The sequence below is a fragment of the Artibeus jamaicensis genome, unplaced genomic scaffold (genome assembly GCF_021234435.1).
Source record: "Artibeus jamaicensis isolate MK-2021 breed Jamaican fruit bat unplaced genomic scaffold, CSHL_Jam_final contig_497, whole genome shotgun sequence".
Lineage (NCBI taxonomy): Eukaryota > Metazoa > Chordata > Mammalia > Chiroptera > Phyllostomidae > Artibeus > Artibeus jamaicensis.
In genome coordinates this window covers 5,141,801-5,281,356 of record NW_026521863.1, presented here as the reverse complement: position 1 = coordinate 5,281,356, position 139,556 = coordinate 5,141,801, and the positions used below count along the sequence as shown (strand labels likewise).

Genomic DNA, 139,556 nt, shown 5'->3' with positions numbered 1-139,556 from the left:
CAGGAGCCTGAGGAGCCCAGAGGCCTTCGAGGGGCCCCTCTGCACCCCTGGGGTCCGGCTCCTGCCTGAGCCTCCCCCTGCAGCCACCAGGGAGAGGGTGCAGCCACCAGGCACCCACCCTGGAGCCCTCTCCCATGCGTCGGACCAAATGGAAACAGTAAAGCTTTTTGCAGCAATAAAAAATAAAAATGAAAATGAAAAAAGAAAGCAATGCAGTGCTCGACAAGTTTGTTAGTCTTTCTGACTCTCTGGCTCTCCTTCTACATACCAGTAACTGAAGCCATCGTCTCTGCCTCCAAGGTCACCTGCCTGATGTAACGAGTGTACATGTGAGTGAGACTCCTCCAGCCCAGCGCCTGGCCCAGCGAGCACACCTGAGAGCTACGTTTCCCTCTCTCCCCTTGTCTCACAGGACGTGGCCTTTGCCAGTAAGTGAGCCTCAAGTGGTCACCCCCCTGAACCCCATAGGAGGCTGCAGCCCCAGGAAAGAGCTTGGGGGTGCAGGGCATGACTAGGCTCAGACCCCACACAGGCCTGCAGACAGCAGGCGGCCTCTCGGGTGAGTCTGGGGGACCCAAGAAGGCCCAAGGTGACAGAGGCACCATGGGGCAAGGGGTGTCTGGGGCACGCTCAGGGGGGACAAGGGTCTGCATCTGGGGTGGCCATGAGGTGGGACTCAGGCAGCAGAGGACCTTCCAGGACATCCTGAAATGTGGTCAAGAGAGGAGACAGCATGTCCCACCCTGTCATCCCTGCTGTTTCTATAACAGTTCACTTAGCCCCCCTGAGCCTGTCGAGGCCACTGAGGTCGCTTTGAAAGGAGGCACCGGAGAAGTGGGTGGCCTTCTTCATTCATCGTCAGGTGACTAAGAGTGATTTGTTTGTTTCTGGCTTGGGATCCTGTGAATATTATAAGAAAAAGTAGAAGACTTTTCATATACCCCAAAGCCTGTTTTTAAACTGCTTAGGGGGCCCCAGAGAGAAGCCTGGCGGCACCTCTCTCTTCCAGCCAAGCGAGAAAGCAAAGACACCACTTCCGCCCAAAAGGGAGATGCCAACTTCACCCACAAAGCCATTCATCAATTCCGCTTCAAGCGTGATCTCGAAAAATCCTCAGGAGACGGAGCTAACAGCCCACATGCCCACCCTGGTCAGGGGAAGAAAACAGAAAAGGAGCAGCCTTTGGTGGAATAAAACCCTTTGAATCCTGGGTGCATCACGGTACTGGGCCCCCCACCCCACCCTGCCATGTTGGATCCTGCAGTGGGAGCTCTGGGAGCGGAGCAAGATCCAGAGAATCCAGCAGAGAGAAAGGCAAAGAGCCACCCAGCTATGTCTGCACCAGTCCGGGCAAACCTTCAAAGGCCAAGCAATGGCTGGGGCCTGTCGCCTCTGTTCCCAGAACTGCACGCTCCCAGTTGGAGGTGAAACATAGTTTGTGGTCCTGGAACAGGACACATGTTCACGTCACAGTGAAAATTGTGTTTAATCGTTCAGAACTCTAATAACCTCACGATTGCTATAAACGGGGTTCAAATCAAATAAACTCCCTGCTGTAGAAACCACTATCTCCAGCCGAAGTGTCCCATTTTAGTTGTCAGTCTCTGATTTATTATTACTTCTTCCCCAAATTCACTAAAATTGGAAGCTTGGTTTAGACCAGTCAGTAAATTCCCTTATTTTCCGAAAATGCCATGACATCCCCAACATGCCCTTCAGTCCACAAGGGCATTGCCACGTGTACCTGGGAGACTAAGCTGAGAACACTGGAGAGAGCCCGGAGCACCGAGGCACAAGGAGAATCCATGCTCGGTTCTCCCACACTCCCGGGAAAGGCCAAGCCCTGAGCTCAGCGTGGGGATTGGCAACCTTGCCCCGAATGGGCCGCAAGTCATGGGGGAGACATGAGTATTGATTTGAGTCTTGAAAAAAAAGAAGTTGGAAAATCAGAAAGGGTCAGAGAAGACGTTCCAGGGCAGAAAAATAATGTGGATAAAGACAAGAAACCCGGTCAGTGTCAACAGAGTTTCTTAAAGAAAACTTCACCGCCTGCTACCAGGGCCAACCACTGATGAAGTTAATAGGTAAGATGTCCCTGCTGTCCCACCTCCTCTCCTCTGTGGCATCCCTGCCCCCAGTCCCCAGCATGCGGAGCCAGCTACAGAATTTGCAGAACTCAATGCAAAATAAACATGCAGAGCCTCAGGGGGTAGAGAAGTGAACCTCCTTCCCCTTGGACCCACTGCCCCGACCCATGGGGAATGGGCAGCCCCAGGGGCTGCAGTCTCTGTGTGGGGATGTCCTGGGTGCCTGGGGCAGGCACAGGTGAGAGGGCAAGACGGTCACATCTCGCCCAGCCTGAGACGCCGAGAGTGCCTGAGGAACATGGATCTCCCCCACCAGAGTCAAAGGGTGACAACGGTCCCAGGTGGGGGTAGAGAGGGCACAGGAGGCAGGTGCTCTCGACTGAGAGCGTGTACCAGGAAGACAGCGGAAGGTCCCCAAGCATACTGCATTGTCCCATCAGTCTTCACTTTCACACACAAACTCAGATAAAATGGTTAAGAATTTCAAAGTGGCAGCCACAGAGGAAGGGCCTCTGAGCGTGGGATGTAAAGCCAGCCCCACTGTCCGCCCACAGGACCTGCCCGACCTAGACGTCTCCCGCCCGGCAGAACCTCCCATCAAGTCCCAGCCAAACCAACAGGGCGAGCACTGTCCACTCCAGCCTGGAAAGCTCATCCTCGGATTCCTGCAGGAGCAGGGTCTCCTGAGGTGCTCAATTGCGCTTGCTGTGCACCTCAGACCTGTCCACGTATGTCTGAGCGCCAGGAGCAGGTCGACCAACACTCATTCCCAGAGAGAATGCAGCCCGCTGGAAAAGAACCTGGAGTCCGGCAGCAACACAAAGTCCTGGAAGAAGGGTCCTGGGGATCCCTCCATCGGCGGCCCAGCAAGGGCTCGCGGGCAGTGTCCACATGACCAGCAAAGGCTGAGGCAGTTTATCCTTATGCACAAGTGAGTCACCCTCGAAGAGTCCAAGAAGTATCTGGGACACTTTGAAAGGGGCTGGAGTTACAAGAAGTTCACTGAGTCCAACACAACTGGGGTGAAATGACGCTCTTACTCTTACCCTTTGCTCCCTGTTTCCGGGGTTTCTGGAATCCTAGCCAACCCACTTGCCACTTAATAAGGGCCTTCGGGAGGCAAAGGTTTCTTAGCACAGAGCAGCGACCATTTGCAGGAAGTCAAGGCGTTACTGAATTTTGGTAAGGACTTTTATACCCCACCAAATCATAGCAGAGGTGGTCCCCAATTGCAGGAATCCTACTGCTACGTGACACCAGAGACAACCACATCACAACCTGAGTGCAGTTTCCACCTCGGACAGAAGAACCCCCTGGGCAGTCGGGCAGAGATGGAGGAGGGTCAAGCTGTCCTTTCATTAACACCACCAATGGGTTGTCCCCTTCACTACCCAGACCACCGGAACAGTGCGTCCCAGCCTGGCCGGCCATGTCCTGTCATTCTGTGGCAGAAGAAAAAAAGTCTACCACTTGAGAGATGGCGGACAAAATCGGGTCTTTCTCGTGCATCCCCGAGTGCTTCAATATGCGAAGCCCACAATGAAAACTTCAAACCCAGCTCTCTCTGTCATACTTCATTTGACTTTAAGAATCTCCCTATTTTTGCACCTGCCCTTTTCTTTGGACCAGCGGTCCCCGCCTGGCCTTTCTGGCACCAGGGACTGGTTTCGTGGGAGACAGTTTTTGCGGGGGTGGGGAGATAGTGCTGACAGGAGGCGGAGCAGGCGGTAATATGAGCAAGCTCCACTGGCGCACCTGCTGTTCACCTCCTGCCGTGCAGCCGGGTTCCTAACACACTACCCACCAGTACCCACCCACTGTGGGGGGGGAGGTTGGGGACCCCTGGTTTAGACTACGAGGACAAAAGACCAAATATGGTGTTTGAGTATCAATCTGTTTGAGCTGCTTCTGCCACATCCTTTCATTATGGCGCATTGCTTAATTTTTAGACCATTCACATCTTCCAAGAAAAAGTTCGCTGATTTTTATTCACCACTCCTTAGAGAATTCTAGAGTTTTCTCTCTGTTTCAGTTGTCTAGAGAGGAGAGCCAGAGGCCCAGGAGCTTCCTAAAAGGGGGACAAAGGTTCAACAGTGATGGAAAAGCCCCGACTCTCAAGTCTGGGGTCACCGGACACAGTCCCAGGAGCAGCGCCTGAACAGGCGCCCCAAGTTCCACAGAGGCTGCTTCCTCTGTGATGGGCTCCACGGGCAAGGGTTCCGGGGGGGTGCAGCTCAGCCGCAAAGACTGCAGCTCCGACCTCCCGCAGCAGGAAGGAGACACACCTGCCGCATGCTACTCTGTCATTTTGGGCAAAGACCTCTGACTGACCTTAAAAATAGATAAAATATACACATCGGTAAACAAATGCATTATATTTCCGAATTAACCAAAGATTTATAAATAAGGCCACATTCCTAATTCTCAGGAGTGAGGACTTTAATATATCTGGTTGTCGGACACAGTCCAGCCCATAGCAAGGGCCCGGGGACAGGGGCGGGGCCATGAGGGGCTCCTGAGCCTTCAGGGAGGAGAGGGGCAGCAGTGATGGCCTGGAGAATATAGACAGAAAAGGGGTGACATTCAGGCCACATTTTGAAACTTCACCCACAAGACGTGGGGGCCGAGGGCAGAGGGCTGCCGAGGGAACTTGGGATGACCCAACTGCGGAGGAGGCGGGCCTTTGCCAAAATGGGGAAGTCAAGAGAAGAATCAAGTGTGAAGGGCAGATTGGGAGCCGTCTGGGAACACGTTCCACCTGAGCTGCCCTCTAGACCAGCACACAGAGCTGCCAAGGATGCCCTTGGGTCTCCAGGTCTGTGTCTCAGGGGAGGGGTCAGGACTGAACGTGTGAATTTGGAAGCTGGCAGCACAAGGATCTTCACTTGCATTTGAATTTCATCATGAGTAGGACAGTCGGGACTCTGAATGAAGAAATAATTTTGAGCCCTGGCTGGTGCGGCTCAGTGCATTGAGTGCTGACCTGCAAACCAAAGGGTTACCGGTTCAATTCCCAGTCAGGCCACATGCCTGGATTGTGGGCCAGGTTCCCAGTAGGCAGCGTGTGAGAGGTAACCACACCTTGAGGTTTCTTTCCCTCTCTTTCTCCCTCCTTTCCCCTCTGTCTAAAAATAAATATTTTTAAATAGTTTTGAAATAAAGGATACAGACTATTTTAATCATCTCACGTATTTCCAAAGAGTCATTACTGGGAGCTTCACGGCTGCACAGAGGATGCTGTGAGGCCACCTGCCGACGGCCAGTGTGCGTGGGAAACTGTGGAAGTGGGGTGGGCGGGGCACCGCTGGCCTCGTCACTCGAGGACCCCCACACCCCCGAGTTTGCTTATTGATCAAGGACAGGTAAATCTTGTCTGACATATAAAATTTTTCCATATTTTGAACAATCGTTCTCAAATCCAAAACAAACCGACAATAGTCTGGCTGCATTTTTGGAGGTCGGAGTGCCGACAGCTCGGAGGCCCCGCCCCCTGTCCGACCACCCGCATCCGGTGAGCTGGTAAAAAAAGCAGGTGCTCCGTGCCTAGTGGGAGAGTCGATCCACACCAGCCTCTCCCCACACGGGACTCTCACACCAGCCGCCCCGGACCGTAACAAACCCCACCCACCTCCTTCCTCTCTCAAGACAGTTCAGACCCGCTGGGCAGCCCGCCCGCTCTCCCCCAGAGCCTCTTGAGGTGTGTGATGCACTTCTCATGCGCTCTCTAGGTGTGGGTGTGGCATCCTCAGTCTTGACGTTCAAACCGAATTCTGGTGGGGGGGGTCCCTCCCACTTCTTCAAAGTGGCTACAGTCAAACCCAGGAATGTATCACAAAGCGCCAGTTAGCGCCGCCATAGGGAACAGTGGAAAGAGGTTTGGGGGACAATGAAACAACACAAGATGGCATAGCTGGGTCCAGGGCTGGGAACCCCGCCATTCAGGGCCCCCTCCTCACAAAGAACTGGGGGGGAGGGGAGCGCCGGTTCTCACAGAGCTGCTCCAGCCCAGCAAGGGTCGAGAGCCGGCTGGTAGCTGGCCACGTTCCTCGGAAAACTCTTTTCCAATATAAATCAGTTCCAAATTTGAAAGAGAAATGTTAGTGAATTATAGAAATTACCTCATGGGTAAGGGGGTCAGAGGATGAGCAGGAGAGAGAGGACAAAGAGATGAAGAGACGATTATGCAGCACTGGCCAGAGTGGGAGGTACAGAATAACGCCCTGGGACTTGGCAGAATAAGACAAACGAATGAGTTTATTACCTGGAGCGAGCACTCGGCTCTGTGGTTTGAGGCGAGTTTCCTCTAAGTCACTCCCTGTTTTCGGGTTCAGCCTTCTCAGAGTCAGCGACCTTCAAACGCAGGCCAGTGCTGCTCTGTGCGTGTCGGGAGGAAACATGCCCCAGATTATCAGAGGGGTCGGCCAGGATGAGTAGGGGAGTTGGGTCTGGTGTAAGGTCTCCCCGAAGACTTGAGGAAATATGCCTTTTGTGCTGGTGCAGAAAAAAGGGGGGTGGACAATTCAGTGGTGCAGTACCAAGGACAGGAGAGCTGGCCGCAGCCCAGGCCCAAGACAGGCCTTGGGAAACTCACTTAAGCATCTCGCTTCCTTGATTTCTCCTCTAGAAAAGAATGAGGTTCGAGAGGATGATCTCTAAGTTCTGAAATCACCACAGACCCATAATTCACAGTCTCTAAATCAAGCACCAGTCTTAAAAATGAGACAGTGGCAGGCAGGGAAGACGGCCAGATTCCGTTAGTTCCCTTCCAACACGGCTTTTTTTCCTTAACCTGGGAACTCATCTCCATGAGATGCCAGCATCGGACCCTCTAAGACCCCCAGAGCATCCTGGGAGACAGCAGTTCACGATGCCAGTGCCCGGGCTCAGCCACACGCCCCTTGTGAAACCACACCGGTCACGAGGCCCCTGGGAAATCGCCCATCCCGCAGCTCCTGTGGACGTTAGACAGGGTTTCTCCACAGGGGCTGCCAAAGAGACTAAGCTGCTTCCTGCAGTTCCAGGTTGCTGCTCTGCACCAGGAAAGGGAGACTAAACAGAAGGAGCGCAGCGAGGCACAGCTGCACCACCGCAGCAACAGGCGGAGGCTGAGCTCAGCCCACAGACCTGGACCAGAAAAAGGCTGGTTTCCTCTCCGTTTTTAAGGCAAGAAGAGAAAAGCTACTGAGAACCAAGGAGTAAAGCTAAGAATGCTTTGAATACGTTTTCAATGTTTTTTACATCAGGCTGTTGGCTGGCGACCCACCTGGAACGTCTGTTTCTACCTAGGAAACTGTTCGTGGAAAACACCCCACCCCCTCCCCCTCGGCCCTTGCCCCTCCCTCGGGCCACCGCCTCTCCTCTGGGAGCACAGGAAAAGCCTGCCCTGGTGGTGAAGGTGAACTGAGCTAGGTTCCGTGAACTAAGTTTAAGGCTCTGCACGTCACTGTGAACTCACGTCTGAGCCGCACGCAATGTACCAGGAAACGAAAGCGAGTGAAGCTTTGCCCCCAGACACGACGGGTTCCTCCGCCCTGTGCCAATAGCACAGGCCCCGAACACGTGCCAGGAGCTGCCCGAATAACAGACACATTGCTACAGAATTAGCTGCGAACTTCTTCCCTGCAGATGGAGAGGCATCCCCCCACATGCGTAAACCCTGTTACCTGCCGCCTTGTCCCTGAAGGTCTCTGTCCACACAGAGTAGGACGGGCACGGAAGCTGAGGACATCCTGCTGCGCTGAGAGAGAACTCTTTCGCTTCCAGCTGCAGGATTAGTATTTCCCTCGGGCTATTTGCATGATTCTGTGAAACAATCAAATACAGAAAGCACACTCAGTCTCGGGGAGTCCGGAAGAGTGAGGGATGTGCCTTGGGTTTAAGAGGAGCCCATGGTGAGCAGTCCATCTCGCACAAGTTCCCATCTGCACCCCAGTCAAACGAACCAGCCCATGGCGTGTAGACAGATGACTGCACCAGCACCCCCAATGAACACCGCGCTGCCCCAGGGCCCCGGTGCCGCCAGGTTGCTGTGTTGGCCATTCTCCTTGGGGCCAGCACAGGAAAGGAAATGGAGTTAGTGAGGGAGGGAAGGGAAGAGAAAGGAACTGAGGTCCCCCTGAAAACAGTGATTAACAACAACAGAGCACATTGAAGGATCTAAAAACACCATCGATACTCTCCAGGGGCTGCCATTAGCCCGCCCTTCCCCAGGGCCCTGACCAGCCAGCCACTCCTCAGCAGCAGTGACAGAAGGCTCCGGTGGCCATGACTCGGACCTACCCCGTCTCTGCAGCTCACTTTCCACCTACCTCGCCCCCTTCTACCTGCGTTCAGACTGCTACGTGTGACACAATGGGAACTGTATGTATTGCCCTGCCCCCAGGCCCTGGCACAGAGCTCCCGAAGCCCTTGTCGTTCCTGAGTGATGAGGGCACTAGGAGCATCTCTTGTTCAAACACTTGTCTTTGACCCCATTCCTGGCACAAGATTCCCGAAACCCTGGCTATGTGAGGGAGCCTCCATAAAACCCCAATAGTACAGGGACCAGGGGCTCCCAGGTCAGTGAGCACTAGAAGGTGACACACCCCAACTCCACAGGGACAGACGCTCCTGTGCATGGGACCCTCCCAGGCCTCCCCTTTTGTACCTCTTCATCTGGCTGTTCACCTGCATCCTTTGTCATGTCCTTTTTGTTTTTTATATTTATTTATTTTTAGAGAGAGGGTAAGGGAAAAAGAAAGAGAAGGAGAAATCATCAATGTGTGGCTACCTCTTGCACACCTCTTACTGGGGACCTGGCCCACAACCCAGGCCTGTGCCCTGACTGGGAATCGAACCAGTGACCCTTAGGTTCACAGACCAGTGCTCAATCCACTGAGCTACATCAATCCACTGAGCTACATCAGGCAGGATGACCATGTCCTTTAACAAACTGGTAAATGTGTTTCCCTGAAGTCTGGGAGCCACTCTGGCAAATGAGTCAAACCCGAGGAGGGGGTCCGGGAATTCCTGATCTGTAGCCAAATCAGACAGAAGTTGGGGGTAACCTGGGGACCCATTGCCTGCGATTAGTATCTCAAGTGGGGCTTGGTCTCGTGGGACTGCGGCCCAACTGGTGGCATCGGGTGCTGTGAGTGGTGCAGGAATGCCCAGTGGACACTGTCAGACAGACAGTGTCAGAACTGAGTTACACTCTGTAGGATACCCAGCTAGTGTTGCGGAGAACTGCATGGTGTGGGGGGAAACGCCACACACTTGGCCACCAGAAGTGTCAGGAGTGATGTGTACTTCCCAAAGGAGATGACGCATGGGAGCGAAACACGCAGGTGGAAAAGCCGAGTTCTTCCCACACGCCACCTTTCTGGACTTCTTCTTGACGTGCCCCTCACCGTCCCCCTTAACCCAGGGTCCTCCCACCGACAGGAGGGCTTTGTAAGGCCCTTTATGAGGCCCTGCTGCCAAGATACACCAGCAGAACAGAGGTGGCAAACTGGTAGCCCCAGGCCCGTTCTGGACGTCAGCGGTATGTATACACTGGACCACGCACTGTGTTTACAGCCTCGACTTCCCAAACTTCGGAAATCAGGCGATTTCTACATTGACTATTAACTCCCACACTACCTTGAAAAATCAGAAGCTATGACAACACTGGATGGGCCCGTTTTTTATGGCAACTCCCTTTAAACGAGCCCTCGTGTGCTCGTCTCCACCTGCTGGCTTCATCGAATTATGTACCTGCTTAGTCCCCAGGGGCATTGGATATCACTCCCTCCGTCACGGACGGAGTCGTGTGTGAGATGAATATGTGCAGACGCATTCCTTCCACTGTGTGGGTGTCAGGAATCATTTTTAAGGAATCACTTCCACACAGTGTCCGGGTGCAGGAATCATTTGTAAGGAAGGGCATGAAACATCTGCACTAAACTATCAACTGCACTGACGGAACTCCTGGTTCTGCACTGAGAAACACTGCTCCCAGCCTCTTCCTTTGGTCCCCCACACGCCTCAACTCTCAGGTCTGTGATTCAGTCTTTGGGATTTTCCTGTCCACTCTTTGGGATTTTTATTCTTAAAACATTTGTTTAAAAACACATACATACTGACATACAAGGTTTTGGCCACAGTATTGTCCTTCTCTGCTTTTAAATCAAAACTGCATGGAAAGTACATCACAAGGAAATTTTGAACCTTAAAAAAAATGAATATTTTAACACATGTTTCCAATTATATTGGAACGAATTAAAGCTATGGAGACCCAGCTTGGCACATTGAACAGCTGGCCCGGTGACCAACCCCACGGCTTCAGTCACGTGATACAGACTGGCCCTCCACACGGAGCCTTCTGAGGTCAGCTTCCAAGTGTCACGTGGCCCGGCCCAGACCTCCTGCAGGAAGAGGAAAGCGTGTGCTCTCTCCCTCAACCCACACACTAGGGACCACATCAGGCCCCCGGACTCTGCTGCTCTCTCTGTCCCAAGCCCAGCACCTCAGAAGCACCAGCCTACCTTCTCCCGTCCCCCAGGTTTTAGTCTCCATTTGAAACAGAAAAGCCCAGTTAGGGCAAAACGTTGTTTTTCTCCATGTGTTGCCTTAGAAGGTGGCTTGCTTTTCACACCACCTATGCTGAGTGAACGCCCTGAGTCAAAGACGGCACTGCGGTATTGAATGGCTAAGTGTGGTATTTGTCAGTGTGCTGTGGGCAGGAGAATTCCAGGGGCCAACGCTAAACTCCAGAGGTACCTGACTAACCCAGCAGGAGTCAAATTCGTGTGCACCAGGCAGATTCCAAGGGGACCCCCCTGGCAGTGAGCAGCTTCCCACGCCCCTGTACGAGGCTGGTGGTTCCACGGAAGTGCTCCCGGGCTGCTTCCTGGAGGAAGCACCAGGAGGGAGGGCTCAGCTCCAGCCCAGGCTTCAAACAGGGCAGCTCTGTTAACTCTGTTTTCACATTAGCCTGCTTGACCCTGACCAGTGTGGCTCAGTGCGGTGGGTGCCATCCTGCAAAGTGAAAGATCACCAGTCCAACTGCCAGTCAGGGGACATGCCTGGGTTGTGGGTTCGTCCCCAGCCAGGAAGCACACAGCAGGCAACAGATCGCTGTTTCTCTCTCACATTGATCTTTCTCTCCCTCTCTCTCCCTTCCTCCCTTTCCTACTTTCTAAAAATAAGTAAATAAAATTTATAAAAACAAAATTAGCCTACTCAGAATGATGTCTTCTTCAAAGGAAAACCTGATGGATAAGAAGTCAGAAAGCCACTGCTCACGGACAGGTAACATTTGGGTAACTGAAATACCACCAGTGAAAAACATGAAAAGGTTTTTTTAAATGAGAAGCGCACAGGACCTGCTACAATGACCCCTCACTATCCAGTGCGATCCGCCTCCTGGATCCGGTAACGGAAACCCGGGCGGACACACGGCCGCTCCCACTGAGCGACTGCTGCCAGGCTCCCAACAGCAAGTCACGACGCGTCCTCAAAAGGTCGTATAACTTTGAGCTTTCCACGTTTTAATCACTAAGCTTCAGTCATGAAACCTAGGAGGGCTCAATTATTGACATCCAGGAAAAGGATGTAACTGAAGACTACACATTTGACCCATGTTCAAGTCCACGTGAAATACCAACCCCCACCCTCAAATCATAATTCTACTAAAGAAACTGTTGCCCTGGCTGGTGTGGCTCAGTGGGGTGAGTGCCGGCCTGCAAACCTCAAGGTCGCTGGTTTGATTCCCAGTCAGGGCACATGCCTGGGTTGCGGGCTGGGTCCCCAGTGGGGGGCCTGAGAGAGACAACCACACATTGATGTTTCTCTCCCTCTCTTTCTCCCTCCCTTTCCCTCTGACTAAAGATAAAATAGATAATTTCTTTAAGAGAAACAAACTGTTGACAAAGTTCACATGCATTTGGATCTCTGATCATACAGGTAGCCCATGACTAAAAACACAAACTGCCAGGTTACCCCTGAGTTGAGAAACTGACTTACCCATTGTTAACGTGAACCCCCCTGTAGGCGCCTTAGGTAACTGGACTGAGCAAAATGCTGGGCTCAGGGCCCCGTGGCCTCATGGTAAGTGCCACAGGCATGTTTCTCGATTCTAAAACAAGAACTCAGGATGGAACGAGGTCAACTGTGCTTTGGGGAACATTTACCCTGAACGTTGAAGGTCAGAACTGTCTTGGAATGTTCTGATTATACACTTGCCAAAAGCCCCGAGTCCCTACTGCAGGTGTGGAAAGCTGTGGGGCGGGAGGGGGGGCAGCAAAGATGGAAAAAGGGGCCGGGAGCTGGGCAGGCACACACTCCGCCAGCCTTGCCGGTCGCCCCTGAGCTCCCCAACTGCTTCTCATGGTAGGGGGGTGGGGAATGAAGCCCGAGAGGTCACCGGACAGGAGCTGCCTGAGTTGGGAGGAGGCCCTGGCCTGGTCAGGGACACAGTCAAGAGCCGGTGCTTGGAGCCAGCTCCCAAAACTACTCCACGACTCAGGAAATGCTGTGTGGTTCTCCTCTGGGAACATAACCAATGTCTCACGTTGTTTTTTCCCTTCTGCAAAACATAGGTTTCTTTTGAGCATTTCCAATTTGACCCAACGCCAGTTAATTCTGTAAATGTTTTTAGATGCATGTTCAAAGATATTCTCCGTGAACCAGGAAGCAATATTTTGCTCCTGGGGTGGGTTGGGAAGAGGAGCTAATATGTAAGAACAAGGGAAACCTGAGGCCCAGAGGCCGCCAGCGTTTCAGTGTGGGAGGCAAAGCTACAGGCAAAGGAAAGCCCCGCGTGGGCCCGTTTCCCAAACCCCAGCCCATCCCCAGTTTCGGCTCGTGTTCCCACTGTCACAGGAATATGTGAGAAGAATTTTGAGCTCTCTTAAGACAGAGCTGAGAATGAGTTCTCCCATCTTCTCAAGCTAGGCCTTCTTGATCGATAAACCTTTCCTTGCCTCCCTGTCCAGAAAAGATAAGTAAGGAAACATTACGTCCTTGACTCCTGTTAAGTCCACCCCTACAACGGCAGCTTCCCCCCAGCCCCCGGCCCCCTGGGAGCGGACACAGACATGCAGCGCAGGCCCGGGGACTGCAGGGCAGACGTGTGCGCTTAACCAGGGAAGAGTTGGGCACTGGGACTTTCCGAAGGCATTACAGAGGCTACCTCAATTTTGGCACTAAGGAAACTAAGATTTTTGGTGAAAATCCAAGAGAGAAAAGATATCAAACTGTAAAAATTCTATTTTTCATTAATTCTCCCACTTGATGAAATCACTTTTTTTCTTTTTTCTGTCAATGACCATTTGTTTAATCACATCCCCCCCCCAGTGAGGAAGCCAGAAGACCTTGGACTCCAGAATGGGGGCGGGGGTTGATGTGTAATTTCCAGACGTCCACACTGGACCCAAAAGACCTGTCAAGATGCCTAATGGCCCCATAAGTCATACACATGAAGCCATGAATCCTTATTTCCTGGATCCAGAAAGTGAATTTTGTCAAGAAAGCCTGTCCCATATGATAATTGAGTCCCTTCTCCAGTTCAGCCAAGTGCTAGGTTCACAGGCAAAGGGCTGAGTCCCAGGGGTGGGAAGTGACTAAGAAGTTGAAAATTGGTAGGAGGACAAGAGGAGCCACCTCTCGGTGGCCCTGTCCTTAGGCATAGACATGGGGGACACAAAGGGGACACAGGTGAGCACTGTGAGTGGTCAAAGGGAAAATAGAGAAGAAAAAATGAAATTAAAGAAACTAAAGTATTACCACATTATTTTCTCACATCACCCTTAGGGAAATAGGCTAGATTTCCTGGTCTGGTTAAATGAAATGTTTCTATAGATATGTCGCGTTTTCTGTCTTCATTTTCTTTTTCCTACTGATTATTTCAATTCTCTGGGTTGATTTAATGATGCCAGACCAGTGGCATGTAACCAAACAAGCACGTATTTTGAACGCCAGAAAGGGTTAGGGTTGGCTCGCGCCTTCACAAATATTAGCATCCTGATTTTAAAACAGGAAGGGTGGAGAAGGAGAAAGCAGGACCGAGAGAGCATATCATAAACTACCCCAAGTTTCAGACCAAAAACCAGGGTGGGAGGGTGAGGGGATAGATGGTGGGTGAGGAACACGTGCTCGGTCACCACATTCTCCCCGCGTCACCCCAGCCAGTGGCAAGGAGCCAACTGCTGCCTCTGGGGGGCCGCCGCCCAGACAGGACAAGTGCATTTCATCTGGAGCAGCCTGTTCTGTCGGAAATAATGTTTCGTGCAAAAAACCAAACAGGCAATGGTTGCTCAGTCTTTAAAAACATGGACGAAAAACAATACAAGGTGGAGATGGAGACTTTGCAAATGAAAGCCAGATTTCTGCATCTTTTCTTAAGAGCTGTTAAGTGATAAGCTCTCACTATTATATATCAATGAGCACTCGACTGTGTCACTGCACTCCTACCACGATGCTCCGGACCTGTGCGCCCGAGAGCCCTGCGAGCCCTGAGAGCACAGCGAGGCTGCGGAGTTATTACCTGCAGGCAGGAAATCCCATGTCTATAGACTAAAAAACAATAAACAAATAAAGTGATAAATGTACCACTTTTCCAAATGTTTGTAAATGCTATACCAATAATAAAATATAACTTTATAAAAGCATTACTAAATTTGTATCAATTTTATACTTTCCAGTAATTTGACATAAAAAAATATAATAACCATTAAACAGAGCAGCTGGAAATGTCACATTTCTTTCTTTTCTCTCAATCAACCTAACTCCAATGCTGAGTTCCCACCCCTCTGGACGGGCAGGAAGTCTAAGCTGCTCTTCTCCGGGCCCCCCCTCACCCACACGTGGTGCTGGTGTTACACCATCAGTTCTCATCAATTTTCCACAGTGACTTTGTCACGTGTGGAAATCTTCTGTGAGTTTGGGTACCAGGGCTTGGAGTCCAGGCCCACTGGATACAGCTCACAGCTTCTGAGAGCTGGCCCGTCAGTGCCAGGGCGCAGAACCCCCTCCTCCGGGCTTTGCATAAGAAGGAAGTAACACACATGAGGAAACAAACTCAATATTTCCATCAGTTAGCACACCATTGTCTTGCATCAATAAGGGTCTAATTAAGAAACAGAAACCATGTAATAATTTTAATAGAGAAACACTGATATAGAGAATTATTAACTATAACAAAGGATTAACTGTAAAGAAATTAAGAACTTTAAAGAATACACAAGAGATGAAAGATAATACCCCCAAAAAGAACCAACCTGAAAAAGAGAACACCCCTACACACACCCCCTTCAGATCTCATTGGAAAAGGTGTGGGTGCAGCCCACCCACTGGTGGAGAAATCCTCTAGGCTGCACCGAGCCACGGCTGGACCACAGGGACGGGGCAGGGGTCAGAAGGCAGGAGAACACAGCTGAAATGGCAAACTGGAAGCTTCCCACTGCAGCGATGGCAGGCCAAGCTGTAGGCCAGAACTACAGCTGGGATCGGCAAGCAGGGGCCACCCACTTCGGGGCATAGGACTCTGAAGGCTGAAAAGCCAGCCAGTAGGGTGTCTGTTAGTCTCACTGAGCATCCACCTGCAGGGATGCTATCGAAACGCAATGAAAGTGAGCAGCAAGGGATGTTCACCACTCATGCCACTGTTCACCACAGGATGATGATGATGATGATGATGATGGTGATAAGACAGAATCACAACAGAACTAGGAAGCATGCCCATCCTCATTCACCGTCAGTCTAGCGCCCTCTCCTGACAGAGCTCGCCCATGACAGCTGAGACTGGAGATGCTCACCAGGTCCAGCTCTGTGGTCCAGAGCGGGCAGTGGGAGGCAGGCTGAGTGCTGAGATATGAAGAGAGAACCGGCATCTAAGAGGTAACTGTCATACACATCAAGAGCCCTGATGTTTCATACCCACAATGTCTGGGAATTCATGATCACCATTACTGAATAGTCAGTTGTTTTCCATCCTCTTCTGTATTTCCTAGGCCAGGGATGCATTGCTGGTGGACCTGCTTGGACCACAGCCCCTACCTCCCCAGAAAGACCTTGAGCAGAGACTCCAGCTTCTCCTTCCAAGACCCAGGCCCTGCCTCTCCCTCCCCAAGTGTCCAGCCTCTTTACCTGCCACCCAGGAACCCAACACGCACAGTTACTCTCCGACGTGAGGCTTAAGCTTCTGCAAAGTCTACCCAAGGATCAAACGGCCAAGACCACAAAAACTCCTCCATGTCACCACGTAAGGTTTTCAGTGGGACGCTTATTAAACCCGTTTTCGGTACCAGCGCGCATGCAACCATAACCTTCATAAGCAGCTCGCAAGTGGGAACGTGTGCTTCTCTGACAGGAAGTGAGTCGAGTCACACCGAGCCGCTACGGCCGCCCACCAAGGACACACTTCACAATCACGTGTTGTGCTCCCCTACCCAAATGCGGCAGGCGAGTTCTCACCGAAGTAAGCAAAGCTTGGCACATTTTATCACTTCAGTAAAAGTCTTCACTGAGTGACAAAATGCTTGTGAATTTTACTGAAAGAAATAAATATCATAAAGAGAAAAATTGTTATTTGCAAACAACACAACTCTATACCATGAGTAGCAAAAACTCAGATTAAAAAGAGAATAAATGACAGCTTTCAGTAAAGTGATCAGAAGTGATAAAAATATTTACATCATTTTCCAGTATGCCAGCAAAAATATATCATGAAAAAAGACATTCCATTATACAATTAACAACAATACCACCTACTCAGGGGTAAAGAACAGAGAACTCCCACGCTGTTCTGAAGGACAACTGGTGTCCAGGAATGGAGATCAAAGACCACCTTGTAGGATGAGAGCACTTGGCTCAGTGCCTGGCACATAGTAGGTGCTCAGAAATATTTACTGACTTGAACGGGCTCGAAAACCTGCCACATTTTGGCAAACTGACTTGCTTTAACCAACTGCATTGAAGATAAACTCAGGCACAAGTCAAGTCCGCCAAGTTTTCTCCCCAAGGCTCTGTGCTTGACGGTTTTATGACCGGCTAGCTCGTGGCATGTGCCTTCAGCGGCACCTCTGCATCATATTCAGAGTCATGTCTCCAGGGCAGTGTCCCCCAAAGCCCAGGGGCACCAGGGCAATGGCCTGTCCAGAGCACTGTGCGTTGAGCGGGAGGAGAAAAGGCAGGAAACTCTGCCAGTTTGCGAAGGAGACCACACTTGGTGAGCATTGTGGAGGCCGATGGAAAGCCCGTCCAACCACCAACCTGCACACACACACACACACACACGCACACACAGCACAGTGAGAGGCAGGGCACTCACCATCTGTGATGAGTGTGCGTCCAGACATAGAGAGTAGCAGCGAGCTGGTTAGAAATAGGCGAAACACTAGGTTCCTCAAAGCTTTGCCCGCCTGTGGGTACAAACGAGGTCACACCAATTGTAAAAATTCAAATGTGTACTGGCCTGGCCCACACTTGCCAATCTGAGATCCCCAGTCCTCCACCCCTGCCCCACAACCCCTCACAGGGGTCCCCACTCCCCTCTCAGTCTTGGTATTCCCTCCAGCACTCCCCATCACCAACACGCGTCCTGCCCCAGCTGTATTCGAACCCTCACGGTTCCCAAGCTGTTCTGAGGCAAAATGAAGCAGGCGCCTCATCGCCCCCATGAGATGCATGTGGGCAAGGTCACCAGAAAGAGTCCAGGGTTCTCCATGCCTTGAGGAAGTCCCTGGAACCCAGGACATTCACCTGGGGAGACAGATCGCAGCCTTCACAATGGAACCTGGAAGCACCTCTCCCCTCCAGTATGGACACCTGCCGACCTGGACGGCCCCTTGTGCAGATGTGGGCAACCGCACTCCCCTCAGCCTCTCCGATCATCTGCCTGCCAATGGGCCCCACTGTAGCATGGCCACAGTTCAAATGCTCTCTCAGGAGACTCCTCACCGGTGGGAGTTCTAAGAAAGGACCAAAAGGACTGGCCTTCTTTCCCTCACCCACCCCAAATCGTCAGCAGCACCCTCTGCCACATTGTTTTATGAGTAAAACAAACATCATCTCGATCCTGTATAAAGCACTACTCAAATGCAGCTGTAGGGCAAGGCCCAAGCCCTCTGCTCTTCTGGCCCGGCAGCCCTCCTAGGCCCTCGCTGTACAAAATTCTGGAGTCTCTGCCTCCTAGGGCTCCCCCCTCACCACCCACGGAGAGGCTCTAGTGGGGCCTGTCCAGCTCAGGCACTAGATTTGGAGGGACACATCTCAGCCCCCCCAGGTTTGAACTAGGGCACCCGAGCACCTACAGCCGAAGGTCCCTCCCCCATCCCAGTGCTGGACCCTTTCTGGGGGAGCAGGAGGAGGAAAGCTGTGCCTGCCAAGCTCTCACCCCGGCTCCTCCCCCGTGGGGCTCAGCTCCACCCCCTCAGGGCTGCCCTCTAAGAAGAGGCGACAATCATTGTCAAAGGGAAGAGTTGTTAGTTCTGGTTTCAGCAATTTGCTAAAGTCCAATAAAAAGTAAATCCCAAAGCAGTAATGTGTTTCAGATCTGAGTGTTCACAGCTGTGCACTTGTTTCTTTGCAGAGTACAGTTTACCATTCTAAGTCTTTTCTTTGTGTTTAGAAGAAACTCTAACCGCACCTTAATGTCCTGGCCATACCGCCCGCTGTCTATTCCAAATTGAGACGCAGTCTCTTACTTCTTTCTCTATGTAGTTACTTCTCTTTAAAAAGAGATCTATACAGAGGTTAAGTTTTAAAACCGCAAATTGCTAAATTCTTAATCCTCCTCCAACATCTGTTTATGCTTTTGAACACATATGTACATCTATTTTAATATGTTTTTAAAGACTGCTCCCATCTCTACCCAACAAAACCCCCAAAACCAATTTTTTCTTTACTTCCTTCTCTCCTTCCTGCTTCTCTCCCTCTCTTTCTCCCTCCCTCCTTTCCTTCCTCATCATTTTTAGTTTTTTTAGAATAATTCGAGGGAAACTAACCCTTTAACGTCCGTGTTAGAAGACTGAGGGGTGGCTGGATATTTTGTATTCATTTCTGATCTCTGAGTCCTGAGTCACTGAGTTTGTTTGCTTTTTGCTTAAGTCAGACAAAGTTGCTCCCTCAAAACTAAACTAGTCTCCATGATTTAAAATGCCCGTCAACTGATGAACCAACTGAACCACGCCCCGTGAAATGGACAGACCAGCCCCAGACCCCTCAAATCGAACCAGAAACCTGTCCAAATAATTCAGGTCTTCATTTTGGATTAAAGCCAGACGACCCTTTTTCCTGATTCCTCTTGTTCAAAGTAGAGGGCACATCTCTGAACGTGTCACATGGAAATTCAGATTTGAGCGACTCTTTTAAAAGAGTCTTAACTTTGACTCTTTTAAAAGACTACCTTTGACTACCCCATGGCCCCAGTGACCACACAGTGGGTCAAACATTTAACAAGAAAATCAATGCGTCCAAATTGTTTCACCGATGCCGAGACAGCAGGAGTGCCCACCTCCCAGGGTCACCACAAGGACTACACAGTCAACAGCTGCAGAGCGCACGGCTCTGGGCCCAACACACAGCAGGCACCCCCGTGTCCACCCGCCCGGACTCCGCTGGCCTGGCCACTCCATGTCAACACTGTGCGAGGCCCCGCTCAGCATTTCCTGGCACCTCTCCAAGCTTGAATGACCCCGCAACCAGAGGCTGCAAAATTTCATTGCCCTACAGTATTACACGCCTCACATGCGAGTGAAAAATCTACCCTAAAGGAGATCTTTAAGCAATTGAGACGCACACACCTCTCTAAACAAATCATCCAGAAAAAATATCAGCTGTCAAATGAGTTTTCCTAAACTTCATCACATCCACCTCAAGATCTAAAGAGAAAACCTCCACCCACTCACCCCTCACTGCAAAAGCTGTCAGCCTGCTCTCTACTGAGCAAAAAAAGGGGAGAGAGAGACCACCACTCAGGGACACGGACAACAGGGTGGTGACTGCCAGGGGAGGGGGGAACGGAGGCGGGTCTGGGGGTGTAGACCTGACTTGGGGTGGTGAGCACACAACACAGTGTACAGAGGTGGGTTGTAGAGTTGTGCACCTGAAACCTGTAATATTTTGTTAACCAGTGTTACTCCTAACACGTTTAATAGAAAACTGATGAAGAAGAGGGGAAAACCCTTTTTTCTCAAAGAAACTAACTTTTAAAAAAATCAGACCCCATGAGAAGTGTGTTCTAATTTCTAATTAAGAAGACCAGTAAAGTCTTCTTTAAAGTCATTCAGTAAAACAAGGCAAAACATCTGAAAGGCATACAGTGAAATTTCTTTCACATTTGCACTGGTTTCTTTTACTTATTCACCCAAGGAAATGTTTTTCCCATGGGCCATTAGCATGTTCTGCAAGGACAACAAAGGAAAGAAAACAATAAATGTGTAAGTTGAAACAAGATGTATAACATGACAATGTAAATATATCACACTCTGTTGCACAGAAAGGCAATATTGTATATATACGGAGGGCTTTTCTTCACTTTCTCCCCACCGACCAGATTCGGGGTGAAATATTCTCTATTCAAGGTCCAGAAGCAATTAATCGTCAGCTTTTCAAGTCCTTCGCCAGCCTGCCATGGCGAGTTTGCTACCATATATTCCAAAGAACTCTGGGGACATCTCATACACAGATGACAAAAGACCATGAGGACTGCTGCATAGACAAGGACATGCCCTGGCCATCCAGTCTTTGCTCCCCGGAACCTCTGCCTCCTGCCCCTCTTCAGCCAGTCCTTACTCTTCTTCCTCTCTGTGAATATTCATCTTAATGAACTAATCTAAAATGTGAAATGTGTGCTTACATACTATACTTCTAGCTTTCAGGGTATTTACAATAGAAAACATATGAAACAACTCGGATAGTCAAAAGTTGAAGAATGCTTAAATTACGGTACGCCAACTCAATAGATTACTGTGAAAACACCTTAAATAATGATGAAAATGACAATAGAAAATGAAAAAATCAAAGCACCTCACATCCTGAGCTACAAGGTAGTCATGGGTCTGAATACTTAGGCAAATTAACACGATTTACTGGCATGACAGCACTGGCATGACAGCATGACGTGTGAATGGCACCACATGTAACATTTCATGTCTCTGCTGTTAGTGCAATGCGTGGGTAGATACGATGGACACAGGGCATTAAGGCAGCATTTCCTCCAGCCCCTGTACCTGCAGGTGACGCGCTGCCTCTGATGACCTATGTCTCTGATTTTCGGCCACCAAACCTGTGCTTCTAGCACAGCCCAGAAGTAAGCAAGGGTACTGACTCTAGGAAGCATGGTGCCTGTCACCCACTCTGGTTTGGGAAATTAACCAACTAACCACTCTAGAGTAATGGAGTGACAGGTTGTCCTGTCGGAACTACTCCATGACCCTCCCCAGTCCTTCGAGTGCAGGCATTAATTATTGGTCACTTGAAAGTAGTCAAATATGTCAGACAGTCACCGATGTTACTGGACTCCATGGGCCCTCCGTCTATGGACCCGAGGATTCAGACACGGGCAGGCAGGGCTTTAGCACTCCCCAGGGGTCTTTGCTGTAAGGATCCAAGGCCTCGTGGAAAAAGACTCATCTTCAGGAAGAAGATGAGTCTTCAGGGTCGGGTGTTTAGAAGCTTGGCTCAAGAACTTTTAGGCTAAAGGGAGGCATAATTACGAGTACAGCTTACCTCTCTGATTGTCCCCCAAGGAGCTCTAAGGCCCAAGGGCAGATTTCCCTGGGCCTTAGAGAGAGCAGGGCTATGAATGAAGACCGGGCTTCTAAAAAATCCTAGGATGGCATTGCGACACAGCCATTGTACCTTAAAATCATGCAGTGTGGTGTCGCCTGACAACAAACCCATTGCCCCCATAGCTATGGCCCCAGATGTCTTCAGGTAATGAAAACTGGGAAACACAAAAACCATCTGACTGACAAAACCATAGGAGAATCCATGTTATGAGCATCAAGAAATGTCTGAGACTGTCCTACACCATTATTAATGAACTCCAAAATTACAGTCACTTCCTCCCCCTTCTCACACACACCCCATCCTCCTCTTGTTCGACACTGCAGCCCCTGCATGACCGCACAGCGAAGGGGAGTGGACAGAACCTTATAGACAGGATGACCATAAGACGTTCCACCCAAGTCAGGAAACTGCTCAGGATACAAAGGAGCGCATTCTGAACTACAACGCAACAGCAGGGGTCAGCCAGATCTGCCCCTGGACAACTGGCTCACCCGATCACCCCACCAGTCTACAAGCCCAGGAAAGAATGCTTCTGCCTCTAGCTTCCACCTGGTGTGTCGTTTGTCTGGTCTGTGTGTCCATCTGTGTGTCTACCCTACCACATGCTCCTCCTCTTTCATATACATCTCCATCACCCAAAGCAAAAACCCAGGCTTTCCCAGGCACTTTGATGAGCACTGCCAAAACAAAAAACCCTGCATAACCCTAGATTCCCCTATCCTTGACCTTCCCCACCTGCTCCCTTACCTCACAGAGATTCGGGGACACACATTTTCTAACAAAAGAATGCAATCAGCCATTCGAAACCACCCTACCTTGGAGAGCCACTTCTTGTTCATTAAAAAAACAACAATTATTAAATGCCAGGCACCTTCTAGATAGTGGGTGACACGGCTTTTAAAAAGACAGGACCGCCACCTAGCTCACAGGCTCTTATGTTCAGTGAGGGAGGCTGACAACGAACGAGTAAGCAAACAGATCATTGGGGGACTTCCTGACTGAGTTACTATCCTGTATCTGGGGTGGAGGTAGAGTCCACCTCAATAAGAGAGGTCAGGAAAGGCACCTCTGACAAGGGGACAGGTACTGGCCAGTGTGACGAGCCCCTTCTGCAGGTCAATGTTAATTTTGTTTCCAGCTTTCCCTGTTCGCTGCCACTTTGTGTCGACCCAGGGGGTTAGTATTGGTGGGAGTGATGCCTTGAAGGCTTTCTCATTAAATGGAATAAAGATGAAAGGCTCCCACTGCATGTACAGGAAACCCATGGGGAGCAGAATTATCACCATGGAGTGGCACAAGGCAGCCACAGGTACCTGGAATGAGATGTTGCTGCCTGCGGGTCAATCATCGACAAGGTCCTTCTGCTCCCCTAGCGGTCCCTGGCTTGGATCAGGAAATGAAGCCTCTACCTGGAGAAACACTGAGGACAGACAGGTGCTGCTGGACTTAGCTGATCATGGTATTTTCAGGGCAATTTTGAGCTTATGTCTATGCTAAAGCGAACCGGAGAGGCAGTTTTCTGAACCCATAGTACTCTCAGCATCGTTCCTAGCTTTGATCAGCCACTGGTCCCACTGACCGAGTCATTCTTGTGGTTAGGTTATTCCTGGTGTCAATATTTATTCCCCCTGCTGGCAGTTTTACTCTATGATTTCTCATTCCACTGTTCTGGACTGATCAGAATAATCGAAACTTCTCTCTTCCAAATACTGGCCACAGGTCATTAAGTCAACATCAAGCTACTTTGGGTGCCTATTGTAAGTGTTTCATATTCCTCTTTTTTTCCAAACTCTAGGTCAAGATTGCTCCACTCCTCTCAACTTTATGCAACATGTGATTTTTGGAAATGTAACACAAAGAAAGTCTGAATAGGTTTTTTTTAGCTGGGCCCCAGCAAGAGCCAAAGGAAATGGAATAATGAAGCATGTTCTGCTGTTCAGGCCAGGTTTCTTACCATGTCCAAATGTGGCTTTTGCCTTTTATAGCATTTAGATCGTATCACTGACTCATGTTCCATAAGAACCTCTTTATTTACCCGTTTAGCCTACTCCAGTCCCCACTTCCTTTCTTACTCACTCTGCCTCCCTTTCTTTCTGTGAACTACTACCCAGAGCCAGTTTAGTAAAATGGTGTACTGATGGTCCCATTGTTCACAGATAATTCACCCAGTGGCTCCTCATTAACTCTCTTTTATTGCTTTCAGATGTTTTCTCCGACTTGTCAAGATAGTCAATATATTTTTCATTCCTCTTCTACAAATAAAATATTATTTGCCATTATATTTGGATCCTCAATACATTGCTTTTTCTGGTATTCTTACCACTGGACATGTAGGTAATGCCCAACAATAATAGCGAACACTTAAATAGTAGCACTTACCATATTCCCGGCACTGTTCTGAGCACTTTATATTTCCTAACTCATCAAATCCCCAACCACCCCAAGAAGGAGGTTTTCCTGTAACACTAGTACAGAAGGTAATCCATGTGCTTACCAGAAAGGGGACTCCACAATTAGGAAGACAAGCAGATCGCTTTGAGCCAGTGTGTCTCCAGTGCAGAATGGGAAATATGCTGGCACAGAGGCAGTTCGGCCACCAAGGTGGCCCGTTGCATTTACCTTCCAATAACTTTCTGTGCTGTAAAGTCAAAGTGATGTTCATGCTTGATCGGCAGGTTTGCGTTCAGCCTAAATCACCATCTTTCCACTAAGTGTTGGCATGCTTTCCTTAAATTTCTCTCGAGTTAGTGACCAGTCAGGAGAAGGGTTTGCACCACTGTTTTCACGACACACTAGTGTTGCAGAAGGCCTTATTTTACAGAAGAAACACACGCGAAAGGTAGAAGTGGTAGCTCAGCGGCTAAACGACAGAATTACACACTGCCGTCCACTCTATTCAAATTCCTTCCTCCAGGGGGCACTAAGGGACAGATGTACTCCTAGTTGTATTTAATGGTATTTATAAGCACTGTTAAAGACAACAGGCCCAGAAAGCAGGCACTTATGCTAAGCCCCACATCGCCAAACTGAAACTTAATTACAGTTTTAGCTCCCCAGGAATGGAATATTAAACCAATCAATCAGGAGGCGCATGCTCAGCATTAGTTAATTCGCCTGATAGACCCCCGCCATCCCCTGTAAGGAAAATAACCTCACAGTAACACAGTAAGCAACCTGCGTTTTTGCCTAGAACAAATCTCTTGTTCCTGTACCCTTCTTTTTTTCTATAGGTCTTAGGAGCTCCTTTCTATAATATGTGCTACATTTGATGCTTCCCAAGTTATGAATGCTATATAAACCTATAAGATCTTTAAAATTTAGTTGAATTTTGCTTTTTTTTTTTTTTACAGTACTTACTATTAAACTGAATGACCATACTTCATTTGTGGGTGAGAAGGACCGGAAATGATAGTCCCTGATTAAATATTGTCCTTTTTCCTAAAAACCATTCCAGAAAAACTGAAGGAACTTATGCGAGAATCACCAATTCCAGTCTTAAATCTCCTAACACTCTCGCTCTTTTCCATTGTAACTGAGGTCCCATATTCAAATAAGCAAGAAGGGACAAAGTCACAGAAAAGGCAGCCTCTCGCGGAAGTTCCTTGGTGCCGTGACTGATTGCTCAGTCCAGGTTCTCTCTAAGAATAACGTACCAGCCTCTGCCTGGAGACCCCTCCGCCCTTGCTGCTTGGGACACTCAGAAACCTGGGGGACATGATTTATTTGCCAATAGATGGGCCAAGCTCAAAGGCAAGAAAGGAAAAGTACGGGGAGAAAGACAATGGAAACTGCGCAGAGACCAAGGGGAGAAAATCCCGATGGTTTGTGAAGGAAAAAGCGGGGGTCACAAGAGGGACGCACATCCGCAAGCACCTTGCAGCCAGAGCTCCCGCGAGGATGAAAAGAGCCAACCTGTGGGGGCGGTTACAGCAGCCTGGGCCACAGCACAGCATAAACATTAAGAAACAGAAGCCTCATTTCAAGGGCAGCCGGAGGGCTGGACATTTGAACCGTCGCGAACACGCCCTCAACGAACAGGAACCAACCCCACCGGAATAGAGATACCCATGTCTCCAACAGGAAGTGGCCCTACGTGACTACGTCATCATGAGAAATGGAAGAGTCCTCCTGGCCCAGGAACAGCTCAGAGCTCAGCCAATGAGAAGCCACCACACTTAGAACTTCTAGCTTCCTCCAATAGAATCTTTGTTTAGAACAGCCCCGTTCCTCTTCTTGTTTTCTCTGGACCTGCGTATGGTTCACCCCTAGACTTTGCATCAGGATTTGTGATTCTTTGTTCCCGAGTAAACCCATTTTGCTGGAGAAATATCTAACTGTTTATTTATTTAAAGTCACCAAAAAAATTACTGATTTTTACTTTAGCAGAAATAAAATTTTAGCCCAGAAGGTAGAAGAGCACTTGAAGCAAAGATGATCCGAAAACAAACAACAGCCAAAGACTTGAAGAGTCTAAGTAAGAATCCATTTCAAAAATAAAGATAACCGACTGTGCTATTACAAATGGGAGTACAATAAGAAATGACAATGGAAGATGATAAGCAAACTCAAAAAAATTATAGTTCCAAAATCACTGTCATTCTGAGGAGTAGAAAAAGATACTTCACTTTAGTCATTGTTGGAAAAATTAACATTAAAAATATATAGGGGCTATATGTTTTTGAATATATATTATAATATATAGTATAATTATAACCCATTTTTGAGCGGATCAACAAACCGTAGCATATGCAATGGAATGACGCTCAGTAACAAAAAGGAATGAGCCCTCGATCCTCGCAACAGCATAAAGGAACTCACAATGATTATGCCAAGTGAAGTTAATTATACAAAAAAGAGTATTCCAATTTTATATTGTTCCAGAAAATGCTAACCAAGCTACAGCAATGGAAGGAAAATCAGAGGGTGCCTGTGGGTAAGGACTCAGAAATGGGCAAAGGGAGGGATCACCAAGGGTCACAATGAAACTTTTGTGGGGATGGTGTGGTCATTGTCTTGGTGCATAAGTCAGATTTATAAAAATCAGGAGCTAAAAACATGCCATGTTATATGTTAATTATACCTCAATAAAGCCTGTTTAAAAAAAGTTTGATGTTGGTGCAGAATTGATCAAAAAGATCAATGAATAAGCATAGAAAGCCCAGAAATTGTCATATATATATATATATATATATATATATGAAACTTGGCATACAATAAAGATGGCATTACCAGCCAGTGGAGAACTGATGAGCCATCCAATAAATAATATTATAGCAGCTGACTTTTCATATTGAAAAGTTAAATGAGATCAGTGCTGGATAGATCTAAAATTCAAATACTGGAAGAAGAAAATGACTTAAAGTTATTAGCATAAAGTATAAGGGAATATATGATTTCAAGATAGGTAAGGATCTCTTAAATAAGACACAAAAACATAAATAATAAAGGAAAATATTGGCATTTGACTTCATTAAACATAAAACTTGAATTGTTCAAAAGATACTATGAACAGAATTAAAAGAGGAGTCACAGACTGAGAACAGGTCTCTGCACTTACAACAGACTAGGGACTGGTACCCAAACATGCGCTTCTTTGACACATACAAATCAATAAGAAAGAGGCCAAGACCCAGTTAAACATGCAAAGGCACCGGCAAACATGCAAAAGCCCTGACTGAGGTGCCGCCAAACCTCAACCCTGGAGAAGACGAGCCTTGGCACGAAGCTGACACTGCAGGTATCAGAGCAGACAGACAGAAAACACCTGGACCCTTGAAGACCGCAGGCCACTGGGCCAACCAGCCTTAGGTCCTCCTCACCCCCGGACTGTCGTCACCTGAGCCAATCATTGTCCTCTCCACTTAAGCCACTGTGGGTTGGGATTTTTTTTTTCCAACAAAAATACCCTAACTGATTCAGCCTCAATTTGCACCAACCTTCAGTCTCATGGCTCAATAACATATTTTGTCACTAAACGTGTAACTGGGTCACTAAACGTGTAACTGAGTGTACCTGTGTGTTTATACACCCATCTCAACACATTGAAAAACATAAAATGCAAACTGAAGCTTCTAGCATGATTTTTAAGTTTGTGTGTGCACACTGTATAAAGCATCAACAAATCAAGCAGTGGTGTGCAGGAGAAACATTGTATGATGACAAGTTCACATACACACAAGTACAGCCTGCTCAGCACAATCCTAACTCGGAGGGGAAAAAAAAAACAGTGTTTGAGGGATGACTCTTGACCAAAATTACAGTAACAGTATCTCTCTGCGGCAGGAAAACCGACAGGGTTTGGGGAAAAGTTTTAGGATGGGATTGTAAAAGCCCTAATAAAAATAGTGAGCAAAACCCACAGTGGACAGGCATGACTCGGAAGACACCACAATGGCAAACATGCCTGTGAGTCAGTGTGTCTCTCGGCCACGTCCCACTGCGGCCAGGCCTGCGGAGTACCGAGCATCTGGTTGAAAACGAAAAACAATCAAATAATAATGGGCGTCCCAGATCGTCATGGACTTGGAATATGAAGGAGAAATTCATGTTCTCATATTAAAGTTTTATTTCATGGTCTGACTTTAATCCACTTTTGCCCTTTCTCCAAGAAAGGATTAAATTAAAAAGCTAAATGTTAACATTTGTGTGTTTTGCTAATTAATACCTAACATGTTGTATTTGTAAACCACTAGAATTGCTCTATAAATAGAACCAGAAAAACAAACCATGAAATTGAAGTGCCTACGCTTTGTATTCATATGGTCATCTAAATATTGAGGCCCTCATAGTCTCAAGATGTAGATTCCACATTAATTTCACAATTAGATTTTGAAACATAATTCCATTTCAAATGTTCACAGATGTTAGAGTCCAAAACTCAAATTTAAGACTAATACATTCTTTGGCAGTAGAAATGTATATACCATATTTATGAAGAATTCACAGAACACTTCAGAAAACATTTGTGTAAAGTCAAGAAAAAAAAATGACATTTTAACTGAAGTTTGCTTTGTGATAATGACCAAAAACTAAAAACAGATAATAAACCTGTTTATCATAATCTGAACAAAAATCAGTAAATTTTAGATAAACTATCTCATGAATAGTCTAGAATATAACAAACTGGTAAACACCGTCTCCAAAATTTTAAAATATTTGACTTAAGTGGAAAATAAAAAGCAATAGTGTTGGAATTTGCCCAAGACATGCATTCTCGAATTCTTATACTTATTTGCCAGAACTACACACTAACTTTTATCTTAAGACTTAATGTTAAAAATCCCAAAAAGAACCAGAGGCAAGCATACGGCCCGATTCTCCTGAAATATCTCTATAGGAGAATAGGTGCCATCAAAATGTAGGGAGAAGTTTAAAGTCAACAGTTATATAAAGGGACTTATCTAAGAAAAAGAAGGTAATCAAAAATATGAACAGTAAAATGACAACAAACTCACAACCATCAAATGAACCTAAAAAACAAAATGAACTACACAAACAACTAGAACAGGAACAGAATGACAGAAATGGAGATCACATGGAGGGTTATCAATGGGAAGGGGGAGGAGGAAGTGAAGGAAAAGATACAGGGAATAAGTAGCATAAATGGTAGGTACAAAGCAGACAGGGGAGGTTAAGAATAGTATAGGAAATGGAGAGGCCAAGGAACTTGCATGTATGACCCGTGGACATGAAATAAGATGGGGGAATGCTGGTGGGAGGGGGTGCAGGGTGGAGGGGAAAAAGGGGAGAAAGGGGAGAAAAAATTGGAAAAACTAATAGCATAATCAATCAAGTATATTTTTAAAAAGAAAAAAGTCAACAGTTACAAAAATAACTCCTCTCCTCCTTTTCCTCTCTCTCTCTCTTCCTCTCTCTCTAACACACACTCAGATACACACACATGTGCATACACACAAGAAATAATACCAAGCCCTGGCCGAGGAGCTGAGTTGGTTAAAGCATCGTCCCAATGCACCAAAGTTGTGGGTTCAATCCCCAGTCAGGGCACATACAAGAACCAACCAATGAATGCATAAATACATGGAACAACAAATCGACATCTGCTGTCTGTCTGTCTTTCTCCTCTTACCTTCCTCCCTTTCTCTAAAATCAATAAACTTTAAAAAAAGAAAAATACCAAATTGACTCTCTGGGTCTTGCCAGCGTGCAGCCATCAGGCGAGACCACTGGCGGCGGGGGGAGCTACGCAGACACCAGCTTCAAGGATGAGGCATTTTGATCCGGCAAAGGTAGAAGGTGTACCGCATGGCAGAAGGCAGGCGGGATGCGCACTGTGCCCTGTCCTGAGTGCAGACAGTGTGGGGAGAGTCGAACCACCTGCAGGAGAGAGAGTCGAACCACCGGGGGAGAACGCAGCGCCTGGGGGCGGGGCGGCGCCCGCTCACCATTGTGTTTGCATTAAATGATACATTTATTTGCTGTTTTTGTTGTATAAGAGCTGTAAAAAATAGAATCTCGTGTAGGTTTAAATGTTTGCACATCCACATTAAATATAATAAAGTCATTTAAGTTAAAAAACCACTCAACTGAGGGTCCTAAATTCTTTTCTTTACACACACACATAGTGGGCTTCCTTACCTAATCTCACCGTTTCTCTGAACCCTTCCTGTCCGACCTCCAACACAGTGGCAGAGTGGGAGCCCATCAGCCCATTGCCAAATCACAACAGGGCTGGGTCCCTTGGCCTGCACCTTGCGGGCATGAAGTTCAGTCTTGCGATGTATTTTTAAACAGATCGATTTTTATCCAATAATACAATTGCCTCTGGCTCTCTGAACAGAGGTTTCATAATGTGTAGGGTTCACATGATGGCAATAAAGAAAATAAAAACTATCTCATCAATTCTATGTGTTCAGGTATTCAAGCAGTCTGTACTGAGTGCAGGGGTGCAGCGGGGCCAGCGGCCCACTCCTCATGTTTCAAGCTGCACCATGGCCCCGGCCTCCACGGAGCCGCAGGCCGGCGGAGGGACCCACTGGGAACCAAGCGATTATGCAGCCAGGGAGGCTCCACCACTGTGCACGTGCCCTGATAGCTGCCGGAGACCGGCTTTCCGGGGGCCAACACACAGAACTCAACCTTGGAAGTCACGCAAGCGAGACTTTTCATAATCTTGTCTGAAAACCAGCCAGCAGCTCAGGGACACAGCCGAACTGATACTGCAGTTTGAGGGAGAATTTCCTATTGATCTTCCAGAAGCTGAAGGGGAGGGAGAGAAGAAGAGAAAGACGGAGGAGGTGAAGAAGAAGAAGAAAAATAATTAGAGCAAGGAGGAGAACAAGAACAAGAAGTAGTAGTTGTTGTTGAAGAAAGGGGAGGATATGGGGGAGGGGGAGGAAAGGAAAAGAAAATGGAAGATGAAAGAAAACAAGGGAGGGAAGGAAACTGGGAGGTTCAAGTTGAAGAACATGTCCCTCGCCCACACCCTCCAATGGCTCCCACCTCATTCAGAGCAAAAGCCAACATCCTTCCAGAGGCCACGGGCCTAAGTGAACTCCTCCCCCATCCCCCATCCCCCACCCCATCCCCCATCCCCCACCCCATCCCCCACCCCAACATTCGCTCCCCCAGCCACCTGCCCTCCAGGCACCTCTGTCTCTGGGCAATTTCTGGAACACACCAGGGGTTCACGCCCACACCAAGGCTTCAGGGGGTGCTCGTTCCCTAACTATCTGCGCCCCTCAGCCCTACTTCCTTCAAGCCTTTGCCCAAACAACACCTCCTCGGTGAGGCCCACTGTGACCACATTCTTGAAGGGCCCCCTCGGCCCCCCATCTAGTTCCCACTGTTTCCCTAGTACTCACAAATCACTCACCTGTCTGCATGCTCATTTCCTGCCTCCACTCACCACCAGCTAGAAGGCCAGCTGCTTGAGAGAAGGACTGGTGAATGTGTTACTCATTGTTCTAGCACCAGCCACTAGAATCTGTCAACAAATACTTGCTGAATGAATGAACGAATGAATGACTGATCATGTTGGCGAATCCCTACCACAACACCAGTTGGGACCTCTGTTACCAGGTCATCCCCACGCAGGCCAATGATAGGACACCAGTGCGCACTTAATAAATACATCAAACATTTAAAATCTATGTTGAGTACGTACTACGGGCCAGGTTCTGCGCCAACTGCTGCAGTTAATTATTGGTTTCATCATCCCAGGAGTGTTCTTCCCCTATGTTACAGACGGGAAAACCAAGACTCAGGGACACCAGGAGATCTGTCAGTGGTCACCGGTGGCAAAAGGAAGAGCCAGGACTAGAGCAGGATCCCAGTCGGGAACGTCTGTCCCTGAAGCCCAGGCTCTCACTCCCTGTTGTAGTCTGCTCACCTGTTCAGTACACGGAGGTCCACACAAGACCGAAGCAGCACAGGACACGCAGGCAGCGGTCCAGTGCGCTGCCCAGCCCAAACGTGGTGGTTGGAGGACCTGGCACATTCGGAGAAACTGCACTCCCTTTAGCACAACCAGAATCAACACAGGGAGAAGGGAGGGGGGAGCAGACCTCCCCCAAGGAAGGCCGCCCAGGCCGAGAACCCAGCAGTCACGCTTCAGGCGAACTCCTATAAATATTATTTCTTGGTTTTTATAAACATCGGTCAGCAGAGAGTTTGGGGTTTCACTTGGACAACCATCTGAAGTAGGAATTATATTATGCAAATTTCATGCTAGTCCACACCCCTTCGTTGTCAGCTGGGTCCTGATGAATCAAGCACAGTGTTTTGGAACAGAAGGCCGCTCGTCCCACAGGCAGGTGGTCCGGGGACAGCTGGAGGCAGGCCCAGCGTCTCCCCCAGAGGACGGGTCCAAGTGCACTTCAACACAGAGGCAATGGGCCCTCTGAGTGCAAGTTCCGTGCCATCCACGATGCCCACAGTAATTCTCACCAGTGTTTTTAAATGGCTCTGCTTACCAAGCACTGTCTGTAGCCATTTGAAAAAGTCTTAATATTAAGAGCCAAAAATGTCTTGAAACACTTTAAGTATCAAGAAGCTTAAGTGATTAAACTGCCATGTGATTAGCAACGAGCCTGCAAAGGACAGCCTGGCGTTTCAGAGACCATCTCCTGTCATGCTCTCTGGCGCTGCTCCGGTGTCCCTGGGGCAACTCCTGGTCATCGGTAATGAATGGTATCTCAGCCTACGGGACAATGCTTCCTATTCCGTTTCCCACATATGCCACCTAACTGAGAAAAATACCAGACTAAAATACGAGAGGAAAATATCTAAAGGAAAGACCTGTTATGTGTTTTCCCTGTTAAACTGACCACGTGCTTGGTGTCAAGCCCTGTGATTAGGGTCTGCAATGAACAAAGACCTAATTCCCGCCCCGGGGGAAGCAAACCGTTACAGCATGACCAGCGAGCGCCAGGACAGAGAGAGGGGCGGACAGAGCGCAGAGGAAAGAAGCAGACCCCATCCCACTAAATCTGAGAGACACGTGAATTTTTCCAGGAAGAGAAAGAGGTAGAAAGAACAAAGGACATATTTGAAGAAATAAGACTTACAACCACCACAAATCTGATTCCCTTCTCAGGGAAAGAAATTCCTTGGCAAGAAGGGGAGAAAATAAAATCAGATACAACGTCATGGTCGATGCCCGCACACCCTTTCCTTCACCGCGGTGCGGGCCTCTTTAAAAACCTCTGAAAGCAGAGGATGGCAGTTCCGTCACCTAAATAAGGCAGAACAAAGAACATGAAGAATGGGCTCTTGCCTGAAGGGAATTATTTTTCAGCTGCGTAAGAAAGAGAACTAATAAGGGCGCATTGAGATCGGCATACCACGGAAACACACCTCTGGCGGATTTAGGAGTTTCCTGTTTGGAGCCTTTGCAAGACCCCGCACGCAGGCCAGCTCCCCTGTCCAAATAGGTTGGAGGCACAAAGCAGGGAAAGGAGTGCTTTTCTCGTTTGCACGGGGTCTGCGATGTGGGGCCTTGCGACCACACCACAGCAGCATCTCGGGCAGGAGGCGTGATAACTGAACACAATGCTGACTCTGGAAAGGCTTCTGTTGCTACAGAGGGCATTATTGGGACGATGACTTCATGGCATCTGAGCATCACAGGGTAGCAGTAGACGTGCTTGTTAATTTCCTGATTTTGGAGGCTGTCCAGTAGCGGTGCAGGAGAACATCCTAGTTTGCAGGAAATACCAAGTACTTGGCAACTTCGGGCATCCTCTTGGCAATGGATCCTCTTAAGTCTGAAAAAACTTGTACTTTAATTGCTACTTTAACATACATTTGAGATTGTTCCTAAATAAAAAGAATAAAAGGAAAAGAAAAAGTGGAAGAACACCCCTTCCCAAAGGAACAAAGCAAGAAAGATTCAGAATTGTGTGCCTTGGGGGCCTCCTTGAATGCTGAGCCAGTCTGCTTTTCCCTAGACCCAGCTTTTTATCGGAGTCTGGAGGAACAAAAGCGTGGAAATACTGCCACCTGGTGGTTTTTAGAGCAAATGCAGGGCAGGCATAGGTAGGTTTACAGTTAGTACGCAAAACACCACATTATTCCTTTATTACTGTTTACTAATTATTGTACTATTTCCCATATAAATGACTGTAAACCTGCTTTTTCTCCACCCTGTATATTTACAGTAATGGGGATGGAGAGGCAATCCTGAGGTTTCCTCTGAATGGGGGAAGAATAGAGCTTTTGCAGGCGATTAGCTTTTGAAGGTTGTTAGAGAAAAAGGGAAATAGGTCCTTGAGCCACGAGGCTGCATCCGAGTTAAATCTGAGACCTGGAGCCTGGCTGGGTAGCACAGTTGGTCGGAGCATTGTCCTCATGCACAGGGATTGCAGGTTCAATCCCACGTCAGAGTATATAGAGGTGTCAACCAATGAATGTACGAATAAGTGGAACAACAAATCGGTCTCTCTCTCTCTCTCTCGTCAATAAATAAAATAATAAATTTAAAGTACATAGTAGAAAGTAAGAAGGATACTAAAATAAAATAAAGGTCATTGTGTTTAAGTTCTGTTTTGGGTCATGTGTACAGGATATAAAGCTTTAAAAAAAAAACAAAACAAAACCCTGAGGCTGGGAGCAGAGCGCAGATGACTCTGGGTTCCCGTGAGTACAGGACAAACTCTGGAATGGGGAGTTTAGGAGGAAGGGATTAAGTTTAGGGGGCACAATGATTTTCAATCCCCACCCCACCCCTGGAGGCTTTGGAGAGGATTAATTCTCTAGGACAGAGAAGAAATTGGAGACCACTGGCGAAATGTCAGCTGGCTCACAAGGTAGCTCAGTGGGAATTGCGCAGGTGCCGCTCCACACAGGCAGAAGGGAGGCTGCATTTCAGCCCAACACGCACCCTCGGCCCGACACCCTATTGGGGCACAGCTCTCCAATCATATGCAGGGGCCCTGGCTACTGGTGAATGTCTTCCCATGGTGGGGTAGACACTTAACCACCTAAAATTGTTAGTTTTTTTCAACTCCACTTCCAGAAAACTAAACCTGCTTTTAGTGTATGATCCAGCAATCCAGCAATACTATCCTTAGTATTTACCCAAATGAGTTAAAATCTGTGCCCATGAAAATGTTTATAGTAGCTTTATTCACAATTGCCAAAACTCAGAAGCACCAAGATGTTCCTCAGTCCAGGAACAAACTGGGTGCTTCTAGACAATGGAATACTACTCAGCGCCGAAGAATTGAGCTGTCAAGTCATGAATAGACACAGAGGAACCTCAAATGCGTGTTCTAAACTAAAGAAGCCAATCTGATGTAGGTGTGATTCCAACCACGTGACCTTCTGGAAAAACATGAAACTATGGGACACCACAAGGGTCAGTGGTTTCCAGGGGGCCGGAGAAGGGAATGAGCAAGTGGAGCACAGCGGATTTTTCAGGCAGTAAAATCATTTCTGATACTGTAATGGTGGATGCATGTCATTGTATACTTGTCACCCACCCCAAGCAGCCCTGCATGCCCTGCACAGGGACAACGTGGCACGTGGGCCCCCACCCCCGTGCATCACTACATGTCCTCGGTCCTGAATGCACAGTAGGACCACCTGGGAAACTTAGATCCCAGTAAGCTCATGCCCGTGCCTGGGCCGAGTGGAAGGCCCCGGGGTGGGGGGTCTGGGCATCCTCACTGTGGAGTCTCCCCAAGGTGACTCCTCTGCGCACTGGCACTGGGAACCACCAATTTAACTGAAGGAAAGACAGTTAGGAGTTTTAAGTAGAAGAGGAATGACTGTCTTAAAATTCTGGTCTTAAAAATGTGAAGAACTCTTAGGCCATGTAGTGTGGCCCAAAGGACAAGTTCAGAAGAACTTGTCAGACGAGATGACAAAGGGCCACCACGGAGGTCCACACCCACAGGATGTGGCACTGGGTCACACAGGCTGGGTGGCCCGAGGGTGGCAGGATGCTCGGACAGAGGGGAGGAAGCACTGTGAGTGCGACTCTTCCCGGGGCTTTGTCTCGGCAGGCACCCCACACTGGACCGCAGCTGGTAAATCAAGGAGGGGGCCTGAGCTGAGAGGCCTGCAGAGGCGGTGTCCCTGTGTGCAGGGGGTTGGGGGGCCAGAGGACACACTGTGTGCAGGCCAGGACTTGCTCCCCAAAGTCTCGTTTTGTCTGAAAATTCTTTCAGACAATTTGCGTCCACAGCCCCTGTAAAAGGTCCTTCTCCTCAACTGTCTGTGGCTAAGTGTAAAAACCAGAAAGAGGCCTCCCACCGGTCCCGCCAACCCTCTGCAGGGCGGGGGTGCACACTGGCCTGTCCCAGGTGTGCTGGCAAAGCGGGGGCCTGTCCTGATTGGCGGCATCACTGTGCCATGTGCCTCGTTTTTCCTTCATTGAAAAAACTCAATAATATAAAGTGTCCACCGTGACTGCACATTTTCTAAAAGAAAAGAAAATCCAAACGGATGGGATGACTCAACAGCATCTCGGAGAAGGCACATGCCTGCAGGAGGCACTGCTGACGCGTCTGGGCACCATGCAGCCACTGGCTCCGGGGAAGGGGTGGCGGGCCGGCAGGCGCTGGGCCAGCGTGCTCAGCATGGGGCGCAAGGAGGGGGCCGGCGCCCCGCCACAGGGATGGTGGCCTCATCCCCGTCTTCGATTCCATCATCTAGGCCTGAAATCGTTCCTTCTGAGCACTTCTACAAACAGGCACTTGTGGGCATCTCATACGAGCCTTTACATTTCCCCCACAGAAAAACTGACACACGCAACTGTTTCCTTCTCATAATAAAGCGACTCTCAATTAGCAATCACATTTTCTATATATATTTTTTAATGACAAAACGGTGTCACCTCTGTGCAACACGTGACTACAAACAACTGAAGACCGCTGGGTGACATCTGTGAGAAGGAACACTAGACATAGGATTACTTACAAAAGAAGCAACTTTCAGTAGAAAACTAAACATTTCCCTTGGGAAAAAAATTTCATATTTTATTGTTAAACTGGGTCAAAGGACTAGATTTTCTATTAATGTGGCAGAACAAGATCGAAACGCTCCCCAAGACACCCTAATAGCATGGGGACGTGACACTTTCGATGGCTTGATGGTGGCATTTGTGACAGACTGGTATTTTCTCTCTCCAAAGAAAATGTTCAATCAAAAGACTAAAATCATACAAAGCAGTTAGTATTTTCAAACTGGTGCCCAGTAACAAAAATTTTAAAACAAGACATTATTCATAGCACTAAATTACTGTTTATCGGATACTTGAAGAAGCTACATTCAGAAATGCCACAACAGAGCAGCCCGGGTGTGCCGCGGTGCCGCCCACGGCCGCAGAGGCAGCTGGAGGGGCTCTGTGCATCCGGCGCGGTGCCGACGCTTTACTTTCTGCAGGCCACGTATCTTTCGGTGACATTCTGCCAGTTGATTACGTTCCAAATGGCTTTCAGGTAGTCGGGCCTGACGTTTTTGTACTGCAGGTAATAAGCGTGCTCCCAGACATCGATCCCCAGCAGCGGGACAAGACCTGTGGGAAAGAAGAAGTAAAAACTGTAAATTTCAGTTTAGGAACTGTGTCTTCTCAACCTTTACCCTCCACATCCACAATCACCCTTCACAACATCCTCATCTATTTTTTGTCTCTTATATAAGCAGAAAATTTGCACAAGAATGCTCCCATAAAAAAGAGCTTGAATTTTACTCTGGAAGAAAATGTGACTGGCACTAAAAATAATTGGAATAGACCTGGGAAAATCAATCAACTGCAGTATTGTAATAGTTGCTCCTAAAATACCAACAGGTTTATCCAAGAGCCAGTTCTCAGCCGTCCTCACTGGGCATCCCAGTAAGAGAGTGTTGTTAGTGGGGGTGAGTGAGGACCCTGCAACGGCCCGAGTCCTCAGAGAGGTTGTACGAAGCCTGCCCTGCTCCCCAAGGCTAAGGTCAGTCCTGGAGCACAAAAGCGTTCCCGAGACACTAATGGAAAGAACACGCTAACAAGGACAACCGAGGAGGCCTGCAGAACGAGACACATAGGAGGTGTGGCCGGGTCCGCCCAGAAATGTCTGCCTCCCCAGGGAGGCACCCGCACAGGTACACCAACTGGTGGCAGTGCTCAGGGCTCACAAAGTGTGTGCTGCTTTTACAAATTCTGTGGCATCTCCTGCTCCCCAAAGAGCTGTTCAGGTTCTAGAAAAATCTGAGCAGGACCCGGGAAGAGTCATGTGTGTACAGGTGGAAAAGGCGGCTGCCATTTCACGTGTCACTTCAGCTTCTTCACATCAAAGGCCACGGCTCCTGCCAACTGCCGGATGACTGACGATTCTTCTTCCTAAAGAGTGTCTAATTCAACCCGGCTCAACACACAAAAGGGATGCGTGAGCCCTGACTGGCACTTCCAGACCAGACGGCGTCAGACTCCGAAACACGCTGGAAGGCTCCTCCTGGTTTGGCCACGAGAGCTCAGCGCAGAGAGCAAGATCTGGGTCTCAGGACGGAGGCCTTTCCTCACTCTTGCTGTTTGTCTAGCTCTAACTTTTTCATTTTACCGCATTAGTAAGCTGGTCTGAACCCTCTGTCCAATGAAACGGTTTACGTTTAAGATATTTTTATCAATGTTTCTAAAGTTACATGTGTTTATTTTTGATAAGTTTTAAGATTTCAAAACAGCGAGAACTTTTAAAGTGCTCTGGCTCACACAGACTCTGGGACGCATCTGTGAAGATTTGCTCAAACACACGTGCACTCATCATGGGCTCGAGTCCTGCTAGGGTTACATGTTTCAAGTGAAGTGAGCCCCCCCATGCACGTGCGACACTTGCAGTCTGACCTGTCGTTCCTTGCAGCGGGTCTTGGTTAGGACACGCAGCAATCTGCAAACGTCCTCGCTCCTTATTGAAACCAAGCCAGCCCCAGCCTGAGCCTTGAACGCCAGCAGAGACAGCGGTCAACTTCTCCTTGAATTTGGCAAAGGAACCGAAGTCACGGATAATGGCTTCCAGCAACTCCCCTATTCAAAAGAAAAGAAACAGAGAAGTCCCACAAATGAACAGAAGGCAACAATTACAGTATTTTATGACCCATGTGAAAGTGCTCCCGTCAGACAACACCACACAGAAGACACAACCGGACCCGCGGGCCCCCCCAGCCTGCGTTACCCTGTCCTGAGACCAGGGTCCCGGGCTCTCGGTTTTAGCTCGCACATCCATCACCGAAGCCCAGTGAGCAACTGCCTCACTCACTGCGCCACGGCCACCAGGAAGGAAGAAGAGTTTCTGTTCATTTTCCCACTCGTTAGAAGTTTTACTGGGACTTTTCTACCCCATCTGCTCTGGTGTTTGGCTCTTCTGCAAGGCAGCGAAACCTTTCCCAGCTCAGTGATGTCAGTTCAAAGAGTGACTTTCTCCATCACCAAACTGAGGCTACACTTTAAGGACTAGAGCCCTTCTATCCTGCAGTAATACAGGGTATAATTCTAGACCGAGCACACCAACTAAATCAACTAGGCCGGATATTCTCTGCTCAAAGTAACCATCCGTTACAAGCCCAAATGATGGACTACAGTGACACAGGATGGAAAATGACAGAGTGCCGATGCCCGCTGGTCGAAGAGGAGGAAAGTATCCGATACTCCGGTAACTCACAAAACCGACAGGATTAAATCACCGTCTGAAGACCCAACTCACAAAAAATAAACTGTCCTGCTTCCCATACTTATCCCCACTGGCCTTTACTTCCCAATGAAACTGCTGGTTTCAAGTGCAAAAAGTGCCTCTGGGCACACTCAGAAAACACACACTCGCAGAAATCTGAGGTGTGTTCCAGAAGCCCAGAAACAAGGCAGAGGAGCAATAGCTACGCCCCACACCTTCCTTGGGGCGGGGCGGGGGGGCGGCGAGCAGAGCACCTGCACGCAGGCCACACGGAAGCAGAGTGAATGAGGACAGCGGGCCGGACTGTCAGCTCTACGCTCCCGCATCACCTGCAGCAAGCAGGAGTCTCACCTGGGAAACCTAACTTTCTGGGACAACTGACAGAATTCTTATCACTCAGAACGAGCAGTAAAATAAGAGCAAAAGGCACTATTCTAAGCACGTGATGGTTAATAACTTATTTAATCCTCAAAACAGCCCTATTATCATCCCTGTATCACACAGATGAAGAGCGTAAGGTATAGAACAAATGGTTTTGTATCCCGCCCCAGGTCCTAGAGCCAGGACGGTCTCTTCTGAACCCGGGTTCTCGGTCTTTCCCTAGTGGACAGCGCCTCACACTTCAACCCCAGGTCGACACCATGACACCGTGTGTGTACAGTGTCTCCCAACACAACCCCCCGCACGCACTCTCCATTCTGACCGATGTCCCTTTGAAAGTCACAGCTCGCCTGTCCCCCCTGCTACGAAGACTATGCCATGATGACGCCCCAAGAGAATCAGGGTAACGTAAAAAGACCCGAGTCGCCCCGTGCTGCAAGATGCCTCTCAGCACCAACGGACACCAACCTGTGGGCTCCCCGCCGCCGTGGGGGCTCAGGTTTGTCCAGAAGATGCTGTGATTGATATGGCCTCCGCCGTTGAACTTCAGCGCAGACTGGAGAGAGATCTGAGTTGTGACGTCACCTGAAATGTTAAAAGGCACGTACATTTTTTTAAATTCTTACTTTTTCAGCCATTCTATACACTATTTCATTCTTTGTAGAATGTCAGGTCATTGGTGTAGTTTCTCTACAGCATCCTATAGGTCCTAAAATTCTACAATTTCAGGACTCTACACCACACAGGCCTTTGCAAAATGATTTGTCCCAGTGGACTTCAGGTGCTAAGCGACACGCTGAACAACTAGAGGGAGGCCCAGCAGTGGGGGCAAAGCAGCAGCAAACTCACTCCCGAGCTGCGAGGAGCCAGAGTGTCCTCAACACGAACACAAAAAACAGTGGAACGCTGAACTGTGTGGCCCCACGCACAGACTACGGAACACTGACTTGCATCTTTCACTTTCTAGGTAGACAACTATTCACCGGGAACTATCTCAACATTACGTTAACAAGAAATGCAACAGAGTCAAACCTGAACTCCTGATTTTCAACCCCAAACCGCTCCTCCTGTGGGCTCCCCTGCATCAGGAAGGGCCAGCTGTCTTCTCAAGAGGTTTTTGATGACTGGGTCATCTCTGACTCCTTTCCCTCACGCCCCACATCTACCAGCACATGTCCACCAGCGAGGCCAGCTCTCCCTTTTACATACACGCACAGGATCCAACCCCTTCTCGGGACACCTGATGCAGACCAGCAGCACCCATCCCCCCGCCTCTAGGCCCCAGCATTCCTGCCACCCCCTCTGCCCCTGACAGTCTATTTTCAACAGAGTGGCCAGGGGACTCCTCTACACCCTGCACTGACCAACGCTCTTCTCAGCATGAACCCCCAGTCCCTCCAGTGGGCTACACACCCACCACAGGAACCTCTGCAACCCCAAGCTGGCCCAGCTGCAGGCTCAGCACGCTGTCAGTTTAGGGTCCCCACAGCTTCCTGTGTGGGACCACTCATCCCCCGAGGCAGGCTCGTGCTTCACTCTCTCATCTCTCCTTCAAGTTTCTGCACTGCAAACTTTACTGGGTAGGGAGTTCCCCTACTTTTTCTCCCTATACTCCCTGCCATACTACGCATTTACTTGTTCTCCTGTCTCCCCACCAAAATAAAAGCTCCAGTGAGGACAAGGACTTTCATGCACTGCTGTGACCAAAAGCCCAATATATTGCCTTGTGTGTAGCAGACACTCAATAAATGTCTGTTGATTGACTTGAATATATTGAATAACTGAATATATATATCGATAATTGAATATATTGAACGTAGTTTCCAAGGTAAAAAAATTCTCTCACACCTGTAGCACTTAAAACAAAATGTCACATTTGAAGACATTTTTTTCCTACCTTGCTTAACAAGTAGGCAAAATATTTTTATATGCCTTCTAGAAGCTACGGATGAAGTGAACTATCATATAACAGTGGGAATTCCCTTGTTAAATGATTATCAAGTGTTTATTATTCACAAGATAGCAATCGACAAAATGAAGGGCACAGAGAACCACTGAGGATGCTGCTCAGAATGTGCATAACAGAACAGGCCCTCTGCTGCTGGTCTCCAGGCGCAAACAGTTCATGCGCAAGACACACGACCGTTTCCTTACACAAGGCTGACCCGCCAGCTGGTCAGCAACTCACAGAGGAGGGGACCACATGGTATCTGAACGCACTGTTGATCTTTGAAAGTGTTTTCTAAGATGCCAGCTTTCTGATGTTATGTTTATAAAATAACTTTCTCACAAATCAGTGTCTCCCTTTATTCATTTTTCTTGAAAAGTCACGCTAAAAATAAATTTAAGTTTATTAACTGTGTTTTAATAAGTCAACAGTAACTACAGTTTTCTAATGAAAAAGTAACATACTTATTAAGAATTAGTTAAATAATTTCGATCTCTTGAGGTTTAGCTAATCGTTTTTAATTGTAATAGCAATTTGGAGGGCGCGGGATCTGCTTTGAAGGACATTTTTCTGTCGCCCTGGCCGGGTGGCTCGGTTGGAGCATCACCCTGCTCACCAAAACTTTTCTGAAGTTCAACTTTTCCTCTGGTTTCAGTTCATTTTTTTTCCATTCTGTTTAACACAATAAAAGTTCAATAAGTTTGTTACTTACATTTGATGAGATGGATGATGTAATTTTACTTCTACTCCTTCAACCCCAAATTTCAAACATGAAAATTCAGCTCTTTAACAATTTTTAAAATATAGCTTTTTAGAATAAAGACACTCTGCAGGTACTTAATAATTAGTGGGCAGTACAGAATATAATGTAAAGCTTTTTTTTCCCCCCAGTGGCTTTCATTAAACGAGTAAATCGCTGAATCGCTGCTTCAATTGCACAAGCAAAGGAGAGAAACTAAGCTATTCTGAAGTTACTGAAGAGAGGTTTAAAGGTGTCAGATGTCCTCAAGTAGGAAATACTTTCACAACTGGGATACTCCCCAGCCTCTCTATTACCACAGCCTTCCCGCATCTGTTGTGTCCTAAGTCACCAAAACTTTTCCCGTCTGCACAGACTCCCCATCTGAGGTTTCTGAGTGTCAGAAGTAAAGACTCCAAAATGTGGCAACTTCCTCTTGTTTTTGTTTTGCTATTTACTTCATCCACGATCAGGGTGAAATACTGAATTTCTCCACTAGGTGTCCCCAGTCAGCAAAATTTCGCTGTCAAAAATTCACTCTACCAATTTCATAGGACTGACATTCAATAAAAATACGTATATTCCAGAAAAAAATACGTTTTTTAAACTGTGAAGCTCATGAAGCCATACCTGCCAATTATTTGGAATGCGATTGCCAATCATTTCCTCTCCAGAAAAAAATACGTTTTTTAAACTGTGAAGCTCATGAAGCCATACCTGCCAATTATTTGGAACGCAACTGCCAATCATTTCCTCTGCAAACCACTGCTTAAACTAATAGGCTGAAGAGTGTAATCTTTTTTGCATAGACATATCAAGGCATAATATTCCCACACACACCGCCAGATGCAAAACACAAAAAATCCACGTTACCGGTTTTGTCAACTGGGCTCTTTTAAAAAAAAATAGTAACTCCATATGTTTTTGTTGAATTCTAAATATCAGTAAACAAATACAAGCCTGTTCCAGGCTCCCACAAATGGATATTTCCCTTGTGGATGTCAAGAATACATGGAGTGATCTACCAAACGGAGGAGCGTCTCCTTGTGGAAACACACCTGGCCGTCAGCTTCCCCGAGTGGAGAGCCGGCACCTACCCTTCTGCAGTGCATCCAGGTACTTTTCCTCGGTGACGTTCAGGTTGTTCACGTAGGCCGCGTGGTGCTTGCTGTGGTGAAGCTCCATGATCTGGGCGTTGATGTGAGGCTCCAGGGCGCCATAGTCGTACGGCAGGTCAGGGAGTTTGTGCTTCTGCCTGGAGCCCAGAGACCCCAGGGCTGGCGCCAGCTTCCGGCTCGTGCTGGGAAGACAAACACAGACCGATCCGCTCATGCACGCAGTCGGCTTCACACGCGCTGGTCTGCGCAGACCCGGCTGCGGGACAAGCGGCGCACCTGGGCCTTTGCCTGGTTTGCCTGTTGTCTCGCCCGTCACCTTCTTTAAACTAACCCTGCTGTCCTGCGTTCGGCAGCACCTGGACGCGCTCAACGCACACCTGCCTTCGTGCAAGGCCGCCCGCCGCTCCCCGCCACACCTGGGCCCAGAAAGTGCCCTAGACCCTGCCGGGACTCGGCCCGGCAGCTGCAGGAGCGAGACGTCTCTCGCCTAAGGAGAGAGACGACTGCGGAGGCGACACCCCGCCGTCCCCGCTGAAGCCCCCTCCACCCGACCTTCTACCCCTTGGGGTAGAGGCCGTGTTCCCGCTGCGCGGCGCAGATGGGCTCCTAACCTGTACGCTGCGCGGGACAACATGGTGACGGCGACCGCAGACCTCTCCGAGTCCGGCCTCTCCGAGGTCAGCCACACCGCGCTGACCGCTCGGAGTGAACCGGCGACCCGCGCTGCGCCGCAAGGGCAATGCCGCCCGCCGCGGGCTCCGCCCCCTGATCGCCACTCCCACTAAGGGGGGTATGCTGCCCCGTGGGCTACCACGCCCCAACCCAGCCCGGGTCCTGGGCTCAGGGGCCCGAGAAGGAGGGTCGCAGACACCTTCTCCAGTGGGCCGCGGGAGCCCCGGTGCCTATCTGCCATGCTTCCCTACGTGTCACCAGGAGAAGGCCGCTGTTCCCCCCCCCGCGGTGTCAGATGGTACGGTCTGCATCTCGTACTGCGTCGGAACCGCCCAGCGGGTCCGGGCAGGGGAGACGGGATGGTGGGGTCTGTAAGTTCGTCCCCGCCCCTTCCCTGGTGTCCGAGCTGGGGCAGCCCCGTGGTCAAGTGACTTTCCCGAAGGAGAGACACCTGTTTCCCTGAACTGCGTTGGCGCGATCGGGCGCGTTGGTGAGGAGGGTGGGTCCAGGTTGCTGGGAAGTTGTAGGGCCATTGCGCTCCCCGCGCCAACCAGGGCCGCGAATGGCCTCTTTCCGAGAAAAGTGACCTTGGGACCTCCTGCAGGCCTGAGCCAGGCGGAGGGCCGTTATTGAACACCTAAGAGGCCAGGGACTGCGTGCAGGGTTCCCAGACGTTTATCTCTATTTCACCGGGAGGATAGGTACCATCGACTCCAGCCTACAGCTAAAGAGTTCACGGAGGTTAAGCAGGTTGTACCTGTCACACAGTAAAAGAGTCAAGGTTAGAACTCGATGTTCACACTTTTTGAGTACTAAGACCTACCAGTCTTGAGTATTTGTTAGGTGTGACTTAACCGCTGGGAAAATATAAAGAAATACATCAGAGGATTCTTTCTTATAGTGCCTTATAATCTAATAAGCTGTATCAAATGCTTTCTCAACAATTAAAAAAATTCCTGAGTTGTGTGAGCCCTCCCCATATAGAAGTTAGGACAGTTTTAACACTGTTATCCGCCTGAGTTGGGCCCTTATTGAATGGAATAACATAAAAGGAAATAGATAGTAGGTGCTTAATAAAGAATTTCCCCTACGGACAAGATAGCAGAAGGGGTGGGCAGCGCGAGGGAGGTGCTGGAGTGACTGCTTTCTCACCAGGATCTCGCCGCCTCGTATGTTACCAAATTGCCGCCACTTTCACTGGAAGTTATCACCAGACAAGCCACAATTAACATAGATACAATTTGGTCTTGTAGCTGATGGGGAATCCAGTTGTGAAAGCTATTTTTGGAGGTCACACTGTCCCAGTCAAAAATGAACTAGAAATAAATATTACAATCAAACTCGGATATGCTAATGCAAAGGTTTATAAACTTGATGACTCAGGTTGTCCTCAGCAGAATGTTACAGATCCTGTGGAAGTAACCTGATGAGTTTCCTACAGACAGCCCAGGGACCAAAGGGAACTGCAGGTTAGCCAGGCACGTTTCCCTTGTCCATTGCCCTGGCCAGGATATTTTGATGGCTACTGTGCTGAACGGGGCAGCAGATGAATGTGGCTCTTCGATTGATAGCTGGTCGTGAGTCTTGTCCTCAGCCTCAGACTTCTAAACACCTGGCTGCTATAGAAATTGTGACACTAACATATATTTTGATTCTAGAAAATAAAATTGATTTGGTAAAAGAAAGCCCGGCCAAAGACCAATATGAACACACCCTTGCCCTTGTATACAAGGCACAGTAGTAGCAGAAGGAGCACCTGTTTTCCAATTTCTGCTCAGCTGAACCACAATATTGAAATACTTGTTATTAGATCCTTCGACGTCAACAAACCTTAAGCCGATCTTAGGGGAGTGTAGCTGGTCAGTGGCAGTATTCTAAAAGGAGTGTCAAAGGTGGCCCAGGGGGTAGAGGTCAGGCCTGGTATTTAACCTGTCATGCTTAAAATAGGGTCTACAATAACGGCATAAATCGGCATAATGTGGGATTGAATCCACCAGAAATTGATAATTCCCAAATAATGTCTAACGTTTATATCAAGGAAGGATTGAAATGAAACTTCGCTACAACTAGCTTCTGCTGTAGCACGGATACCACCAAACCTGCTTGCAATAGAGTTTTTCTTCTTATTTTCATCATTCATCTTTGGGTAGCTGTGGGCTTGAAGGAATGTTATAGTACTAAAAACTGGAAGACACAAATTCCTGAAGACCAGCTTCCCTTTGCCTCATATTTCATGTTGCTTTATCACCACAATTTTGAGTGAAAAGAAATTAATTGGCTCAAATAAAATTATCCTTTAAAGCATGAAAAAAAAAGAACAAGAATTTCACTTGTTTTCTTCCACCTCTTGCACAACCTCTAAGGGTGATGACTAGGTCTGGATGAGGGAATAGCAAGGGGAACTACCCAGAGTGATTTCCCAGCAAGTGGGCTAGGGCTTGCCAGCAGTGAAGAGAATGCAACCCAAGGGTGTGTTTCGGTGAAGGAGGAAACTTGGGTTGAAAGCAGATTATGGATGTTCTTAAAACAGACATATGGTTGGTAACAGGAAATGGAGAAGCACTTTAGCTGAACACATCAAAAGTAGTTTTTCAGGCAAAATAGGGCAGCATTAATATCACAAAGGTCTGGCTAGTGAGGAAGCTGCTGTATGAAACCTAGCACGAGGTATCCAGAGCCAGTTTTAGGGTACCAGCTATGAAAGCTGGAAGAAAAGGGATTCTGAAGGATGGAATATAGGAATTCAGTGACAGATCAGTCACTAATAAAAGGGCTTGGTCTAGCTGTGGCTGGTGTGGCTCAGTGGATTAAGTACTGGCCTGCCAAACCAAAGGGTCTCCAGTTCGATTCCCAGTCAGGGCACGTGCCTGGGTTGGAGACCAGGTCCCCCCAGTAGAGGGTGTGTGAAAGGCAACCACACATTGATGTTTCTCTCCCATTCCTTCTCCCTCCCTTCCCCTCTCTCTAAAAAATAAATAAATATGTTTTTAAAAATAAAAGGGCTTGATCTAGTGAGAACAACAAACACATCACTCTCAGGAGACTACCCAGTCAGAAAGCAGTGATGTGCTTCTTGTTTGTACAGATGATGAGACTTAAATTGGCCCCCAAGACAGGCCTTTTTTAACTTGCTTTTTTACTTAAGTGTAGTTGGTATACAATCTTGTATCCATTATATTGGTTTCAGGTGTACAATATAGTGAGCTGACATTTTCGTACCTAACGATGCGATTCCCCCCACTAATTCAGCAATCACCTGTCACCGTGGAAACTTGTGGGGGAGCTTTGCCTGCAGAGCCCCCCACCTTCTGCCACGGATGAGAATAAGTCCACCAAGACATGATCTGCTTGGGGAGGAAAGGTGGCCAATCTCTCAAAGGAGAAGGGCCAAGAGGCTTTTCCTCAATGGGCTTTTATTGGCTTCAGTTTGCACAGGAATGCAGGTAAAGTTCCTCAGTCATTGTCAGACAGAAAAGATCAAACAATAGATAACATACGAAGAACTATGAGGGCTTATTCTGAGTCATGGTCAGTTAGCTAAAGGGCTGTAAAACTTTGGGAAACAAACTCATTTCATGCTTGGATCCTTATCAGAAAACAGAGGGCATTCTTAGCAAAGCAGGTTTTATAGGATTTTATGTTTCCTTTCTTAGGCCTGATCACCCCCCGGGGAACCCTCCCTTTCCAGCACTGGGCTACACTGCCCCCTGTCATTGTTTCAGGCTTAAGTCAGACCAGGGAAGTAAGGCAGCCAAGAGATTAGGAGAATTCTTGCAGACAGAATGAGGACTCGGGTTATGTCAAAGCTGAGGGGCGAGGGTCCATCAGCCCCTTTTTCTATAGCCCCCAAGTCCTTCTCTGAGGGCCCCTTCATGACCATGCCTGTCTTAGTGTACAGGACCTTGGTGTATCAGGACCACGCTCTAACCCAGTGGTCCCCAACCTTGTTGGCACCAGGGACAGGTTTCATGGAAGACAATTTTTCCACGGACCAGGGTTGGGGGTGGTTTGGGAATAATTTAAGCACATTACATTCAAGCTCACCTCCTGCTGTGTGGCCCGGTTCCTGACAGGCTGGACTGGTACCAGTCCACGGCCCTGAGGTTGAGGACCCCTGCTCCAACTGGCTAAGCTCCCCAGCCAGGGTGAGAAGAAAGCTTCTTCCATTCTTCTCTACCACACCCAACACACAGGCCTCTTTCCCTTCTGTGTGGCCACTGCCAGCAGTACTCATTCAATTCAATTAGCCCAAGGAGTTAGACAGAGTACAGTTGACTGGGGTCCGTCCCAGACTCCTTCAGCCAGCTCAGGGTGCCCTCTGCTCATCAGGTGAATGTGGATTTCCCTTGAGTAAACCTCTGAAGACCACTGGCTGGAGGAGGCAAATGTGGGTTGAGGTGAAATCACTGTGAGCCTGTTATCAACTGCATTCACATTGAGTAATGGAGCACCAGCCAGTGTCCCAAATGCAGAGGAGTGTCTGCCCTCCTGTACAGAGAGCTGGAGTCCGTAGTCCAGGGCTGGGGTGACAGCATCATTGCAGACTCAGGCTCCCTGTCCTCTGCTTGCCTCATGGTCCACGATAGCTTCTACAGCGCCACCCATCTCACCTCCTTCCCATGAACAGTGACTCTTGCATGTGACTTGCGTCATAACTCTTGGACCTGAAGCTTGATGCTGCTCCCAGGTTCTCACCTGGGGCCATTTGCCCCTTTCATTACATTGGCTTCTTAGCCTCAGTGAAGACCCAACTTCCAGGAGCTGCCCTTGGTATTGGCCCACCTAACTGACCCACCCGCCCTTGTGTATGGAGAGAATCAGACCTTCGAGCCACAAACCTGGGAAACTGAACGGAATGAAGGAAGGGCAAAGAGAGAGTCGCCCCATACTTAGGGTCCAGCAGGTGCCTCCATGCAGCCTACAGCGTGCGCCCTGAGGTCGCTGCGCCAGGTGCATTGGGTAGGGTTCTCCAGAGAAGCAGAACCAACGAGATGTGTGTAGAAAGAGAGAAAGAGCTGTATCGTAAAGAATGGGCTCACATGATGACGGAGGCCAGCGAGTCCCAAGTCTGTAGGGTGGACTGCCAGGCGGGGGACCTGGGAGAGCCACAGGAGCGGTTCCAGGGCGAAGGCCACCTGAGGAGGAGGTCCCCCTCGCTCCGGGGGAGGTCAGTGTTGTTCCCTGCAGGCCTTTGTGGACTGGACGAGGCCCACCCGCCTGACGGAGGGCAATTTGCTTTATCCAAGAGTCACTGATTTAAATGTTAACCTCACCCCCAAACACCTCGAAGTTGACACATAAAATTAACAATTACACTAGGTAAAAAAAAACAACAAGGCCAGTGCATTCTGTGTAAGGGGTGGGGAGCCCTGTTGGTCATTACACCACAGTTCCAGCTGTAGCACCCCGGGGTGCATCATGGCGTAAGGCTGCATGCACAGGCACAATGAGGAGAACAACTCTCAAGAACTGCCCAAGGTGAACGGACCCAGGCCACCGAGGCAACCACCAAGCACAAGCATCGCAGGCTGGCTGCCTGTCCTGCCCAGCATGTGCTGGGTGGGGGCTGCACCCCACACTACGGGGTCCACTCTGAAGAATCAGAGCAGGTATGCAGGAGGCGTGGCCTCAGGTGCCACGGCAGCTCATGCCAGCACTTGGGCCACCGGGAGAGGTATGGACATGGGTCCCATGCAGGTGTGTCCCAGAACACCACCATCACCCTGCCCTGGTGCTGGCTCACAGCTGCATTAGCTCTTTGGTGGGAAATCAGATAAAAGCATGTAAAGTAAGCCTGTGTTTTCACCCTGCGACTGTTAATGTACATGTCCTATCAGTGATGTACAAACTAGAAACTCTTAATTTCAACATTGATCTTGAACGTTTGAGTCCCCCTTGAGCAGGCACACCTTAGTTTTGTCCCAGGCCAGTTCAGGAAGTAAACCAGTTGTTCGGAGTTGCCTCATGTCCCCCAGATTCCTATGCTGAAGTCCGAGCCCCCAAGCACCGCAGACCATGACTGTGTTTGGAAGGAGGGCCAACAGGGAATTATGTGGAAAGGCGGGCACTGGGGCGGCCCCGACGAGTGCAGCCGACGCCCTTGAGAGACAAGGAGGGAAGGACACAGATCACATACAGGCCACGGGGCGGCCAGGTAAGAGGACGCAGCAGGAAGACGGCCGTCTGCAAGCCCAGGAGGGACACCTAAGAAGGACCCAACCCTGCCGACACTTCGGTCTCAGACGTCCAGATTTCCAGACCCCAGGCGGCTGAGCAAATTCATTGCTGCTATCGAGCCACCCAGTCCGCAGTGTTTTGTCACGGCAGGCCCAGCAAACTAGCACAGCAGTTCAGCGATCTCTGTAACACAATCTGCTATCAAAACGTCAGCTACTGTGGAGTTGGTCATCAGGATCACAGGGTCTCCTTCCTGCCTGGGACCTCTCCGCTGCATTCCCCTTGCACCCCCCAGCTCCTTCAGAGGCCTTGCTGGCACTCACCTGCAGGGAGGGGAGGGGAGTCTGCATTCAAGAGAGACAGCCCTTCTCAGCTGGCTCCTGCTTTGCTGTCATCTGGCCCTGGCATTAGGGACGCCAGCTCCAGCCACAGTCAGGTGCTGAGAGAAAAGAGGTGAATGTTCCATCCTGGTCTAGCTCGACTTCACTTTAAGAGGTTTTATACAGGGGACATGCCTGGTTCAGCTTTACCCCCCCACCCCCGCTTCTGTCACGTGGGGCCCCTGCACCCTCCCAGGTGTGGTGCCCCTGCCCCTCTGCTGGGGGAAGGTCCTTTAAGCAGCTGTGCAGCCACCAGGGTGGCCTGTTTCACGCTTCCCCCACCCGCTCCCTAAGACCAGCTCATGACTCCCCTGTCAGAACTGTCTTGAGGAAAAGTGGCTACTAGTGTCCTAGTTCACCCCCAATGTTCAGGATGCAGAGGTTCTGGACCCCCATTTCTCCAAGGGCACGAGAGGGGAGCAACATGGGAAAGGGTAGAGCCCAGCACTCTGCTGAAGCAAAGCCTCAGACAGCTCCCGTTTCTTACCCGCCCGGCCACCAGGAGTCGGGTCACAGGGAAGCTGCTGGACCTGCACAGCCCGTCCAGAGCGGGAGGCTCCCCACCTGCACGCCAGGCTTTGGGGAATCTGTGCACCGTACCCCTGGCGGCAGCTGAGTCCCTCGGCTGACTCCCTGGGCTGGAGCTGGTGGTGGGGAAGGATGTCAGTCAGCGCCCTGACCTTCGTGCTCCACTGCTCCACGAACAACAGCGCGCTGATGGCCTCTGGCTGCTGAGCCAGTTCTGAGCTGGGTATGGAACCAGCCATGGTCCCCACCCTCAGGAGCTTTGCTGCAGTCCCGAGGCTCCTGTCACTCAGGAAGTGGTGTCTGCCAGAGCTGACAGGAAGGCCCAAAGCAACCCAAAGCCTGGAGTCCGGGGTCAAAGGCCGCAACCTGCAGAGCAGGGTTTTTCAGACTTGGCACTGCTGGCATTTTGGACCAGCTGATTCTCTGTTGCAGGGCTGTCCTGCGTAGGGTGGGGCATTTGTGCACGTCCCTGCCCCTGCCTGCCAGATGCCAGCAGCATTCACCCACCTCCAGTCACGACAACCAAAAATTTCTCCAGCGTGACCAGATGTCCCCTGGGAGCCAAAACCACCCCCACCCCCCATTGAGAACCACTGTCATAGAGGTAAAACTGTCACAGAAATGAGGAGCAGGAGCAGGGATCAAGAAGGGAAGCAGAGGAAGATGAGAGGCGCCTGGCTACACCCCGAGGCGCCAGGCAGGTGATGTGCAGGACAGGTGAGGCGCGGGGTTTGATGGTGCTTCAGCTCCTCCATGTTCAAGTCCACTCGGCCTCCACACAGTCCAGGCCTGAAGCTTGGTCTGATGGGCTAGTGACCAGTAGGAAGACAAAGAACTTCTAAGAAAGAATGAAGAAGTTCTTAGCATCTGTTATGAAGAAAAAAGTTAGCAAAACCCAATAAATTAGAGCCAGGTGAGGCTGAGTGATGACAACAAGCTGGGAAAGAGTCATGTCCCTTCGCAGAAGGGAAACCACGGGTACACGGTCACGCACGTGTTTCTGATCAGAGGTAAACGCAGTTGTGAACAAGTACAAATGCCACCTGACGGGCGTTACGTGAACGGCTGTATGCAAAACGTCGGGGTACCAGGCAAAGGGGGGAACAGGAGAGGGAACGAGCTCCCCCACTGCTGGAGATCAACAGGGTAACAACCACACAGGACAACAACAACAACAGCTCTTTCTTACCAAATACCTACACGCAAGAATCTGTACCAGTCGGTTTTGTTTAATCCTCATGGTTTACCAAGTTTTACAGGTGTAAAGAACTTGAGAAAAGAGGAAGTTTTTTTCCCAAAGGCCCTGAGCTAGAAACAAATACACAGGATTTAAACCTAGGTCAGCTGGACCCCAGGGTGCGTGCTTTTCCACACTACCGTGCTGTTCCAGGCAGAACAAAGGCAGGGGTGGGCAAAAAGTCGGTTTACAGTTGTGAGTGTATGAAACAGAGGATTTATTCTTGTATTATTATTTATTGTATCATTTCCCATACAAACAAGTGTAAACCCTCTTATGCCCACACCTGTAAAATAGCTTTGTGATACAGAGTTCGCGTCAACAGCTTTCCGGGTGAGCAGAGGTCCTCTGGTTCCTCTGGGGAGCAGCCTGACAGAGCCATGGTGCGGGCACCGCAGGGACCGGGGCTAAGGCACTCGCTACCGCCTGCCGCCAACAGCCGAGTCGCGTGCTTGCCAAGCGTCAGGTGTGTTGGTTCCCAAAACACTTAGGCCTAGTTTTACTTACTTCCCAGTTATCGCAGTTTTGTGATTTCATTAAATGCTACGTAAACTGATAAAAAATGAGTCTGAAAAAGTTATTTTAATGAAAAGTAAATGGAATGCCCTGTGAAGACTCCATAAAGGTGAGCCACGGAAAACAACTGCTGTTCAGTGAGACGTGGGCAACAGAAATACGTATGAGTGGGGAAGTGGTGAAAAAGCTAAAGGATCAGCCCCGGCTGGTGTAGCTCAGTGGATCGAGCACGGGCCTGTGAAGCAAAGGGTCGCTGGTTCGATTCCCAGTCAGGGCACATGCTGCCGGGGTTGCAGGCCAGGTCCCCAGTAGGGGACACATGAGAGGCAGCCACAAACTTATGTTTCTCTCCCACTCTTTCTCCTTCCCTTCTCTCTAAAAATAAATAAATAAAATATATTTTTAAAAAAGCAAAAGGATCAGATTGCTTTGCAGGGGTCTTTAAGCTCCCACTCCACCTCTGAGAACTGAAACTGGAATCACAGACAGAGCATTAGCCTCGTGGTGACGAGTAGCTCCAGTAACTTCCTGTCTCCTCATCTGGAAAGTACTGAATGAACACGCATTCGTATGCATTAAGATGCATTTTTAAGGTAAATATGTGACACTTTATTTGGCCCCCAACTTTGACCACATTAACTAAATAAAAAGACTTCGTGCCTTAGTGTTAACTGAAGGACAAATGCCTCCACAGTGCGCTCTGGAAGTCGCATTCCAACGTCTGTTCTTTGCTGTCCCCGCAGCTCGGCAGTGTGAGGTTTGGGGTCCTCCGGGGTCTGAGCTCAGCTCCCCCCGCCCCACCCCACCGAGGTATCTCTCCACCTGGGCCATGTCACTCACCTGCACGCCGTGGCTATTCCATTCTTCTTCCCCCACCCTCACCCCCACTTTTACTGAGGAATGACTGACAAATAAAATTGTAAGATAGTGAAAATAAATGTCTGGTCTTTGACGTAATGTCCATTTTTGTTAACATTCGACTTTCCATTGGCCTACATTTCTTTTAGCTTTAGCATAACCCTTTGAAGTCCAAAGGAGAAGCTGGGTTTTCTTTTCTTAAGCACGGCAGAATCTGTCAGTTTTTGGACTGAACTCTAGAAGAGAAATTCTCGGCGATGGGGTGGGCCACAAAACCCCATCATGGAGAGAAAGAGTTCATTTCGAACAACTGCCGGGCAAGTAAAAAGACAACAGCAGTCAGTAAGATACCCTCACAACGTGCTTGTCACAGGCCACCAACGTGAAGAGTTATCCCACACGTCCTCCCGAGGGGGGGGGCAGAAACCCTTACTAACGGAGGAGGGGCCAGATAAGGCAGGAAAATCGGAGAGGCAACCAGCTCCCACTTGTTCTTCCCCTGCGGGCTGCTGGCAAAGAGGGAGAAGCCTCCACTTTTTAAGTCAGAGTCTTATCACATAGGACTGGGCATCGAAGACAGAGCTGTGTCCCAACTTAAGTGATTACATGACTTTTTGTAACCTAAGAATCAGGTGACCAGCAGTGGGTCCAGGGACAAAGAAAAACAAGCCCATCGGGCCAGTGTAAGACACCATGAGTGACAAGAAGGAAGCCACCTCATGACCACATCCCATGAGATGCTATTACTCAATGTAATGGGTACCCAATGTCCTAACAACACTTCAATAAAATGTCTACTAGGAAAGTTCTCTCTTATTTTTGGCAGTGGAGTGGAACCCTGGATTTCTAGCAGTACTGTGAGTTCTTTCCCCCATGAGTCACTTCAGTGGGGATTTTAAAGCTTACAACACCATTTTCCTAGGATCACCCAGAGGTGCCCTTTAAATTTAGAAAGAGTATGCAAATTTACAACTTACATTCTTCTAGACATTTTATAGCTTCCTTGTTTTTTTTCCTAAACATTTCTGATAATTCTTTTTTTAAAAGATTTTATTTATTTATTTTTAGTGAGAGGGGAAGGGAGGGAGAAAGAGAGAGAGAGAAACATCAATGTGTGGTTGCCCCTCACATGCCTCCAACTGGGGAACCAGCCCGCAACCCAGGCATGTGCCCTGACTGGGAATCAAACCAGTGACCCTCTGGTTCACAGACTGGCATTTAATCAATCCACTGAGCCACACACCAGCCTGGGCTGGAAATTCTTTTAGAAGAGCATGAAGAATAACGAACATTAGCTGCTCGGACAGTTCAACTCCTGCCTCTTTGGGGTTTACAGTCCAGCATGCGTGTTCCCTGCCTTCCTCTCTATCAGCCGGAAGATGGGAAGAGGATGAGAGAGCCTCTTTTGGGCCCAGCCTGGAACCCCCCTCTCACATGCCATTAGCTGGAACTTGGCCACGTGGCCACATTTGACTGCAAGAGAAGAGGGACCCTGTAGCTGACCTCTGTGACCAGAAAGAAGAGGAAATGGGTCTGGTGAGTTGGTATTTAACAAGTCCAGTCCACACACACCAATATATACTTTTTTTCTATAACTGGCAATTGCTAAGATATAAATTAATATTCACAGGATGCATGAAGTGTGATGGCAGTTATATTCATCATGTAGGGGAGGAAAATTTTTCCGCTACACTTCCAAGTTCTTTGGACTGGTCTAATCATTAAATTGACATAGATAAACTGGAGGGAAAAACAAATTTAATTTGTATGTACGGGAGCCCCAGGTTACAAGACTCAATGGCAAAGCAGGAACCTGAGACCCAGAATGGGATCAGGGCCTGGGTCTTCCAAGGGGAGGAGGTGGTAACTCACGGAATGGGAGGAAGAGATGTTTGGTACCTAGATGTGGGCCCTGCCATACAGATGGGTTTTAGAGATAAAAAGTTACCTCTGATAATAGCCCTCATTCTGGGCCTGGCCCCTAGTGCATTTTTTTAGGTAAGGGAGAGGTGGACATTTTTCTTGAGTCTGCTGGGTCTTGATTGACTTCCGCTCAAAGTAACCCACAAGCCAAAGCAGCACTTTTTTTTTGGGGGGGGAGGCATGTTCTGCTCTCCTTCAGTCACTTTCTAAAGAATTTAGAAATGCAACACATGCACACTTCAGCTGAATGCCTAATGGCCCATTGTTATCATCAATCTTCCGTCAAAGACAAATAATGCCATCATAGAATGAACTTTAGAAAATCAGTAATAAATCTGAAGCTTTATTCAAAATAAATAAAATCATTCTTTTATTAAACTACTTAGTAGTTTAAATTTAAATTCATTTTAAACATGATACTATAATTTCCCAGCATGTCAGCTGCTAGATTACTACTGAGGTCATTGCTGAACCTTATGACAATGTAACTCCAGCTTTTCCAAAGGCCAAGGCTGAAGCCATTGTGAATTTCAGAAAACACCAAGGTCAAAGTCATACCACAGTTTATCCTTCAAAAACTTAATAGATACTTATTATTTCTTTAGTGCCTTCAGGTGAGGTTCTTTTGCAGAGCCAGCATATCTGCCTCCTGGCATTTACCCTCCACATCTCGCTCAGTCCTTGCTTTCAATGTCTGAGGCCCTGGGACACTCCCGGGCCCTTCCCAGTCCTTTCTTCAGGGGCTGGGTCCCCTTCTCTGTGGCCCTACTTGGAAAGTGACTGGCCACCACATGGCCCCACCTCTATCCAGAACCACTTCCACCTCGAAGTGGTGGCCCAAGCAGGGCCCCCTGCTTTCCCTGCTTTCAGGACATGGCCTTGGGTGGCCTGGCTTTCCTTTTTAAGAAGGATTCACCCTGGCTGGTTGCTCGGTTAGAGTGTTGTCCCAGTGAGCCAAGGTTGCGGGTTCCATCCAGGGTCAGGGCACAGAAATGATCAACTAATGAATGCATGACTAAGTAGAAAAACAAATGGATGTTTCTTTCTCTCTCTCTCTCTCTTTTTCTAAACTTAAAATTAAAAAAAAAAAAAAGACTGTGACCGCCGCCCCTTTCAGCTCCCCTCCCACCCAGACCTCTACCATTTGGCTGTCCTTCGTCTGGGCAGACGCACAGCGCAGACGTCCTGGACCATTCTGCTGTTGGGGACATTTCATTCCTAGGAACGAGACACCCTTCCCATGTCTAAGCTGTCTCCTACCAAGAGGAAGACCTGGCATTCAGCTCAATGGCCGATCGGCATAATGTAAGGATGTCCCAAAAAGGAGACACTTAGGTTTATCAGTCTGATGAGATGAAACATACCTTAAGTCCCATTCTCTGTGGCGGTTATAGCATTATTTTGTGACAGGTTTCTGTCATTGCTTAGGTTCCTAAGGGAAGCCTGTTGTGTATGTTTAAGACAGCAAGCAGACTCTGAAATCGGCTTGATTTCATCCAAGGCAGGTTTGTCCCCTTACCTGCTGTCACTGAGCCCTCTGTGGGGACTAATAAAACAATGGCGGGGCGTGCCCGCCAAAGTGTCGGCCATCATCTCCCACCTCTGTCTCCACCTCTCCTTGTATTTTTTTCCTTTTCAGAAACCCACCACGGGTTTCCCAGGCAGAAACCTCGGATTTCCCTGAGTCTCCCACTGGGTGACACATCTCATACAGACTTGAACCTCTTCAAGAAGGCCAAGCCTGAATTTGATCTGGGACATTCTAGCATATTTCACTTAGGCTTCATCAGTCCCTTCTCCTGACTGTACATCCCTGCCTTCCTCCCCAGTCTGGACCTGTAGCGTGGCCTTCTAAGAGCCCACACGGACTTGGCTTTGACCCAGGGCTTGAAAGCACAGCCAGCATTTAGATTTGTTGCTTTTGTTCCCTCGCTAGGTGGTGCTCTTTCCCAGAGTTTCACAAAGCGCTGCCTTAACATTTGTTGAAAAGGTGTACCAAACCGCTCAGACTTGGGGAGCCCAGGTTGTGAGATAACCTTGCCCAGGTCTCACCCCAGTCCACCACATCCCAGATCCCCGGTGCTTTGACCAGGAGTCCATGCTGGTGCAGATGGGCCTGTTGGCTGGAGAGCATGGTTGCTGGCTACAGTTTTCTGTCTTGTGGGGCTGACCCTTCCCTAGTCCTTATTTAGAGGAAGCCGATTTGCTGGGGACCATGCTATCTCTGCACCTGGTGGTGTTTCCAGATTGCCAGCTTCTGGGCTTCATGAAAGAAAAGAAAGCCCAAGGAACTCGCCCCAGTGTCGTCCTCAGTTACCTGCTCAGGGTGCCTGGTGCTTGTTTTACAGAAAATGTCCAGGCTTTTTAGTGGTGCTTAATAAGAGGAACATGGATGAGTGTGCCCACTCCATTTCCCAGGAAGTGGACACCTCCCAGAATTGTATTAGGGACCAGCTTACTTGCTGTGTGGAAGGTTTTGCGGGTGCAGGCGACCAACTGTAAGGCTGATGCAGCAGTCCGTGAGAAAAGATGAAGACCTGGACACAGATGAGCAGGGCCCAGGACAATATTTAGGAGGTTAATAAGGGCAGGAAAGAGCCATGGACGTAGGTCTTACATGGTTCCTAACTGGTGTCTGGAGCAGGTGGTCAGCACGATCATACAGACTACAGCTGCCTCAAGCCCGGGGCTCCTCTCGGGCGGCAGTGCAGCTCTGTGATTTGTCCAGGGAAAAGCAGGCACGAGGCTTTTGGATGCACTGTTTTTTGAAATAAGTGGGTCTTTTAGTTTACTGGCAATAAACAGCTGCCCTTTTTAAAAATTAAAAGAGGTTTCATGAGTGTTCAACCCCCCCCCAAAAAAAAAGTCCCTGGTGTACCCACAGGTTAAGCACAGTTAGCATGCAGCAGAGGCAAACAGAAGAGTACTTTGAAGTTTTGGGAATAAGCCTGTCCAACCCCCACGTAGCCAGGTCTGTGCTACAAAGTTCAGCCTTCCGGGCGTGAATCACGGTATTTCAATTTCTGCCCTCGCGCCTCGCTGAGCAGGAGGGCTGTGAGCAGGAGAGCAGCTGTGTTGGATCGTGGGCTCAGCCAAGGAAACCAACTTCCCTCTCACATTTTAGCTTTTACTCAACTTTCTGTAGGTGAGCTGCTTTATTATATATTTTTTCCTGAGAAAACCTAGCTTTGTTGGTACTTTTCCATTTTAACTTGTTTACGATGTAAATCCCTTTATTCTCTCATTGTGTGAGTCAGCATGTGTTGAGCCATAGGCAACAGAGACCCTGAGGGACGGTGACCTAAAATACAAAGACATCCCTATTTTACTTCATCAAACGCCTGGCGACAGGCCATCCCTGGGTTCGAGTGCAGGCTTCACCGTGGCATCGGGATTCGGGGACTCCCACCCTCCACGCGCACTAGCAGCAGCTGGCTGGCTTCTCTTCTCCCACTTGGTGCTCCCATCCTAGGACTTTCTACGGATGCCAGCTTACAGCCTCTCCCAGCTGCTGACAGACAAGAAGGGAGGGAGGGTGAACAAAGCCCTTTCTCCTCCTGCGTGTCTCTCTCTTAGCAGAGAAGACAACGCTTCTCAGAAACCTTGGGAGGTTTCCTCTGGCCCGGGGCCAGGACTGGTCAGCTGGCCAGTTCTGCCTGGAAGAAGACTGAATGCCACTGTTTGGTAAGGAAGCCCACGCCACCCACACTTGACCAGGGTGAGACCCACCAGAGGCCCCCTGCCCATGGAGAGGCACTGGAAGTGTAAGGGAGCCCTTTCGGCTGTCACAAAAAGAGAGAGGTGCTAGTGAGGTGCAGTGGGTAGGTCTAGGGGTGCTAAAGGTCCTAAAATGCATGGAGCACTTTTGCACCCAACAAAACCTTCATCCTACACAAAATTCTGATACCAGGCCTTTTAGCAAATGTTGGCTTACACCAGCCACAATTCACCCCAGCTGAAGATACTATGACTCAAACACAATCAGGGAACCATCAGCAAGAAAAGGAACTCGCTTGGCCGTGTGTGTGTTGCGTACCCTGGTGGTCAGAAGGAGTTGGGGGGGGGGGGCAGTCAGGCCGGCACAGCGGACTCCCTGCAGAAAGCACTGTTATTCGCACTGAATGGGTGGCAGAGAAAGCAGGACCGTCTCCAAAGGCTGACTTAATTTTTCCTAATAAAGGGGATCTCCCAGGAACTGGACAAGTTTGTTTCCAAGAAGTGGCTCTGAGTTCCCCACACTCTGCTCTCTGCCCCCACCAGGATTCAGAATCATTGAAACCCAACTGCAGAGCTGCACTTGGGGAACAAAAATCTCCTTTGAAGACCCTGTACTTAGTACATGGAGCAGGTATTTAGGAAATGTTTCTTGCCAACTGACTGAATAGTATGTGCTGTTTAAAACAGCAACGTACAAGAAACATCATCAGACTTCAACATCTCATTTGAACTTGCAGCTTCAAGTGGCATGAATAATGAGGACTGTTCAAGGCCTAACTAAGGTGCTCAGTAAACATTTATTGTTGATAGTTTCATAAAGCTTTCTTGGAAGGGTAATACTTAATTTTGCTAGTACTTTTAGATTTGCAATACTACTCTTTCTCCTGTGCTTTCTGCAAATTAGAGGTTACCCGACTTCTACGTATTTTAAATTGGATCATTTGGTTCAGGTGGTGACCACCAGATGGCTCCCTATACAAGCGTGTTCTCTATAATTAGATAAATTACCCAGGGAGTGATATTTCGGCGCTGCACGAATACTGCCATTTTGCAGCAATCTGTCATCTAAAGATTTTAAAATCCATTGATAATCCTTGCCTAAATCAATTATTTCTTTAGGGTTTGTGTAATAGTCATTTTCTAACTACATCATTTATTTGCTAGCACCATATAATTTTCAGAGTAGGAAGTAGGTATGGTGGTCATTTCCAATGATGGCAATAGCCTCCTGCCCCCTTCTCTCTCATCAAGTATAACCACAGAGCATAGATTTTTATCTATTCAGTATTTACAATCAATTGTAGTAATTTGCTGAAGTTGCTCTAAATTTGGCCTGTGGGTGATCTTTTAAGCTGGCTTCCTTGTCTGTTTCAAATTTACTTTTAGAACCTTAAACGCCAATCCAAAAGAACCTATGCACCCCAATGTTCACAGCAGCACAATTTACAATAGCCAAGTGCTAGAAGCAAGCTAGGTACCCATCAGTAAATGAATGGATCCAAAAAGTATGGTACATTTACACAGTGGAATTCTATGAAGCAGAAAGAAGGAACTCCCACCCTTTGCGACAGCATAGATGGAACTGGAAAGCATTATGCTGAGTGAAATAAGCCAGGGGGTGAAAGACAAATACCATATGATCTCACCTTTAACAGGAATCTAATCAACAAAACAAACAAGCAAAATATAACCAAAGACACTGAAATTCAGAACAGGCTGACAGTGACCAGAAGGGAGAGGAGAGGGAATTTCACGGGATGGGGGTAGGGTTTGAAGGAACTAGTATAAAGGACACATGGACAATAACAAGGTGGGGTGGAGACGGGTGTGGAGGGCTGCGGGGTGGGCTGGGATGGGGATAAAGGGCAGAAAACTGTACTTGAACAACAATTTAAACATTTTTTAAAATTTACTTTTAGAGACCAAATATACAGTCAGACATGGCCAGACTATGTGTAAAAATAGAATTTTGACACAGCTAGTAGCAAAGTGCGCAGGAAACCCACCCCCTCATCTCCAGTAACCTGCCCAGGAAGCCAGCCTACTGGAAGTCAGAGTCAGAGCCCGTCAGGCTGCTAACTCGGAAGCCTAAGCAAACCTCCTCTGTAACAATCACCTCGAAATGGCCGGACTTGATTCAAAGCTGACAGCCTCCCTGGTATCTGTCCCACTCCCAACTTAGAACCAAGCGAAGAAAGCCACACCCACACCCCTAACTGATCCCAGGCTGCCCCACCTCTAACCAGCTGCCTCCAGCTTCCCTGCCCACAGCCCGGCAGGGCACAGCTGGGCCCTCCGTGTCCCCCACTGAGAAGCTCGCCCCCTCCTCTGCCTGCCTTTGAGTCTCTGCCAAACCCAAGCAGTGGTGGGGGGACTCTCTTGCTACAGCAACCTCTGAATTAAATAACCTTTGCTTTTCTCATTTTGTCTTCATTTATTTCCACACTTTATTGAGGTATAATTTGTATACACATGAAGGTGTAACTTATACGAGATCTAATAGAGGTATAACTTACATGAAATACTTCCATTTTAGTGGTACAATTTAATGAATTTTGACAAACACTTGGGTATACCTGGGTAATCACCACCCATGACGTAAAATATTTTCATCACCCGCCAAAGTTCCCGTTTTCCTTTCCAATTGATTCCTGCTCCTTTTCCCTCCTTGCCAAGCACGGATTTGACTCCTATCACTAGAGATTAGTTCTGACTGTTCTCCTAAACCCTGGTGACATACCTCAACTAGCCTAAGTGGTTCCCTTGCATTCAGGTACAACAAAACGTTTGACTTAACATGTACCTTTCCCTCCCCTAGAACTGGAATCAGTGAAGTCTCCAAGATGCTCTGGGTCTATTTTGTAAGAAATAGAAAGCATGATGTGATCAGCAATTGTGTTCATTGTTACTGTACAGAGACCTGCCCCCATGGTGTGGTGGGGACAGTTCAGCTCTAGTTTTAATGCTCCAAGTTCCCATCTCAGGACATCCAAGTCCCTGGCAAACTGGAACAGCTGGTCAACCTACTGCTTCTATCTAGGCCCTTTCAGTGCATAGATTGAGGAAATTCACTTTTAAAAATCACGTGCTCATATTGGTATTTCCAATTTCAACATGACACGTTTTTTTCTGAACTTTTCTGATCTTGCATGTCATCTCATTTTCTTACCCTGTAAATCTTATACGTTGTAACATTAAAATATTTGTGTATCCTACTATACAGTTCCAGAACTACATAGCAACGATATTACCATTAGACACTACTGGGTGAAGCTGAAGATTCCTTTGCAGTTCTTTTTTCATCCTTAGAATATATCCCACCACAAATACTCTGAGTACTATGTTTGCAAATTCTGGGAAATAATTCTCTTCTCTGTTTAACAACATAGTTATGTCACCAATTTGCCTTCAACTTTGGGTTTCCTTTTTTTTTGGTTATGTAAATAAAAATTTAAAAACAGGTTAGTCTTGCCTCTGTTTATTCCCCTCCCCCCACTCCCTCTATAGGTAACCATTTTTATTGTTCCTGGGATATCCTTCCAATTTTCTTGTTCCAAAGCAACAGTATCGTCCCAATAATGTGCACTTCACTACAATTATTAGGATGAACAGTCTTTTATGTTTACGGGCCACTGCTATTTTCTTTCTGTGACTTGTCTGTTCATGTTCCTGCCCATTTTTCTCTTTGAACTGTGGTCTTTTTCAGTTTTGAAGAGTCCTGTGATATAAGTTGCAATTATTTTCTCCACGTTGATCTGATTTCCCCGGGATATGCTATTATCCCTTTGACCATCTGGAGTATACTTTATTCTTATCCCCATACATCACCTAGTTCCAAGACATCTTTGGGGATAAAACAGTTGTGGTAAAGCTGGATAAGGGCAGACCAATCAAAGAATTATCTGACCCCAGGAGTCAATGTGAGGAGACTCCTTCTGATTCCCCAGGTGACACCATCGTTCTTGCGCACCGGTCCGCTTGACTCCAAGTTCACCGCTTAAGACAGCATATTCGAATTACAAAACTTATTTTATCGGGCTCATTGAAAGCACACAAGGTGCGCTTCCTCTCGTTTCTGGGTTAGTGAGGTGCCTTTTCTAGAGTTGCTGACAAAAGGCACAGCGTCCATCTGCAAGACAACAGCTCCTCCGCTTCGCCTCCAGATGTCGTCACGGCTGAACCAAGCGGCCAGGCGGCTGCACTTCACGACAAAACAAGGCAGCGGTTTCTAAGCTCTTAAAACTCGTAACCGTAAGCCTGAGGAAGCCCCGATCCGTTTTCTACCCGGCCAACGGCCACACTCCCGATCTTGCCCTGGCCCGCCTGCTCGCGGAAGAATCACAGACAGGCTTTGTAAGCACACGTCCAATCACGCGCCTCCTTGGCTCAGATTCCTCCGCTAGAGGCCGCGCCGCAGCTGCAGGTGGCCAGCGAGCGCGTCCACCCCGTGCCGCTCCTCGCGACCCCGCAGCCCTTCCCGTGATGCCTTGCGGATGACCTCTGACCTCGCGGTCCAGCCCCTCCCGCGGGCCGCATCTCCCCGCCCCCGTCGTGCGGCCGTCGGGGGGGGGGGGGTGCCACCGCAGCGCAGCTCCTCTTCCTAGAGTGCCCGTGTCAGGCGCCATCCATTCACTCTGCCTCCCTGTGACGGGGCCCAGCGGCGGCCGGGAGGTTTCGGCCGTGTCGCGAGGCGACGGGTCGACGAGGGGGCGGGACGCGAACAGGAAGGGCGGGAGTGAGCGGACGACGGCGCGTTTGGGCCGGGGCAGGGCGGCGGGCGGGGCGGGGCGGCGGGAGGAGAGGGAAGGGGGTGGGGCGGCGAGGCCTCGCTTCCTCCCTCAGCGCCATTTTGTGGCGGCGAGACCCGCAAATAAAGGGGAGCGTAGGGGGCTGTCGCTACCGTGATCGGGCGGCCTCGGCGGCGATCGGGCAGCGTGGCCTCGGCCTATGTGACTAGGCGGCGCCGGCACGACCTTTGTCTGGAGAGGTAAGGGCGAGCCAGCGGCGGGAGCGGCCGCGAGGATATCTGGGTCCCAGGGCTGAAGCGCGGCCGCCCTGGCCCAGAAGGGGCGCTTAGAGCACGGCGGGCGACTCCAGGCTTCCGAGCCCTCCGGCCTCCCGTTAGTCGCTCCGCCTTCCCGCCTGCAGGGACATTTCCGCTGCTTCTAGGCCATTATCTCCTTCCTCAATCCCCCGGCCCGGGTTAAGGTGGGCGCTCCCGCGGACTGGCGAGACCGGGAGTCCGCCCCCTCGGTGTGCGTCCTGTCCCCGCCTCGGTTTCGCCCCCTCCCACCCACTGGCCGGATCCCGGGGCTAACGCTGCCGAGGAGGGCAGCAAGGGAAGGGAGGCAGCGTTCACCAAATTTCACATCGCGCAGTAGGTTGTTGCTGCTGCTGCGTTCTCCTGTAGACTTCCATTTTTGAATGATTGGTGCATTCTGAGTTAAAAAATAATTCCCTATTGAATTACTTCCAGATTTTCGTGAAAATTGAAAGTCTCATCTTCAATCCTTGTCTGGCTGTTAGTTGATTTTTTTTGTTGCTAGAGAAAGTCCAAATTCTTGTTTTGGTAAAATCAGTTAGATGTTTGATCCCGAAGGACCATGTGAAAAATCCTAAGTAATCGTGTTTATATAGTAAAAAACGATTCTTTTGCGCGAGATAGAAAAATATTTTCATTAGCATGTTACAGTTGTAAATTGTCCATCTAGTTTTCCATCTCTGGAGAATTTAGTTAATTCCAGTGCTGGAAAACAAGTGGAAGTCAGCCCTGTGATATGGATATGAGAGTTGTAATAATTATAAAATAATGATTACATTTGTACAGGATATTAGTTTTTCAAAGTCCCTTTCAGTCTTGTATGTATGTAGTATAGACTCCCCTTGAAAATATAGGGTGGGCAAAAGGTTTACAGTTGTGAGTATGAAAGATAATACAACAATTAATAATACAAGAATAAACATTTTAGCGACTCAACTGTAGGTTTTGCCCCACCCGTATACTTAGTAGCAGTCTTGATGGTTTTCATTAATTGTATATTATGTAACTATTGAAAAAATTTTCTTCTTGCTCTTAAAAATTTTATGTTGGTGGGTCATTTAGGAAAACAAGACCTAGATAGTATTAAATTATTTCCCACTTTTGTGACTCTAAATAATTTTCTATTACTAAGTTTATTAGAGATAAAACTTTAATATTCCCATAATAGTACATTGGCTACTAAGGTGGTGCATCAGGATAGAAATCAATGTTATAAATAAATGTTCTCTCTTGAAAATGTGGGTGATGGAAATTTTTCCTAAATGCACATTAAAATCTTTTATGTTAAATGTTAGTATTTTGTGAACCCCCCCCCCCCTTTTTTTTTTTTTTTTTTTTTTGGTATAGCACTTTTATGGCCCTTGAAGCATTGAGATTTGCAGCACTTTATGAGGCAGGCAAAATTGGTGACCCCTTTCTGCTGATTAGAGACTGTAGCCCAGAAAGTTAAGTGACTTGCTCAGAATGACATGACCGAGAAGGTACAAGAGTCAGGAAAAGGTGGTCTGCCCACTCCTAATTAGTACCCTTTCTGCTCCAATGCCAAGGCTAGTACAAGGTCAGGTTAGTAATTTGTTGTGTTAGGAGTTTGAACCAGGTACATGCTTTCCTGCTGAAGTTGTATTGGCTGGTGCTTGCCTCTCAGTTTAGAGAGGACTGAGTTGCATAACTTAGATCTTAGTGCTAAGAGCCAGGGAGGTACTGGGATCTGCGATGCTGGGCACCCAGCCAAGCAGAACTGAGCCTCCACGTTGTGATAGGCTGGTTTTTTAAGTATTAGGGCATCAGGAGTGGATGATGCTTCTGACATTCTAAACTTGAGATATATTGTCTTTGAATTAGCCATATAAATAACCGAAAGCATTACATAACTTTAAAATCATGCTTAATCATTTTCTTAAGTATGCTAAAAGTTAACCAAATTGGCCAGTTTTGAGTTTTATTTATTTTGCTTTTTTGTATTCTATACTTTAGCTAGCTATAAGCTGCTTGATCATTCTTCTGGATGAGAGGGTGGAGAATTATCCATCTTCATTAGTTACCAACTTGTCATTTCATCATCTGGAAAGTGGGGACTGACTTTCAAAGTGGCTCATAGCACTGAACATATATTCATTTTTCCCTCCAGGGTTCAACTCCTAATGACATTTTAGTCCTTCTATTTTCCTGATGCGAGAACAGATTGTGCTGAGAATCTGGACTGCTCAGTCTTTGCGACTTAGAATTGACTGTAGATGGTTATCGCACTGTCAGTTGTGTCCAAAAAAATTGCCTTGGGAAATAATAAATTTCTTAGCACATTTGTGAAAGTTAAGTTTGAGAACTAAGTTCTAATTTGACTAAATAGTTGGGTGTTGATGCTTTCAAATTTTAAACCTGTTCTAATTTGCCTTTGCCAGACTGCCCATTTAACTATTGTGCAATATCGCGGACTCAAGAAAAGATTAACTTTTAATCAGCTAAAGATAAGAGAGGAGTTTCTAAGTGCTGATGCTCTGAATCCTCTCATTGTGGGTCTGTGGCAGGTGGCGCGATCTCTGGCTGTGAGAATTGACGTGTGCAGGGCAAAAGATTCACACAGAACCTGCATTTACCCTCCGCTCGTATTACAAGTTTAGAAATTCACTATTAAAAAGAAATACAAATATACTCTAAGCAGTTTGTTATTAAAATCTAACCAGCATCAAACTTTTAAGGAAAGAAAACATAAGCCAGTGTTAGAAATTAAAATAACCACTGTTTAAAATTCTAAAAATTAGAGATCACCAAGAATTTTGCTCTTATACATTGAAGACTTTTCCTCCACCTGTCAATTGTCCCTTGGGTTTTTCAAGAAATAGTAATTGGGGGTCTTTTTTTTTTAATGACGAGAAGGAAACTAATAATTAAATGCTTATTTTGTGCCAGCCACCATGCTAAAGTCTAATATTTATCTTAAAAAATAACACATAATTTTGAGCCTTGGTAGTGGTAATCCTGTTTGAAATGGGGGGACTGAGGCCCAGAGGTTATGTTGTCTTTTTTACTGGGTTGGCCTAAAAGTCCATATGGTTTTCTTTTTCTGTAAAATTAAAGACACATTTTTCATTTTCACCAAAAACTTCATTGATTTGGATATTTTGAGTCTGTCAGCTGTCTCCCAGTATTGGCTTCTAGTGGGTAGAGGCCAGGGGTGCTGCTAAACACCTTCTGGTGCGTGAGGCAGCCATGCAGCAAAGGATTACTTGGCTACATGTCAGTAGTACCAAGAAACTTCCCAAACCACTTCTGACACATTTGGTTAGTCATAGCACCTTCTCCATATACTACGTAAATCTTTTTTCTTTTTGCATTTTTAAATTTTAATCTTTATTTCATTTTTTCCATTCCCATTTAGTCCCCTTATACTACTCTCCCCCCCAGCAATCTTTTTTACATTTCAGTTGCATTTTTACCTTTCTTAAAATAATAAACCATAATGCCAAAAATATTGTGTGTATCTTCTTCCATCTTCAAAATTAAAACGGCTGGACAAAAATTCATGAATTTTAAGGTTTTTAAAAGATTTTATTTATTGATTTTTAGAGAGGAGAGAAGTATCAATCAATATGTGGTTGCCCTCACCTGCCCCCTATTGGGGACCTGGTGCACAACCCTAGTCAGTACATGTGCCCGGACTAGGAATCAAATTGGCAACCCTTTGGTTTGCAGGCTAACACTCAATCCACTGAGCCACACCAGCCAGGGCTGATTAATTTTTTTAATGCACGCTATGACTACTATCAGTATAATCTGACAAAATTGTTTCGAATGAAATTAAAGACAGCTAAGCACTACCGGGAGCCATTGTGTGGGAAAAACATAATGGACTTTTTGGCCAACACAATGTTTTTATTTTGTTGCCCTGTTCTAGAAAAGCAGGGCTGTCAGGACTTCCTTAGTGTATTTCTCGATCATTTAAATGCCCTTTAAAAATAGTTTAGCATATTTATTGCTAATTAAGCTTGCAATTAATTTTAGTCGAATAAGAAGTTGAATAACAATTTAGAAAAGAATGAACAAATAGACCCGGGGAAAGTGTTAGGTTGCAGAAACAAATACTAGTTTATTAACTGGAATTTATATTAAATAGCATCCGTAATGCTTAAGTTTTATAAATAAAGTTTTGTGTAGCTATGGTGCCTTTCTGTATCATTTCAGGAAGATCCCTGGGATACTGCCTGAGGTCAATATCTGACTTCAGCACAAAGCTATCACCTCTGCAAGGTTTGTCTTTAATAGGGCAAGCGTAAGAATGCATCGAAAAATTATTTCTCTCAATCCTTCATAGCAACATCAAAAAGAATGAATTTTTTAACAAAAGAAATGTAAACTTAATCTAATAACAGTAGTAACAGTAGTAATATTGATGTAAGATGTTAACAAAACAGAAACTGAGTGTGGGGTATATAGAACCCCTAACATCTCTGCAGCTGTTTTTGTAAATCTAAAACTAAAGTGAAAAGAAGCCCTGGTGACTTGATCATAGTTTTTTGTTTTATCTTCAATGGAAAATAACGAAATCTCATCTCATCTCTTTTTGTAGGATTCAAGATGACCAACGAGGAACCTCTCCCCAAAAAGGTGTGTTTTTTCCCGCAGTTTTTATACTGCTTTTATATATATAATAGAGTTGAAAGGACCGTCTGTGTTGTTTGTTTACTGTCCTCTGCCTCGCCTTGTGGCAGTGACAGCATTGTGATATACTCAGCACTGTATCTTCTGTGCAACATATTTTTAGAATATTCTCAGACTTTGGGAAAATTTCGTTATAATGCTTTCTTTCCCCATGCTCTGCTTTTAGCCTTTATTATACAAAAATTATACAAGTAATGTCAGGAAAGATTATTTCACGGGTTCCTATAAGTTAATTATTTTCTTTTTTCCTAATTCAAATTCTTTTGATTATAATGTAAAGCGACTGCTCTTTTTAAAAAGGGGGGCGGTAACAGCTGTCTAGTTCTTAGTGTCTGCCTTCTCCGCTGGTGTCCTGTTACCCTGTTCTGTGGCCCTTAGTTCAGTTTAGTTACTGTTACACATACAAGTAACACAGGCAGTAAATTCTCGAACATTTCTCATAGCACTGTATTTTCTGATATATCTCCTCAAAGAAGGAAAACAAAAGAAAAAAATAAATGTGACTACATCACACTGAAAAGTTTTTGCATAGCCAAGGAAGCCAGCAAAATGAAAAGAAAACACACTGAATTGAAGAACATATTTGTCAATAAGGGTTAATATCCAAAGTTTATAAAGAACTTATAAAACTCAACACCCCCCCAAAAAAAGAAAAAAACAATTTAAAAGTGGGCAAAAGATCAGAATAAGAGCCATCTGCAGAGAGGATGTACAGATGGCCAACAGACATAGGCAAAGACACTCAACCTCACAATCATCAAGGAGATAAATGTGAATGAAAGCCACTATGAGATGTCACCTCACACCTGTCTGAATGGCTACCATCAATAAATCAGCAAATAGCATTTGCTGGCAAGGATATGGAGAAAGGGGAACCCTTTTGCACTATTGGTGGGAATGCAGACTGGTGCAGCCCTACAGGAAACAGTGTAGAGTTACCTAAAAAAACTGGAAATGGAACTGCCTTATGACCCAGCAAGTCCACTTCTGGGAGTTTATCCAAAGAAACCTGAAACACCGATTCGAAAGAATGTACGCACCCCTGTGTTCATTACAGCATTATTTACAATACTGAAGATGTGCAAGCAGCCCAACTGTCCATTAGTAGACTAGTGGACAGAACAGCTAGGGTACATTTATATAATGGCATACTACTTGGCTATAAAAGACAAGAAAATCTTACCCTTCGCAACAGCATAGATGGACTGTGAGAGCATTATGCAAAATGAAGTAGGCCAGTCAGAGAAGTACCATGTGATTTTACTAATACGTGGAATCTAATGAACAAAATGAACTAACAAGCAAAATAGAGACAGGCTAGAGAGTGGGCTGACAGCTGTGGAGGGGGGACTGGAGGAGGTGTGGTGGTTGAGCAAAAAAAAAACCTTGGGGCCATGAACCACTGGTACTGATTGTGGGAGACAGGAGGTGGGTGGAAAAGTTGGAGGAGGGCATAGGTGAGTAAATGGTGGTGAAAGGAGCTTTGATTTGGGGTGATAAACAGTACAGTATACAGGAGACGTATTGTAGAACTGTGTTCCTGAAACCTGTATGATTCTATTAACTAGTGTCACCCCAGTAAATTCAGTAAGAAACGGGAGAGGAAGTAGTGGAGACAGGGCTTCAAATTCTAGTTGTTAGCCTGCTTGGTACAGAGTCAAATGTGTGCCTATTCACTAAGTCATACTTGTTTTATTTTTTATATTTTAAAGAAGTAGTAACATAATTTCTAGTAGGAATTTATAGTTCAATTGGGGAGGCAGGGTGTGCGCTTACTAACGAGTGAATATTTAAGTGAATAGATGAGATGGGTCTTATAAGGGAAACTGTAATGTGGCCATAATTTTATAGTAGAGTAACAGAGGTACCTCACCTTTACAACCTTCATTTGGAGTAGAGAAACACAGTATTTCTCAATTACAAATCAAACTATTGTGCCCATTTTTTAAAGATTATTTTGAAATAATTACCAATGCACAGAAAGTTGCAAAGAAATGTGTGGAGAAGTTATGTGCACTCCTTCTCCAGCCTCCTTCACCATTAACATCTTGCATAACTCCCAGACACCTTGCATAACATTGTCAAAATCAGGAACTTGACACAGCCCGTTCAGATATCACTGGTTATCGGCAGTGTGTGTGCTTCTACTGGTCCAGGCAGTTCTTACACAGCTCAGTGTGAGCACCACCACAGCCTAAACAGTTGACTGGACTGAACCATCACCAGTGGCCATCACTGGTGCCATTTTTACAACTCTGTCCTTTCCCTCCCCGTCCCTAATCCCTGGCGAAGGAACATTAATGACTTTCCCACTTTAACTATGCTACTTGATAAGTCTTACAGAAATGAAACCTTGCAGTATGTGTATCCTTTTCAGACTTTTTTTTTCCACCCAGCATAATTTTCCCAGCGCTTTATCCAAGTTGTGTGTATCTCTGGTCTATTTCTTAGTATCCCATGGTGTGGGTGTATCATAGTTTAACTCTTCACCTGTTGAAGTTTCGGTAGTTTCCAAGTTTTGTTTGTTATAAATAAAGCTGCACATTCGTGTACAAGTTCTGTGTGAAAGTAAGTTTTCATTTCTTTGGGATATGTGCTTAAGAGCTCACATGCTAGTTTGTCTGGCACATCCATTTTCACTTTCACAAGGAACCACCGAACCATTTTCCAGACCAGCTATACCATTTTACATTCTCACCAGCAATGTGTGAAAGTTCAGGTTTTTTGCATCTTCATCTACCATTTGGTACTATTTCCACTATTTCTTATTTAGCCATTCTGATAGGTATGAAATGATTGCTCATTGGGGTTTAATTTGCATTTCCCTGATAAGCGATGCTCATTTTAAAAATAACAAGTACTTCACCTTTTAAAAAAACTTCTTTCCAACAAAATTAGGGTTTTTTGTTTTTTTTTTTTAAAGAGGAGAGAGATACTGATGAGAAATAACATTGATTGATTGATTGCCTCTCATTTACCCCAACTGGGGACCTGGCCAGCAACACAGGCATGTGCCCTGACCGGGAATCAAACCAGCAACCTTCTGGTTTGCAGCTTGGCACTCAGTCCACTGAGCCACTCCAGCCAGGGCAAAATGAGGGTTATATATATATAGTCTGCACTGACCCATTTAAGTCTCAGACTCTGGAGATGTTCCATTGTAGCACTACTTTGGGGAGGGGCTTTGTATGTCTTCAGTAATTCAAGGAATTCCTAATGAAAACTAACAGTTGAGAGATTAGATGTTATAATCCTGTCTTCATAAAGTACGAGGATCTTAAGTGCCTGTGGTAGTTACATTTTTAGGAAGAGCATTCCGTTCACATTTTGATTCTCTCAATAGGTTCGACTGAGTGAGACAGACTTCAAAGTTATGGCACGAGACGAGTTGATTTTAAGGTAAAATGTCTTTTATCAAAATATAAATACTTTTCTGTAGAACATTATATTGTGTTTCTGTACTATAAAGTTTATATCTTTATGTCACTTGTTCTTTTACTGCTAATACATTTTCAAATCATTTAATGTACTTTTGGAATGTATTTTATATGGCCTGTTTCTTATATGAACATTGAGGAAAGCATAATACTTTAAAAATCTAAAAAGCACTAGGTTCAGTAGCTTCTAGACAATAGATAAGCTGATTTTTTTAAATAGGTAACTGAGTGTTTTTCTTGCTAAGAGAAAATATTCAAAATTTTACATTGAAAAGTGTAACTTGCTGTGGGGAAAGAGTCTGCTTTCAATTTAACAAATATATTGGCTCGGTTTAATGTAGTTATTTCTTCTTTTTCTGTTTGCTGTGTTAAAAAGTTGTCCTGAAGGCTATGTTTTTAGTTATGGAAGAAATGCAGGATTTACTGATGAAAGCAAGTTACTCTTTGTCATATGACAATGTCATATTGGTTAACTCTTTGTGTTGTTCATTTGCTCATTTGCAACTTAAAGGAGTTAGATTAAATTACTTTTAAGAGTTCCTTACAGCTCTAAATTTCTGTGGTTATCAGATAAATGTTTTGCAAAAGGGTATTGTCAAGTGCAGCATTACCGTATTTATTTTATTAAGATTTTATTTACTTACTGGAGGGGAAGGGAGATAGGGAAACACCAATTTATGAGAGATACATTGATCTTACCGTATTTATTTTATTAAGATTTTATTTACTTACTTACTGGAGGGGAAGGGAGATAGGGAAACACCAGTTTATGAGAGATACATTGATCCCTTTCCTCTCCCACGCCCCCCACCGGGGACCTGGCCCACACCCCAGGCCTGCGCCCTGACAGGAAATCAAAATGGCCACCTTTTGTTTTGCAGACCGGCATTCAATCTACTGAGCCACACCAGCCAGGGCTCGGTATTCATTTTTTAAATGCAAGAAACCAAAAAGGGGGTTGCATGTTTTGTTTTTTATCATTTAAATACATTCTTTCTGTATTTTATTACTGTGGTAAGTTTTTTATATGACATCTTTAGGTAAAAATAAAATGAATTATTTTTCAACGTCATTGAACTTTTTTCCTATAGAAATTTTATGGAATTTTTACTTGAACTAAGTAAATTTAAGGGCTTGGAAGTAGGGGAGAGGAGAGTCCTCTCATAAGATGAACACAGATGGCTTGTTCTGTTGCCTCGGGTCTGATACCTTCCCACCCGCATTCTGCTTCCTCTGCCTCTGTCATGGACACAAGCTCTAATCTTCCTTTGTCATAGTCTCACATGTAAGACAGTTTCCCCTTTACATGCCTTTACTTTCCTCCATAAGTATTCTAAAATGCATCTGTTCTCTCCTGTTGAGGATGGCACTTGCTTATGACATACTGCCACTTACCTGTTCTCTTTGAACCTCTGATATGGGACAGTCCTTGCCTTTTATCCTTACTTAGGTAATTCCCCTGGTTATGATGTTTAATCTTTTTTTTTTTTTTTTTTTTTTGGCAAGTTCTTTTTTTCTTTTTTTTTTATTTTATTGATTATGCCATTACAGTTATTCTATTCCCCCCTTCATTCCCCTCCACCCTGCACCCCGTCCCCCACCATTCCCCCCTTTAGTTTATGACCACGTGTCTCAAGTTCTTTAGATTCTATATTTCCCATACTATTCTTGCCCCCCCCCATCTATTTTCTACCTACTGTCTATGCTACTTATTTTCTGTACCTTCTCGCCCCTTCTCCTCCTCCCACTCCCCTGTTGCTAACCCTCCATGTGATCTTCATTTCTATGTTTCCACTCCTGATCTAGCTGTCCTCTTAGTTTGCTTTTGTTTTAGTTGTGGTTTTAATAACTGAGTTTGCTGTCCTTTCACTGTTCATATTTTTTATCTTTTTCTTAGATAAATCTCTTTAACATTTCATATAATAAGGGCTTGGTGATGATGAACTCCTTGAATTTGATCTTATCTGAGAAGCACTTTATCTGCCCTTCCATTCTAAATGAAAGCTTTGCTGGATAGAGCAATCTTGGATGTAGGTGTTTGGATTTCATGACTTGGAATATTCCTTTCCAGCCCCTTCTTGCCTGTAAGGTCTCTTTTGAGAAACCAGCTGACAGTCTGATGGGAACTCCTTTGTAGGTGACTGTCCCCTTATCTCTTGCTGCTTCTAGGATTCTCTCCTTCATTTTAATCTTGGCTAGCTAGTGTAATTATGATGTGCCTTGGTGTGTTCCTTCTTGGGTCCAGCTTCTTTGGTACTCTCTGAGCTTCCTGGATTTCCTGGAAGTCTGTTTCCTTTTCCAGATTTGGGAAATTCTTCATTATTTGTTCAAATAAGGTTTCCACTCATGGCTGTTCCTCTTCCCCTTCTGGCACCCCTATAATTCGGATGTTGGTGTGTTTAAAGATGTCCTGGAGGTTCCTAAGCCTCTCCTCATTTTTTTGAATTATTGTTTCTTCATTCTTTTCTGTTTGGTCATTTTTTTCTTCCTTCTGGTCCACTCCCTTGATTTGAGTCCCTGTTTCCTTTCCGTCACTATTGGTTTCCTGTGCGTTTCCCTTCATTTCAATTAGTTTAGCCTTCATATGTTCCTCTAATTTGTGACTAAAATCAACCAGTTCTGTGAGCATCCTGATCACCAGTGTTTTGAACTGTGCATATGAAAGTTTTACTATTTCCTGGTCGCTTAGAGTTATGGGCTCTGGGACTTTGAGTTCTTCTTGAGCCATGTTTGGTCTGTTCTCGCCCAATACGAATGAGGAATGGAGCCTTCTGTGTTCACCAGGGCGGGGCCACCCAGGTTGCTGGTTTGTGATGCTTTATGTGGGGGCGGGGTCAGTGCTGGGCAGTGGTGGTCCCCTCTACTGCTTCCCACCACTGGGGCCTGCATGGTCTTTCTCAGTGCTCACTCCGCTGGTTTATCTGCGCATGAATGTGTGACCGCGGTTAGCTTGCTGCCTTGCACCTTGGGCCCTCACTTGGGTCTGCCCGTTACAACCCCGCTCCACCAGCCGCTGGCTCCGCCCCTCTTACCTGGCTGAAGGGTTCGTTGTTGTCGGACTTCGGTATAGTTCAATTTTCTGTGTTTTGGTTGTGGTGTTTTTTTTTGGTTTGGTTTCTTTTTTCTTTTTCTTTTTTTTTTTTACTAAAACTTTGTTGTCTTTAAACTTTGTTGTGCAAGAAGGCAGTGTTTCCACCTATACCTCCATTTTGGCAGAAGTCTGATGTTTAGTCTTTTTCTCGATTTAACTGTGTTTGGGAAGTGATCAGTACTATAATTTTTAAGATTTTATTTATTTATTTATTTATTTTTTAAGAGAAGGGAGGGAGGGAGGGAGGGAAATGTCTGTGTGGTTTTGTCTGGAGTGTCCCCTACAGGGGACCTGGCCTGCAACCCAGGCATGTGCCCAGACTGGGAATCAAACCGGCAACTCTTTGGTTCTCAGGCCAGCACTCAATCCAGTGAGCCAAACTATCCAGGGCAAGTACTATAATCTTAGTAGCAATTTTTAGTATTGTTGCCTTTAAAGTTTTAAAATCGTGTATGTATTCTTGGAGTCATTTTAACTTCTTCTTTTAGGAAATCCTCATTTATGACTTTTAAGTGAGTTTTTTCTCATTAATTCTCTTGATGATTTTAGGTCACCTACTACTTATTTACCTAGTCTCTGCTTTTTGACTTTTTGATAAGGATATTCTTGTTGAGCTTTTATGTTTTTCTGTCACTCTAAAACAAACGGTCCTTATATAGCCCCCACAAAAGACCTTTATCCATCCCCAAACACTGAATGCACTCGCGCTGTGTCCTGGGTCGGTGGGGCTGTAAGAATAAACGTGCTCTGGGCTGAGCAGCAGTGTGTACGTGGGAGGTAGGTTAGCTTGGTATTGGGAAGTATTGTTTGTTCGTTAGGTTGTAATTATTTACAGCAGGTCTGTCAAGGTTGTTCAGACTAGAAAAAGATTTTCTAAAATTAAATTTTGACTAGCTGCAACTGAAGAGCCGCTTGAAAACACAGGTCTTCAGTCAGCAAGGTAATGACATTCAGGGCAGTCTACTCTTGCCTTAGCAGTCGATCAAACTTATGACTGGGGAGAGGTGTGGTGTTTATATGCAGTAATTGCAAGAACAGCTCATGTAGCCTGTCGTGTTTGGGCAGAGAAATCTGACAAGGAAGAATGGTCTCCTCATACTGTGATGGTGTACAGCATTTATGCAGGTTGTTCTGCCAGTTCGATGTGGCTTTAAAAATGATCTTGAAAAATAGTATATTCTTCCTCCCCCCTTTTTTTTTAATTTTTAATTGATTATGCTGTTACAGTTGTTCTATTCCCCCTTTCATTCCCCTCCACCCTACCCCCCATCCCCACCATTACCCCCCCTTTAGTTTATGACCATGTGTCTCAAGTCCTTTAGATTCTATATTTCCCACGCTATTCTTGCCCCCCCTTCTATTTTCTATCTACTGTCTATGCTACTTATTTTCTGTACCTTCTCCCCCCTTCTCCTCCTCCCACTCCCCTGTTGCTAACCCTCCTTGAGATCTTCATTTCTATGTTTCCACTCCTGATCTAGCTGTCCTTTTAGTTTGCTTTCGTTTTAGGTGTGGTCGTTAATTGTGATTTTTTTTTGTCCTTTCACTGTTCATGTTTCTTTAACTTCTTTTTCTTAGATAAGTCCCTTTAACATTTCATATAATAAGGGCTTGGTGGTGATGAACTCCTTGAATTTGATCTTATCTGAGAAGCACCTTATCTGTCCTTCCATTCTAAATGAAAGTTTTGCTGGATAGAGCAATCTTGGTTGTAGGTCTTTGGATTTCATGACTTGGAATACCTCTTTCCAGCCCCTTCTTGCCTGGAAGGTCTCTTTTGAGAAACCAGCTGACAGTCTGATGGGGACTCCTTTGTCTGTCTCCTTAGCTCTTGCTGCTTCTAGGATTCTCGCCTTCATTTTAATTTTGGCTAATGTAATTATGATGTGCCTTGGTGTGTTCCTTCTTGGGTCCAACTTCTTTGGGACTCTCTGAGCTGCCTGGATTTCCTGGAAGTCTATTTCCTTTGCCAGATTGGGGAAATTCTCCTTTATTATTTGTTCAAATAAGTTTTCCACTGGTGGCTGTGCCTTTCCCCCTTCTGGTACCCCTATAATTTGGATGTTGGAGCGTTTAAAGATGTCCTGGAGGTTCCTAAGATTCTCCTCATTTCTTTGAATTCTTGCTTCTTGACTCTTTTCTGTTTGGCCATTATTTGCTTTCTTCTGGTCCACTCCATTGATTTGAGTCCCAGTTTCCTTTTCATTGCTATTGGTTTCCTGTGCAATTCCATTCATTTCTATTAGTTTCGCCTTCATATATTTGTCTAATTTGTGGCTATAATCAACCAGTTCTGTGAGGATCCTGATCACCAGTGTTTTAAACTGTGCGTCTGAGAGTTTTGCTATTTCTTCATTGCTTAGATTTATAGGCTCTGGGGCTTTGAGATCTTCTTGAGCCATTTTTGGTCTGTTCGCACTCTTTAAGTTTGAGGAGCGGAGCCTTGGACTCCCAGGTCGCTGGGTTGTGAGGCTGTATGTGGGGGCGTGGTCAGAGCGGGGGAAATGGCGGCCCCTTCTGCTGTTTCTCACAGCTGGGTGAGTAGCAGCACCTTAGGTGGTTCACCTGGGCAGGGCCACTCAGAGTCGCTGGGTTGTGAGGCTGTATGTGGGGGCGTGGTCAGAGCAGGGAAATGGCAGCCCCCTTTGCTGTTTCTCACAGCTGGGTGAGGATTAGCGTCTTAGGTGGTTCACCTGGGCCGGGCCACTCAGAGTTGCTGGCTTATGACGCTGTATGTGGAGGTGGGGTCAGAGCAGGGAAATGGCGGCGCCCTCCCTGCCGCTTGCCGCGGAGACGGCTGGGTCCCGGTCCAGTGGCCCACTCCCTCGCTTTTCTATCCGCGCACAAATGCGCGACCACAGTCAACACGCAGCCCGTCTCCCCCACGGTCGCTGGCTTGGACGCTTGCTCGGTCGCTCACTAGGTCGAACCCTGCGCCTGGATTCCACGCGCCTGAGTCCGTATGACCGAGTTTTCCTGTGCAACCTGGCTTCACCAACCGCTGGTTTCGCCCCTTACCGGTCAGGCTGAAGAATTTGTTGTTAACGGACTTCCGAAAAGTTCAATTTTCCATGTTCTGGCTGTGTTTTCTGTTGCTAATATTTAGTTGTCTCTAAACTTGGTTGTGTGAGAAGGCACAGCACATCCACCTATGCCTCCATCTTGGCGAAGTCTCTCTCTTTTCCCCCTTTTTTACAGGCAAAAATAAGTATTTTGAGAGAGTCACATGGTATTTTCACAGAAGAGCCAAGATAAAGAACCTTCAGTCCCTTATAATTAGGCATATTTTTTATATGCCTTTTGTTGAGGTGGGCAGCATATCCGAAAGCAGTAGTAGGTGTTTTGCTTGGCTGCCGTTCTCCAGGCACTGTGCTAAGTGGCTCGCAGTTCTATGCGGTGTGGGATCTGATCCCGAGAAGCACAACTGGTGTGTTCTCAAGAGAGGACACTTTCCTCTGTATTGTGTTTACATAGCTCCTATACCTGAGAGGGAATGATGAAGTGACTAATTTATTACTGCTAAACTAGGTTTGTAATTACCTCAAACTGGAAGAGACCTTAAAAGTCATGCAGTGGAATTCTCAGTGCTTAATTCCTAAGCTTACAGATGTGATTTTTCTGGTTAATGAAGCAGTTTCCGTTTAACAGCTAACGTGAATTTATTTTTGTACTAGATGGAAGCAGTATGAAGCATATGTGCAAGCTTTGGAGGGCAAGTACACAGATCTGAACTGTGAGTTTGAGTTTTACCTCTAAAGACCATGTGGAAGATCTCCTTTTAGACTGTGTAGACATGCGGGATGATTGGTTTTGCTAAGCAGATGTCATTTTTAATTAAATGTTAATAGAACTGTGTCCAGTTACTGTTTGGGGACTAGGGAATAGTTGAATGAGCATGGTCTCTCTTCTTGGGAAGTTCACGGTCACTGGGGAAGACTAACATGCGATAATGATACAATAGCATGACTGTTGTAGCATAATTATGGACAAGGTTCTGAGAGAGCATAGACAGGGAAACGCACAACTACTTGTGACTTTCCTCAATCTGTCCCTTAACCCTCCACAGAGGAATTGGAATTAAAGCACGAGTGATTAGTCTAGACTTAAATTGTAACAATAGGATATGGCTGTGTTTTCAGATACTTTCAATATCTGCTAATAATCCCAGCAAGGTTTATTATTTCAATCCATTTTTTAAGATTTCATTTATTTTTAGAGAGAGAAGAAGGGAGAGAGAAAGAGAAGGATAGAAACATCGGTGTGGGAGAGAAACAGGTCAGCTGCCTCTTGCACACTCCCATTCAGGGACCTGGGCCACAATCCAGGCATGTGCCCTGACCAGGGATAGAACCAGCGACCTTTTGGTTTGAGGGACAACACCCAGCCTAGTAAGCCACACCAATCAGGGCTAATTTCAAACTGTTTTAGTCTCACTTTTCACTGAGAGAAACTTAACTATATGTGAGTATAGAAGCCAATATAGTTTTCAAGCCCATAAATCTTAACACCCTAAAATTTTCATTATTGTACAATAATATTATAATCCATAGAAGTTACAAACATGAAAACTTAGAGTAATAATTGTCCATGCTGTTATTTGCATGTTTATTACATTGAATAGGATAAAAAGAATGCTATCAAGGACTCTGAAGACTGTGTAACACACACAGATGCTAGTGCTGAGGCTTCCCAAGCTCTGCTGGGACAGACAGGGCTGTCACGGCGCAACCCCACCTGGCAGGGGTGAGGCGGGCAGGCTGCTGGCACCGCTGCTCCCACAGGAGCACTTGTGCTCAGAACGCACTTCCTCGTTCTAAAGGAGTTAGGATGGAGACTAAAGACTTGGCTGCATTTCTTTATCCTGGTTTTTACATCCTTGACAAAGACAATTAGAACTTTCTTTTGGTTAATTCAGTTTGATTTTGAAATTGTATTTCATAGTGTTCTGACCCTTTTTCTTTCAATCATCAGCTAATGATGTAACTGGCTTAAGGGAGTCAGAAGAAAAACTAAAGCAACAGCAGCAGGAGTCTGCACGCAGGGAAAACATTCTTGTCATGCGACTAGCAACCAAGGAGCAAGAGATGCAGGAGTGTACTGTAAGTATTCCAGATGTTTTGCCTTCTTTTGAGGGATTCGTTTTTAGTCCATATTACATATGCTAATTAGACCTCAACTAATTCCATATACTTAATGCTAATTATAAATGCACATTTTGTTAAGGTAGATATGCTTTGAGCTATAAACAGCTAAGTGTAAAATTTTGGTAGATAGCCTCTCATCGTTGAATTTAGAATACATTTTGTACAACCAGAAGTCAGAAGCTTTCAGTTACTCCCTGACATCTCCATGGTTTGTGAGAACTGAATATCTGAGGGTATAAGGAGCACCTGCTGTTTACTAAAGAACCATCTGATTAGTTTCTCCTCTGTGCTCCTCACCTCTCAGTGTGTAAAGCTAGTTTTCTTAGTACCAGCGACTTGTACCACGCTTCCTTTTGACTATCACAGTTTTCATTCATACCGTTTGCCATGTCTGCATATATCTCAATGGAGTGACATATTTGATGGATTAGCTCTTTGAATTTAGATTCAATTTTATGTTGTCTTCAATAGTTTTAGCCATTTTTTAAAATTTGCTTTTTGTATCTGTGCTATGCTAAATAGGGCAAGCTCTATCCCTATTGTTTTTCATTTTAAAATCTGAACTTTTCTTGAATTCTTTTGTGTGATCTCCATTCACTTGACACATACTTATTAAAGTCAAATGAACAGGCAGTACTCTGGTCCCTGGGAACTGAAGTGAGGGGCACGGTCCTGTCCTAGCTCTTCTCATCTCGATGACATGTTGTCGGGGCTCAGTCACATCCTCTTGTGCAGAGGTTACCCACCTTTCCATGAAAGCGTCTAGTCCTTGTTTGGAAAAGTGGGAGTCGCTTTTTCAAAATGACTCACCTGTCACTTTACTTAAAACAGTAGTCTTTGTCATTTTCTCTGCTTTCTCACCACTTTTTTTCCTTCTGTTTCCATCTTAACTACCACTGATTTTTTTCTCTAAGGTCACCAATGCGTTAATGAATTTCTCTTTTTTTCAGTACTCATATGTCTTCACTTCTGTATTTTCAACTACTAACCATCCTCACCTTTGCTAGTGATTCCAAGAAGTCTCGCCGGTATTTTCAGTATTACTGTATTTCTTTCTATGTAACACCCACCCCACCCCACCTCTCGGACAAAATGGTTTTCTCTTATGATTTTCACGTCTAATGGAGTGGGTAACGCATCTCAGGTGCCCAGTCTCAAAACCACTCTATTCTTTCCTCCTTTTTCTGATATTTAGGATTCTAGACTCTACCATCTACTCATTTAATAGTTTTAGTTCTCCCTGTTTGCACGGCATTGTGCTAGGTGCTTGCATGTGCAAAGGAGGAATCTCACCTTCCAAGTGCTCACACCTGCTAGATAGAATGGGAACGAGTGACTGCGGTAATGCCGTCCCCCACCACTGTGTTTTGAACTCCTCTTCTTGAGTCCCCTTTTTGACGTCCTAGTTTAGCCACTTCTCACTGCTTGCTTTAGACAGTGTGTGCTACTGACTCACCTCTCCGGTCCTCCACTGTCCTGTGTGCACTGGCAGTTCCCACTGGGGCGTGCCAGATCAGATCCTTCATTGGTGCCCTGTCACCCCGTGTCTTAGCCTAGGGTTTAAGGTTATCTGACCTCGAACCTAACCTTTTCCACCCACATAGTGACTGTGTCAGTGTCAGAGAGGCATGTTTTCTTTAGTGATAACATTATGTGACATGTACTACTACATGAACTGCTTTGTACCTGTTCAGTTGTCCCAGGAGTTGGCCCTACATGGAGTGAGCAGTTAAGCTTTTGTTTCAAATGCGTTATCTTAAAAAGATTACCCTAAGGAAGGATTGCCATACTAAGTAAAAATTAGTATGTTTGTTCACTGGGGTGATATATTCCTTTTGGTATATTTTTAGCTTTTACTAATTCATGATAGAAATTAGCTACTTATGAAATATTAACCAAATCTTACTTAAGCCTTAGTGTGAAGTAGGATCTTGAACCATATCTTTGGGAGTGAAGAGAGTGATGCATTTAATGCTACTAAACCATATTTCGTATTTTAGAAGGGTGTATTTAATGTGCTAGTAAATAGTACAACTGAAGTCGAAATTGAAGGTTTCATATGTAAGTAGAGGGGTCTGGTGTGGTGGAGGAGGCCCTGGACTGGGAGTCAGGAGGCTTGAGGTCTGGAGTTCGAGTCCCAGTTCTGGCGCTGAGTTAACTGTATCCCTGAACAAGTGCTTCATTTAATTTCTCAAAAATAAGCAGTTTGGATTGGTCAGTCACTGTCCAGCTTTACAATTCTAAGATTCAAATCTGCTCTGAAGGAAAAAAACAAAATTTATTTTGGCTTAAGGTTCTATTTATAAAGCTGTTTTATAGGGTACTCTTTATAAAGTAATGTCAACACATGTAGATATAAATACTACATATTTTTAAATCTAGAGATGCAGATATGTGTTTCAAATTGTAATCTTGTATCTGGTGTAATTTTAGGGGGTTTGTACTATACCTAGCATAACTTAAGTAGGCACAAATTTGAATGACTAAAGCACACTGTAGTGTTATGATTAATATTTTAAACTTGGCTTTTCTTCAGTGGGTACTAGTATGTTTTAAAGTATGTAACACTTTTTTGTAATGTTTTGGTTGCAAAGTAAGATATGGCCTCTTTATTTAAAGGTTCCAAATATGTGATACACTCAAATGCCCCTAATTTATAATGGATAACCTTAAGTAGTTATTTTTCATTGTTACTCTTTCTAGAGGATTTTAAGATCAAAGGGAGAGGGTTTTAAGAAACAAGGTAGTAAATCCAGTGAATGAAAGGGTTTTTTACCCCCCTTCTCATGTAAGTCTCCTTTGACATGGTAGTGATTGTCTCTTGCCTTGCGCAGACTCAGATCCAGTACCTCAAGCAAGTCCAGCAGCCCAGTGTTGCCCAACTGAGATCAACAATGGTGGACCCTGCAATCAACTTGTTTTTCCTAAAAATGAAAGGTGAACTGGAACAGACTAAAGACAAACTGGAACAAGCCCAAAATGAACTGAGTGCCTGGAAGTTTACGCCTGATAGGTAAACAAATCATACTCCCCAGTCAAGACTCCCTGACAGTCCCACTGCGAGAAAGCGGTGGTGGGACGGCAAGTACTCGTTTCCACACCAAGACTCAGACTTTTTGAGCCAAAAAGCCACATTCTTATCCTATCCAGCTTGTAATGGTTAATGTAAAACTTACCAGATGAACCTTGTGTTTCAGCTTTTTTCTCTTCCCCCTCCCCTTGCTTCAGAGGCCTGATGGCGTCGGACTAATCCGAAGAAGTGGCCACCTCCGAAAAATCCCCTTCTAGAACATGTAGACACTTGAGAAATGTTTCTGTTTGAAGAAAATAGAGGGAGAAACAGAAGTCTTAAGTCTGTGGCACACTGTGTCTTCAGACAGTTTGGAGGAATGAAAACCTAGAGATTTAAAATCATGAATTGAACATGTAAAATTCCAGTAAAATGCAAAAATGGAATATGCATCGCTCTTAACCCTGAGCACAGTGACTTAGAGACACTGTATGTCAGTTTTGCCAATAAGACTGTGGACTTCGTGATGTTGTTGAACTGCTTGGTCAAAACTGAAATGAGGTGAATTTTGCCTTTAAAGGGTTTATTTGCTAAGAAACAACTTCATAGTTATAAGAGAATCAAATAATAGATATCAGTACAAGTAGTTCATATACTTAACCATTTAGTTTGGGGCTCTATTACTTGAAGGAGCCTTAAGTCAATGTGGTTCTAATCAATGGTTTGTTCTTTGAATGGTTGCTAATCCTGTAGATAACCTTACCAAGGACTGTACAAACATGAAGGGGTGGTATCAAACTTCAGGTTTAAACTGTTTGAAGCATTATAAACATTCATTTCACAACTAGATTGTATAAGGATATTGGCTGTGATGAGACTCACTGCGTTATTTTTCTAGTAGTGAAATTTATTAAATCCCCATTCCATTCAACAGGCACATGTTGAAAGAGCATTGTCATTGGTATTCATGGGGGCATGTGTTCCTTCGTTGTATTTGGGCCTTTTGTATCACACTCTTGATATTAAATTAAATGTGCCTTGAAATAGTTGGTTTTTTTTAAGTTCAAGGAGTACTATGATGATTTTGTTGTACTTTTAACATTTTGATTTGGGGGGCGCTGTGGAGAGCAGATTGATTTTGGAAAAATTATTGCCGTGCTCTTCAAAGGAAAGGAAAAGGCTGTGCCTCTGTTTTCCAGCTGGCATCATAACAGACAAGGAAACTTGACACTTGTTACTTTTTGACGCCTTGTCCCAGGATATTGAAGTAGAAATTAATGTGGGACAGCCTCACAGGGTGCTGCCAGAAGACTGGGGAAATTGTGTGTTGGAACTGTGGGCTGGCCTAAGTGAGACCTTTTGGGACTTGGAAAAAAGGTATAGTGATCATTTCTAGCAAACTCATTTGATCATTTAGATAAATGAGGCATTTTCTTCATGCTTCCATCCAGTCCTGGAGGTGAATTTTTTTTCTTCAGATCATTCTATAAGTCACCAATTCGAATTTTCTCTTGGTGATAATGGAGTCTAAGATGAGTGGAAGATAAATGTTCCAGATTGTCCCAACGTTTAAGTGCAGTTTTAACAAGGGTGACTTAAGTTCTCTCTTAATCATTCCAGTCAATTGTAAGTATCATGTATGTTTATGCTCCAGGGAACTGATGTGGGCAGAGGGTGGGTTGAAGTGGTTTGTGTGACTGCAGCTCCGCTTCTGAACTTCTCAGTTCTTGTGGGGGTTGGAGGGTAAGTAACCAAATCTGTTGGAAAGTAGCTTTTTGCGCCTGCATTAAGGCTTTTGTATATAATTTATGCCATTTAAGATCATAGTAGAAATGGCCTAAATATTTTTAGTAGGTCAAGAGATAATTCATAAAATGTGTAATGAGCATGTGCCCTAATACAGCCAGCACCTTTCTTTGCATCTAGGTAACAGTCGCTTTGGGGTCTATGGGTTTTTTCGTTCTTACTGTTGAATTTTTTACTTACTGTTGAATTTTTTTTTAACTAATGCAATAATACATGATCATGAATAAAATTGACACAGCATGAAGCAAGGTGAAGACGGAAAGTGAGCGTCACTCCTGGATGTGTGTGACCTTGCCTTTCCCCTGTTATTCTCCAGGAGGAGAAACCACTGTTACAATTCTTGGGTATCAAGATCATTTCTGTGCATGTATTGGTTTTAAACAAATGTGAACATACCTACAGATGATTTGCTGCTTTGCCTTTGTTTTCCACTTTGTCCCGTGGACATTTTCACTTGTTTGTGTTTGTTGTTGTTGTTGTCGGGGGGGGCTTCCATTCATTTAGCTTCATTTTTAATGGTTACATAATATCCCATTGTGTTGGTGTGTTTTAATCACCTATCAATAGATTTTTTTGTTTGTTTGTTTTTTTAAAGTAGGCTGTAAGCCGGGGTATTCCAAGTACTATAAATAATACATCATTGATTTTAAACAAATAGTACATAATCAATACTATGTCTGGAATAATTCAAATAGAATGAGTTGTGGGGTTGGTTTATTTGTTTTTTTCCTATTCTCTTTTCATTTTGAAAAAATGCCCTGAATTACTTTGTTCACTTGAGTTAAATATTTTATGCACGTGACAATGAGTATGTTTTAGAGGGTCTGTTTCGGCGTTTTGGCAGTTGTCACCTTGCATTTAAACACTGAGGTGATGGTGTGTGCGCTTCTCTGAGACCCTGAAAACCGCAATGCACATTGTTTGTTCTTTTGTATAAATTTTTCTCTCAAATTAATTCCTTATTGTATTTTCTTTGTGGGTTGTTTGATTTTAAGAATGGGTTGGATTTTTTCTTTTTGTAGTTAAAAACGAATTTTATTATAGAGACAGTTACTTCTAATTAGAATCTTAGATTCTTATGTTTTTGTGGTGTAATGAACAATACAAATTTTACATGATGTAATTAGTAAAATGACATAAAGTTACAAAATATTTAAAGAAGAGCAGTTTTGTTAAGATTTGTTTTAGTAATCATTAATTTTAGAAGCCATAGGGTTATCTTAGGGCATTTATTTATAAAAAGGTACAACTTCATAAATGAAACATTTTTGCATTAGAATTTGGGCTACTTTATGTAATTAGGTCACAAATTAATGTATACTGAACCAAGTTGGTTTTTTTTTTTAATCTTTAGTAAATTTATGTAAAAGATTTTTCGGGCCGATTGGAAGACACTGGTGGTACATGCTTTGTAAGACAAATTGTGGGAGCGCAGGCAGTGAGCTGTGAGGAAGGGACGCCAGTGTGCCCTGCCTTTTTCTTTATTCCTCATTTGATTTCTAAACTCTAGTTCAGTGGAGGCTCAAGTCTGAGAGTGCTCAGGGCGAATGGGAGCCAGCTGCCTATAGTAACAAACAGGAATAGTAGCTGTGAAATTGCCACAGAGAGAATAATAAAACCCTTGCCCTGCTCTGGCTGGCTTTAGCCTGAGGCTCTTGTGAGCAGTAGTAACTCAGGCTGTGCATTACCAGAGTTGTGTAAGGAAACTCAAGTTACAAATTTGCTGGCATTATATTATAGGTTAGAACACGTGCTGTCAAAGAACCTTGCAGCACTGAAAATCATTTACAAAGTGCTCCCATTTTAAAAGTTCTAAGTCTTAATAGAATCAGATGCATTCTGAAATAATATATTGGGCAAGCGAAAACCTCACTAAAAGAAAGTATCAGCAAAAGTGTTTTTTTCCCCAGCAAAAGGTTGTTCTAAACTTAACACCATCACAATACCAAACTTTCTGTCCAAGTCTCAAAGGTAACATCGCAAATATATGTTTAAGTCACATCCCTTTAAAAATAATTTCTATGATTGCTGAGCCTAAAGAAAAGCAGGAAAGTTTTGTTGAGAGACTGCCGTTAAAGGTTTTGATTGCATTTCTTGTGACCGCTGTACATATGCATGTAGGTTCTGTGTGTTGTACGAGCTCTACGAGACTGATCTGTGGAAGTATGGCGCTCCTCATTTGGTGTATATTTGCATTTGTGATAAGTAATACAGATTTTCTTTTGTCCTAAGGATAAGGGTTTGTAGCATGAATAAAACCTTAACCACATATGAATATTAAATTTTAAAAAATTAGTGTCATATTTTAAAATAGCTATGAAGTTTTTCATATAAAGAAGGTAAATGAGGGATTGATGAATAGAAATAGTCTCGAGGCTCTATTTTTAAACACCTCTTTAAAAAGTTACTGAACATACCTCAATGCAATAAACATTCTTGTGAGAACTGCCTATTACGAGGCATCCTATTAAATGCTGTCTGGCAAGAATAAATGTTCACTTACATTCATAGGTACTGATTTTCACAAATTAGGCATTTTAAGGAATTACTCATTTGTACTGTTGCATTTAATTTTTCCAAGAACTTTTCTGATCCATAAAGCTAAGTTACCTTCGTGTTAATATTGGCATATCTGAAGTGGGTGTTAATTAACTGGCCTGTTTCTATTTCAAATGATAATTTGGAATAAAAATAGATTTCAGAATTATCAATGTAATGGCCATACAGGGTGGCCATTTGGGTGCTTTTGGCTTAGGGTGTGTTTTTACTGCGGCACTTGGCAGAACACCGAAACTCGGAAGACGGAGGTGTTCCAGAGAAGAAGATGGTGATCGTAGGGACGCGTCTGCTGGGACGTGGTTATGTTCTGCACCTGGGACCGGTGTCGCTGTAATGATTGCAAGCAAAGAAGGTTGTAGAACTTTTTGTTCTTTTTGTGATGGATGGCTCTTTCCTTTGCAGCCAAACAGGCAAAAAGTTAATGGCGAAGTGTCGAATGCTTATCCAGGAGAATCAAGAGCTTGGAAGGCAGCTGTCCCAGGGACGTATTGCACAACTTGAAGCAGAGTTGGCTTTACAGAAGAAATATAGTGAGGAGCTTAAAAGCAGTCAGGATGGTAAGGGTTGTTTGTTTGTTTTTGAAGTTTGGTTAACATTGCCCTGCTTTGTAAAACTTTGCCAGGCGTGATATTACAGATTAGGCTTTGTACGTGTATTACTCTGGCCAATGGTTCTGTAAAATTATGAATTAAAGGTTTCTAGTTGGGACAGCAAACAAAGCTGTTTAATTTTAGTGCTTCTCCCCCACCCCCATTTTCTGGATTGTTGGTTGTGCACATTTCACAAAAAGCTTTTGTTTTTCAGGGGTGAGATTTGATGAAAGAGGAAGCCTGTTATTACTAAGGCATTACATAGATATAGGATTTATAGTCAGTGCTTAAAATGGGGGGGGTATTTTCATTTAAACAGTTTTTCTAAGTGTAAATTTTGGAAGTATTTGGCTGTTTGCAGCAGTCTAAAAGTATATAATTGATTGTACCTGGAAAAGTCCTATCTAGTGAATGTGATAATATATAAGTTTGCTAGGACAAACCAAACTTGTCAGCCACCATCCTTTGGCAGTGGGGGACAGGGGAGCAAGTGTAGCTCTTTCTCCTCTTTATGAGGAAGGTTAATAGTACGGAAAATATCTAAACTCTGAAAATTACATTATGATTTACTGTATTTGACAGTTCATTGCAAAGATCAGTAGCCAAATATATCTTTAAAATTACCTTTTCAGGGTAATAATTCTTAGCTCTTACTCTTTGTAAACATAGTGAATATGAGATTCTGTATAGTAGTGAGGACTTCTTTTTTACCTCCAAAAGGCTTTTAGAACTTAATGGACATTTGTATTCTATCAATTTTGAAGCTATTTTTTCTGGGGTTTTTTGGGGGGTTGGGCTGTTGTGGAATAGTCCCTTGGCTACTTGGCCGAGGCCTCTTTGGAGTGTTGGCGAAAGGACCGTACTGCTCTCCAGGGGCTGACCTGCCTTGGGGCAGAGAGGATCAGTGAGCGGAACGGTCCCGTGGGCCTGTGCGTGGCTCAGACAAACATGAAGTGGGTTTTGTGGGCTGTAACAGTTGCATGTACTAGATGGCTTGAATCACTTCAGACTTGGTTGCTTTAATACATTTATTTTAAATTTCTGTCTTCCCCTCAAAACAAACTCATTCTTGAATGGCTATTTTAAAATCAATCGTAGAATAGTATTTGGTCACTGAAATATTTATTGACTACCTGGCTTTGTGGCAAGCTGCAAAAAGTCTTTCAAACCACGCTGTAAGAGATGTTAAAGTAGGCTCCGCTCTCCTTTGCACAGAACTGAATGACTTCATCATTCAACTTGACGAAGAAGTAGAGGGCATGCAGAGTACCATTCTGGTTCTTCAGCAGCAACTGAAGGAGACGCGCCAGCAGTTGGCTCAGTACCAACAGCAGCAGACTCAAGCCCCAGCTCCAAGTACCAGCAGGACTACACCTTCTGAGCCTGTAGGGCAGGCGGAGGCCCCAGCTAAAGACTGCAGCCGGCTGGCCAACGGACCAAGTAATGGCAGTTCCTCCCGGCAGAGGACGTCTGGGTCTGCGTTTCACAGGGAGGGGGACACAACTGAAGATGGCTTTCCTCCTTCTCCCGGGAATGGTAATAAGGCCTCCGACAGCTCAGAGGAGAGAACTGGCAGAGGAGGTAGTGGTTACGTAAACCAACTCAGTGCGGGGTATGAAAGTGTAGACTCTCCCACGGGCAGTGAAAACTCTCTCACACACCACTCAAATGACACAGACTCCAACCCTGACCCGCAAGAGGAGAAAGCAGTGAGCGGGAAAGGTAACCGAACTGCGGGTTCCCGCCATGTTCAGAATGGCTTGGACTCAAGTGTAAATGTACAGGGTTCAGTTTTGTAATATTTTTCCAGCAAATTTTTATACAGTATCATTTAATTTGGGAGAGGTTACTATGGAGAAAATTAATGCATACTTTTGTCACAATTTGCCTTTTTTGGTGGGTGTGTGTGTTTTGGGGGTTTTTTTTCTTTCCTTTTTTTCCTTTGCTTCGATACCTCTGCCACTTTGGAAACTGTAACAGTTAATTACTTTGTTGCTAAAAGGACATTTTGTGTAGGGTCAGGTTATTTTTCTATGAGTTAATGTGAAGTTGTAAATGGAAATCTCCCCGTAAGGTATAACATGATGACGTCTGCGTAGCTCTGTGTCTCGAGCCCGTGCTGTGCCGGGCGTTCTTGCTCATGCTGTCACTATACCATTGAGACCTGTAGAGTAGATGTGGGTTAGGACTGCCGAGTCTGCCCAGTGCCGTAGTTTTATCACTGAAGGATGGACTTGTCGATTGAGTCCTGTAGTAGATTCAGTGTTAGATCCAGTTTTTCCACCATACATCTGTGCATTTTCTCTTTAGGTGCCTGAATGTTTAAGAAATTCGTGTGCATAGTTACTCAGTTTCTACAAACTGTTGTACCCAGTTAATGCATATTGCTTTGTGACTCCAGTGTATCGTACCTGTACTGACCAAACCTAAATAAAAATTTTTATGGTAACTCCTGCATTAATTGTTATCTCATTTTTGTGTGTGTGTTTAGCACTTGTTTATTTTCATTGAATTGCTTAATTTCTACTCATTATCCTTCAGTAGTATACCACAAAGGTGAAAGGTAAGTCCATGCATCAATTTTGATGGTGCACTTCATTTTTTAAAAACTTATGCCTTGTTTTGCAAAATAGACTTGGAGTTTAGGACTACACTTTAATTTTTTCCCCTGACTTGTAAAAGTGAATGTTATAAAATATTAAAAAATACAGAAAAGTATAAAGAAATAAATAGTCAACCTTTGTAAGGTTTCTGTTGAAAAACAGACTTTGTTTTTTGTGAAACGGACTTCAGGTAATTAGGGTGTCCGTAGTCAGTAATGTTTGTTTCTATTAAACAGCCAAATACTACTTAAGTGATTTATACTATTAACGTGTCTGCCAATATTATATAGTAAGGCTACAGAGTGTTAGAATGAAGGAGGAAATGTTTTTAAGACGTAAGATTCAAAGTTTGCCATGTTACAAACATTAATATCAAGGCTTATGTTATTGAAGGTTACAGAATCTATAGTTTTTCATGTAAGTGAGGGAGATGAAATGTGACTTTCTGCAAGCACAATATTGTTTTAGATATACTTTTAATATCGAGGAACCTGAGAAGCGGAGTTACGATACTTGAAACTGAGGTACAACTTAATCTGAAGACCGCTGTACCTTTGCTTGTTTAACTGGCACACGAGTCTGTCTGGTCTCACATGGTGTATTTAAAGTGTTGCACTTCCTCTCTTAACCTCTGGTGCAGTGTTCAGGTAAGTAAAGCAGCATATACAATGCTGAAGAAATGTGATTAACATTTTGGTGTGTATTAAAATACTAATATTCCCTTGGTTTATCAAGTGTTGTACTCTTTGGTTTTGTTTTCTGTTGTGTATGTTATTTTTAACTTGCCCAATTTAAACAAAAAATGAAATTTTCTTTTGGTACTATGCAATCATTGGTGTGCAATAGGAAATTAATTGTTCAATTGTTAATATCATTTTATGACTCAATTTTGTGTAGACCTATCACGTGTCACCGCCACTGTCCACGCTTCTGTTGAGTCTGCATTACCAGGTGGGTAACTTGGGCGGAGAGAACTTCAGATGGTGCAGGGGCCCCACACTCTGCTTCGTGAACTGGAGGCTTTGTTGCTGGTGTGACTGCAGTAAGGGCAGTGAGTGGAAAAGCGCTTCCCACAGTGCCAAGCACACCGACTGCTCCGTGAAGGTTAGCTGCCACTGCTATCTCAGAGTGAAGTCCCAGCACTGATGACAGACCATCTCCCTTGGTGGAACTACCCCAGATACAAATGACTGGTCAGTCTCGCTGAAAGAGGGAAAAGGAGCTTTAAGGAAATGGATTGTGACACCTTTGATGTCAAAGAGAAAAGGTAGCTGCCTGTGTTGACTTCCTCTGTTAAAAGCCTGTTACTTCTCAGGCAGGACCAGTGGGCATAAAAGCACTTTTTAGATGTCTCTTAGAAACAAACCCAGAATTTGGCAAAAGCTTGATGAGTGCTGCCAAAGACAGTTAATTTTTAAGGGCAGCTCAAGTCCAAGAGTAAGAATGTTTCTACTTACACATGTTTCCAGAGAGTTGAAGGTGGTAAAAAAAATGTTTTTTGACATCCACTGAGTATGTACATGCCAGAAACTGACAGGTATTTCATGTGCATTGTAATCTTCATTATCACTCCATGAGACAGGCACGGGGAAGGAATCCCCATGTACACAACAGGAAATGGGCTTGAAAAGGTTGCCAAAGGGCTGGTAAGTGTTGGAGCCGCACTGGAGGGTGCTCTCATAGAAGCTCCCTGGACAACACCTTGAAGCTGGCAGTCTGTCAACAAGAAGCCATACTTGTCCACTGCGTCATAATACATCCCCGAATCAGGTGGTGAAATGTCACCTGAGCTTCTGAGGATGACATCTCACAGCAGTCTGAATGGTTGCTGTGCCCAGACATACTAGTTGGAAACAATCACGTGAAATGGTAATGCAGTGATGGAAATAAATGCAACTTGTAAAGGTCTGAAGTATATAGTTCAAGATGCTGGCTAAGGTAAGAGGGTTTGGTCTCAAGTGGTTTACTTGGTCCTTGTAGGAAATGCTTGTGGTGGACGAGGAATGAGAACATTTGGCTAAAGTCTGGCCTTGGTGTACCAGTTGCCATCTCTTCATATAAGGTTTAATGGGTACAATTAACTGCTAAAGTGCTTGTAACAGGGCTCGCTAGGTATGTGTTCTCCTGGCCTCTCTCGGCTCTATTCGATGCAACTGACCAATCTAGTTTTTGGGATACTTGCAAACATAATTCGAAGCCATTCTTCTCTCACCCTTTTTTCTCTCACGTGTTATTTTTCATTAATAGTGGTTTGTCCTGTACCCAGTTATCCCTACTGCTCTTCTCTGGTGACACTTTCTTGAGAGTTCATTTATTCCCAGGGTTATAATGAACACTTCTTACAACCCTGGGTAAGGCCATTTTGCCTTTGATCGGGACCCATCAAGGGAGCACTGAGCTACCCCTGCTGGAAGGAGCACACTTCCTACCCCAGCCCTTCAGACCAACAAGAGAGCTTGTTGCGTGGCAGGTGGGTGAATTCTGCCTTCTGCTAAAATCTGGCCTAGACCCCTGCAAGGCCCCCTCAGGAGAAGCTGGCTTTGGAGCACGGCTCTCACAGTGGTCCCTCATTCGCACTCCTCCCAGCTGAGGTGGTCTGTGATCCTAGAGCCGGGTGTAATTTACAGAATGATTTCTTCCTTCATCTGTTCATTATTCTTAGTCCCCACCTGGCCCATGCAGAGCTTTGAGTAGGTAACTGATGAGGGCCTGTGATGATGACTTGGAGGACAGGTGCTGTTTGGCCATGAAACAAGCAATTATCTCCTCAATGTTTGCTCTTCTGCTGAATCCGGATGGAGCCTCCAGGCAGGGCACAGGTGAATACTTTCTTTGCACCCAGAATATATTCATAGTCAGCTGTGTCAGGCACTGGGCATAAAGAATATATTAGTATTCATATTTAATGACCATAAGGTACTAGGAGCTGTGCATGAAGCCATATAATGAGATCGTCCTGCAAAGCTTATGGAGCCTAGTAGAGGAGACAGATGGAAGTAGGAATTATAATACAGGGTAAGCAGAAACAGAATGCCAAGGAGCACCTGGCAGGAGATAGGCATCATTTCCTCCAGGAGGACCCCGGAGTGGAGTGCTATGTGGTAGGTTGGTTAGCAGAAGATAGTTAGAGTGCTTGCTGACATTTTGAACAGGGAAGCAACAGCGGCCGAAAGAGGTGGAGATGAGTTAGGTTTAGATGTGTTCAATTTGATGTGCTTACGGGATGTTTTAATGCAGGGGGCCTTTTTGCTCAGGTGACAACTAGGTTAGAGAGGTCAGAGCTGTCCCCAAATGGTGGTAACTGAAGCCATGGGAATGACTGTATTACCCAGGGTTCCTATGCAAAATAAGACTCTAGGAGAATATACTCAGGAGCAGTCGAAGTAAGCCCACAAAGGAGACAGGAGTGGCCAGAGATGTAAGAGGGTCCTGGGACAGAATAAAGCATGAAGCTAAGGGGCCGGCTCCTTAAATTCTGTGGACTCTCCTGTTTCCAGACAGGGAAAAGTCTAGGCGGAGGATTCTGAGAATCACTGCTGAGTTCTTGAGGAGGACTGCAGATTCATCACTGTGCCAGGCCCTCCAGCTTCTCCCTCTCCACCACCCCGCTCTGGGGCTCACACTGTAGTTATCTTCTCTGCTTTGTCTGACCCACCCACATAGCTCTCTGTCAAGTCTTGATGTAGGTTCCCAGACCTAATGACATTTCAGTCTACTTGAGTTTTTCGGGAGGGTTTCCCGGTCTTTCCAACAGATTTTCTTTCTACAAGCTCGTGACAAAGTCTCCTGCTCCCGTGTTCTCAACAAGCTGCGCTGCCCGTCTAGAAGCCCTTGCTTTGCTAGTACATTAGGTTGTTTCTCCCTGGTTTACCAAACATAAAAATCTCAACTTCCTACCAAGAAGTCAGCCTGGATGAGTCAGGATGCTTTCTGTTGGCTTGTCAGAGCAGCTTACTTCTGGCTCAAACATTAAGGAAAAGCTGTTTCATAGTTTGGTTGCAAAGACTGAGTCACATGTGTGTACATTGGCCAAGGCTGAGGCTAATTTGATTGAGTAAAATGGATGTTGGAAATCAGTCACCAGAACTAGATTCATGGAAAGGGGTGAAATGTATCATCTCTAATAACTATGAAATTCCAGCCATCCCTGCTTAGCCCACCCAAGTGTTTACCCTTTACTCAAACACACCTTGCCAACCCTGACAGCTGATGGTGGTTAGATGTTCATCATGCTCAAATACTTGTGCCGAGGTGAGAGACGTCCAGACTGACCCATACAGAATTATTTATTAGTGTATTTGAGCCAAACTGACAATTGCAGGGAAGCAAAACTCTCGACTATAAAAGTGCTCCAGAAAATGGCAGTTTTGCAGCTCGTTTTATACACTACAATCTAAGAAGGAGATGAAAGGGGGTACATGAAACTCACCGGTGGTAGATTAGGGGGCAGGAGGAAGCGAAGCCGGGTGGTCTTGGAGACCAGAAAGACTCAAATGGAGAGACGCACACCTGGGGAGAGCACATGCCACACCGGGGTGGGGGTGGGGGGTTGGGGACGGCACAGAGGTGTAGGCGGGGCGCACGGGGACAACGAGGGGCTCTGTGGGCTTGTGCTCTGGGACAGTGGGGGCACCTGGAGGGGTCTGTCTGGGAAGGGGACCGTTCCCACATTCCAGAGAGGTATGTTCTCAGATGCACAGACAACAGACAGGCTGACTTCAGGCAAAAATGGACCTTTGTCCAGGCAGCTGCAGGCCTGGGACGCGACGAGGCGCCGTGGTTGACTTTTAGTGAGGAGCTTCTCTGTTCAGATCATCCACGGGGCTCCTTCTCGTCTGAGTGTGTGGGGCCGCCAGGCGGGCCTCTGCTGAGCTTGTCCGGTTTAGAACTTGGAAATCTCCACGACACTGGCTGACTCTAATCTCTGTCTTACGGAGAGAGGGCTTCACGCAGCTCTGGGGATTGTTAAGGCTTTTAGATGATAATTCTGAAAATTCATTAACATTTAGTAAGCATTAAGTCCTTCCCGCGTGTCCGACACTGTCCCAGGTGCTAGAGAGAGCATGACAAAGCCAGACCTCTGTCGGGGAGGCTAGCCTGCGAGGTGTGTCCGGGGGAACACAGCCAGAGCAGGGGCTGTAAAAGGACTGGGGCCAGAAGTTCGGGTTCCTACGGAGCTCTGACAGACTTTGAATTTTGCCCAGTGAGGGGCAGAAAGCCGAAAAAGGTTTTACGGATTAGAGGCCCTCCCCTTCGGATTGTCCGCACTGCAGTCAGAGGCAATCCTTTTGACTTGTGCGGCACTGAGGCACGTGGAGCTGAGCTGACCCGACACGGCGCGGAGTCCGCCCACGGAACTGCAGCGAGAACAAAGTGAACCCCTAATGGGCGCCGTGGCGAAACGGTGGTGGGGGTGTGGGGCGCGGGGGTGCCGCTTCCGAAGCCAGGCCAACAAAAGCATACAGCGGCGCGGTCCTCGGGCCTGCAGGATTCGCACTGATATTCTCCTCACTGGGTTTCCAGTGGTGGGTGTAACGCTTTAACTGACTCGCAAAACACTAAAACCAACACTCCTCCCGAAACAAAAGCGTCTACAGAAAATGCAACACTAGTCTCAAGCGGTAGTGGGCGGTGAGTTTCTTACTCAGAGGTCCCGCCTCCGGGCCCAGGCCCGGCCCCGCCCCGCCGGCCCGCCCTCGCGCCTGCGCAGGCGGTGGGCGGGGGCGGCGTGGGCTCCTCCCCTCAGTGTGGTCAATCCGCCCCAAGGGAAGGCTTTTTCTTCGCTAGCTGCCGCACAGTGTTCTCAGCAGCGTGAAGTGGTCGTGTGGCAGGATGAGTGCGGACTCGGACCCCGTGGTTATCGTCTCGGCGGCGCGGACCGCCATAGGTGAGTGGCTGGCGGGGCCTGCGCAGGGATCCCTGGGACGCCTGGGACCCTCAGAACTAGGAGTCTCACGCCTCCCCGGGCCGGCCCATGAGGCCCGCTCCCACTCGCCCGGGTGAGGATAGTTCTTTTTCACGTGCTCTGATTGGCTCTCCGGGTAGAGCCACTGCGCCGTCCGACTCTGCCATTGGCTGACGGAAAGAGGCGCTCTCTCGCGACCTCCTGATTGGCTATCTCAGCCCTGTGGCCTCAGGAGAGGGGCTGCTGGGTGGTCTGAGTTGGGGCACCCGGCAGAGAGGTCTTGCTGGTGGTCCCAGGGTTACTGTGACTTGCCTTCTCCTCCTTAGTGCTGTAGCGTTCAAAGCCCTTGGACGCGCGGGAGGGCTGACCTCTTCTGTTAGGGCAGCGTGGCCCCTGCGCTGGGACCTGGGGATGAACCGGCCAGCTTCCTGCGGGTCCATGGCTCTCCGCGAGCTCTGGGAGCCCCCTGCCCAGGTCTCGGATGCTGCGAGTCACACGCGCTCGGCTTTGTACCCCAATGAGCTGCCAAGGGCGCCTGCGCAGGGGGAGAGCCCAGGTCTACCGCCCCCCCGCCGTGGGCGGCCTGTTCATCGCCTTCGCTTTCCCTTCTGTCCTAGGCTCCTTCAATGGTGCCCTGTCCACCGTTCCTGTACATGAGCTGGGCTCAACTGTCATCAAAGAAGTCCTGAAGAGGGCTGCCGTGGCTCCTGAAGAGGTGTCAGAGGTCATATTTGGACACGTTTTGGCAGCAGGTGTGATCCCGGCAGAGGGTTGTGTTTATTAGAAGCAGCCCATCAGCGACCCCCGTCTCCCACCCAAACTTTTGTTCTTGCCTCCATATACGTGACTCACAGAGTTCCTTCTGTTAGAATTATTCTTGTTGTCCCTCTGCCAAAACCCGTGAATAGCTCTGTCCACTCAGCATCTTTAATATGCTTTTCCTGAATGACCCTAGACCACCAATCTTCCACTGCCTTATCATTCTTTAGAAGCAGAGCCAGCGTGGCACATGGGACAGGATGCATGGCCTTTCCCCCCATATTCCCCTAAAGTGGCACACATTCAATAAAAATGTATTGAATTCCTCTTTCGTACCCCACACTGCTGTGCTAGGTGCTGGGGGGAGGGCTCCAACAATGCAGGTAAGGTCCTTGCCCTCACAGGTCTCACTTAGGAGCTGGTAAGGCAGGTTGGCTTCACGCTACTCACAGACTGGCTGAATCACTGCTGGGATGGGCACAGGTAAGTCACCCAAGTGCTCCTGTCTCCTGATTCCCGCTGGGTGTAACAGACCAGCAGTCCCTGCCCATTCCTAATTAATTAGACGTGGTTTCATCACTCAGTAACATCAGTTCTAATTGTTCATGGTGATAATTGATAATGCTCACTAACAATCAGCTTTTGTCCTTACCCTCTCTGAGACCTGGCCTGTTTTTCCGTGTATTTACATTGCAGTTCTGTAGTTTCTCTTCCCAGTTCTCCTTCCCCCACTTCTCTGTATGGATCTTAACACTGAAGCATGCTGCTTTCTCATGACTCTTCAGGGCTTTAAATACAGAGTGCCCCTTTAGTTGCTTTCCCCTTCCTTCTCTACTCACACTTACTTGCCATGGGGTAGTCACCTGCTGGCTTCTCTGCTCTCCTTTCCACATCTCGCCTCTGGCATCTGCACGTGTTCTAAGAACGTGGAGCTATGTCTGGGGCGGGCTCTGCTTAGTGCTGGGCCTTTCCAGCACCAGGCTCAGTGCTCTCATTATTACCTCACTGAACAGGGAGTCAGTGAGTGGATGAAACTCGGAGAGGTTCAGTCACTTAGGCAAGGTCTGAGGTGGAGCCAGCCCCTCAGTCCACACCTGCCCTTGAGCACAGATCTCGTCTGCAGTCATATAACAAATACTCCCACAATCATATAACAAAACTGCTGGCTGTGTGCCTAACAGCTAGAGTTAAGCAATGTTCATAAAAGGTAGAAGTTCTCGTTCTCATGGAGCTCAAATTCTGCTAAATGTTAAACTACTAATTAATTATGCTCAACATTCATTTCTTAACTCTTAAATACCTGAAGACGAGGATTATGAATAAATACATAAAAATTTTTAAAGATTTTATTTATTTTTAGACAGAGGGAAAGGGAGGGAGAAAGAGAGGAAGAGAAACATCAATGTGTGGTTGCCTCTCACGAGTCCCCTACTGGAGACCTGGCCTGTAACCCAGTCATGTGCCGTGACTGGGAATCCAACAAGTGACCCTTTGGTTCACAGGTTGGAACTCAATTCACTGAGCCACACCAGCCAGAGCTAAAATTTTTATAAAGGATTTATTTACTTAAATGCATATGTAATTCATGGTAACTTAAAAAGCAGGAACCTTCCCTGGCCAGGTAGCTTAGTTGGAGTGTCCTGGTGTGCCAGGGTTTGTAGGTTCAGTCCTTAGGGCACATACAAGGAGCAATGAATGGATGGAACAATAAATCAACATTTCTTTCTCCCCCCTCCCTTTGTCTCTAAACCAATGAATGCGACATTGAGTGGAATCACAACTGATGTTTCTTTCTACCTTCCTCTCTCTTGAAAATCAATTTTAAAAAAGCAGGAACCTGAAATAATATTGCCTTCTTCATTAACTGGTGTCCTGTGAGTTTAACTCAGAATATTTTAATATTCTTTTTAATGTTTTTCCTGCATCTACTCACAATGTCCAGCCTAACCCCAGATTAATAACATTGTGATGAATAGAACCTCTACGTTTTTGTCAATGACCCGTTTCCTCGTTTTTTTTCCAGCAGCCTCACCAAGGCAAGCTGCTAGGCAGGGCGTGTGGGTAGTTTGCAGTAGAGTGACTACTGCACAGACACTGCCTGACCCTCCGGTGCAGACAGTGGTGACTGGGAACAGCTGATACTTCCAGTGGTGTCCTCTGCCCTGGTACCCTGATTAAATCCAGTGTGTGATGTTTCTTCCAACCCTGTCAGCACTCCCCCACGGTTTTTGTTCTGCGCCGCTGGTTGCGTAACCAGTTAACCAAGGTGTGGTGAGTGTTCAGGAAAGAGGTGCTTCTCATGAGAGGTTTTCTGGTTTCAGGAACCCTCTTGCCTTCCCACGGCTGAGGCATTGGAGCCATGGCCGCAGGGCACACAGCCTAGTTAGAGATGTAATCAGTGCCCCTGTTTGGCTCTTATTGATGAGGGAGCGTGGGCTCATTCAAGCCTTATGAAAAGGTCCAGAAGACAGTTCGCTCTTAATGCATTAATAACTTCATGGAGAGGAAGGCTGGCATCCAGGGATGTCTGTAGAGCAGCACGAGATCACATGCGCGCGAGGGCTGGATGGGAACAGATGAGGGTGCGCCGGGCCTCTTTGCCCTGGGAGCGCTTGCCTTGACGGTCTCGGGAGGCCCAGACGCCAGCCTGACTCAGCGTGTGCCTCCACCCAGACGTTTTATTTCGGGTTGCTGAGAGGCCTCTGTGTTCCTTCCCCCAGGTTGTGGGCAGAATCCTGTTCGACAAGCCAGTGTGAGTGCAGGGATCCCCTACTCTGTTCCATCGTGGAGCTGTCAGATGATCTGCGGGTCAGGCCTCAAAGCCGTGTGCCTCGCAGCCCAGTCCATCCAGACGGGAGACTCCAGCATCGTGGTCGCCGGAGGCATGGAAAGCATGAGCAAGGTGGGACCGCCGGCGAGTTGGCTGTCACAGAGCTCTCGCTGGCAAACTCATAGCAGAGCAGGGACCAAATGGAAACAAACAAAAAGTGGATCCAGCCCCCATCCCTTCCTGAATGTTAATTATTTTCCAGATTAGGTGAGAAATTTGGGTTAAAGATAAAGCCTGTCAATCAGCGTGATTAGAACAGAATGGTTTGTATAAAATGTTAACGAAGCATAAAGTATTTTCTGAATCAAACCTATAATGGTAGTCAGTAGATGTTTTTGGTCTTAAACTTCTTTCTCATTTTGAGGAAAAGTCAAAAACAGATGTTGCCACTTGCCTTCCTGCACATGACAAAGAGGACCCCAGGGACCAAATTTCATTGACCTTTGGGGGGTATAACATGTAGAAAAGAGGACCACCGAGCAGTGCCCTTCTCCAATAAGCTTGCGAGGTAGGATTTGCTTCACAAGTTCCATCCCTCGAACTGCCACAACAGAGAGGAAAAGTACACCCCCTGCTTCAGACAGGCGGTTTAAAGGTCGGCCCTGGGACCCCCTAGCCAGAGGCCCCTTCGGCCCAGGCATTGTGGAGGCCCGGGAGGGCAGCCGGAGGTGTCACATGCAGTAAGTGTGGTGACCCCTCCGGAGGTGCTCGTGTGTGTGCCGCCACAACGGCCCTTGGAGGGTAGAAGGTGTCATTGCCATTCACTGAGGCCCAGAGCAAGGGTTCAGGCACAGGTCTTCTGCCTCCAAATCCTGTGTTCTGTGGCTGCCATTGAGTTGGTAAGAGTTAAGGGGATACCTTACCTACATATCCCTCCCCATCAGTTAATTAGGCAACCTGATTATTCTCACCACGGGTATTATGTCTCCCATCAAAGTAAGTAACAGACTGTTAGTATCACTTAAGCTGCAGGTGGCAAACACAAGGCCAACAGGCCGAATCCAGCGCTCCACCTTGTTTCTACCTGGCAGGCAGCGCCAAGCTGTCACTTAACTGTTAAGGAGCAGGTGTATTTACACAGTCCCAAAATTGCACTCGGCCCTTCGAGGGCAGCTGTGAGGCTGATGTGGCCCCTGGAGAAAATGAGTTTGACACCCCTGATAGGCAGGTAACTGGTTCTCTCTTTGGAAAGAGGTTCTTAAAGAAAGGACACAGCAGGGATAGGTTTAACAGGAGATGGAAATGGGCAGGTAGGAAAGTAACAGGCTTCCAAGAGCAGAAAGGAGGACTGGTCTGCTGATTCTAGGGCTTTTTGGGCCCTGGACCCTGAGTGAGGAGGAAGATGGGCCAGCGCTGGGGAGAAGAGTCACAAGGAGAGTGGAACTTAGGGACTACTGGATACTTAAGAGGGCGTCCTGAGGAGAGGACTAGCTCTAACCAAGCCTAAATTCATTGTACTTGTTCTAGGCTCCTCACCTGGTTCACCTGAGGACGGGAGTCAGGATGGGGGAAACGCCGCTGACTGACAGTATTCTCTGCGATGGCCTTACGGATGCTTTTCACAAGTACCACATGGGCATTACAGGTAAGGCACACATCGCTGAAGACATGCTTACTGTAAAAAGGTTAAAGTCATAGTAGTTGCCTCCACAGGTGCTTCCCTCCTCATTATGAAATCCTATTCGGTGGGATGCCTTGCTTTTCTGCATAATCTTAGTCTAATCTTGAGGAAACAACAAACCCAAATCAGGGATATTTGACAACAGAATTGGTCCTTGCTCTTCAAAATAACAAGGTTAAGAAACACAAAGTCGGTCTGAGGAACTCTTCCAAAACAAAATCCTAAAGAAACTGATGGTGAAACGCAGCGCATGATCCTGGTTGGGTCCTGAGGAAATAAATTAGCCGTAAAGGACATCATCAGGACAGCAGGCGGAACTGGAACATAGGCCCAGAATTAGAGAATGGTAACATATCAGCGTTCTGCTTCCTGATTCTGAAAGCTGCAGTTATATAAGCAAATGGCCTTGTCTGGGGGGAACACACACCGACGTTAAAGTTTAGGGATAAAGGAGCGTGGTATCTTTAACTTTCAGATGGTTCGGAAAGAGAATGAGGAACCAGCTGGGGCAAAAATCAGGGAAACTTCTGAAAGTTTAAAATTACATAAAAAGGAAAAGACAGAAGGAAGCAGAGAAAGAAAATGACTTCTTGATAAAGTCCCCGCCGACATTTCACACCCGTCGCCAGTGGGAGGCGGGGTTGCGTGCAGAACTCCCAGCCTGCCTGGAAGCCTGCTGGTGGTGGGCGGTCAGTGCTTGTTTCAGAAACACTGGAGCGACCAAAAGCCAGTTCCTGAAGATGTTTGGTTTTGCTTTATTTTTCCCACAGCTGAAAATGTAGCCAAAAAATGGCAAGTGAATAGAGAAGATCAGGACAAGTTTGCAGTTCTGTCCCAGAACAAGACAGAGAGTGCACAGAAAGCTGGCCATTTTGACAAAGAGATTGTACCAGTTTGTGTACCTTCTAGAAAAGGTGGGTATATAAATCCTGATTTAAACATCAACATGGCTATTTACAAGTAAGAGTAATATCCAGAAGAATAATAGATGGGACTGTTCATAAATTGCACGCTAGCTCTGTCTTTCAGGTTGTAACTGGAGAGATCTGGGTGCACCTGAATATGGGTGTGGGGTGAGGCGTCTGTGGGACAGTGCTCAGCCACTCTGGACACCAGGAGTCCACACTGCCTAGGAGGTAGCACAGACCTCCCTAGAGCTCGGGCTCGGGGCTGTGAGGAGGCAGCCGCTGACCTTTCCCAGGACAGGTCTCCTCCACAAGTTAACATCCATTATTTTCTGCTGCTTCTGTGTGCATTTCATATTTCTTGGGTAAATATTTTGGGGTCCCTTTTTTAAAAAATCTTTTATTTTAGAGAGGGGTAAGGGAAGGAGAAAGAAAAATGTTGATGTGAGGGAGAAACATCATTGGGTGCCTTCCATAGGTACCCTGACCAGGGCCGGGGACAGAACCTGCAACCTGGGCATGTGCCCTGACCAGGAATCAAAGCAACCCAGCAACCTTTCTGGTTGCAGGATGACACTCAGCCACCCGAGCCACACCAGCTGGGGCTCAAGTTCTACGAGTGTGGTTAACTGACATCTCTTATGTCCCACCCTCACAAGCTTGGCTTTCACATTCCCGGGTCCGGTCGACTATAACCAGCCCAGTCCCGTGCCCGAGACCATAGCCATTTTGCACAAAGAACTGCCTGTACCTACCTTCCTCGGAAAGGGCTGTGGATATGGGAAACTCAAACTGTCTCCTGAGACAGCGCTCATAAAACATTTTAAATTTACTTATTTTTAGAGAGAGGGGAAGGGAAGGAGAAAGGAAACACTGATCAGTTGCCTCATGTGCACAGAGCAAGGATGAAAAGCACAACCCAGACATGCATCCTGACTGGGAACCACTTTGCAGAATGACACCCCACCGAGCCACACCTGTCAGGGCAAATGTCCTAACACAACAGAATTTTTATTCATGTACACTTTCTTATTGGAATGAGAGTATTTTATGATAAACGTTCCTCCCAAATACGAATCTTCATGTAGCGGGCCCAAGGCACCCACCTGCCCCGCGTGCTGCCTGCCATCCCTGTTTTAATCCAGGGTTCATTTATTTTCTTTTTTTCAGGTCTCACTGAAGTTAAAACAGATGAGTTTCCCCGTCACGGGTGCAACACGGAAGCCGTGTCTAAAGTAAAGCCTTGCTTTCTCACAGATGGGACAGGGACTGTGACCGCAGCAAATGCTTCAGGTGAGACATGCCATCTTCTGGTAGCTCTGCCAGGTTAATTCTTTTTCTTTTATCTCATTAACTATGTGTACACGTTATTCTAAAAATTTGTTTTAGCTGCTTTAGGGAAAAAATGTTTTCAGACCGTAATCATTTTCTCCATATTTGATTGACTTATCCTATATATACTGAATGAATGGATCAGCTTTCCCAAATAGATGTACAGATGCAAAGGCAAACTAGGGAGCCCCCCTTCATCGACGACCTTTGTCCTTTCCCAGACCCAGGAAATCCACAGCCTCCTGTGCGATGAGGCTGTTTCTTCCATTTCTTGTTGGTCTCCCCCCCACCCCCCACACTGCTTTACTGTTTCCATTTCCTCCCTTTGGAATGTTCTGTGGTCAGTTATGTCCTATCGCCTAAGGTGCCATTTCTAATTACACACTAACATCTGAAATATGGCAGGATGGCTTTGCCAAGGTGTTAGCTGGTGTCTTCGAGTGTCAGAGAAGGTGAACACAGGTACACATGGAAGCTCACGAGCACTGCTTTAGACACCGAGACAGTCGCCTTTTGCAGGAATCAACGATGGCGCAGCAGCGGTGGTTCTCATGAAGAAGTCGGAAGCCGACACACGTGGGCTTGCACCTCTGGCACAGATAGTCTCCTGGTCACAAGTCGGTGTGGAGCCTTCCATTATGGGAACAGGGCCGATTCCAGCCGTAAAGCAAGCTGTGAGTTTAATTCTCAATGTTGGTTTGTTTCTGTCTGGGGTACTAGTGCAGTAACCTGCCATTCCACATTCAAGCTCTGCCTTCTGTAAACCTTCCAAGGTGCTTTCCGCACCAAAATGCCAAGATTGAGTTTGATCTTGCTTTCACATTCATTCCTATCAGGTTGTACTGGCTTTGTTTCCCTTTTATGAAAATCTTCTAGTTACCTCAAATGAGCTCCTTCATCTCCTTCCCTTTTATGAAAATCTTCTAGTTACCTCAAATGAGCTCCTTCATCTCCTGCCCTATACATTTGGATCATGTGCTTTAGGGCACAGGTGGCAAACACAAGGCCCATGTGCCAAATCCAGCCCTCTGCCTTGTTTCTACCTGGCAGCAGCACCAAGCTCTCACTTAACTGTTAAGTAGTTACATTTATAGTCCTAAAATTATAGTTGACCCTTTGAAGGCAACTGTGAGGCTATGTGGCCCCTGGTGAAAATAAGTTTGACACCCTTGCTTTAGAGGAACTGGTTCTGCTGTATCACCTCGCCTATGTATGACAGGTGTTACTGGTTCAACGTTCGAGATAGTCTGAATGTCTTAGAACTGGTGTCTAGGCAAAATGTGGCATCACTAGGCTGATTCAGGAACCCAGTCGACAGCTTTTCAAGACCCTTCAGTACCACAGTATGTCCCACCGTTACCCACAGTGAAGAATGGGCCCACCGTTTTAGACCTTTCCCATTCATCTTTCCTGTAGGTTGCAAAAGCAGGTTGGTCACTGGAGGATGTGGATGTATTTGAAATCAATGAGGCCTTTGCAGCCGTGTCTGTGGCAGTATCTAAGGAACTTGGATTAAACCCAGAGAAGGTAAACGTGAGCAAGCAGTCCAGAGGACAGCTTGCAGGGGACATGCACAATGCAGTTTTAAGACTGGAAACAGCAAACCCCATGTGTGTGTGTAGTTACATGGTATGTCCCGATCACTGTTCACGCAGTTGTAACGGGTGGGACTCACGGGTTCACTTATCTTGTTGCTTCCCAGGGCAAAAATCCTTGACATCATTCATTTACTTGAAATAGGAACAGGGTCTTAACAATTTTTTAAAACTAAGGAATAAGGGAAGGGTCAGGAAGAGGTCACAAAGGTATAAACCAGTTCCTAAGCAATGGAAAAGGGTAGCTTACTGGTATAACATTAAGAGAGAAAAGGTCATAGTTTAGGATTTTGACCGATTACCACAGAGTAACAAATCTTTCCCCCCCTCAGGTCAACATTCATGGAGGGGCGATAGCCTTGGGCCACCCTCTCGGAGCATCTGGCTGCCGGATCCTGGTCACCCTGCTACACTCAATGGAGAGACGGGGCGGGTGCCGCGGTGTTGCTGCCCTGTGCATTGGGGGTGGGATGGGGATAGCGATGTGTGTCCAGAGAGGGTGAGCCTGCCGAACTCATCCTGAAGCTCATTTCTTTCTATACCAGTCAGTCACTAACATGAAATCAGGACCAATGTCAGGCTGGATGCCACCTTCCACTGCACAAGAACACAGGAGGCTGACAGCTGGTTGTACTTTAATGTGGTATACACAAGACAGCTGCACCTCAGAGTGTCATAAATAAGAGCAAATCAGATCAGTCATCAAGGTCTCCCGAGTGAACAGCGTCTTCATAACCTCCATGCTTATCATCTTTGCTTTCTGGGTGTAATTTAATAAGATCATCAATTCGGAGAATGGTAATTGCAGCTTCTGTCGCAAATTTCAAACTCTTCACTTTAACTATGGTTGGTTCAAACACTCCTGCCTGTTTGTTGTCTCGAGGTTTGCCATTAATCAGATCAAGACCAATCCTGTAATTTAGGAAAAAAATCTTGGATAATGTTTTACCACACATCCTCCTCCTCATCCTATTGTTTTACAGTGATTGGCCCTGGCCAGGTAGCTGAGCGGGTTGGAGTGCCATCCCACCACACCAGGGCTGTGGGTTCGATGCCCTGTTGGGCCATGCACAGTAATCAACCAATGAGGGCATAAACAAGTGGGGCAGCAAACTGACGTCTCTCCCATTTCCTCTAAAATCAATAAAACTCTTCAATAGTAATAAAGACTAAAGTACTTCTTTATGAATGACAGAATCAGCACAGAAACTTTCTAAACATTATTTAGTAACTTAAGAAGGGGTTGCTTAAAAATAGCTATGGACCGGCCCCACGTAATCCCCACTGTTCCTCTGTGGGACTGTCCTGCAGGTAAAGTAACTACTCAGGTCAGGAGAGGTAAGGACAAACTGAAGACACATCAATGCTAATAAAAAGCACTAGAAAACAAGACTGATATATGAGCTAGACGACAATGAAAATGACTGAGAAATTGTGTACTTACCATTTTAGGTTTTTACGTTCTGGGTTCACTTGAGCCTCGTTATGAAAAGCTCTTAACTTTGCAACCAGATCAGTGGAGTCCTGGGCAGCATTCACTGCCAGTGTATTCGGAATGACCAGAAGAGATCGCGCAAACTCTGCAATAGCAAGCTGTTCCCGAGACCCCTAAGAAGGAAGACAATGAGGTCTTCACACAGTAAGACAAAACACAGCAGCCAAGATCTCAGATGAGGTGTGTTAGCAAAATGCTAGAGATGGTCTCCGGTGAGCTTCTTGGGGGTAAAAGGGGGGTTTCCAGACGTTCTTACCATGCTGGTTGCGTAGTTTTCAAGGTATATGGAGAGGGCTGCCTCTACAGCACCCCCTCCTGGAACCACAGACTTGGACTCCAGCACTCTCTTCACCACACACAGAGCATCGTGCATGGAGCGCTCCATCTCGTCACACATGAAGTCATTCGCCCCACGTAAGATAACTGACGCAGACGTACGAGCCTTGGTGCTATTAAAACACAAAGTGAACTTCTTAAACCAACACTTTCATAAAATTAAGTCTATATAGAATTAACTCATTATCAGCACTCTGATTCAATCTGCCTATGTAAGGTCAGTGGGACGCGGAAGCAGTGTCTAGACCATGCATGCAAGAGAGATGGAACGGCCACTCCACCCCCGTCCATGGTGGTCCAGTGTTCTTCTATCCCATGCGTATAACTGCTCACGTCACTGGGGAGACCAGAGCAGCAAATCAATGGGAAAGGAACCTGCTTTTATTCACTACTAAAATTGACAAGGATCTGTAACGGAGAAGGCAGCGCTCACTTTTTGATCAGGATCAGTTCATCATCACAGATTCTCTCCTGCACCACCTCTTCGGCCTGTCCCAGCATCGAGGCTTCGAACGTTTCATCACCTTCCAAATTGGCCAGGGTTGACAGAATAGTTGCTATTAAGATAATTACAAAGGTCTTGTAAGCATTGTTCTCCATGAATATTTCCATAGCTAGTCTTCGATTTAGAAACATTTATGAAAAGGTGATGTACTAATAATGCAAGTTTAAGTTTCCAGTTAGGCATCAGACAAGCAACTGTCCTTCTGTACAAGATAGAATTGTCACTGAAGTGAAGAAATTCAGTAAAACTAAAGAACTTTTCCAGGTACATGAAAAATGGCTCTATTAATACATTTGTAGATCATTACAGAAAGTGAATGAAACAATGGTAGTTTTTGAAGCTGCTGAAAGCACTGACATTCCAGGGCAGCTTCACGGTCATGTACAGTGACCTGAAATGTCACACCCGAGCGCCAGCGGAAGACATACCTCCAGAAGCTTTGGCAATGCGTTTCAGGTCCCTTTTCAAAACTCTCCTGACTGCCATCGCACCAGTCTCCACGAAGTACTTGAGACACATGTCATCAATTCCACCGGTGGTGAGGATGACATTGGCGCCAGCTGCCAGGATCTTCTGGATTCGCTCCTTGGTAATATCTGATTCTCTACAGATAAAGTAACCCAAAGATACTGTTTGTGTTTTTTACATAACCCAGCTTTAACTTCTGTAAGTATTTTTCACAAAATAACTGCAGATTAAGTAGTAACCAACCTTTCTCTTCTATGACTAGAATTTAAATCAGTCTAATTTTACGTAAAAGTTCCAGAGATTAAAAATTACCATTTAGCTTCCCTCAAATTTGAGTCCCCAAACCCAAGAACTGTGATTACAAAGGAAAAGTGTCCCTGCCCTCAAACACCTGGCAGGGGTTCGGACTGTCAACCATGTTCCATGGCCAATGCAGAGATTACAGGCACATGGGGGACAGAAACCCATCCTGATGGGCAGGATGAGGAAAGCCTGGGGGTCTTGAGTCGAGAGGGCTCAAGAGGAGAAACTGTGGGCAGGACCGAAAATGCAGAGCCCTGTAGTGAAGAGTTCGAGCTTAGTTAAATCTTTTGAAGAGCAGCGTGGTCAAAGCTGTGTCTTCAGAAGGACCCCGATGGCAATGTGGAAACCACCCAGGGCAGTAACGGGACCCAGACAACCGGAATGGAGGAGTCAGAGTTGACAGCTTTGGTGACTGGGAGGTTCAGCCACTGCTGGAGTAAAGGACACACTAAGAACCTAGGGGCAGGATGAGAAAGGAGAGCTGGGTTTTCAACAACATGAGTTTGAAGGCCAAGTATCTGTCATTCAGGTGACAAGCCAGAAGGCAAACAGATGGAAATCACAAGCAAGCTATGACAGAGTGCGTATGTAGGTAACTGAAGTCATTCTGCTTCTCATTCAAAGCATGGCAGGTAAGATCAAAGTCATCTTAAAATAAAGATTAACCTCAAAACAAAACCCCTTTGTACATACTGAACAAGTACTGTGTGCCAGACACTACCCTAAAAACGGGGGGCCACAAAGCCAAGGAAATCCTTCAGGGTCTCCCTTCAGAGCTTGTAATTGAAGCCACGTAAACACAGAGAAACTGCTAAGTGCCAAGAACACAAGGCACAGAAAGTCCCAGTGGAGCCCAATGTAGACTGAGGGATGGAGACAAGCTGCTGAGAGACAAGCTGACTCAGCAAAGCAGGCAGAGAAGATGGTGCAGGCGCAGGGACAAACATCCCAGGGCCTGTGGAGGAAGAGTTTGGTGAGCCCTGGTGCCTGTCGGGGGGGGGGGGGGACCACGGTGAGAAGAATGCCCAAGGTATTTACACGGCTCTGGCCTCGGAGAAACAGCCTGGGTGGGTGCAGAGTGAACTCCAGACCACCAGCTCCAAGGGGGCTGAGCAATAGTTTGCATAACAATGCAAATGCAAACTGATGAATCTGAGATTTAAAGATAGAAATCAGGTGGTGTTGGTGAAAAATTCAAAGGGAACAAGTTACTAGGTTAAAAAAGGTATTTTCCAGTGTTCTGCCTGAGTAGAGGGTCCCCATCAGTAAACCAAGAGCAGATTGTGTATCATCACAATTTTAGTTTCAGACATGACTTTGAGATGCTTAAAAAACATCCAGCTAGACAAATACATGCATGTTTGGAGCTCAGAGAAATAGATTTGTGACTCTCCAAACCACTACCGACATCCTGACAATGAGGAACAATCTTGGGGAGACCAGTGAGGCAGTAGGTGCTCAGGAATACAGATGAGGCAGGGTCAAATCCTCTCCACCCTCCAAGGATGTTAAGAAAGGAGTCAAAGGCTTAATAAAGGTCAAGTGAAGGTTGAAAGTGTCTAGTGAATTTCTCTCAGTCACCAGTAACCTTGGCAAGTGGTCTTCTAATGGAGAACAGAGTTGTAAAAGGAAGAGAAAGCACCAGGCACATTTTTGTACAAACCCCTCTTGAGACATCTGGCTGTAAAGAGGTGGAGAAGGACGGGGAGGAACGGAGCAAAATGTTTGAGCTACAAGTAGAATCTGAAAGGAATGAAGAGCAAACCTAGTAGCTGAAGACACAGATGAGAAAACTATCAGTGAACCAGGACTCTAAGGCAGAAGGAGTCTGGACCACTTAGTGCAGGACTGGCCTTTCACGGAGGGACACTTCCTGTTGGTATCTCAGGAAGGAGAAGAGGGATACATGCAGTCAGATTTAAAAGATGAGGGCATTCCTGACTCTTGGAAAAGACTTCTTGAAGATTTGGTTCAGTTACTAAAAACAAACAAACAAAAAACCATTAAAAACTTACCACTTCCTGACTAGATCTCTAGCATACCAATCAATCAATGGCACCATCTGCACTCCCAGCACCTACATGCCCCACGCACAGGAGGAACACAGCATAAGGTACCGCTGGGTCCCTCTGCTGCTCGTCTAAGGAAGTGCATTAACTACAAGAGGTGGCCCTTGTTCTTTTTCGGTTTACTGTCCCCTGCTCTAGCAGAAGCATAATTTACAAACACCTCTTTTCAAAGGTCAAAAATAATCTCTCGACATACCTCTGTCTAATCTGGTCCAGCTTTTCAGGGTCTGTAATAACCACCTGTACACCAAGCTTCATTTTTGTTTTCTGCAGGCTGAAGTCAAGGCAAGCAATTTTTGCATTAACTATTCTCTTGGGCATGCCTATAATTAAACATAATATTAAGTTCCTTTATAACTATCAGTAACACATTTCATAACATATACCCAGACACAAAGCATAATAGAATAACAGAGATTAAACTAAACTATATGTAAACACGAATTTAGATTGTTACATCTGACATTACAACCACATTTTTATGGCATTAAACACGTGTACTGTCTTCTAACCTGCATTTTCCCCAAGCTGTGTGCTTAAGTCACTGAAGAGAAACTGACATGATGTACAATTCCTTACAGAACAGTAAATGCACAGCTTGGACAGTCCACCTGAAGATGAACAGTATGCAGTCCACAAAAAAAAGCTATTTTAACTGCTAGTCCCCATAGCACGTGACCGAATTCCGAGGCTTACCCTGGGACCCCACCACACAGTTGAGTGCGTAGCCACTGATGAGCATACTCTCCACCTGACTTCTTCCGTGGGCTTTCAGAATGTTAATGGAATTGACTGGATAGCGAGGCTGGCCTCTCACATCTGTGTATTTTATAGCAAGTACAGCATCTACTACCATGTTAGCGAAGAAATCACCATTTCTAAGGCAACAGTTAAGGAGAGCAAGAGACTTGGAATGGACAACGATGCATATGAAAACCAAGGGTAATTCAAAGTGCTTCCTTTTCGAAACAAGCATTATTTACATCACCAAAATGCTAATATACTGTTACCACTATCTGCAACTCGTACTACTACGAACACTTCATATTACCGTCCCACCTAGAAGAGCAGGGAAGAAAGCAGGCAATACCTACACAGTATCACCTGGCACGAAAACTACAAGTTCTTTTAAAAAAGCCTCAACTTTACTGGAACACAAGGATACATTCCAATGATTTTGGACGACATTGATGTCTTAGCAGCATTAATCAGGCAATCTCTTCCCAGTTCATCTGTGTTAATAATTAGGTTTTCGCTAATATAACGCACTGCTTCCCTGTTTAGAGTGTGCGAGAGAAAACAAAAATTAACTTCCTATCCAAACCCTTGTTTTATCAGTGTCGAGTGCCAGGGGCACAGTGCCCCGTGCAGCCACTTCATGGAGGAAGGGGACATGGACAGACCCTCCCTCTTCAGTTCACAGCCACCTCACTCTGTCCCGTAAGCACAGCCACTAAGATCTGCCACCAGGAGAAAATGCAGTCAAATGGGAAGGAAACATCCTAGCCCTACTCGCCTCAAATATTAACCAAATGTAAGTTTTCCAAAATAAAGCGCAGTCATTAACATTTTTAAATGTTTATAATTATTTTAGCCAATAATGTAAAATTTTCTCTGCGTGAAAACAATCTTACTTGCAAGCAAGTCGATAGCCACTAATAACGGAGGTGGGGTGGATCTTCTGTTTGACTAGTTCATCCGCATTCTTCAGAAGTTCTGCTGCAATAATGACCTGTTGAGAAAACGCACACCGCTCTCACAGTAGCTGACACTCAACACGTGCAATGACTGCTAAACACCAACGATCAGACACTAAGCAGAATCTTGACGGCAGTGAAGTAACTAATTAGAAGCCTGAGAAAAGGAAGCCTGCAGCGTTTCACATACAAATGGCCAAAGCCAAGAGCCAGGAAAACGTTCTGGCCAAAAACCTAGCTCTGTGGTGTAGCAGCAAAGGACTACACACACGGCCACGTTCATCAGTGTCCGACAGACAGAGTGCACAGTCCAACCCCTCAAGCGACCTGTGCCGCCTCAGGTTACTACTGCCGGGTTTATGTTAAAGGTCGTTCGAAGCCCTGGCTGGTGTGGCTCAGCGGGTCGGGAGTCGTCCTGAAAACTGAAAAGCCACAGATTCGACCCCCCCAGTCAGGGCACATGCTTGGGCTGTGCACATGACATGTGAGAGGCAACCAATTGGTGTTTCTTTTTCTCCTCCCTTCCCTTCTCTAAAAAGATAAAATAAAATCTAAAAGCAATGAAAATGTCCTTGGATGAGGATTTAAAAAAAAACTGCTTTAAAAATAAATTAAAATCATTTAGACACTAGGTTTTTAATCAAAAAGACTTCAAAAATACCACTTCTTTAGGGGCAGATTATAACTGTATTTAAAAAATCCTATTATCATAAATAAGTTCCTTGTACAGAGACCAACTTTATTATTTTAGAAAAGATAGATTCCATTCTTTTATGGCCATATTTTTTTTTTTAGAGCAAATTATCTGTTCTTCACCAAAAAATTGTGTTTCTACATCAACATGCTGGCTGGCCTCCACGTTTACATGATGTCATTGGTCACGTGTTTACTGACTTCCTCCCACTTAGAGCCCATGAGAACGCCCTGTCAACGTTTAAAATATAAAAACATCTTGTTTTTAAAAACCAGTGAGACTGTTTTCTTCAGATAATTATAAAGGTAAGGTTTTAGAGATTTCTAAGTCTCAGGTCATGGGGCAGGGAAACATAAATGAGGGACCCATCCATATTAATTTGTTTCTTTTCTATTTCAATCTTGCAAACTAGCTATAACCCTCAATTTTTGCCAATTTTGTTTCTGAATCACTACCAAAAGAAACAAATTAAATCTTTTCCCTCTGATGTACGTAACCTACTTCTAACTCAGACACAAATGACTTACTGTGGTTCACTTTCTGAAAGCCTGATTTAGGAAAACTAGTCTTGGGTGGTCTGCCAGATGACTACCTACCACAGAGGTGGTCCCATCTCCCACTTCCTTGTCTTGCAGATCCGCCAGCTCACAAAGGACTTTAGCTGCAGGATGTTCAACCTCCAGTAACTTCAGGATGGTCGCACCATCATTAGTAATGGTTACATCCTAAGAAATTTGCAGGAAAAAAATAAGCAATCATCCACAGAAACAGAACATTCCCTATTAACACAACATGCATTCTGTTAGAACATACACACATTCACCTTTACCACACGTTCCAACATTAGCACTCTGCTTAAAAAATATATATATATAGTAAGATACTTAAGATCTTTTTAACTGAAAAAAAACATCTAGCTGTACTTACACCAATATCATCCACCAACATTTTATCCAAGCCAACTGGTCCAAGAGAACTTTTCACAATATTGGCAATAGAGGCTGCAGCCATAACTGTAGAAACGAAATAATGGAATTACTAAAACCCACTCCTTCAAATGGCAATCATTTCAGTGTCGAGCAAGTATACGGCATTCAACACTCTGAATTTTCCAAATCAACAAATCTCTCCTGATTGTCTAAAATAACAAGGTAATCTACTAGTCATAATTTCGGGTTTGGCCACCTCAGGGGGTGAGGGAGAGAGAGAAATGTACTATACCAGCCTTTTCCTTTAGAAATTAGCACATTAAAAAAATCATATAAAAGCAAACCATCGTTATCTGGGAATCAAGAAAGTGGGAATCCCAGGGCTCTGACTTTACTGCAAATTCATACAGAACAAAAATTGATAATCCACCAAATTATGCTGAGATGGACCTGAGATGGACAAGTACCCTTGCCTTCAAATGGCAAACGGTCTCAAAAGAGGCTCAACAACGAATGCTTTAATGCGCATCAATGTTCACCAGAATAAATTCACTTTAAGTACCCTTATGCTAACATTCGACTAAAATTTCGTCAGCTATTTTTTTTATTTCAAAAAGCTGTCGGCGACAGGTGGGGTAAGAACTGGATCTGGACGTCGGGCACCCAGCATCTACTGCCGATGACAACGCGTGGGGTAAAATGGACAAGTCGTCGGAATTCTGCCCATTTGCTCATCAGTAACACGAGCAATTGAAACCACTACTTTCTGGTCAATGGTACTAAAACGAGGCGCTCCTCGTCGTTAGACTCGGAACAAAAGGGCATCAGAGCAACCCAAGGGGACTCCAGGCACGCGTTAGTACCAGGGCTCGCTTTTTTAAACACCAGAGCCTGGGCACTCACACCAACCACTCCCATGCAGTGCGGTTCTCAGAAAAGTGCGGCGTCCCCCACTCCAGAAATGGCGAGACCGGCGGGGGTAGGACATGTACCCCAACCCCCAGACCCTTCTTTGGGGAGAGAAAGAAAACACAAGGACGGTATCCACGGCCCAAGCGGAGCAAGCTGGGGGCGGGGGCGCACTACGTCGACCCAACCCAGGCCTTGTCCGTCCTTACCGTTCTGGGAGCGGATCGTCTCCCCAGTGCTGCGGTCCCCGAACACGGACAAAGGCCCCTCCATCTTCGCTGCAGGGTACACGTTCGGCTTCACGCACACCGCGGACAACTAGCGTCTCGGTCCGTACGCCGGGCAGCGGCTACACCAGCCGCACGAGTCAGCAACGGCGTGGAACGGGCCCAGACGATGCCGCAGGGGCCGCTGGGAACACTACTCCACTCGCCCCAGAACCCCTGCGCCGCCGCGGGGCAAGGCGGGAAGAAAAAAGGGAAGGAGGGGCTGAGATGCTTGAATGAGCAGGAAGTGAAGAGCCGGCAGAGGGCGGGCTCAAGACTTCCGCTCAGTTAGAGAGCGAATGAGAAAGGCCCCAAAAGGTGGAACGGAAGTCAGGCTCCCGGAGAGCGCGAAGATGCTTTGTTGCGCATGCACATTTGTAGATTCTAGCGCCTTCTAGAAAAGGTGGTTCATCCTGGGGCGGAGCTTAGGGTGTGACGGGAAGGGGAGGGGCGGACCCTTCCCAGAGGCATAGCGGGGCTTCCAAGCTCAACTTGCGTCTTATTTAAGAGATTTTCCACCTTTTTTTCCATGTCGTGGCACACGCAATCTACTAAAATTTTGCAACACGCCCAAAAATACATTTCTTGACGATCTGACAAAAAGGGGAACTTTGATCCATTCATATCCGACAGCTATTTTTCTGTTGGCTGTTATTTTTAATTTGACAGTCTAAAGGAAGGAGGTCAGTGCCCAGGAGTAAGCAGGTTAGAATTCTTGCACGCCGGTTGCAAATGGATGGTTTATATAGTAACTATTTTCCTCGTCCTAAAATGTGGGAACTTGCTCCTAGAGCACGTAAATCACAAGCTTTGTTCCTGCTCTCCGAGTATAAACTTGGACCAGGGTGGGACGGGACAATGCTCTCCAAGGACCCCCGTCCGGTCCCCTCACCCCCGCAAAATGACAGCCACTGTTTCTGAAAACTGCATGTTGCTCTGTCCCATTCCCTCTCAGTGCCTAAAGGGGGTGTGCCGCTGCAAGGCCCAAGCTTTGCGATCAGAGGGCCCAAATAAGGTAGTGTGAAGTTACGGGTTCCTTGTGTGGGACTCTGCAAAAAGCTGTAAGAAGCGTGGTGTAAAACGGGTCGCGCCCACCTTCAAATACGTCACTGCGGAGCGGTGGGTCGGCTCTGGCGTCTGCGTGCACCCCAGCGTAAGATGATTGGAGGGGAGGAGATGACAGATTGTCCTCTCAGCCACTCAGTTGAAGGGGGATTAGTTCCAGGAGGAGGCGTGAATGACCGACGCAGCCTGCAGGCTTTTCCCGGAGTTAATATGGCTCCGGCCAGCGAGCCACGGGGTCGCGGTTGAGGAAAGGAGACTAAGCTTTTCCTAGGCTTTGGCCACGATCATGTCAACGATGGTGCTTCGGTCACGGTTCTGCGAGATGTTGTCGCTCTGCAGGCACCCCGGTAATTAATCTACTCACTTCTCTGAGGTTACTCCCCGGGGCCTGCACAGTAAAATGCATGTACAAGCCTTATTTTATGCCCAGCACGCCCCATGGAAGGGTGAACGAGCCAACAGCACTGTGATGACAGTCGTAGAAAATTAGGGACCGGCTTCTGAGATGGCTACATCCCGTAGCCAAGCATACTTTCCAGGGCGCGAAGATGGGAAGAAGGGGGTGGGAATATTCCTGTTTTGTTCGTATTCGTGATATTTGAAGACCCACCTGGTTGTGTCTGTTGTTAGGGCGTGGGGTCGCGGCGCTGTCAACCAGTTCCAAGCCAGAGGTGAAGCCTGAAGTGGACCCTCTGGGAAATGAAGCCGTTGCTCCGGAGTTCACCAACCGGAACCCCCGGAATCTGGAACTGTTAGCCGTGGCCAGGAAGGAGCGGGGCTGGAGGACAGTGTGGCCCTCCCGCGAGTTCTGGCACAGGTAACTAACTCTGCTTGTTGTTGACCGACAGGGCCATGCACGGTGCCCCACGCGTTGTTTGTTTTCCGTTGTATTCATCAATTCAGGGCCGGGTACAGCTACGGACTGAAGGAGGCAGAGCTGCTGCAGTTGGAGGAGAGGCTAGGGAGTGCGAGGGGCCGAAACACAGCAAGCAGATGTCAGGGAGAAAACGTAAAGGAGGTGGTGGTAGAATGGGGGACTGGGTGCCTACTAAAACCCCTCTGAGGGCCAGGAAAAAGCCCAGTTTTCAGCCAGGAAGAGCATTGCCAGCCGCGGACATAGAAGCATGGGTGGGAGCTTGGTGTGTGTGAGGATCTCAGCGGACAAAGGAGTGGATGGTATGGGATGGAAGTGGAGAGGTTGGTAGGATGCAGATTGTTAACTTCAGATTGTAAATCGGAGTAAGCTCTTTAGATCGTATTTTCACTGCAGTGAGAAAGTTTGAGAGGATTTCAAGTTTGAGCCTGAATTAAAATCATTCTGGTTAAGGGAGAACACAGTTTTAAGGGGCAAGGGTAGAAATGAGGAGACCGTTAAGGCATCTCTTTGTTATAAGGATGGTTATTCATCTAACACTTTCTGTTTGCCAGGAACCATGCTAGTGGGTTCATATGCATTTAAGTCTTTGATCCATCTCATGTTTATTTTGGCATTAGCTGGAATATAAAGGCGTAGGGTTAAATTTGTCTGTACCCCGTACACTGTAGGGACAGCAAATTTAGCTTTACCACCTCAAATCCTTTTGGACATAGATGCTATGTAAATATAGCTCTGCTCTCAGAAACCCCAAATTTCTCTTCGGTGTTTGAGGTTAAGTGGAAATGTATGGTTTATTTATTATTGAGGATATCCTCATGGAGCCAGAGGAAAAATAACCTTTCCCAAGTAAAATACAGGTCAAGTACATTGAAGTAAATGAACACAATATTTAGGCTCGTATTCACCTGAGGTCTCTTATTCTTAGAATTCTTTTATGGTTTACTCTCCTGCCCTCATTCAGGTTACGGGTTATAAGGACCCAGCATCACATAGAAGCACTTGTTGAGCGTCCCAGTGGCCAGACTGTGGTTTCCGCATCCACACGGGAATGGGCCATTAAAAAGCACCTTTACAGCACCAGAAACGTGGTGGCCTGCGAGTCCGTAGGGCGGGTGCTGGCGCAACGGTGCTTAGAGGCGGGAATCAACTTCATGGTCTACCAGCCGACTCCGTGGGAGGCAGCCTCGGACGGGGTATTTTTGTTTTCATGTACTTACTTAGTTGTGTTCATTCTTGACATCAGAAAGTTGCATAAGAGCAGTGGTTCCATATTTCAAGCTCTTTTCGTGTGTCAGACTCTAAGATGAGCATCCTGATGAGCATCACCCCACCTCATCCTCCCAGCAGCCCAAGGGGCAGGACCAGTGTTCTCCGCTCTGTACATGAGGCACTTGCTGGAGGCTGGCAGCCCCGTGTCGTTGTGGGGGAGGTTCCAAACTCGAGGTGACTGGTTACAGCCACGATGTTGACCGCTCTGCTCCCCTGTTCATGCACTAACACCCTGTCCGTATAATTTTAAAATACTGGAGTCTATATCTATATTCTCTTTTTTCTTATCTCTGTCATTACTTAAAGATCACTTCCTGAAAAGCTGGTATTCAGGGGAGTTAGCAAAGAGCAAACCAGGTGTTTATTTCTCTTCTCTTAGGAAGGGGACTATTTGTTGTCAGCTTACTTGTGGTAGGCTGATTTTCTTTCATCTTTTCCTGTTTTTTCTGATCTTTAAACCCAGATGAAACGACTGCAGAGCGCAATGACCGAAGGCGGTGTGGTGCTGCAGGAGCCGCGGAGACGTTATCAATGAGGGAGTGGCCTCATGCGGCACGTGCGAGTGTCCAGCTGTCAGCGCTTCCATCCGTCCGTCCGGAGAGAGCATCTGGAAGAACAGCCGGCTTGAAAGTGTTGTGCGATAATGTAGCTGCAGGAAGGAGCTCGCAGTGGCATCGGCCCCTCCTTGCCTGGCGTGTGTGGGGCTGATGTCTTAGGGAAGCATCCGAGGATAGCCGTCACCAGTTATAATTAACTCTTGAAGTTCAAATTAAATGCTTATACGTTAAAGAATAAAGGCATATTCTGAACTCCTAATTTCTGGTAATATGAAATTTCTTCACTTTTTTGGCACACTGTGGCAAGTGTGTGAGGAACGTAGGTGGTTCACGTGGAGCACCTGCTGCCGTGTCCAGCTCCCAGTGGGCGATCTGAATGGTAGCTGATGCTGCTCAGGGTGTGGAGGTGGTTCCAAAATGTGAAATATCAGTATCGGTTTATTGCAAACAGTAACGTGCAGATAAAAGGGACAAGTTCTAACCTCAGTGGGGCTCCTGGACCCTACCAGGCAGAACCTAATTGGAAGGAATAAAGGAATGCGGTGAGGTGCTGAAAACGGAGGCAGGAGTGGACAAGGTGAGTATATGCTGAACTTGGCCCGAAGTGAGCACTGGTCAGGTAAGAGATGAAGCTTGGAGTGCATCGGGTTACCCAGAGGGTGGAGAAGGGTGACAGTGGGAATCTCGGCAGCTCCCCTAAAGGTGCTGATTAGGTCAGGGGAGGTTGAAGAGGGAACACTGTAGACATTTCAGGCAGCTTCTAGGGCGTCTCCCTCTGGTTACTGAACGTGCAGCCGGTTATGTAGACGGGAAATAACATTCTTACTGTCAGTCTGGGTATTCAGTGTGTATTTTAAATAAATACGTGTGCACCAACACTTTTTAAAAGTACAGTTGATCCTGAGAGGCCTCTGGAACGTGATGGCTTATTCCCCTTTTGATCATTAAATACCCCAGTGAAGACATGTAAATGTGTATGTTATGGTTCTGCTGTTTTCTTACCTCGCCCGGAAGACTGACTTGGAGCACCTCACTTTTTATGGAGTTTACAATGAATATATTTGTATTACACCAGCTTCATGGAGTCTGTCTTTTATAAACTGATTCTTCACATTATTTCTCTTTTTTCTTTTTTACATTTATCATTTTTTCCACATTTTTTATTGTTATTCAAGTACAGTTGTCTCCATTTTCCCTCACTTTGAAAGTCATGGTTCTCTAGAAGGCTATTTGATCAAGTCTAGACTTCAAGGGAAGATAGAAAAAAATCATAGCTAGGACAAGTGGCTTATGGAGATAGGCGATGATGAGACAGGGCTCACCCGCAAGTGATGCTATAGGTGGGGACTTTTCCCAGCAGGGAAAATCACTATTCTAGTTCTCTCATTGCATCAAGGATTCCTTCAGTTCAATTGGCAATTCTTGGAGCTCCGTGTGGCGTTTCAGATAAGGCATTAAAGACAGTGACGGTGCTGCCCCGGCAGCTCCCTGGGTTAGAGCACAGTCATTCTGCAAGGCTGCAGCTTGGGTCTCAGCTCAGAGCAGGCACGGGACGCCACAGTGAATGCACCAACCAGTGGAGCAATGAAACCGATGTCTCTCCCTTCCCCTCTGTCTCTCTGAGATAGGTCAGTCACTCAGTAACAGGACAATGATGATGCAAAGTAAGAAAAGATGGGGTGTAGGGGAAGGGGTGGGGGCAGACCAATACTGGTAGGGATGGCGCAGTTGGGCAGAAGTGGCGATTTAGGAAACAGGTGAGGTGTGGTCGCTTCAACTGCACCCACCCCGGGGCGCACCTGCATTGTCTGTTTACTGCACTTCCTTCGGGGGGGCTGTTGGTGACCTGATTTTACTTTTTCAGGCTCTACCTTCTGCTCAAGCCTCAACGTTCTAGGTCTCCGTATTTTGTCGTGACTGCCAAGAAACAGCGGCGGAGCAAGGTAAGTGGGCTTTGACTGCAAAGCTGAGTCGACTCTTACCCTAGTCCGCACAACAAACACCGAAGAGCAGACAGGAGGTGTGTGGGTGGCCAGTAGCCCAATCCGAAGGCTCAGATGGGGCGCGGGGGCGGCCCGTTTCCTGCGCGCGGGCCCTTTAAGGCCAGCGGCATGGCGGGAGCGCGTGGCCGCTTTGGGTGACCTCAGCGGAGCTACGTGGCTGCGTGACCATGGACGTGGGCGCCGAGGAGTTTGAGCAGAGCCTCCCTCTGCTGCAGGAGCTTGTCCTGGAGGCGGACTTCGTGGGTAAGGCGCAGGGATCCAGCCTTTTCACAGGGACCTTCTGGGCTAGGAGAGCCGGCGAAGGGTGTGGTGTGAGCGGGAGGGGGCGGGGAGGCGAGGCTGCACTGGCTGGGACAGTTGCTAGGCCTGGGGAGGCTCAAACTGAGAGGTACCTACTAGGCCTGGGCAAGGGCGTGCCAAACAGCAGTTACCCCCTTGGCTCCACAGTGGTCCAGGTGGAGCCGAGCCCAAGGAACTGGCTTATCCTTGCTTTGGCTCCCTCCATTGCCCCTTTTTGAACTCACCTGGCCTGTTGAGCACAAAAGGTGAGCCGAGTAGTCAATATCCCACCTGCAGCATTTAGAGTGTGAAGAGCCGAGGCAGGGGTCTGCACCTGGGGACTCTGGTCTCTTTTGCCTTCCCCGCAGGTCTGGACATAGAGTTCACCGGCCTCCGCACCAACCTGTCCAGGTCTCAGCAGATCAGGTAAAGCTAAAGCTGCCTTGAGCTGAGCGAGAGAGGACCTGGCCTGCAACCCAGGCATGTGCCCTGACTGGGGATCAAACCAGCGGCCCTTTGGTTCGCAGTCCGAGCTCAGTGCCCCTCTGGGTGTCACCCTGGCCACATCCGTGTTGTTTCTCAGCAAGCACCTGTTGGCATTGGGCGGGCAGGACACTACTTTACATGGGGTTCTGGGGACCTGGCCTTGTGCACCGAACGCTAGGAGTGTTCCCCAGCCGGAGCAAGGCCAAACAGTGCAGAGGCGCGGAGGCCAGCACCTTGCTGCGCTGCCATTGCCCAGGGGATGAGACACCCGTGTTTTCACAGCCTTTTCGACTTGCCGTCCGAGTGGTATCTAAAGACCCGTCAGAGTGTTCGGCAGTTTACAATCTGTCAGATTGGTGAGTTTTGATCTTCAAATGTTGGTCACGAATGACACTTTTACTGTCTTTGTGTCTTTTTTTCCCCAAGATTTTATTTATTTATTTATTTTTAGACAGAGGGGAAGGGAGGGAGAAACAGAAGGAGAGAAACATCGATGTGTGGCTGCCTCTCACCTGCCCCTCACTGGGGACCTGGCCTGCGACTCAGGCGTGTTCCCTGACTGGGAATTGAACCAGCAACCCTTTGGTTCGCAGGCCAGCTCTCAGTCCACTGAGCCACACCAGCCAGGGATGTTTCTTACTGATCAAACAGCTTTGACATCTTCCAAAGAACCCAGCTATCATTTTGTATGCTTGTTTGGTTTCTGGCTGCGTTGCGCCTGTCAGACCTAACCCTTTGGAATAAGCAGAAATCAGTTCAGCAGCAGAATTTTCATGCCGAAATACATCAACATTAAGGAGCCTGTACCATCTCTCAAGGAAGCATGTGTAGGATTTTTGTTTAGAGAAAACTTATGCAAACAAGAGCGTCCTGCACACATCTGGTTCCACATCTTGTTGTTTTCTGCATCATTTTGGTTTAGAGATCTCTCCGATCGCAGCACTGCAGACCTCCTGGTATTCCAAACTGGGAATGCGTCTCCAGACTCAGCTTCCTCGTGATGCCTACTTTGGTTACTGTTTGTGATAAAACAAGGCGTGCTCAGTGAATGCACAAACAAGCCAAACAACAAGTCACTGTTTTTCTCTCTCTCCCTCTCTCGCACTCGAAAGTCAATCAATTGAAAACAAACACAAAAAAACAAGGTCACACTGACTCTTAGTATTTGTACTTTTCTGTGCTTTTGTGAGCATGTGTGTTTGGAGCACTTCCAGCAATGGAGTGGCAGCGTTAAAAAGAGTGTGTGTTAAAGCACAGCTCTGTGTCGCCCACCCGCTCCTCCTCCTGCCAGGCATCCGTGCAGTTCAGTGACTCACTGACTGCAGTGAATGTACCTGTTTCCCTCGCTCGCACTGGCTCTTATCATCTTGAACGCTTTTGTCCACCTAGTAGAGGAGAAGTGATGTGATTGTTAAATTGATTCCCATTTTTAACGCAGGGTCAACACACTTTTTCTGCAAAGGGCTATTCAGTAAATGTATTAGGTTGTGCAGACCGTATGGTTTGTTACAACTACTCAAGGTTGCCATTGATAATGGGAAATCAGCCTTAGATAGTATTCAAATGAATGAGCGTGGCTGTAATCCAATAAAACTTTATTTGTAACAACAGGCCTTGACCCATTTTACTGACCCTTGCTTTTCCTGTGAGGGTGGGCATCTGTGGGTGTTGTTCTGTGTCTTTGTTCTTTCCTATTTCTGTTGCGGTTGTGTTACTTAATTTTAAGCCCTCTTTGAGAAGTGTGGGAAATAGATATGTTTCTATTGTTCTCCCCCTACTTGAAAGTCTTTTTCACTTTGTATGTGGTCTTTTTAACAATGCAGACAATTAAATGTTAAAGCAATTAAATGTATAAATTGTCGTGGTTTTAGGTGTTTCCTCTGGTTAGTTTTGAAACTTTAAAAATGTAGACTTAATTTGACTTCTGTTTGAAGAACCATCCAGAATTATATTTTAGTAATTTCAGCATGAGTAAGTTTGACAGCTTGTATTTTGAACCTGTCTCCTCCTCCTCCTCCTCCTCTTTTTCTTTTTTAAAAGAGGTTATCTCCTTCTAAAGCTCGCACAGTTTTCTGAAAGCAAAGTACTGTTCAAAATGTTTCGCTTTAGTGTGGTAGTCAGCCCCCGGTAGCCCTTCTGGGCACTCACCTCCCTGCTGTCATTCCTCTAGGACTGTCCGTGTTTTCCAGCCTTGAAGGGGAGCCAAACAAGTATGTGTAAAGTCCTCCCCAAAACACCCAGCTCCCCCTTACCTGCTCCCCCAGATCTGCTCAGGCTCCAAACCACTTTGGGCCTGGACGCCCCATGTCCTCCGCTTCTGTGCCCTTGCACCTGCTCCCTTCCCTGAAGACTCCAGCTCGTCCTTCCAGTCTCTCAAAGCAACATCATTTCTGGGCGCCCTTCCTGCCCCGTGCCGTGCACCTTACGCACGCCTTTTCCTGTTTCCATTGTCACCTGCATGCCCCTTCACGATAACCACAAACACCGTGTAACACTGGGGGCGATGAAGCTCCCAGCCATCAGCAGGGATGCTGTCCCGGCGTCCCCCGTCAGGCTCAGCCACGAGGGGTAGACCCTGCTCTTTGAGGGCAGGGTATCTGCCTTCTTCACTGACCCCGCCCCCCCCCCCAGGGCCAGACATAGTACTGGAAAGAGCCCACCTTTAAATGCTTCTCAACTCAAAACCTGACGGAAAGAGCCCCCTCTGAAGCCAGCTTTAATTAAAGCCAGAGCTTTAAAAATGCATTTGGCTTTTTCTCCTTATGTTTACTTTTTTCAATAGGTACGTAGCCCATTCATATAACTTCTTTCTCTTCCCTACAACATTTGGGACTTTGGACTCGGAATTCTCTTTCCAGGCTTCTAGTGTTCAGTTTTTGAATCAGTATGGCTTCGACTACAACAAGGTACGGCCCTGCAGGAGGGAGCGGGGAGGCGGGAAGGGGAGCGGACCCAGGCGGTCTCTGCACCCCATTTCCAGCCCCTCACGTCCCCAGGAAACCAGGAAGGTTTTCCTTTCACTCTGTTCCCCAACACAGAGGATGACACTACCAGACTCCTGTCTCTTCTCATCCCTAGTTCCTCAAAAACGGGATCCCCTATATGAATGAAGAGCAGGAGAAGAAGGTCAAACATAGCATCCTGGCCGGGAACTGGAGAGTTCGCAGGTAGAGCCCGTTTCTTGGGGCGCTTGGCGGGTTTCTCCGTGGCTGGCGTTTCTCTGCGTGTCCTGTGGGTGGGCACACGCCCTCCGCTGGCGCCAGGGAGCTTCTGTGGCCTGTGCTGCGCCCATCCTCACTGCTCAGAGCACTGGCGATTCCATTCCCACACCTGGAGTGGAGAGACCTCTCCCTGCGTTGGGTGTGAGGTCAGTGTTGAAAAATGAAGAGAAAACAGAGAAAGAACTACCTCTTAAATGGCTTCTCAAGGCAGTGGGGGCTCCGCTGCAGTGCTGGGGGAGGATGGCTGTGCGGGCGTGGTGCGAGATGGCGCATTGCCCTTCAGTGTGACCTCGGGGGTCCGTCAGGGTGCATCACAGGTGACCCTCAACTTGGAGCCTGCTGTGTTCCCTGAGGGCAGGATTTCTGCCTTTTTCCTTTGACCCCAGTGCCAGAGGTCATACTTGAGCCCCTTCCCTTCCCTTGGAGCTGGGCGGGCAGGGGGAGAGGGTGGTGGGTGGCAGAAGGGGCAGGCCACCGGGTCGCAGGCTGGCCCGGCCTTCAGTTGTCTGCTTTTGAGCAGGTGATTGAAGCTCTTCCTGCCTTCATCGGGAAGCGGGTTAAATGAGACAGATTTCGACTCTGGGATGCTGTGACCATTCTGTCTAGACCATGATCTCATGTGATGGTGGACTTTGTGGTTTTCATACGGAAATGTGGCTTTTTATAAGGGGAAAAACAATTTGAACTTTTAATCTTCTGTTATTTTCAAATGTTGGAGAAAAGTCTTCCGTATCTCAAAATAGCGTCACGTTCTTGTGTGTCTAAGACAGAGACGCTGTACCCGCCGCGCTCCTGCCTTTTCCTTAGCGGACGGTGCCGTCCACCTCCGCACGCGCGCTAGGGAGACAGGCCTTGGAGCAGTGTGGTGTGCCGGCCAGCTGCCCGTGCCTTTTCCTCCGTGCGTCCCCGTGAAGTGGAGAGCAGGGCATGTTCTCCTGTGACTGTGTGGGAGAGGACAGGCCAAGTGCTCGTCTCCCCATGGCGGGACGAGACTCGGAAAATAAACAGTCTTTTTTGGGCGCCTTTCCCTGCCAGGGTCACGTGTTAAGCCCGGAGGCCACAGAAGCCGCTCCCATGTTGACATCTGTTGCCTCTGGGCTCTGGTGGCCTTTCTGCAATGTGTCCGCTGTCCTGTGCCCATTCACAGTTCTTTGGATAAGGACCAAATCAAGGCAGTGATTGACGAGGTGACGCGGTGGCTGTCCCTGGCAGAGGAAGGCGACTGCATGACTCTCCCTGGCATCACTGGTAGGCAGGCGGCTGCCCTCCCCACTCCCTGCCCCCACCCGCAGCCCACAGACATCCTTCTGCTCATTGTCACATACCCTCTGCTCCCTTGGGTCACTTGCCCCACCGACGTGTGGTCCTTGGGGTGAGACGCAGCGCTGACCGCAGTTTGGAAGTCGAAGACAGTTTGACCTATTCTGAACTTTAAGGTCGAGGAAGTGAGGGTCCCTTTGGAGCCACCCTTTCACCCCAATCCCGGTGCCCTGTGCACTTGTAGTTGCCTTCCATTAATCCCCGAATTTTCCCCCCACGGAGCGATGCAGAGTCACGATGCAGGACCGAGCGCTAGATTAGTGAGTGGTCCCCAAGCCAGGTCTGTGGACCCCAGGGGCCTCTGAGACCTTTGCTAAGGGGACCGTGAGGTCAAAAGTATCGTCAAAATGTCACCTGGCCAGCACTTGCCGTTGTCATTGTGCCATTTGCGCTGATGGTATCGGAGCCCAGGTGGGTGAACCTGTCGGCACCTGGGCACAGACTGAGGCGTAGCATCGACCTGCTGGTGGGCAGTGCGTTCTGTTAAAAAAGAGGTTCAGTTTAACTTCACAACTCCCTTGGTAGAGAGGTAATAATTCTTTTTTTGTCAAAGATTTTATTTCTTTCTTTTTAGGGAGGGGGAAGGGAGGGAGAAAGAGAGGGGGAGAAACACCACCGAGTTGCCTCTCGCGCGCCCCCAACCAGGGACCTGGCCTGCACGCTAGACCTGTGCCCTGACCGGGAATCGAACCGCAGCCACACCGGTCAGCGAAAGAAGTAATACTTTTATTAAATCTCGACCTTGGCTCATCTTTTAAAACATTCTGTGTGTCAGCACGAGCACGTGAGGAAGGAAGTGTGCGTGACACACCGCGGCTGCGTGCCAGAGCGCCGTGGCTGTCTGGAAGGAAAGCCCTTGTGTAAGTTTTTGACTTGAGAGTGGAATTAGCTGCCTTGTCCTCCCCGCCCCAGGTGGCATTATTTTTACTTAAAGGAATTTACTGTGGTTATTTTGACTTGGGTATTTTCATTCACCTTCTCAAATGAAAGAAGCAAGTCTGTTTCTTCAAGGAGCATGACTCGCAGTATTTGCTAGTGATGCAGCTGGAGCTTATAATCAGAAACGGGAGTTTCAGCCCTGGTGGGGTGACTCCGTTGGAGCAGTGCCCCGCACACCAGAAAGGTTGCAGATTCGATCCCTGTCAGCACGCAGAGCTAGGTGGTGGGTCCGATCCCCAGTAGGGGTATGTACAGGAGGCAACCGATCGGCGTTTCTCTCTCTCCCCCCCCTCCAAAATCCATAAAACGTATCCTTGGATGAGGATTAAAAATCAGACAAACTGGGATTTGGGGAAACTTGAGCCTGCCACCATGAGCACGCCAGCTCCCCAGTCCCGAGACCTTTCTGACGAGGTCACAGGCCACGTTCACACGTGTCTCTGGTTGCCGCACTAGGGTGAAAGGTGTGCACACCAGCAGGTCTGAGTAGCGCAGCACACTGGTGTTTTCCACATGGCCCACGCGGGCAAGAGGAGAACGGGCTTACTGTTTTAAAGGAAAACTGTGCCATCTTGAATTTAAGGTATAGCTTTAATTCCTAACACGGTGGCAATCCACATCTATAATTGACACATAGGAAGACTCTTTGGGGTCCTCAGTGGAAGGGTGGCCAGCCCAGGGACACACCTGCAGACCGCTGCCCTGGACCGCTGCCTCGGACCGCTCCCTAGCACGCTGCAGCAGGCTGGGCCGGCCCTGCCACGTGCATGCAGCGCTTTGGCACACCTGAGCGCTGCTTTGCCATCAGATCCTCCCCTCAGCGGCTGTCTGTCTCCCTCCAGCCTCTCTAGAGGGCAGGGCGACCGCCAGCCCAGAGTCGGTAGGGATGTGTGTGAGCCTTGTGACCCCTTGCTGCAGGCTTCCAGGCCTTCACGGTCCAGCTGGTGCTGAGGCAGGCCCTCCCAGGCATCTGGACAGTCCAGAAGGACCAGGGGGTGAGTTCTCCCTGCCGTGGGGCGGCCTGGCTGCTCCACTCTCTCTCTACTGTGGCCATACCTGGTCCCTGGGAAACGTGTCTCTCTCTCCCCCGCCCCTCCCAAGATGAAGAACCAGTTCTTTGGCATCATTGACAGGAGTCAGGGAACTCGTCCCTGCTTTTCATTTCAGGTGACAGTGAAGAAAGTGAGCAAGCAGCATCACTGGTATCTTGGGAGCACCTCCTGTGATCGAGAGAGCCGTTGGAAGGAGAAGCTGCTGCTCTCCGCGAGGGGTTTTTCCGTGTTTTTCCAGATGCTGGTGGAAGCCCAGAAGGTAGGAAAGACAGCTGCTTTCTTGGTCTGTGACAGTCTTTTGCGTTTCTGGCTGTCGCACAGGTGGGACCCCCAACAGTAAAATAGGGTTTCTTGAGAGACGTGATTCCTTGTTGATAAATGGCTTTATGGGTCTAACTTGCCCTCACCGAATCACGACATTGATTTGAGGAAAGACTGCCTGTATGAATTCATTGCTATTCCTTTGCTCCTTTCAGGCACACAGGTACTGTGGTACTGATCGACCTAAAAGTACTTGGGGAACTGACGTTTATCTGTTTCACAGTTTGGATTTCCAGTGTGGCCCTGGCCTCATGTCCTCCCTACTCAGTGCTCTTCTTCTTTTCAGGGATTTAAGCAATCGGACTACTTTTCCCCGGGGGTAGGAGGTGGGAGGGGATGGAATGACCGGGTGGCCACAGCCTCAGTGGGTTCTAAAGCTACACCCTCTGCAAGAGACTATTAGTCTGTGGTGTGTTTTTATTGTGCTTCAAGTTGCACTCCCCTCACCTGTCAATTTCCTCCGAGCAGCCCTTAGTGGGGCACAACATGCTGATGGACCTGCTGCACCTCCACGAGAAGTTCTTCAGACCCCTCCCAGGTAGGGGCACGCCCGTCACTCTCCTGCCTTCGATGTCAGTTTGCCACCTGGAAAGAGCCAGGCCCAGCATCCTGCTCCAGGAGGAGCCAGCCGAACGACTGTGCAGAGCTCAGGCCCTGGGTGCTGTTTACCGTCTGCCCCCCGCCCCCACCTGGGGGACCAGGGCGCTTTCTCATGGGGAAAAGCCTGCGTTCGAATTGACACTCCTACCCCGAGACAGAGGGGGTACAGTGTCATTGTAGGAAGGTCAGAAATGGGTGACGAGCCACCCGTGATCTCAGCTCTGGTCCCCACACTTGCCTTTCCTCTGTTGTGAGTTCTTACGCATCTGATCACACTGCATATTTGATTTTACGTTTGGGTTTCTTTTTCTCATACTGAAAGCATTAACTGTGTCATTAACGCGATGAATGTGATTTTAATGGCTGGGTGGCCCTGTCTTACGGCCGTAGCATACTGTCCCACCACGGTAGTGCCGTGCCGCCGTTAGGAACCCAGGCCCAAGTCCTCCCGCCCCCTCATTCTGTGCGTGTTCTCAAGCGAGTCACATCGACACACCTGTTCTCGGTCTCCGTGCCCATATCATAGGGTTGTTTGGGATCAACTGAATAAAATATACCCAGGGCACTCGTCTAGAGTGACAGGGAGGGGTGGCCCTGGAGACGAATGGACAGAGCACCTCAGTTCGAGGATATTGAGAGAATTGGAGAATGAGGGGCAAAGTTAATAAGCACACACTCAAAAACTAAGCAAACAACAAAATGAAAGTACTGGGAGAATATGAGCTGCAAGAAAGGAAGGCACTGGAGACTCAGTCCCACATGGCCCTCGTGCCCAGCGTGCGGGCGGCTATGGGGACGGGTGCTGCTGGCTCTCATACCTGGCATGCGGGCGGCTGTGGGGACAGGTGTAAGGACAGGTGCTGGCCCTCCTGCCCGGTGTGCGGGCGGCTGTGGGGCAGGGCTGGGGCCAAGAGGCAGGTGGCCACTATTTAAATACCTGAAGCTGGGAGACCGCCAGCCAGCACCGTCTGCTGCCTGGAGGTGGGGGTGCCACTAAGGGGAAAGGGGAGCCCGCAGCCGCGTTTGGGGAGTGGAGACTGGCAGGCAGGCAGAAGAACACACGTGGCGGGGTGTTCTGGTTGGTTGGTATGTGCAGTGAACCCCACGCAGGTGTACTTTTGATGGACAAGCCCATTGATAGCTAAAAATTCTGACCGGGCACTTGACCTTCACTATGATGCTTTTAGTTGTTTTTTCCTCAGAACGGTCATTTACTAACCGTGGTTTCGTGTCTGATTCCCACTAACACCTCTTTCTCCTTTCTCCATTGGCTAGAACTTGGCAAACTACGTTAGGCAGTGTTAGCAATACCAGTATGCGGAACTGGACGGAAAACCACGTGGCTTTTTGTACCAGAAATGGTGGTGGCAGGCTGGGCTGAGGTGTGGGAAGCCTTGGTGTTTCGGAGTGAGGTTGTTTTCAGTTCCTAGTTTGTTTCATTTATTAACCAGCTGGTGGCAAACTCGGCGGAGAACTTTCCTTCCCACCGTACCGACAAACTCACTCGGGACTTTCTCGGTCTTGCCCTGCAGAGAGCTACCATCAGTTTAAGCTGAATATCCACCGCCTGTTTCCCGTCCTCATCGACACTAAAAATGTGACAAAGGACCTGTGGAAGGTAAGGAGCGTCAGTGCTTCCGGGGAAGGGGCGCGACGTCCCGGGAAGGCGGCCTCCTGTCTTCTTAAAAATCGTTTCTCGAACCCTTGTCGAGTCTCATATTTACAACCAGTATTGGTTTCCTTTTCTGTTGTTGCTTCTCTGGGTCATTTTAGCTCACACATAATTTTTTTTTCCTCCCCTCATTCAAGTTCACGCGCTTATTTAGATGGGGCCACAGAACCTGTTCTAGAGCTTGATACATACCTAGTATTTGCAACACACTTAAAGGGCATCAGGATCGGGGGCGGGGCTCGCACATGGCAGAGAGTTGAAAACGTCTCTACTGAGCCACAAGGCCCCGGGTCTTCAACCCGTACAGCCCATTAAAGTCACCTGGGGAGCTAAACCCTGGCACCTGGGCCCTAGTGCCTGCCTCTCTGGGGCGGGATTGCCGAAGCCCCAGGCGACTCCTCCTGTGCTTGCAGGGGAAGCACCCAGCTGACTTAAATGTTGCTTAGATGTTAAACTGAGGAACAGGGAAAGAGGCTTGGGATCCGGGTTTTCGAGCCTCAGACTGACCACTCAAGGTTAATGACCTGGTCAGGGTGCCTCAGAGACGAGACTGGGGGTTGGTGCATCTTCGCCCGGAGATGCACCCCTTGTACTTTGCGTGTTTCTAGTTCTGGCGGTGTTCGGTGAGACCGCTCTCCTGCATGGACCTGAGTCCTGGGGACAAAGGGGCGGGGTGTGGGGCCGGTCTCCGGGCACCTATGGTGCCCCTTTCCACACAAGACGAGACGGACTCTAGGTTGCGGGTACCTGGCCTTGCCCAAGGCCCTCTGGTCCTTAGAGTTCCTGGTGTCCCACATACGTGTCCTCGGCCAGGTCTGAGGCCCCAGAGGCCCATGTGTCCAGAACCCCTGAGCCCTCGCCTTTGAAGGAAGAGAGTCTGAGCTGTGTTTGTGGCAGCTTAGGTTGCGGGGTCCCTTACAGGAGCCCCATCTGAGGACAGTAGGTACCGTGGCATCCTAAATAAGGAATGAGGACTGGTACATTTGGAGAGAAGGAGGCGGCTGTGGGAGTTCACATTTTTCAGGTCTTTTTAATGGCCCTTTGGTGATACCCGAAGCAGATAATAAACAAAAGCACAAATCTTTAATTCTCCCTGATTTGTTTTCCATAATTGTAGGAACTCAATTTCCCGAGGGTTTCGAATCTTTCCGAAGTTTATGAAGTCCTGAACAGGTAAGGAAGCCTTCGTTTGGAGCTGGGGTCCTCAGGCGGGCGAATCTGCTCCCCGGACACATTGGCAATGTCTCCACCTTTACAACTGGGGGTTCCACTGATGTCCAGTGAGCAGAGGCCAGGACGCCCGGGACAGCCCCCAACACAGAGTTCTCCGGCCCAAAACATCACAGGTGCTTCAGCTGAGAAACTTCTAGAGGGGTGGGGACCGGCTAAAAATACCTGCCACTGTGTAATGATGCAGTACTTTCTGCCCACCAGGATTTTATTTCCCTCTTGACCTGTTTCTGGGTCCTGGAGTGATGCGTTCCATGAGAGCAGGGTGGCTTTGTTTTGGTGTTTTTTTGAACCTGGATGTTTCTCTCGGGCCTAATGCCATGCACGGAGTAGTAGGCGTTCATTAAACAGTGCGTGAATGAGTGACACCCATGCTTAGCGGAGCCCCTGACCTTGGCCGTGCGCCATTCATGCCCAGGTGCTGCACAAGCAGGATGCAGGTGTGATCATGTCTCTGTGTGTCCCTCAGACCACTGGATAGCCGGCCTTCAGGGCAGAGCTGGCGCTGAGCTCACATTGGTGCTCGGGCTGCATGTCTGCTGGACACTCAGAGCCACCGGTTCAGCCTGGTACCCGCTGGTCTCTTTCGCCTGCCCTGTTGCCTAGTTACCCAGGCCCTATTTGCCCAGGCCCTAGTTCGCTGCCTTTTTTTCCCCTTTAAAGATGTCCCAGTACTAAGAACATTTTTATTTATATTAAGACAGTGAGGGGAGAACTCGAGAGACTATTTTTAGTGAATAGTCTTCATCCTGTGTCCCTTCTCTAACAGTGACTTGAATCCTACCAAGAATTCTGGGCCAGTGATCATTCATGCCAGCGAGTGTGGGAAATATGGTGGGTACCCTCAAGGGCGTGCCCTGCAGGGCAAGAGCCAAGGCTGGGTCTGCCTGGGGCGGCAGGGGGGAGCACAGGACATTGGGGCAGCCCCCCCACCAGTCTCCTGTGCTGTGCTCCCTGTCACCCCCTTGCTGGAAAGGCACCATCCTAGAGGTTCTGGAGGGTCCTGGCTGAGGTGGGGGGCATCGGCTCCCCTTTGCCGTGGTGGGTGGGCTGTGGGGAAGCTCTCAGCTCTGTGCTTCTTCCCCCTGGGGGTGCTCATGCCACGTGGGGGGGACCGGGTGAGGATGGCTGTGGGTGGGGGAAGATGCACGTGTCTTTGGAGGGAGGACAGTTGGAGGTCCTGTGTGCCGGCCAGTGCGGGACGGGGATGCCAGGGCAGAGATGCTGGGCAGGGCAGAGGTGCTGTCCCCAGGTGTGTTCTGACCTGTTTGCCGCTCGCTCTCCTGCTCTGGACGACGCCTCAGCAGAGACAAAGTGCCCGCACGAGGCAGCCTACGACGCCTTCCTCTGCGGCTCAGGTGAGAGAGGGCGTCCTTTCACAAGGAGGCTCGGGTCTCCTTTGTGGTGACCCCCGCCGCCCGCTCACTTCCCGGGAAGGCGGGCGTCATGGAAGTGGCGTGTGCCTTCGTGTGCCTTCCGGAGGCGGCCAGGTCGAGCCCGGATGCCTGTCACACCTCTGGCTTCTCTCCCCAGTCCTCTTGAAAGTGGCGCACCTGCTCCTGTGGAGAGCACACAGGTGAGTGGCCCTTCCTTTCGTCCTGCGACCACCCTCCCCGTCAGCCAAGACCTCTGGCCCCCTTGGCTGTCCCAGAGAAGGGGGGACGCAGAATGTCACTGTGTGATGAAGTCCCTGGCTGAGTCGCAGCTTCCTGCCCAGGGCGGCCTCGCCCCCTTTCCCACCCCTGTGCCAGTCCTGCTCTCCTGGCCCCTGTCTTGGGGTCGGGCCGAGGGGTCATTCTGCTTCAGTGCTTCCCAGCCTGCTGTGCTGGCTTTGTCTGTCACCACGATCCTCGTAACCATGTCACTCCGAGTGAGGCAGGAGGACAAAGTGCTCAGTGAAGGACACCTCGGGGTCCACACAGGCCAGCGGGCAGGTGGTGGGCAGTGACTTGGAATCAGGCGCACAGTGTGGGGGGATTCTTAAAGCCCCAGGTTGGAATCGGGCACACGTCCCCCACACTGGGCATGAGAGGACGCTGGGCAGCGTCCTCTTGGACGTCCGTGTGCAGCCCTGGGCTCAGAGACGCCAGCTCCCACCCTTGGTGACACGTTTGTTGAGCGGAACTCCGCAGGCCGGGTGAAGGAGCCAGCCGGGGCGGAGACGTGGAAACAGTTCTGGGCTGCAGTCTCCTAGGTTGGGCTTGGCCCGTGCTTATCCATCAGGGTGGCAGGTGCGGTGTCCAGAAGTGGTCTGTGGCCCATTGACCTGAGGCTAATGACTCAAAGGACAGGCCTGCGCCCCGTCTCCCGTTTTTCTGGGCTTTGGTGGCATCTGAGGGCCCACTGGGAGGCTCTTGTGCCAACCAGTGCAGGCCACTGCCAAGAGCAGCAGAGTCCCCTTGTGCCCAGTGCCGGGGCCGTACAGCCTTTCCTTCCTCTCCTGCTCATGACCTCCACCCTGGCAGGTTTAGAGGTTCCTCGGAGGCCCAGGCCCACCTGGGACCACAGCTCGTGCCCCTTCCCGGCCTGCGCTTGGTCAGGTGGCAGAACAAGGCATTGCAGGAGGGACAGCCATTTGGAGTTGAGGGTGATGCCACATCAAGGGATGATAAAGTGGCCTGTCCCCTGCACAGTGGCCTCTCACTGCTTCTCTGAGCCCAGTGCTCACATGTGTCAGCCGAGGGATTGACATCGAACTGTCACCAACAGATGGTGACCACCTGGAGGCTGTGTTCCGGTGTGGGCCCTGGGGGACATCTCTGAGCTTGGCGGTGGGGGAAGTGCACGGGCCTGCACCTGGGGGCTGTGGGGGAGGAAGGCGGGGTGCCTGGGGCAGCCTTGCCCTGTGGGTCCACAGAGCCGCAGCCTCGGCCCAGGACGTGTGTGTGGCTGCGTGTGCTCAAGTGCTCTGGGTTCTCTCCGCCTGTGCAGTGCCGGCCCCATGCCTGAGCCCTCCTTCGCCCTGTACCTCGACGCGCTGGCCCCCTACCTGAACCAGGTGAACCTGATCCGTGCCGGGGTCCCAAAGATCGTGAGTAGCCTCTGTTCCGCTGTTGCCCTGTTCAGAGGCTGTGCTGGGCCCAGCCTTGTTCTCTGGGACATCCTGGGGGCGCTCGTAGAACAACTGAAATCTAAACTGGTCATTTTTTCTTGTCTTCCTGCCAAAACCAGCGTGGACCCACTCCTCCCTCTGTCTCCCACCCCCACCCCAGACGGAGCCTTTCCCACCTTCTCTCTCAGGATTTTCCAGCTGGGTAGGTCGTGGGCAGGAGCAGTGTGAGTCTTCTTCTGTTCTTCTCCTTGTCTTCCAGAACTTTTCTGGCCCCGATTGTCCCAGCGTCCGACCCCCCATCCTCATCCTCACCGTCAGCAGGTGGCCTGGGGTCAGCGAGGAGCAAGTCTACCGAGAGTTCCAGAGTCTCTGCAAGTTTGACGTCCGGCGACTCACACGGAACCAGTTCCTGCTCCTGACCAATAAGTTCAAGGAGTAGGTGCCCCGGGTGCCAGCTGTCCCGTCCCCCCGCCGTCCCCTCTCCTTGCCCGCAGCCGCTCGGACCTGCTTGGACTTTCGGGTGTGCGGCACGCCTGGGCCCCCGGCCTGAGCACACTTCCTTTGGCAGTGCCCGGAGCGTCCTCAAGGAGCACAGGGGCCACCCGACCCTGCAGGTCGCCCTCTATCGGCACTGGAGACACTCACCGGACATCAACTGCCTGCTGCAGTGAGTGGCTGAGGCTGGGGCTGCGGGTCGCCTGGTCTGAGGTCCTGCTCTGGTCTCAGTGGGGCTCAGCTCGGTTGCTGGCGTGCTGCTGGTGTGCTTGGCATGTGTGGCGAATGAACGTCACTCAGTGACATTCACTGGGCATCTGCTGTGTGGGACACGGTCATAGGTTCTAGGGCCTCGTCGGTGACGACAGTGGACTCCCACTGTCACGGAGCTCACGCTGCAGTGGGGGTGGCCACAAGCCAACGAGCGAACTGCATGCCTGAGTAGATGACAGGTGCTTAGTGAACACCAGAGCAGTTCGGAAGGTGGGGCTGGAGGGGTGGCGGGGGTTGGGGGGCTGCTGTTGAAGGAGAAGATGGGAGGTCCTGTGTCCACGCAGAGCGGGTGACAGGGTGGAGGCCCTCAGTGGGAGTGCAGGGTATGCCAGGGGCAGTGAGGAGGCCATAGCCTAGGAACTAGTAAGGAGCTGAGGCTAGAGACGTCTGTGGGGTGGGAGGGGCGAGGACTGGGGGAGAAGCTGTGGCTCTTGGAGGCTCTTGACAGAGGAGTGATGTGTGGCTCTGTGTTGAGACAGACCATGGACACCAGGCAGGTGAGGAAGTCAGAAGCCTAACTGTGCCCAGTCATAGTTCGGTTGTGGCTTGGACTGGCTGGTGGCATAGGGGGGTCAGTGAAGGAGGGATCGCTGGCAGAGCGGACAGAGTCAGGTGCAAACCCCGAGGTTTTGGCTGGAGCGTCGAGAAAGATGGAGTTGCTGGTAAGGTGCTTTAGAGGCTCCGTCTGGCGGGTTCGGAGCCGGGCCTGCAGAAGCAGTGCTGTTGGAGAGAAGCCCATGGCCCCCAGGCAGTGCTGCTTCCTGCGTCAGCCTCTGATGTCAGGCACTGGGAAACGTGACTGGTCAGTGTCCCAGAGCCGTGCTGACCTTGAGAGGCAGAAGTTCACCGCCGGCGCCAGGACAGCCGTGGGAGGAAAAATAACATTTGCGTGAACTGAGCCGAGAAGCGAGGGCGCGAGCCTGTGCGTCAGAGCCCTGCACTGACCCCTGCCGTGTGGCTGTCTTGCAGAGTCTGTGGCATCATGACCACCTGGGCCCTGCTCGCGTTTTTCCTGGGAAGACCCAGCCCCTGACTCTGTGCAGCCACCTGCGGTTCTGCCTCCACGCCGGTCTGAGACGGCCAGCCCGGGTTTCGTTCTCGGGCCCCGTGTTCTGTTTGCAGATGGACCTGCCTGGTCCTTGCAAGGAATTTTGTCGCCGTTTCAACCAGAAAGTCTGTAACTACTATCAGTGATAAAGAAATCCGTGGGCGGCTCTCCCTCCCAGGAGCATGCCTGTGAAATCCCCCTCCCTTCTTACCCCGGCAAGCTGCTGCTACCCCCCTCTGTCTGTCTGTCCCTCTCTCCACCCCATCCCAGTCTCTCCCCGAAGCCCCAAGGCCCCCTCTGTTGCCTCTGTAACTCATTTCCTGAGCCCATCTCTTCTACAGCTCACTTCTGCCTCTGCGACTTTCTGAATAAACTTTCTTGTATTAAAAAAAGAAACCCTTGGATCTGGTACCTTTGTGGCCAAAACTTTTCTTTCAGTCAGTGACTGGAGAGAAGTCATCACCTCTGGGGCTTAGGTGTTTCAGCGCTTCTTGTGAGCAGGCAGGTGGCGTAGGAGCTGGACGCCAAAGGGAGGGTGGACTGTGTTCTTCCTGGGGGCGGAGTCCACGACCTGCGACTGGTGAGGGGAGAAAGGGAAGCCGGACGTCCATGCGCATGGGCGATGCTTTTGAGATGGATTCTACACCATCAAGTGCTGGTATTTACTTTAGAAACAACAGAGCAGAGGTATAATCAAATATTAGCTTACCATGGTATAAGATCTTAATTTCATCTACGTAATTGGTTATAAGCATCTAAGCCATCCTAAATGTCTGGTGTAGCTAAGGAGGGTAAAGCAAACAAGGCAGGAAATAAACAGGGGCGGGCGAGCCTCGCCCCGAGTCTCTCCGGGGTTTTCAGGCTGCCGCTTCTTCCGACTCCTCTCTGTGACGTGGCTGCTGTGGGGGCAGGGCCGATGTGCCCACTGGTCTGGGCAGAAGGGTGTCCCCGGTCCCTGGGAGGGTGGGGGACTGGCAGGGGACCACCAGCACCATGTGTCATGTCTGCCTGAAGGCCCAAAGGCCCCACCTCCACTCCTGCAGGAGGCAGGGTGGCCCACCTTGGGGGTCGCCAGTCTCTTGTTTTAAACCAGATACTCTGC

The 139,556-nt window shown here is 47.5% G+C and overlaps 6 protein-coding genes, 2 non-coding genes and 1 pseudogene across 11 annotated transcripts; 5 read left to right on the top strand and 4 right to left on the bottom strand.

Annotated features, from left to right (window-relative positions):
• Positions 1–37,090: 37,090 nt before the first annotated feature.
• Positions 37,091–44,863, bottom strand: SOD2 (superoxide dismutase 2). Its single transcript, XM_037126144.2, has 5 exons — positions 44,744–44,863; positions 44,112–44,314; positions 40,796–40,912; positions 39,124–39,303; positions 37,091–37,821 (listed from the first exon to the last, which is right to left on the bottom strand). The coding sequence occupies exons 1-5, from the start codon at positions 44,764–44,766 to the stop codon at positions 37,676–37,678; spliced, it is 669 nt and encodes a 222-aa protein (XP_036982039.2). The 5' UTR covers positions 44,767–44,863; the 3' UTR covers positions 37,091–37,675.
• Positions 44,864–45,953: 1,090 nt separating this feature from the next.
• LOC119034957 (eukaryotic translation initiation factor 2 subunit 3, Y-linked-like) lies at positions 45,954–46,902 on the top strand (annotated as a pseudogene).
• Positions 46,903–64,949: 18,047 nt separating this feature from the next.
• WTAP (WT1 associated protein) lies at positions 64,950–91,929 on the top strand. 3 transcript variants are annotated; one of them, XM_037126059.2, is made up of 9 exons: positions 64,950–65,127; positions 69,361–69,426; positions 69,746–69,783; positions 73,181–73,236; positions 80,040–80,098; positions 81,337–81,464; positions 84,344–84,522; positions 89,287–89,441; positions 90,690–91,929. In XM_037126059.2, the coding sequence occupies exons 3-9, from the start codon at positions 69,754–69,756 to the stop codon at positions 91,271–91,273; spliced, it is 1,191 nt and encodes a 396-aa protein (XP_036981954.1). In that variant the 5' UTR covers positions 64,950–65,127; positions 69,361–69,426; positions 69,746–69,753; the 3' UTR covers positions 91,274–91,929. The 3 variants fall into 3 exon arrangements, with proteins under 3 accessions (XP_036981954.1, XP_036981953.1, XP_036981955.1); XM_037126058.2 differs by lacking the exon at positions 69,361–69,426; XM_037126060.2 differs by lacking the exons at positions 69,361–69,426; positions 89,287–89,441; positions 90,690–91,929 and adding an exon at positions 84,738–85,580 and having other exon boundaries at positions 64,953–65,127.
• A 5,882-nt stretch (positions 91,930–97,811) lies between these two features.
• ACAT2 (acetyl-CoA acetyltransferase 2) lies at positions 97,812–107,547 on the top strand. The gene is made up of 9 exons (XM_037126086.2): positions 97,812–97,964; positions 98,600–98,734; positions 101,462–101,643; positions 103,039–103,156; positions 103,963–104,106; positions 105,268–105,390; positions 105,949–106,103; positions 106,846–106,956; positions 107,357–107,547. The coding sequence occupies exons 1-9, from the start codon at positions 97,910–97,912 to the stop codon at positions 107,525–107,527; spliced, it is 1,194 nt and encodes a 397-aa protein (XP_036981981.1). The 5' UTR covers positions 97,812–97,909; the 3' UTR covers positions 107,528–107,547.
• Positions 107,548–107,642: 95 nt separating this feature from the next.
• TCP1 (t-complex 1) lies at positions 107,643–116,881 on the bottom strand. The gene is made up of 12 exons (XM_037126085.2): positions 116,639–116,881; positions 115,519–115,604; positions 115,188–115,316; positions 113,835–113,932; positions 113,366–113,476; positions 112,897–113,078; positions 112,397–112,523; positions 109,789–109,964; positions 109,289–109,412; positions 108,776–108,968; positions 108,469–108,632; positions 107,643–107,936 (listed from the first exon to the last, which is right to left on the bottom strand). Exons 1-12 carry the CDS (start codon positions 116,700–116,702, stop codon positions 107,720–107,722), a joined length of 1,671 nt encoding a protein of 556 aa, XP_036981980.1. The 5' UTR covers positions 116,703–116,881; the 3' UTR covers positions 107,643–107,719.
• Positions 109,091–109,225, bottom strand: LOC119035014 (small nucleolar RNA SNORA20). Its single transcript, XR_005079689.1, has one exon. It is a non-coding gene; the product is annotated as a small nucleolar RNA SNORA20 (small nucleolar RNA).
• Positions 113,558–113,694, bottom strand: LOC119035016 (small nucleolar RNA SNORA29). The gene has a single exon (XR_005079691.2). It is a non-coding gene; the product is annotated as a small nucleolar RNA SNORA29 (small nucleolar RNA).
• A 1,051-nt stretch (positions 116,882–117,932) lies between the features above and the next one.
• MRPL18 (mitochondrial ribosomal protein L18) lies at positions 117,933–120,722 on the top strand. Of its 2 annotated transcripts, none has more exons than XM_037126163.2 (4): positions 117,933–118,107; positions 118,391–118,577; positions 119,599–119,681; positions 120,370–120,722. In XM_037126163.2, the coding sequence occupies exons 1-4, from the start codon at positions 118,047–118,049 to the stop codon at positions 120,612–120,614; spliced, it is 576 nt and encodes a 191-aa protein (XP_036982058.2). In that variant the 5' UTR covers positions 117,933–118,046; the 3' UTR covers positions 120,615–120,722. The 2 variants fall into 2 exon arrangements, with proteins under 2 accessions (XP_036982058.2, XP_036982057.2); XM_037126162.2 differs by having other exon boundaries at positions 117,938–118,107; positions 119,599–119,830; positions 120,370–120,528.
• A 1,803-nt stretch (positions 120,723–122,525) lies between these two features.
• Positions 122,526–138,817, top strand: PNLDC1 (PARN like ribonuclease domain containing exonuclease 1). The gene is made up of 19 exons (XM_037126164.2): positions 122,526–122,709; positions 123,114–123,171; positions 123,514–123,587; positions 125,402–125,441; positions 126,014–126,137; positions 126,310–126,398; positions 127,600–127,700; positions 129,630–129,706; positions 129,879–130,022; positions 130,553–130,622; positions 132,217–132,302; positions 133,474–133,529; positions 134,356–134,420; positions 134,891–134,944; positions 135,120–135,162; positions 136,518–136,617; positions 136,898–137,073; positions 137,207–137,305; positions 138,376–138,817. Exons 1-19 carry the CDS (start codon positions 122,634–122,636, stop codon positions 138,437–138,439), a joined length of 1,596 nt encoding a protein of 531 aa, XP_036982059.2. The 5' UTR covers positions 122,526–122,633; the 3' UTR covers positions 138,440–138,817.
• Positions 138,818–139,556: the final 739 nt, after the last annotated feature.

What these genes read in the sequence shown, in the direction of transcription:
- TCP1 (XM_037126085.2), bottom strand. Translation starts at nt 116,702, where the DNA reads ATGGAGGGGCCTTTGTCCGTGTTCGGGGACCGCAGCACTGGGGAGACG. An exon ending in TGTTGGTGGATGATATTGGT is followed by an intron (nt 115,317 to 115,518) that starts GTAAGTACAGCT and finishes CAAATTTCTTAG; the next exon opens with GATGTAACCATTACTAATGA. An exon ending in CTGGACCAGATTAGACAGAG is followed by an intron (nt 109,965 to 112,396) that starts GTATGTCGAGAG and finishes CTTTATCTGTAG; the next exon opens with AGAATCAGATATTACCAAGG.
- WTAP (XM_037126058.2), top strand. Translation starts at nt 69,754, where the DNA reads ATGACCAACGAGGAACCTCTCCCCAAAAAG. An exon ending in AAGAGATGCAGGAGTGTACT is followed by an intron (nt 81,465 to 84,343) that starts GTAAGTATTCCA and finishes TGCCTTGCGCAG; the next exon opens with ACTCAGATCCAGTACCTCAA. An exon ending in GCTTAAAAGCAGTCAGGATG is followed by an intron (nt 89,442 to 90,689) that starts GTAAGGGTTGTT and finishes TCCTTTGCACAG; the next exon opens with AACTGAATGACTTCATCATT.
- MRPL18 (XM_037126163.2), top strand. Translation starts at nt 118,047, where the DNA reads ATGTCAACGATGGTGCTTCGGTCACGGTTCTGCGAGATGTTGTCGCTC. An exon ending in GTCGCTCTGCAGGCACCCCG is followed by an intron (nt 118,108 to 118,390) that starts GTAATTAATCTA and finishes GTCTGTTGTTAG; the next exon opens with GGCGTGGGGTCGCGGCGCTG. An exon ending in TGTGGTTTCCGCATCCACAC is followed by an intron (nt 119,682 to 120,369) that starts GGGAATGGGCCA and finishes CTTTAAACCCAG; the next exon opens with ATGAAACGACTGCAGAGCGC.
- SOD2 (XM_037126144.2), bottom strand. Translation starts at nt 44,766, where the DNA reads ATGTTGTCCCGCGCAGCGTACAG. An exon ending in CGGCGGCGGGGAGCCCACAG is followed by an intron (nt 39,304 to 40,795) that starts GTTGGTGTCCGT and finishes TCTTTTGAATAG; the next exon opens with GGGAGTTGCTGGAAGCCATT. An exon ending in CCCGCTGCAAGGAACGACAG is followed by an intron (nt 37,822 to 39,123) that starts GTCAGACTGCAA and finishes TCTTTCCCACAG; the next exon opens with GTCTTGTCCCGCTGCTGGGG.
- PNLDC1 (XM_037126164.2), top strand. Translation starts at nt 122,634, where the DNA reads ATGGACGTGGGCGCCGAGGAGTTTGAGCAGAGCCTCCCTCTGCTGCAG. An exon ending in GTTTATGAAGTCCTGAACAG is followed by an intron (nt 133,530 to 134,355) that starts GTAAGGAAGCCT and finishes CTTCTCTAACAG; the next exon opens with TGACTTGAATCCTACCAAGA. An exon ending in CTCCTGTGGAGAGCACACAG is followed by an intron (nt 135,163 to 136,517) that starts GTGAGTGGCCCT and finishes CCGCCTGTGCAG; the next exon opens with TGCCGGCCCCATGCCTGAGC.
- ACAT2 (XM_037126086.2), top strand. Translation starts at nt 97,910, where the DNA reads ATGAGTGCGGACTCGGACCCCGTGGTTATCGTCTCGGCGGCGCGGACC. An exon ending in TGGACACGTTTTGGCAGCAG is followed by an intron (nt 98,735 to 101,461) that starts GTGTGATCCCGG and finishes TCCTTCCCCCAG; the next exon opens with GTTGTGGGCAGAATCCTGTT. An exon ending in GTACCACATGGGCATTACAG is followed by an intron (nt 103,157 to 103,962) that starts GTAAGGCACACA and finishes TTTTTCCCACAG; the next exon opens with CTGAAAATGTAGCCAAAAAA.